Genomic DNA, 139,686 nt, shown 5'->3' with positions numbered 1-139,686 from the left:
GCAACTGAGTAAAGGGATTCGTAGGTTCAGAATATTTAGAGAGAGGAGGTAAAGGGAAGGAGCTCTCAGACAAGTTAGTCAGTGTGGACCATAGATTCACCATCAGCTTGTTGCTTAAGGTTTTCATTTGGCTTTTGTAAAGAATCTTTTAAAGATGCAGTTTTTTACTCACCTAGCTTCTTTTTTTTTTTAAGATTTTATTTATTTATTTGAGAGAGAGAGGGTGTGAGCACAGGGAGGGAAGAGGCAGAGGGGGAGGGACAAGTAGATTCCCCACTGAGCACGGAGCCCAATGTGGGGCTCGATCCCAGGACCCTGAGATCATGACCTGAGTTGAAGGCAGACGCTTAACCAACTGAGCCACCCAGGCGCCCTTATTCACCTAGTTTCTTAGCAGCTTCTTCATACCCATAAAAAAAAAAAAATGCGTCCCATTGTTTTGGGGAAAATTTGAGATCCTTTTTCTCTAGAGGAATTTCCAGATTATCTTTAGTAAGGTTAGTCCACTGGTTCAAAAAAACACAGGTTCTGGGCCCATAATTTTTATACCTCTATTTAGCCGGGGTCCCAGATGGAGGAGGCCCAGATTGTTTGGATTCAGAGGAACATAATTTTTTCTCTCTTTTTTTCCCCCTTGTTACCCGAGGCCTTGCACTGGACCCAATCCAGCTTAATTCAGACCTGGTCCGACCTTGGACCCAGTCCAGTTTCTAAGTTGGACCTAGTCTGATCCTGGACTCAGTCCAGTTTGTTTTACATTAGCTGACCCCGGACCCAGCCTGGAGAAAGAAACATGAAGAAATTCAGAGAGATCTTTTAAATGCAAAAACCCAAGGAGGTCAAATCAGAGAGGGACCCCACCCCCTCCAGAGCCAGGGAGAAAGCAATGAGCTCAATGAGCCCATGCGGCTGGCTGCTCGCTGCTCCTGGGCCTTTGGGGGTCTCCTTCGGATCCCCCTGCTGACCACAAGGGTGAAAGGATAAACTGAGGCATATTACAATTTTAGGTGTTTATTTGAGCAAAAATCAATTCGAATTGGGTATCACTGAAGTGAAAGTGGTAATGATGTGAAACGTTGGGGTCGGGGAGCAAACAATCGAGAAAGAATTCTTGAAACGTCTTCGATGCAAAAAAAAGGTGGTTTTATTAAGGCACAGGGACAGGACCCGTGGGCAGAGAGAGCTGCACGGGGGCTGTGAGGAGTGACTTGCAAGTTGGGAGGGGGTTAGGGAGAGTGTAAGTCTCTAAGGTTTCCAGGACCTTGAGGTGTCATTTACTACTTTCTAATAAAACCTTAGTCATGAGACCCTTCAGATGGAGTTCAGTGGCCCATATGCTTGGAGGATGATTGCTAACATGTATCTTGTGGGGGTGGGTAGAGATGAAGGACCTTTCCAAAGGGATTTTCATATGTTAAAGGAGACTTCAAGGATCCTGGAGGTCGGGCTAATGTCAAGCTAAGGTTGCCTTTGCCTCTAGCCAAGTGTTAACATAGAGGCAGTTGAGTCCCTGGAGGAAGGTCACTAGGTCACTCTTCCTGCCCCAGATACTTGCCAATGGGCTGTCAGTTGTTTATTTTTATTTTTTATTTTTTTAAAAGTTTTTTTTTTTTTTAGATTTTTATTTATTTATTGAGAGAGAGAGAGAATGGTAGAGAGAGAGCATGAGAGGGAAGAAGGTCAGAGGGAGAGGCAGACTCCCCGCTGAGCAGGGAGCCCGATGCGGGACTCGATCCCGGGACTCCAGGATCATGACCTGAGCCGAAGGCAGTCGCTTAACCGACTGAGCCACCCAGGCGCCCTAAAAGTTTTTTTTTAAAGATTTTATTTATTTATTTGAGAGAGAGAGAATGAGAGTTAGAGAGCACGAGAGGGAAGAGGGTCAGAGGGAGAAGCAGACTCTCTGCTGATCAGGGAGCCCGATGTGGGACTCGATCCTGGGACTCCAGGATCATGACCTGAGCCGAAGGCAGTCGCTTAACCAACTGAGCCACCCAGGCGCCCTGGGCTGTCAGTTGTAAGGAAGTTTAATTTTTTTCTGTATTTCTTTTACCTTTGCTCTCCACATGAGTTAGAAGCACTCCGTCAGGGGGAGATGGGAGAAACTTTATTTATGGGGAAGAGGTAGAAGCAAAGGGAGGAAATTATTGATTGGCTATAGCTTACATCCTAGTTGGCTATTGAGTGGCGGTTCTTAGGTTTTGCTTTCATAACCTTGAGGGACTTATAGGCTTGGGTTTAGGTTTGCTTACGCAGGTGCCGCTCTAATAGAGCCATCTCCGTCTACGGCCATCATGTTTAATTCAGTGAACAGGTCACAAGCTGGAAACTTTGGAGCCTCTATCAAATCCAGAACCCCTCGTTTATTGCACCTTGTCTCTTCCCTTTGATTCTCTGACTCGGATCCTTCGTCCACCGTGTTGTGTCTCCAGCCAGCACAGGCTCCTTTTGGGATGTCTGGTCCCAGCCTGCAAGGGCCAAGGTCACTCAGGGCACATTGGAGCCATCCATTCCCAGTGCCTCAGGTCCTCCTTGGGCAGTCCCATTGAAGGAAGAGCCTGGCTGATAACTGGAACAGAGGAGCTGGAAAATGTTCCTAAAGGAAGTTTTTGTTTTTTAAAGATTTTATTCATTTATTTGAGATAGAGAGTGAGAGAGAGATACAGAGATAGCATGAGCAGGGAGAGAGGCAGAGGAAGAGGGAGAAGCAGGCTCCCTGCTGAGCAGAGAGCCCAATGTGGGGCTCGATCCCAGGACCCTGGGATCCTGACCCGAGCCAAAGGCAGACGCTTAACCAACTGAGCCACCCAGGTGCCCCTAAACATTTTGACAAATTTGCTGCATAAGATTTGCTAAGAAAAGAAATATTACGGAGACAGTTGAGCTCCTCCGCAAGCCTTCCTGCTCCCTTACCCTCTCTCCCTCCTCCCCAAGTGAACCCATCCTATGATCTGCTTGTCATTCCCATACCACTCGAATACTGTCACTGCCCAGGTATCCATCAACAACATAAATCAGGGGCGCCTGGGTGGCTCAGTTGGTTAAGCGACTGCCTTCGGCTCAGGTCATGATCCTGGAGTCCTGGGATCAAGTCCCACGTCGGGCTCCCTGCTCAACAGGGAGCCTGCTTCTCCCTCTGACCCTCCCCCCTCTCGTGCTCTCTCTCTCTCTCTCATTCTCTTTCTCAAATAAATAAATAAAATCTTTAAAAAAAAACATAAATCAATGACTTTCATGTTTGTAAGGTTTAAATAAATGGTATTCCTCTATAGTGTTAATCCTGGAACTTTCCAAATTTCTTGCACTTCCCCCACACCATACGGTTTATTCTCAAACACGTTTATTTTTTCTTTTACTCTTTCATGTAACTCTTGTTTCTTGAACATCTGTTACAGATATTGCCACCGAGGTTGACTCACAGATAAAAACCCTAGCTCTGGCTCTCCGGTTTCTGATTAAGCTACCAGAGGACCTGGTCCAATGAAGCACACTATACAATTAATTGGGGCAACATGATCATTGAGAAAATACAGGATAACCTACATGCCCCTATCCAAGGGAAAGATAATCCTAAGAGCCAGGGCTCAAGTGACCTGGGCTCCCAGCAGTGCAGAAAGCCTGGATGGATGCATTCAAAGGTCCTCAGAACGAGCCTCAGATGCTGGCCTGCTGTTGGGTCCCCTGCTCCTGGTTGCAGGGATGTCTCCAAGATGGTCCCAGTGTCCTACTCTTCCTCATCTGACATAAACATTTGAGGATATTCGTCTTCCCAGTGCTTCTCCACCCTACTCAGGACAAGTCCCACAATGGTCCAACTCCTTGATTTGGCCACAAGCAGAAATGGAGAACAAGGGGTAATTGACTAGCAAGGACTTCATTCCTGACCCTCTTTAAATATGTCAAAACTGGCCATTTGGGATTCTTCTGTCCCTTTTCTCTAACCTGTCACCTGACGCAGAGCATGCTGATGGTTGCTTAATGCTTCATTAATCCTAGCTCTTAGTATGAGTCAGAATACTTCTGTGGTAAATGACAGAAAACCCAACTCAAACTGATTTTATTTTTTTTAATTTATTAATTAATTTATTTATTTAAGATTTTATTTATTTGACAGAGAGAGACACAGCGAGAGAGGGATCACAAGCAGGGGGAGTGGGAGAGGGAGAAGCAGGCTTCCCGCGGAGCAGGGAGCCCGATGCGGGGCTCGATCCCAGGGCCCTGGGACCATGACCCGAGCCGAAGGCAGACGCTTAACGACTGAGCCACCCAGGCGCCCCTCAAACTGATTTTAACAACATTTTTTCAGGGAGAGAGGGTGTATTGTTTTTTGTTCTCAGTGCTGTGGGAGAATTAGCAGGCCACTGAGTTTGAAAGCTTGGGTTAATAGAAGCAGAGTAGCAGGATTGTTCCAGAAGGGAAGGATCTCAGGAGTTGAAGGCAGTTCTGACAGGATTCCAGAGGAGGCAGGGAAAAGATGCCTATGGACACTTCAGAGGTCTTGGAAGCCTTGGGGAAGGTCTCTGGGGATGGTACTCAAGGAGAAGTTTGTTGAGCTCTGAAAAAGTGGGTCCAGCCATGGGTCTAGGTGGTCAGAAAAAGACTCACCTGAGAAAGTCAGAGTAATGGAGAGATCTAAAGGCAGGGCAGGAGAGGATCAGGTGAGTGCAGGTGAGGAAGATCATTCCAGGCATTCTAGCATGTGCAAAGGGAACAGACTCCAATTAAGAAGGAAGTACTGGGGCACCTGGGTGGTTCAGTAGGTTAAGCATCTGCTTTAGGCTCAGGTCATGATCCCAGGGTCCTGGGGTCGAGCCCTGTGGTGGGCTCCCTGCTCGGCGGGGAGTCTGCTTCTCCCTTTTCCTCTCCCTCTGCCCCTCCCATATCTCCCCAACCCTACCCCCCCATTCATGCTCTCTCTCTCAAATAAATAAATAAAATCTTAAAAAAAAAAAAAAAAAGGAGAAGAAAGTACTGAGGTACCTGGCTGGCTCAGTCAGTAAAGCATGCAACTCTTGATCTTAGGGTTGTGAGTTTGAGTTTGAGCCCCATGTTAGGTGTAGAGATTGCGTCAAAATAAAATCTTTAAAAACAAAACAAAAGTAAAGTAGCATGGATGAGGTATGGTGTGAGGCAGGGCCAAACATGCAGGGTTTTAAAGGCTCTGTTAAGGATTTCGATCTTTTTTCTAAGTGCAAGGGGAGGTAACTGAAGGGTTTTTAAGCACTGCGTGTGTGATTATCAGATTTATAATTTGAAAAGATAACTGTGGAAATACATTGCAGAAGAACAAAGAGTAGAGGCAGGAAGACTGGATAGAGGTCTATGGAATTGGACCAGGACAGAAATGAGTAGCCACTGGGAATACAGTGCTGGTGGGAGGAAATGCAGAAAGGAGGCAGATTCCAGAGTTCCTGCAGGAGGAAGTTCAACAAAACAAGGGGATGGACTGGGGAAGGAGAGGGAGGTTCCGGGGTAAAGGAGCTGGGGAAGGGCTAAAATGTTGCTATGAGCTAGACGTACATGGAGGAGCAAGGACAAATATTTGTGCAGCCCACATCCATGCTTCTTTCTGGAAACAGCACTGCCATTTTCCCTTTTGAAATTCTTCCTCTTCTCACACTCCAACCAAGTGGTTTGGGTGTGACTGGTCTCAGCCCCCACATCGAAGAGTCAGTGTAAGTCAGGTATGGTTGCCAAATAAAGTACAGGAAGCATACTTGGGACATACTGATCTTCAAACTTTATTCATTGTTTATCTGAAATTAAAATGTAACTGAATGTCTTCTATTTTTATTTACTACATCTGGCAGCTCTAGACCCAGGCCTACTAAGAGGACACAGAGGTTGGTTTGGAAAAGGCCATGAGTCCTAAGCCAGGCTGATGATGGCTCTCCTTTGGACATTCGATGGAGCTCTCAGAAAAGAGGCTCTCACCAGTTTGCAAGGGTAGCAGAAAATAACACCAGCTGCAGGAGTGTGCTCAAGACTCATATCTGGCCCATCTGAATATTCCTTCAAATTACAATGCTTGATTCATAGCTGGACACAAAACCCAAGCAAAGTCAGCAAGCATCAAGCATGGGGCTAATGATGGAATTATCGGGAAGAGAGATCTCTGTGTTCTGGTGTTGCTTGAGCTGGAAGAATGTAAGCCTGGGGCTGCTGGCGACCATGTGAGGAACATAGACCTGAAAGCGAAGCCAGCAGAAGCAAGAGATAGAAAGATGGATACTGAGTCTGGTCAGTATCATGTGAGCCCCTACTATCAGCCAGGCCTGAAGTTACCCTGAACTTCTCAGTTAACTGAGCCAATAACTTTCCTTTATGGCTTGAACCAGTTTGACCTGGAATTCTGCCACTCACCTCCAAGAGAATCCTGATTAGAGGAAGATCCCTGATTCAATTTTGTATGTGTTGAGTTTGAGATTCCTCTGATGTCAAGTAGGCTGTTGCCCATATGGGTCTGAGCTGGAGGCTTAAATTGGCAATCCTCCTTTTATAGATGGTGATTAAATTCCTCACTCCTACAGCCGAACCCGGCACAAGGTAAGGATTCAATAAACATATGAATGAATATAGCAGTCTGATTATTCTTTAGTAGCCCATTAAAACCAGAAGTTCTTTTTCTTTAAGATTTTATTTATTTATTTTTATTTGAGAGAGTGTGCAAGTGGGGGGAGGGGCAAAGGGAGGGGGAGAGAAAGAATCCCAAGTAGACTCCCTGCCGATGAGCCCAACAGAGGGCTCAATCCCACTACACACACACACACACACACACACACACACACACACACACACACACACACACACACAATGGAATATTACTCAGCCAACAAAAAGAATGAAATCTTGCCACTTGCAACAATGTGGATGGAGCTAGACTGTATTATGCTAAGTGAAATAAGTCAGTCAGAGAAAGACAAATATCATATGGTTTCACTCATATGTGAGATTTAAGAAACAAAACAGATGGGGGTGCCTGGGTGGCTCAGTCGTTAAGCATCTGCCTTCGGCTCAGGTCATGGTCCCAGGGTCCTGGGGTTGAGCCCCACATCAGGCTCCCTGCTCAGCAGGAAGCCTGCTTCTCCCTCTCCCACTCCCCCTGCTTGTGTTCCCTCTCTCACTGTGTCTCTCTCTGTCAAATAAATAAAATCTTTAATAAAAAAAAAAGAAAAGAAAAGAAACAGATGAACATATGGGAATGGGGGGAAAGAGAGGGGGAAACAAACCATAAGAGACTCTTAATGATAGAGAACAAACTGAGGGTTGATGGAGAGAGGTGGGAGATAGGCTAGATGAGTGATGGGCATTAAGGAGGGCATTGATCTAATGAGCACAGGGTGTTGTATGTAAGTGATGAAACACTGAATTCTACTCCTGAAACCAATATTGCACAGTATGTTAACTAACTAGAATTTAAATAAGTTTTTTTTTTTTAAGGCTCTGTTTCCAACGAAGATACAGAGTTTTCAGCAGGTCAGTGCTCCCACTGCAAGAATTAGAAGGGAAAAAGAAAAAAAAACAGAAAAATTGCAAGAATCATCTTTTTAAAGATAGCAGAGAGCAATATATATATAAATGCAATATAAATGCAATGCTATGAATGAATGAGATGAACTAAAATTTCAGAGAGTGAAGAGGCTTTCCTCCTTGAATGAACTGAGGATCACTGCCCAAATCTTCTTCCCTGGGGCAATTGCCAATTCTGGGCACAAAAAGTTTAGCTCAGGCAAAGGGACTCTACTGGGAGAAAGAGAAATCAGTGGAGATTTTGATGGCCGTGAGGAGCTACAGGTTCCTGCAAGCTCCTAAATAAAAAAGTGAAATCTTCAGCAGTCTCATGGTGTTGAGAAGACAAAGTCCAATTCGGGAAAGAGCCTGCCTGAAACAAAGGATATTTGCCAGATTTTGAAGATATGTGGGGCAGGAGGCAGGAGAGTTAAACTTAAAACCTCCAATACTCAGAATAAAATCTCCCACAGCCCACAGGCTGAGAAAGAGCTTCCAGACCTGAGGAAGGACCATGCCTGGAGAATGAGGATGGAACAATGGTAGAGTCTTGGTAAAACTGGATCTCATCCCCAGTCCAGCTCCATCCCTTACTGGATGGATGTGATCAGTTTCTTAGTGCATGAGCCTAAAAGAGTACAAGTAGAACATTCTCTGGTGGGAGATAAAATCATCTGTATAAAAGACAATGGTTCTTTGGGTCCATTATGTACAAAGCTTGGAAGTTACCTCTCTGTGATAACAAGTAAAAAGGTGCACAACCTGAAAAATCAACAATTCTTAGATATGTAAGAGAAGTGAGGTCACAGCAAGTGATAAAAGGTCTCAGAGTGATAAGGACACGTGCAGTGAGTCCCAGAAGTGAGGGCAGCAAACTGCTGCCTCACAAACTGGAGAAACAGATGAAAACAGAGATAGCAAACCACAGATCCATGAAGTTCAGAGAACACCAAGCAGGATAAATGCAAAAACAAAAACCTATACCCTGGCATATCACATTTATGCTACAAAAAAGTAAAAATAAATTTAAAATTCTGAAATAAGCTGGAGGAGGGAAAAAAAAACCTCCTTACTTATAGAGGAACAAGGGAAGAATTACATCCAACTTCTCAGAAAACCATACAAGCAAGAGAGGAGAGTAGAATGAGATATTTAAAGCATTGACAGGAAAAAAAAAAAACAACCAACCTTAAATTCTGTACCCTGTGAAATTATCCTTCAAAAGTGAAGGAGAAATAAAGACTTCCTCAAACAAAAATTGAGAGAATTTTTTGCCAATAGACCTGCCATTTCTTTTAAGAAATGCTGACAAAGTAGTTCTTCAGAAAGAAAAAAAATATATAGGTCAAAAATTTGAATCTACATAAGGGCACCCAAGTGGCTCAGTCGGTTAAACATCTGACTCTTGATTTCAACTCAGGTCATGATCTCAGTGTAGTGGATGGAGCCCTGTGTTGGGCTCCATGCTTAGCATGGAGTCTGCTTGGGATTCTCTCCCTTTCCCTCTCCCTTTGACCTTCCCCCCTGCTTGCACGTGTGTGTGCTTGCCCTCCTCCCCCCCAAATAAACAGAAAAATCTTAAAAAAAAAAAGAGTACAAATCATGATGTCTACTCTGAGACCACAATTAAATTAAGCTAGTAACAGAAAGTAACTGGAAAACTTGCAAAATACATGGAGATTAAACAACACGTTTCTAAATAACACATCAGTCAAAGAAGAAATCTCAGAAATTAAAAAATATTTTGATCTAAATGAAAATGAAAGCACAACTTATCAAAATTTGTGGAGTATAGCAAAAATAATACTTAGTGGGAAATTCAGAACATTGAATGCATATATTAGAAAAGAAAAAAGATTTAAAAGCAGTAATCGAAGTTTCCATTTTAAGAAATTAGAAAAGGGGGAGGCGGAGCAAGATGGCGGAGGAGTAGGAGACCTGAATTTCCTCTGGTCCCAGGAATTCAGCTGGATAGGGATCAAACCATTCTGAACACCTACGACCTCAATAGGCGATTGAAGAAAAGAGTAGCAACAACTCTCTGAACAGAAAAGCGACCACTTTCTGGAAGGTTGGACGTGCGGAGAAGTGAATCCGAGGCGATATTTGGGAGGATAGATGGCGGGGGCCGCTTCTGGCAAGTGCTAGAGCCGCAGAGCACAAAATCAGAACTTTTAGAATTCTGCTCCGCTGAGGGACGTCGCTCCAGTGGCTAAGCGGGGGGTGGAACCCTCGCGGGACAGTGTGGTCTCAGGACCCTCGGGGTCACAGAAAGACCAGGGGTGCCTGAGTGCGGCAGAGCTCCCAGGGATCGGAGCGGGAAAGCCGGCTGCAGAGACGGAGCCGAGGCGTGGGCTCGCAGCTCGGGGTGGCCATAAACTGTGATCCGCGGCCCAGTCGGGCCACTGCTCCTGCAGCAGGGACCCAACAAGCGGCAGAGCCGGGGAGACTCCCCTTCCTCCCCCGGGAGGAGCAGCGCGGGAGCGCACCGCAGGGATCTGCTGGGTTTGGAGACTCTGCATAGGGTCGGGTGCCAGAGATAGCAACGCTCGGTCACAGGCCGGGTGAGCACGGAGTGCGGCCGGAGACCGGGGACATGGGAGTGACTGGCTGCTTTTCTCTGGGGGCGCACTGAGGAGCGGGGCCCTGAGTTCTCGGCTCCTCTGGGCAGAGATTGGGAGGCCGCCATTTTCACTGTCATCCTCCAAAGCTGTACCGAGAGTTTGCAGGGAACAAAAGCTCCTGAGAGCAAACCCGAGCAGATTGCTTAGCCCGGACCGGCAAGGGCGGGGCAATTCCGCCTCCGGCAAAGACATTTGGGAACCACAGCAACAGGCCCGTCCCCGAGAAGATCAGCAAGAACAGCCAGCCAAGACCAAGTTTACCAATCACTGAGAACGGCAGAACTCCAGCGCTAGGGGAATACTGCACATAGAATTCATGGCTTTCTTACCATGATTCTTTAGTCTTTCAAACTTATTTTTTTAACTGTCTTTTTTTTTTTGAATTTTTCTTTTTCCCTTTTTCAACCAACAACTTATCAATACCTTTTTAAAAAAAATTTTTTTATTTTTCATTTTTAGAGTCATATTCTATCCCTTCATAGTAGTTACCCTTATTTTTGGCATATATATATAAGTTGTTCTCTCTTTAAAATTTTGAGATACAGTTTCTTCTAACAGATCAAAATATATCCTAAATCTCTAGTGTATGGCTTTGTTCTAGTCTCCTGCCTGATCACATTCTCTCCCCCTTTTCTTTCTTTCTTTCTTTTTTTTTTAAATCCTCTTCTTTCTTTTTTCAAACAACTTCTTATCAATTCCTTTTATAAAATTTTTTATAATTTTCATCTTTACAGTCATATCCCATCCCTTCATCGTATCAACCCTTATTTTTGTATATATATAAGTTTTTCTTTCTTTAAAATTTTGGGAGGCACTTTCTTCTAACAGACGAAAATACACCCAAAATCTAGTGTGTGGCACTGATCTATGCACCAGCCTGATCATACTTGATCATATTCTGGGTTTTTTTTGTTTTGTTCTGTTTTTGTTTGTTTTTATCTTTTTCTTTTTCTTTTTCTTCCCCCCTTTCTTTTTTCTTTCTTTCCCTTTCTTTTCCCCTGGTTTCAGGTCTTTTCTGATTTGTTTAGAGAATATTTTCTGGGGACGTTGTTACCCTGTTAGCATTTTGTTCTCTCATTCATCTATTCTCCTCTGGAGAAAATGACAAGACGGAAAAAATCACCTCAACAAAAAGAGCAAGAGGTACTACTGACTGCCAGGGACCTACTCAATACGGATATTAGTACGATGTCAGACCTAGAGTTCAGAATGATGATTTTAAAGATACTAGTTGGGCTTGAAAAAAGCATGGAAGTTATTAGAGAAACCCTTTCTGGAGAAATAAAGGAACGAAAATCTAACCAAGTCGAAATCAAAAAGGCTATTAATGAGGTGTAATAAAAAATGGGGGCACTAACTGCTAGGATAAATGAGGCAGAAGAGAGAATCAGCGATATAGAAGGCCAAATGATGGAAAATAAAGAAGCTGAGAAAAAGAGAGATAAACAACTACTGGATCAAGAGGGCAGAATTCGAGAGATAAGTGATACCACAAGATGAAACATTAGAATAATTGGGATCCCAGAAGAAGAAGAGAGAGAGGGGCAGAAGGTATACTGGAGCAAATTATAACAGAGAACTTCCCTAATGTGGGGAAGGAAACAGGCATCAAAATCCAGGAGGCACAGAGAACCCCTCTCAAAATCAATAAAAATAGGTCAACACCTTGACATCTAATAGTAAAACTTACGAGTCTCAGAGACAAAAAGAAAATCCTGAAAGCAGCTCGGGAGAAGAGATATGTAACCTATAATGGTAGAAACATTAGATTGGCAACAGACCTATCCACAGAGACCTGGCAGGCCAGAAAGGACTGGCATGATATATTCAGAGCACTAAATGAGAAAAATATGCGGCCAAGAATACTATATCCAGCTAGGCTGTCATTGAAAATAGAAGGAGAGATAAAAAGCTTCCAGGACAAACAGAAACTAAAAGAATTTGCAAACACGAAACCAACCCTACAAGAAATATTAAAAGGGGTCCTCTAAGCAAAGAGAGAGCCTAAAAGCATCACAGACCAGAAAGGAACAGAGACAATATACAGTAACAGTCACCTTACAGGCAATACAATGGCACTAAATTCCTATCTTTCAATAGTTACCCTGAATGTGAATGGGCTAAATGCCCCAATCAAAAGACACAGGCTATCAGATTGGATAAAAAAAAACAAGACCCATCAATATGCTGTCTGCAAGAGACTCATTTTAGACCCAAAGACACCCCCAGATTGAAAGCGAGGGGGTGGAAAACCATTTACCATGCTAATGGACACCAAAAGAAAGCTGGGGTGGCAATCCTTATATCAGACAAATTAGATTTTAAACCAGAGACTGTAATAAGAGATGAGGAAGGACACTATAGCCTACTTAAAGGGTCTATCCAACAAGAAGATCTAACAATTGTAAATATCTATGCCCCTAACATGGAAGCAGCCAATTATATAAGGCAATTAATAACAAAAGCAAAGAAACATATTGACAACAATACAATAATATTCGGGGACTTTAACACCCCCTGACTGAAATGGACAGATCATCTAAGCTAAAGATCAACAAGGAAATAAAGACTTTAAATGACACACTGGACCAAATGGACTTCACAGACATATTCAGAACATTCCATCCCAAAGCAACGGAATACACATTCTTCTCTAGTGCCCATGGAATATTCTCCAGAATTGATCACATCCTAGGTCACAAATCAGGTCTCAACCGGTACCAAAAGATTGGGATTATACCCTGCATATTTTCAGACCACAATGCTTTGAAACTAGAAGTGGATCACAAGAGGAAAGTTGGAAAGAACTCAAATACATGGAGGCTAAAGAGCATCCTACTAAAGAATGAATGGGTCAACCAGGAAATTAAAGAAGAATTTAAAAAATTCATGGAAACCGATGAAAATGAAAACACAACTGTTCAAAATCTTTGGGATGCAGCAAAGGCAGTCCTAAGAGGAAACTATATAGCAATACAAGCCTTTCTCAAGAAACAAGAAAGGTCTCAAATACACAACCTAACCCTACACCTAAAGGAGATAGTGAAAAAACAGCAAATAAAGCCTAAACCCAGCAGGAGAAGAGAAATAATAAAGATCAGAGCAGAAATCAATGAACTAGAAACCAAACGAACAGTAGAACAGAGCAACAAAACTAGGAGCTGGTTCTTTGAAAGAATTAACAAGATTGATAAACCCCTGGCCAGACTTATCAAAAAGAAAAGAGAAATGACCCAAATCAATAAAATCATGAATGAAAAAGGAGAGATCACAACCAACACCAAAGAAATACAATTATAAGAACATATTATGAGCAACTCTATGCCAGCAAATTAGATAACCTGGAAGAAATTGGTGCATTCCTAGAGATGTATCAACTACCAAAACTGAACCAGGAAGAAATAGAAAACCTGAACAGACCCATAACCACTAAGGAAAATGAAACAGTCATCAAAAATCTCCCAAAAAACAAAAGCCAGGGCCAGGTGGCTTCCCAGGGGAATTCTACCAAACATTAAAAGAAGAATTAATACCTATTCTTCTGAAACTTCCAAAAAATAGAAATGGAAGGAAAACTTCCAAACTCATTTTATGAGACCACCATTACCTTGATCCCCAAACCAGACAAAGACCCCATCCAAAAGAATTACAGACCAATATCCTTGATAAATATGGATGCAAAAATTCTCACCAAAATACTAGCCAATAGGATCCAACAGTACATTAAAAGGATTATTCACCACGACCAAGTGGGATTTATCCCTGGGCTGCAAGGTTGGTTCAACATCCACAAATCAATCAACGTGATACAATACATTAACAAAAGAAAGAACAAGAATCATATGATCCTCTCAATAGATGCAGAAAAAGCATGTGACAACGTACAACATCCTTTCTTGATCAAAATTCTTCAGAATATAGGGATAGAGGGTACATACCTTAGTATCATAAAAGACATCTATGAAAAACCTACAGCAAATATCATTCTAAATGGGGAAAAACTGAGAGCTTTCCCCCTAAGGTCAGGAACGTGGCAGGGATGTCCACTATCACCACTGCTATTCAACATAGTATTAGAAGTCCTAGCCACAGCAGTCAGACAACAAAAAGAAATCAAAGGCATCCAAATCGGCAAAGAGGAAGTCAAACTCTCACTCTTTGCAGATGATATGATACTTTATGTGGAAAACCCAAAGACTCCACCCCAAAACTGCTTGAACTCATACAGGAATTCAGTAAAGTGACAGGATATAAAATCAATGCACAGAAATCAGTGGCATTCCTGTGCACCAACAACAAGACAGAAGAAAGAGAAATTAAGGAGTCGATCCCATTTACAAATGCACCCCAAACCGTAAGATACCTAGGAATAAATCTAACCAAAGAGGCAAAAGATCTGTACTCAGAAAAGTATAAAATACTCATGAAAGAAATTGAGGAAGATACAAAGAAAAGGAAAAACGTTCCATGCTCGTGCACTGGAAGAACAAATATCATGAAGATGTCAATGCTACCTAGAGCAATCTACACATTCAATGCAATCCCCATCAAAATACCATCCACTTTTTTCAAAGAAATGGAACAAATAATCCTAAAATTTGTATGGAAGCAGAAAAGATCCCGAATAGCCAGAGGAATGTTGAAAAAGAAAAGCAAAGCTGGCGGCATCACAATTCTGGACTTCCAGTTCTATTACAAAGCTGTAATCATCAAGACAGTATGGTACTGGCACAAAAACAGACACATTATATCAATGGAACAGAATAGAAAGCCCAGAAATGGACCCTCAACTCTATGGTCAACTTATTTTTGACAAAGCAGGAAAGAATGTCCAATGGAAAAAAGACAGTCTCTTCAACAAATGGTGTTGGGAAAATTGGACAGCCACATGCAGAAGAATGAAACTGGACCATTTCCTGACACGACACACAAAAATAGACTCAAATTGGTTGAAAGACCTAAATGTGAGACAGGAGTCCATCAAAATTCTAAAGGAGAGCACAGGCAGCAACCTCTTTGACCTCAGCTGCAGCAACTTCTTCCTAGAAACATTGCCAAAGGCAAGGGAAGCAAGGACAAAAATGAACTATTGGGATTTCCTCAAGATAAAAAGCTTTTGCACAGCCAAAGAAACAGTCAACAAAACCAAAAGACAACCGACAGAATGGGAGAAGATATTTGCAAATGACATATCAGATAAAGGGCTATATCCAAAATCTATAAAGAACTTATCAAACTCAACTCCCAAAGAACAAATAATCCAACCAAGAAATGGGCAGAAGACATGAACAGACATTTTTCCAAAGAAGACATCCAAATGGCCAACAGACAGATGAAAAAGTGCTCAACATCGCTCGGCATCAGGGAAATCCAAATCAAAACCTCAATGAGATATCACCTCACACCAGTCAGAATGGCTAAAATTAACAAGTCAGGAAACGACAGATGTTGGCAGGGATGCAGAGAAAGGGGAACCCTCCTACACTGTTGGTGGGGATGCAAGCTGGTGCAACCACTCTTGAAAACAGTATGGAGGTTCCTCAAAAAGTTGAAAATAGAGCTACCATACAATCCAGCAATTGCACTACTGGGTATTTACCCCAAAGATACAAATGTAGGGATCCGAAGGGGTATGTGCACCCCGATGTTTATAGCAGCAATGTCCACAATAGCCAAACTGTGGAAAGAGCCAAAATGTCCATCGACAGATGAATGGATAGAGAAGATGTGGTATATATACACAATGGAATATTATGCAGCCATCAAAAGGAATGAGATCTTGCCGTTTGCAACGACGTGGATGGAACTGGAGGGTGTTATGCTGAGTGAAATAAGTCAATCAGAGAAAGACAGGTATCATGTGACCTCACTGATATGAGGAATACTTAATCTCAGGAAACAAACTGAGGGTTGCTGGAGTGGGGGTGGGGTGGGAGGGATGGGGTGGCTGGGTGATAGACATTGGGGAGGGTATGTGCTATGGTAAGCGCTGTGAATTGTGCAAGACTGTTGAATCACAGATCTGTACCTCCAAAAGGGGGGCAAATCGGAGGGGGAGATGAACCATGAGAACCGATGGACTCTGAAAAACAAACTGAGGGTTCTAGAGGGGAGGGGGGTGGGGGGATGGGTTAGCCTGGTGATGGGTATTAAAGAGGGCATGTTCTGCGTGGAGCACTGGGTGTTATGCACAAACAATGAATCATGGAACATTACATCAAAAACTAATGATGTAATGTATGTGATTAACATAACAATAAAAATTTAAAGGAAAAAAAAGAAATTAGAAAAGAAGGGCAAATTAAATCCAAAGTAAACAGACGAACAAAACAATAAAAATTAGAGCAGAAATCAATGAAGTTGAAATCAGGAATCAATAGAGAAAAACCAATGAAACTAAAAGCTGATTTTTTGAAAAGATCAATGAAATTGATAAGTCTTTAGCCAGGCTAGGTAAGAAAAAAAAGGTTAGGATACAAATTAGTAATATCAGAAATGAAAGAGGAGACATCACTACAGATCCTATGGACATTAAAAGAAAAATAAAGGAATGCTATAGCCACCTCTATGGCTACAAATTTGATAACTTATAGAAAATGGGCCAATTCCTTGAAAGACACAATGCCCGAAAACTCACACAAGAAGAAATAGATAATCCAAAAAGCACTTATCTATTAAAGATATTGAATCAGTAGTTAATAACCTTCCAAAACAGAAAGCAGCAAGCCCAGATGGGTTCACTGGTGAATTCTAACAAATATTAAAGGAAAAAATGATGCCAATTCTCTACAATCTCTTTCAGAGGACAGAAACGGAGGGAATACTTCCTAACTCATTCATTATCATAGTACCAAAACCAAAGACATTGCAGGAAAAGAAAACTACAGGCCAAAATCTCTCAGGAATATGATGCAAAAATCCTCAACAAATTATTAGTAAGTCAAGTCAAACAATGTACAAAAAGAATTATATACCACCACCAAATGGGATTTATCCCAGGTATGCAAGACTGGCTCAATATTCAAAAATCAATGTAATCTATCACATCAAATTAGTGTAATCAATCATATAGTCAATTGTTGGCAAGGATGTGGAGAAATTGGAACTATTGGTGGGAATGTAAATGGTACAGTGGTGGTAGAAAACAGTATGGCATTTCCTCAAAAAGTTAAATATAGAATTATTATATGACTCAGCAATTGCATGTCTGTGTATATACCCAAAAGAATTGAAAGCAGGGTCTTGATGAGAAATTTGCACACCCATGTTCATAGCCATATCATCCACAATAGCTAAAGTGTGGAAGCAACCCAAGTGTCCATTAACAGGTGAATGGATAACAAAATATGGTATATACGTACAATGGGATATTGTTTAGTCTTTTTTTTTAAGATTTTATTTATTTATTTGACAGAGAGAGACACAGCGAGAGAGGGAACACAAGAAGGGGGAGTGGGAGAGGGAGAAGCAGGCTTCCCATGGAGCAAGGAGCCCGATGTGGGGCTCAATCCCAGGACCCTGGGACCACGACCCGAGCCGAAGGCAGACGCTTAACTACTGAGCCACCCAGGCACCCCTTGTTTAGTCTTTTTAAAAAATGTTTTTAATTGAGGTATAATTAACATATAATGTATTAGTTTCAGGTGTACAGCATGATTTGTTATTTGTATGCATTGAGAAATGATCACCACAATAGGTCTAAATAACATCTATTCAGTGTTTAAAAGGAAGGAAATCCTGACATATGCTACAAAATAAACCAGTCAGAAAAAGACAAATACTGTATGATTCCACTTATATGAGGTACTTAGGGTAGTCAAATTTATAGAGACAGAAAGTAGAATGGTGGTTGCCAAGGACTGGGGGGATGGGAAAATAGGTAGTTATTGTTTAATAGGTATGGAGTTTCCGTTTTACAAGGTGAAAAGGGTTATAGGGATGAATGGTGTTGATGGCTACACAATATTATGATGAATGTATTTAATACCCCTGAACTGTACACTTAAAAATAGTTAAGATGAAAAAAAAAGATGATAAAAAAGGTGATAAATTTTAAGTTATATGTGTTTTACCACAATAAAATAATTGAAAAAATCTATAGGAAGAGAACTACAAACTGATGGAAGAAATCAAAGAACTAAATAAATGGAGAGATAGTCCATGTTCATGGATAGGAAGAATGAATATTGTCAAGATGTTAGTTTTTTCCCAATTTGATCTATAGATTCAATGCAATCCCAGTCAAAATCCCAGCAAGTTACTTTATGCATATCAACAAACTAATTCTAAAGTTTATATGGGAAGGCAATATACCCAAAATAGCCAATGCAATATTGAAAGAGAATAAAGTTGGAGAACTGACACTACCCAACTTCAAGACTTACTATACGGCTACACTAAACAAGACAGTGTACCATTGATGAAAAAGTAGACAACTAGATCAATAGAATGAAATAGAGAGCCCAGAAATAAACCTACATAAATGTAGTCAACTCATCTTTGACAAAGAGGCAAAGGCAATACAATGGATAGAAGATAATCTTACCAACAAATGGTGCTGGAACAACTGACCATCCACAAAACAAAAAATAAATCTAGACACAGACCTTACACTCTTCACAAAAATTAACTCAAAATGGATCACAGATCTCAATGTAAAATGCAAAACTATGAAACTCCTAGAAGATAACATAGGAGAAAAACTAGATGGCCTTTAGTTTGGCAATGATTTTTTAGACATATCACCAAAGGCACAATCCATGAAAGAAAGAATTGAGGGGCACCTGAGTGGTTCAGTCTTTAAGCGTGTTCCTTTGGTTCAGGTCATGATCCCAGGGTCCTCAGATCGAGCCCTGCGTCGGGCTCCCTGCTCAGTGGGAAACCTGATTCTCCCTCTCACAACCCCCCCCCCGCCGCTTGTGTTCCATCTCTCACTGTGTCTCGCTCTGTCAAATAAATAAATAAATAAAATATTGAAAGAAAGAAAAAGAAAGAAAGAATTGAAAAGCTGGATGTCATTAAAATTAAAAAGTTCTCATTGGGGGTAGAGATTACTTTAAAAAAGAAAAGAAAATCTTTATTTTTCTTAAGATTTTATTTATTTATTTGAGAGAGGGAGGGGTAGCAAGAGAGAGCATGAGTGGGGAAGAGAGGGAGAAGAAGGCCCCTCCACTGAGCAGAGAGCCCAATGTGGGGTCGATCCCAGAACCCCAGGATCATGACCCCAGCTGAAGGCAGACACCTAACCAACTGAGCTACCCAGGCTCCCCGAAAGAAAAAAACTAAAAATTTCTTCTCTGTGAAAGAACTGTCAAGAGAATGAAAAGACAAGCCACAAACTGGGAAAAAATATTTGCAAAATAATATTTAATATAGGACTGTTACCCAGCATACACAAAGAACTCTTAAAACTCAACAATAAGAAAACAACAACCTGAGGGGCATCTGGGTGGCTCAGTCGTTAAGCATCTGCCTTCAGCTCGGGTCATGGTCCCAGGGTCCTGGGATTGAGCCCCGCATTGGGCTCCATGCTTGGCAGGAAGCCTGCTTCTCCCTCTCCCACTCCCCCGCTTGTGTTCCCTCTCTCACTGTGTCTCTCTCTGTCAAATAAATAAATAAAATCTTTTTAAAGAAAACAAACAACCTGATTAAAATATGGGCTTATCTTAGTCCATTTGGGCTGCTATAACAGAATACAATAGAGTGGGTGGCTTATAAACAACAAATTTATTTCTCAACAGTTCTGGAGACTGGGAGTCTAAGATAAAGGTGCAAGCATGGTCAGATTCATGAGGGCTCTGTTCTTATGACTTAAGCATATCCCAAAGGCCTCACCTTCTAATGCCATCACATCGGGGATTAGGATTTCAATAATTAAGATTCCACTTCCTTCTAGGCCCCTGGGTGGCTCAGTCGGTTTAGCGTCTGCCTTCGGCTTAGGTCATGATCCGGGTCATGATCTGGCTTTGTTCTAGTCTCCTGCCTGATCACATTCTCTCCCCCCCCGGGATCAAGTCCCACATGGGGCTCCCTGCTCAGTGGGAGGCCTGCTTCTCCCTCTCCCTCTGCCACTCCCCCTGCTTGTGCTCACTCTCTGTCAAATAAATAAATAAAATCTTTAAAAAAAAAAGACACTTTTATTAAGTGAAGCAATTGGAAGGTAATATTTTGCCCACAATCACGTAACACTGATATTATATATTTATTTCTTAATTATGAGATTGCTTCTGTAGAATTCTCTTGTAATAAAATTACAAATCCAAGTTTCTCTGAAGAAGCACTACTCATTTCAGAAACACACACATATTAAAAAAAAAAAAGAAACACACACATACACACACATCTTTTTTTCTTTTTCTTTCTTTTTTAAAACCCAGATCACCACATTGCATTAATCATACTTTGTTATTCACAGCTTACTGAAATTTTGGTCCATACCTGGGGAAGAACTTTATACACATCATGTCAAGTAAAAAAAAGTCAGATGCGGGGCACCTGGGTGGCTCAGTCAGTTGAGCATATAACTCTTGATTTCAGCTCAGGTGATGAACTTGGGGTGGTGGGATCGAGCCCTATGTAGGGCTCCCCGCTCAGTGGGGAGTCTGCTTCTGTCCCTCTTTCTTTCCCTCTCCCTCTGCCCCCCCTCCCACTCACATGCTTTTTCTTTCTCTCTCTAAAATAAATAAATAGGGGCGCCTGGATGGCTCAGTCATTAAGCATCTGCCTTAGGCTCAGGTCATGATCCCAGGGTCTTGGGATCAAGCCCCGCATCGAGCTCCCTGCTCCGCAGGAAGCCTGCTTCTCCCTCTCCCACTCCCCCTGCTTGTGTTCCCTCTCTCGCTGTGTCTCTCTCTGTCAAATAAATAAATAAAATGTTTAAAAAATAATAAAAATAAAATAAATAAACCTTTTAAAAAGGTCAGATGCAAAGAGTAGTTTTTATCATCTTTTATTTTTGCTTATTTCACAGATACTACATTTAAAAACAAACAAAAATAACCTATGGAATAGAGGTCAGAATAATGGGTATTGTACCACCTCACACAGGTCAGAATGGCTAAAATTAACAATTCAGGAAACAATAGATGTTGGTGAAGATGCAGAGAAAGGGGAACCCTCTTATACATGCAAACTGGTGCAGCCACTCTGGAAAACAGTATATGGAATTTTCTCAAAAAGTTAAAAATAGAACTACCCTGTGACCCAGCAATTACACTACTATGTATTTATCCAAAAGATACCAAAATAGTGATTTCATGTATTTATTTAACAGAGAGAGAGAGAGAGAGTACAAGCAGGGGGAGTGGGAGAGGGAGAAGCAGCCTTCCCCATGAGCAGGGAACCTGACGTGGGGCTTGATTCCAGGACCCTGAGATCATGACCCTAGCCAAAGGCAGACACTGAATGACTGAACCACCCAGGCACCCAAGAGACTCTTTATGATAGAGAAAAAACTGAGGGTTGCTGGAGGGGAGGTCAGTGGGGGGATGGGGTAATTGGGTGATGGGCATTAAGGAGGGCACATGATGTATGAACACTGGGTGTTATATGCAACTGATGAATCGCTAAATTCTACCCCTGAAACTAATAATATACTATATGTTAACTAAATTTAATTTAAATTAAAAAAAATTTTAAAGAATAATGGGTATTGACTGGGAGGGTACATGATGGCGCCTTCTAGAGTATTTGAAATGTTCTATGTCTTGATCTGATTTGTTTACACAGGTGTATAGATATGTAAAAATTTATCAAGGTATACACTTCATTGTATGTAAATTTAACCTCAATTTTAAAAATTAAATTAAATGAAAACCTCATCCTAAAAGGAGAAATATTAGAATTACTCCCCTGGAAATCAGGGGTGTCTTAGTCAGCTAGGGCTGCCATAAAAAAATGCCACAGACTGGGTGGCTTAAACAACAGAAATTTATCTTCTCACTGTTCTGGAGGCTGGAAGTTCAAGATCAAGGTGTCAGCTGATATAGTTCCTGGTGAAGACCCTCTTCCTGGCTTGCAGACAGCTGCCTTCTTACTGCGTTTTTGCAAGGAGGTGAGGGGAAGAGAACTCTTGTCTTTCTTATTCTTCTTATAAGGACACTATCCCATCATGGGAGCCCCATTCTCACCTCATCTATTCCTATTTACCTCTCAAAGGCATCACCTCCAAGTCCCATCACATTGGGAGTTAGGGTTTCAGCATGAATTTCTGGGGAGGGACATACTCAGTTCATAACAGAGCCCAACTAATATAGAATCCACATTACTCTGCATTTCCCCAAATAAAATCTTTCTGTGCTTTTACATAGCTCCCTTAAAATAAGCCTAAGTGACCACAAAACAGAGTGAAATCAATAAACTGAATTCCATACCAGCTGGCTAAGCAAGATTTCTCCACACTAAGTGGTTGCTATCAGGACAATTCCTTGGACTTACTGCTTTTTCCGCTTCCTTCTGGCTCCTGGTGAGGGCTGCAACAGCCAGGCCACTCCTAGGACACCAGCTGTCATACCTACTGTGAACTGCAGCAGAAGAGAAGGGGAGTGGGTCACACTCAACATCAGGAGTCTAACCACAGATACTTACACACACCCTAAAATTCATGTAGGATCTCAAGGGGTTCCAAATAGCCAAAACAATATTGAAAAAGAAGAACAAAGTTGTAGAACTCATACTTTCCAACTTCAAAGCTTACTATAAAATGATAGTAATCAAAACAGTATGGTATTGGCATATGGAAAGACAGCTAGATCAATGGAATAGAATTGAGAGTCCAGAAAGGAACCTAGGTATCTAGGTCAGTGGATTCTTGACAAGGATGCCAAGAATATTCAATGGGGAAAGAATAGTTTCTTCAACAAATGGTGATGGGACAAATGGATTTCTACAAGCAAAACAATGAAGTTGGACTTTTCCTCACACCATATGCACAAAGTAACTCAAAATGGATCAGTTACCTAAATATAAGCTAAAACTATATATAAATATATAATAAATAGTTAAAACTATAAAACTCTTGGAATAAAACATACAGGTAATCAGCATGACCTTTCATTTGGCAATGTTTTCTTAGATCTGACACCAAAGACACAAGCAACAAAAGAAAAAATAGACAAATCAGACTTCATCAAAATTTTTAAAAACTCAAAAAACATTCTCAAGAAGGTGGGAAGACAATAGGATAGGAGAAAATATGTGCAAATCATGTATCTGATGAGTCTGTATCCATAATGTATAAAGAATTCTTACAACTCAACCACAAAAAGAAGATACCCAATTAAAAAAAGGGCATAGAGGAGGCGCCCGGGTGGCTCAGCCAGTTAAACATCTGCCTTCAGCTCAGGTCATGATCCCAGGGTCCTGGGATTAAGCCCCATCAGGCCCCCTGCTGAGCAGGGAGTCTGCTTCTCCCTCTCTCTCTTCCCCTCCTCCCACTCATGCTCACTCTCTCTCAAATAAATAAATAAAAACTTTTTAAATTTTTTTTAAAAATAAAAATAAATTAAAAATGGGCATGGGGCACCTGGCTAGCTCAGTCGGTAGAGCATGAGACTCTTTTTTTTTTAAGATTTTATTTATTTATTTGAGAGAGAGAGAATGATAGGGAGCACGAGAGGGAAGAGGGTCAGAGGGAGAAGCAGACTCCCTGCCGAGCAGGGAGCCTGATGTGGGACTCGATCCCGGGACTCCAGGATCATGACCTGAGCCGAAGGCAGTCGCTTAACCAACTGAGCCACCCAGGCGCCCAGAGCATGAGACTCTTGATCTCAGGGTTGCAAGTTCAAGCCTCACAATGGGTGTAGAGATTACTTAAAATCTTTAGGGGTGCCTGTGTGGCTCAGTCAGTTGAATGTCCAACTCTTGATCTCAGGGCTGTTAGTTCAAGCCCCACATTGGGCTCCATGCTGGGCTTTAAAATATAAATAAAATAAAAATAAATAAAAATTAAATTAAAATAGTAAAATAAAATAAAATCTTTAAAAAGAAATGGACAAAGGAGTTGAATAGACGTTTCTCCAAAGAATATATACAAATGGCCAAACAACACATGAAATGAGGCTCGGTGTCATTAGGTGAATAAAAATAAAAACCATAATGAACTACTTCATACCCACTAGAATGGCTATAATCACAAAAACAGAAAATAGCCAAATGTTGGTGGGGATGTGGAGAAATTAGAACGCTCCTACAATGCTGGTGGGAATACAGAATGGTGTGGCCACTGTGGAAAACAGTTTGGCAATTCCTCAATAATTAAATATGGTAGTACCACATCACCTGGCAATTCCACTCCTAGGCATATCCTCAGAAGTGAAAGTGTTAAAAAAAAAACATGTATATGAATGTTCACAGAAGCACTATTCATAATAGTCAAAAGGTAGAAACAACCTAAAAATCCATCACTGATGAATAGATAAATAAAATGAGGGTATGTCCATACAATGTAAAATTGTTCAGCCTTAAAAAAGAATGAAGTACTGGGGTGCCTGGGTGGTTCAGTCAGTTAAGAGACCGGCTCTTGATCTCGGCTCAGGTCTTGATCTCAGGGTCGTGAGTTCAAGCCCCGCATGGGGCTCCACTTTGGTCTCTGCCCTGGGTGTGCAGCCTACTTAAAAAAATAAACAAATTGGGCACCTGGGTGGCTCAGCCGTTAAGTGTCTGCCTTCGGCTCGGGTCATGATCCCAGGGTCCTGGGATCGAGCCCCGCATCGGGCTCCCTGCTCCGCGGGAAGCCTGCTTCTCCCTCTCCCACTCCCCCTGCTTGTGTTCCCTCTCTCGCTGTGTCTCTCTCTGTCAAATAAATAAATAAAATCTTAAAAAAAAACACTTCCATTTAAAAAAATAAACAAATAAAAGAGAGAAAGGAAGAAGTACTGATATATATGCTACAACATGGATGAATCTTGAAAACATTATGTCGAATGAGAGAAGCCAGACAGAAAAGGCCACGTATTATATGTATGAATCCATTTATATGAAATAGTCACAATAGTCAAATGCAGAGAGATAGAAAATAGAGTGGTTGCCAGAGGCCGGGGCAAGGAGAATTGGGAGTGACTGCTTGATGGGTACGAGGGCTTCCTCTTGGGGTGATAAAAATATTCTGGGACTAGCTTATGCTGATGGTTTCATACATTGTGAATGTACTGAATACCACTGAATTATAGGCTTTAAAATGGTTTAAATGGTGACTTTAATGTTATGTGTATTTCAGCACTTTTTTTTTTGAAAGGAAGTTCTAAGGTTGGATAATTCAGCTTCTCAACAAAGGCAAATTGACAAGTTAGCTTTTCCGGGGATCTCTGTTTCCTCTTCATGGTTTCAGGATGGCTGCCACAGCTTTAAAGTTTCCCATCCTCTCATGACAATATCCTTTTCTTAGGGAAGAAAACCCTTCCAAGAGCCCTCCAGCAGACTGTCCCTTTGAATCTCATTGGCTAGAGCCTCATCACATATACCAGAAGCTACAAAAGAAATGGAATTCTGGTGCCTGGGTTAGACCAATTACTGTTTATCTGAGGCTGAGCAAAGGGCTTTCCTTCCCTTAGCGTGTTGCTACTGAATAGAATTTGGACTTTATTAGCACAGGTGGTGGTGTATGCCACGTCTTTCTTCTATAGTAATACCATCCCACAGATACTTTGGAAACTCCCACACATCACTCTCAAAAAAGTAGTTCAAATGGGATGACCCTACCCCCCAAGCCTCAGGGGGACAACCCCAAGAGTCACAGTGATGGTTCAAGGATGGGCATATGACCTAGTCTCACTCATAAGAGGTATCCTCTGAACTTTTCTGGAATTTCCTGGACAAGATGCATTTACTATCTGTTGAGCTTACTAAAGTACCAGATTGTAAACTTGAGATGGCTATTGATGTGAAATGTTGGGGTCTGGAACGAACAGTCAGGAAAGAATTCTTGAGGGGCACCTGGGTGGCTCAGTCATTAAGCGTCTGCCTTCGGCTCAGGTCATGATCCCAGGGTCCTGGGATCGAGCCCTGCATCGGGCTCCCTGCTCCGCGGGAAGCCTGCTTCTCCCTCTCCCGCTCCCCCTGCTTGTGTACCCTCTCTCGCTGTGTCTCTCTCTCTGTCAAATAAATAAAATCTTAAAAAAAAACAGAAGGAAAGGAAGGAAGGAAGGAAGGAAGGAAAGAAGAAAGAAAGAAAGAAAGAAAGAAAGAAAGAAAGAAAGAAAGAAAGAAAGAAAGAAAGAAAGAAAGAAAAGAAAGAAAGAAAGAAAGAAAGAAAGAAAAAGAAAGAAAGAAAGAAAGAAAGAAAGAAAGAAAGAAAGAAAGAAAGAAAGAAAGAAAGAAAGAAAGAAAGAGAAAAAAAATTCTTGAGACGTCTTCAGTGCGAAAAGGGTGGTTTTCATTAAAGCACAGGGACGGGACCCGTGGGCAGGAAAAGCTGCACTGGGGCTGTGAGGAGTGACTGATTATATACTTTCAAATTGGGAGGGAGTTAGGGATAGCGTAAGTCTCTAAGGAATTTAGAAGGGAGGTTTCAAGGTTTCCAGCACTTTATGGGGCTAGCCATTGTTAGGAAAAGGTCATGTACTCCTGTCTAGTAAAACCTTAATCATGAGACCCTACAGATGTATATCAGTGGACCATATGTTTAGAGGAGGATGATGATCGCTAACATGTACCTTGGCGGGGCGGGGTGGGGGGTAGTGTAGAGATAAAGGAAGTTTCCAAAGGGATTTTTTTTTAGAGGATCCTGGAGGTCGGGCTAATATCAAGCTAAGGTTGCCTTTTGCCTCTCTCAAAGTATTACTATTGAGGCAGCTAAACTCCTTTTTGTTTTTAAGTAGGCTCCATACCTAGCATAAAGCTCAGTGTGGGGACTGAACTCGGGCCCCTGAGATCAAGAATCAAAAGCTTGGGATGACTGGGTGGCTCAGTCAGTTAAGCATCAGCCTTCGGCTCAGGTCGTGATCCCAGGGTCTTGGGTTCCATTCCTGCATTGGGCTCCTTGCTCAGAAGGCAGCCTGCTTCTCCCTCTGCCTGCCCCTCCCACTGCTTGTGCTCTCTCTCTCTCTCTCACAAATAAATAAATAAAATCTTAAAAAAAAAAAGTCAAAAATTTAACTGACTGAGACACCCAGGCGCCCCTAGGCTGCTAAGCTCCTTGAGGAAGGTCACTCTGCCTGTCTTAAGTACTTGTCAGTGGGCTACAAGTTGTAAGGAAGTTTAATTTTTTTCTTTTGCCTTTGCTCTCCACATCAGCTATGGTGTTCATCTTTGCCACCACATAGTGGATTTTGCCTGAAAACAAACCCACTGCAGAAGACCGAGCCTGGAGATGGAGAGAAAGGACATTCTTGAAACGATCATATGTGCTCCTGAATCCAGCAGTGTCTGAAGTCAATGTAGTTCAGGGCTTTCTGATCCATGGGCCAGTACTCTCTCTTTTTCACTTGACCTGGTTGGCATTTGGTTTCTATCGTCTGCAATGGAAGAGTCATAAGCGATATAGGAAACAAGGAGCGGTCAGATCATGTAAGACTGGAATGTGAGGCTAAGTTTGGACTTTATACTGGGGTAACTGGGAACCATGGAGGGGTTTTAAGCAGGGGAAAAACATGGTCCCTGTTATAGAAATTATAGAGCCCATCCCTCTGCCCCAGGCCAAAGCTAGATCCACTCCATTATACTGGTCCGCAAATCCCAAATCCCACCACTATCAACTTTATCAGAGGTAGAATCTAAATCAAAAGACCTTAATGAGTGTTGGTACCACCCCTTGGGTAATAAACCAATCTGCCATTAAAATGTATGGAGGGGAGCCTGGGTGGCTCAGTCGGTTAAGCGTCTGCCTTCAGCTCAGGTCATGATCTCAGGGTCCTGGGATCCAGTCCCATATCAGACTCCCTGCCCTGCAGGGAGCCTACTTCTCCCTTTCCTGCTCCCCCTGCTTGTGTGCTCTCTCGCTCTCTCTCTCTCTCTCTCTCTGTGTATGTCAAATAAATAAATAAATAAATCTTTTTAAAAAAAAAAAAAAGCATGTATGGATTTATAACACCCCAAGACCCAGGCAGTGCAGAAAGGAATATTATCTGAAAATATAAGTTGAGAGCCATGCAAATGGGCAGGGGAATGTCTTTTTAGATACATACTTATTGCTTCCAGAAACTTTGGGGGCGGGGGTTGAAAGATATGCTTATGTAAGAAGAAACCTAATAAGGGAACCAACAGGCTCTGCAGCTTTGACTCTTTCAACTGAGTTAAAATTGGTGGGTTCACCATGCTCATCCTTACTCTGGGTGCTGGAGGCCATTCATCACCCAGAGCTTGCTGGCCCAGCAGGAAGTGAGCATCAGTGACCTTCCAGCTGAAGCCCAAGATCCACTCTAGACAACAGGATGCAGGAAGGAACAGAGGCAAAACTCTCCTGTGGAAAGGGGTGGAGTCTTCCTTAGGAAGAGAGCAGTTGTCTTATTTAGAGACCAAGAAGGAAGTTCACGTACATGTGCAGGGTGAGCCTAAGGACCAGAAAGCAATCAGAAGAAAAGCATCCATGAGGATGAAGATGGAAAGAAGTCTCAAGTCCTATGGTGCTTTTCTGCGTGATACAAGGGAATGTGCAAGGGAGCCAGAATTATAATCATTGCTCCTTTTATCATGTAACTTCCTTCTGAAACCGGCCTAATTTAGTGTCTTGCAAATTTTTTAGCATGTGCAGGAATCACCTATAGGGCTTGTTACAAATACAGATTCCTGGAATCCTTCTATAGATTCTGATTTTGTAGAAAGAGTGGAAGCTGTTGTTTATGCCTGTTCAGCATCCTTCACCCTGTCTTTTGGTATCCTTTGGGGAAACACATTTATTCGTTGGTTAACTCTGGTCCCTACTGGTCCATGATGGCTCCACAGTCCCCCCACTTTTAGGATGCACGTGTGTTCGTGCTGAGTAGGTTCCCACAAGCAGCCCGTGCTGCACTGTCGGAGAAACCCCAGAGCAAAAAGCGAAATGTACAAGGTGTGAAAGGTACAAGGTGTGGAAGAGGGGCCATCAGGTTGTACTAACACGAAGTTGACAAAGCCCGCACAGAACTCGAAAAAGAAAATAATAATAATAATAATAAATTTAAAAAATAAAAATAAATTTTTTTAAAAATCCTGAAAAAGAGACATGGTTGAGAGGATTTGAAGTAACCCACAGAGAGCTCCTGGACAGTCTGCTTCCTGAACTCTCAGGTCCACTCCATTAAGTCCAATCCATTACAAGAGGATTCATGGAATAAGCTGTGTGATTGCTAGACCACTGAGCATCTAGTAGGATGGTTGTAATAGAAACGATGGACAATACCAGTGTGGGCAAGGTTGTGGAGAAAGAGGACCCCTCCCGCTTTGCTGCTGGGAATGCAGGGTGCGGCCACTGCGGAAAACCATTTTGGCAATTCCTCAAAAAGTTGAACATAGAACTAGCCTAAGACCCAGCAAATCCACTCCTAGGCATATACCCCGAAGAACTGAAAACAGGTGTCTAAGCAGAGACCTGTATATATATGTTCACAGCAGCGCTATTCACAATAACCGAAAGATGGACATGACTTGAATGTCCGTCACTGATGAATGGATAAATAAAATGCGGTGTGTGTGTACAATTGACTATTGTCCAGCAATAAAAAGAAATGAAGTACTGATACATGTTACATGAGTGAACTTGGGAGACATTATGCTAATTAAAAGCCAATCACAAAAGGCCATATTGTATGATTCCATTTATATGAAATGCCTAGAATATGCAAATGTATAGAGACAGAATGTAGATGGGTGAGCGGTTGCTATGGTATGGGAGTGGTGCTGGGGACAATGAGTAGTGACTGCTAATGGGTAGAGAGTTTCTTTTAGGAGGAATGATAATGTTCTAAAATCACATTGTAGTGATATTGGTTGTACATGGAACTGTACGCTTTAGATGAGTGAATTGTATGGAATGTAAATTCGATCTCAATAAAGCTATTTTTATTTATTTATTTGTTTTTGAGAGAGAGGTTGGGGGTGGCAGAGGAAGAGAGAGAATCTTAAGCAGAATTCATGCCCAGCATGGAGCCCAACAGGGGGCCTCGATGTCACGACCCTGAGATCATGACCCCAGCCAAAATCAGGAGTCCGTTGCTCAACCGACTGAGCCACCCAGGCGCCCCTCAATAAAGCTATTTTTTTTAATAACCTGAAAGGCTAGGGCGCCTAAGCGGCTCAGTCGGTTGAGCAATGGACTCCTGATTTTGGCTGGGGTCATGATCCCGGGGTCCTGGGATCAGGCCCAGGTCTGGCTCCCCTAATAAATAAATCTTAAAAAAATAAATAAATATAAAAAATAAAACTAAAATTAAAAATAAATAAATAAATAACCTTAAAGTCCTGTGTCCCAGGAAACCCCTTGGTCACTCGGGCAAACCAGGAGGGTTGATCCCCCTCGTGCCACCCGCAGCCATATAACATTATAAAAAATAATAACAAGGAGGTTGGGGAGAGAACGCAGGGCCTGGAGTATAAACTTGTTGTGGTAATGCTGTGTACAAAGGCAAACCTTTATTCCTCGCTCACAGATCTGTGGGTGAACTGAGCCTCTTGCGGGCCAGCTGGGCTCAGGCGGACTTGGGTGTCTCCCATCGGAGGACCCAGGCTGCAGGAGCAGCATCACCCTGGGGCACGCTCTTCTCGTGGTGGACGGCACTCTAAGAGAGGCCAACCTACACCATGCAGATATCCATAAAGCCTCAGCCAGGATATAGCTTACTTCACGCCTGCTCACGCTCTATTGGCCAAGACAAGCCACGTTGCCAAGCCCAAAGTCAGTGGGTTGGGAAAATATTCACTGCCTAGTAAGAGGCACTGAAAATTCTCAAGGTAATGGGGCTGGGCGTGTAATCTTATTACAGGGGGAGTGGAATAGTTGAAAACAAGCCAATCTACCACAACTACTGGACCACATACTTGTCATTCCTGCCTTATGAGACATTTGTCTAATGTCTGCTGCATGGGGATCTTTTTTTCTTTAATAGAAATCACTATACTTAAAATTATGATTGGATGCCTGGGTGGCTCAGTCGTTAGGCGTCTGCCTTCAGCTCAGGTCATGATCTCAGGGTCCTGAGATCAAGCCCCGCATCGGGCTCCCTGCTCTGCGGGAAGCCTGCTTCTTCCTCCTCCATTCCCCCTGCTTGTGTTCCCTCTCTCGCTGTGTCTCTCTCTGTCAAATAAATAAATAAAATCTTAAAAATAAAATAAAATTATGATTATAAAAGTAAAAATATCAGACAATACAGAGAATGTTCAAATGTAAAAATTAGCCCAAATCCCACCATTCAGGGTTAGACAATGTTAATAGTTTCGTGTTCATTCTTATATAATTTCTTACATATATATATATATATATCACAGTGATGCTATGTTTAACATAATCAGGATCATGATATATATATATAGTTTTGTAATCTCCATTGTCAGTTAAAATTTCAAGAATACCTTTCTATACAAAAACATAGATCATGGGGCACCTGGGTGGCTCAGTTGTTAAGCATCTGCCTTCAGCTCAGGTCCTGATCTCAGGGTCCTGGGATCAAGCCCCGCATCACGCTCCCTGCTCGGCGGGAAGCCAGCTTCTCCCTCTCCCACTCCCCCTGCTTGTGTTCCCTCTCTCGCCATGCCTCTCTCTGTCAAATAAATAAAATCTTAAAAACCAATAAATCAATAAATCATCATCATTATTATTTTTGTAGAGAGAGAGAGCAAGCGACCAGGGGTGGAGAAGGGCAGAGGGAGAGGGAGAGAGAGAATCTTAAGCAGGCTCCATGCCCAGGACAGAGCCCAACGTGGGGCTCTATCCCATGACCCTGATATCATGACCTGAGTTGAAATCAAAAGTTGGGCGCTTAACCAACTGAGCCACCCAGGCGCCCTAGATCATTATTTCTCATGTTCGTATGAATCTTAATGGTAGTTACCACATCTTTCATGTGTTTATAAACACTTTCCATCAATAATTCTGCTATCATGACACATTTATTTCCATTTCTCATGTTTACTTTCGATCTGTAGCAATGTTATTCCATTTTTTGCTTCAACATAATCATCGCGTACGTGTTTGTGGAGTTGCACACTTAACATTATTTCATGAAGGCTTTTCCATGTTGTTACGGTCTGGATATTCTTTTTGGTGCTAACACACAATCATCTGTCAGCCAGTTCCTGTTGTTAGACATTGTGGTTATTGCTAGTATTTTACTGTTATATTCATTCATCCCATAAATTTTTATGGCATTGATTGGCTGGGGGTTATGATTATTTTCTGGTTTTGCCTTCTTTTCCACCATTCTTCCCTTCCTATGGGGCGGAGGTGGGCCAGTTTCTGGCATTTTCCAACTGTTGAGTTCAGTAGTAGTTTAGCAGGTCAGTAAGAGAAGTTCGCTGCCCTAGATTTACATAGTTTGGAGCCACTTTCCTACACAGTGGGTGATAGTTGTCCTCAGTAGGAATGGTTTCCAGAGATTCTCCCACTGCCCACTAAGCTGATTCGGCTCATTTTCTGGCACCAAAGCACAGGGCCAGAGGTCAGGAGTGTGTCATATAGAGCCCAGCCCCGGAAGCTCACTCGGGCAGTGGAGGAGAAACGAGGTTTGAAATGTACGGAGCTAGAAGCTAGTCCAGGGAAAGAGCGGCCACGCCACCTGCTATGTGGGAAAAGCCCATGGACATGGAGAAAATAAGGCTTCTCTGCAGAAAGAGGCAGAGACCAGATATGAAAAGAATGTCCTCGTAGCATTCATGTCCTGGGTCCCATTATTCCCAAAGCCTGCCTGTGTCCCTGCCCTTCCCAGGATTGGGTGCTTAGCACTTCCTTGAAATCCACAAGTCAACAAATCGCCCATTTTGTCTGAGCTACTTTGAGTTGACATTTTTGCAACGAGAGCCCTGAAGTGCAGGCACCAAGCCAGAGCTAACACCCCAGCCCCTGGGCCAGTGCTGGAACTAGAAAGATGGACAGGAAAATGGACCTGCCTTCCAGGAGCCCGGAGACCACAGGGGACTGTGACATGCAAACAAATCATCAGTGTGCTATGCCCGGTTTCATAGGAGAGCTGTCCCAACCCACCAAGAGCCAAGAGAAGGGGACCTCTGACTACATGCAAGAACTGAGTAACATTTCACCCAGCACCTAGGAGTGAGAGTATACTAAGTTTCAGGGAATGAGTAGTTTAAGGGGCAAACACTGCTATGATATCTGTGTTGGGTCATTATTTTTCTTCTTTTGGGTGACTTCAGGGTAACTTTTTTTTTTTTTTAAGCAGGCTCCACGCTGGGAGCCCAATATAGGGTTTGACCTCACGACCCTGAGATCAAAACCTGAGCTGAGATCAAGAGTCGGACACTTAACTGACTGAGCCACCCAGGTGCCCTGTTGGCAATAGGATTATCGAGCCAAAGAGCATGGACAGGTATTTATTATGGCTTTTGCTGAAGATCACTACAAAATGCCAAGCAAGTTAGAAGTGAAGCCATGCATCCACCCTCTTACTTAGCCTTCAACAGCCCTCTCCACATTTAGAGCTTCAGACAGCTTTATTTCCTGCAGCATTCTGCTCACTGTCTGCATCATCGCTGAGGCCCTAAAACGCCAATAGTAGAAGCTGTACTAAGAGGAAATGCTTCATCCCAGCTTGGGCCTCCAGCCCAGGGGACACTATGGAGAGTGGCCTGGAGCAGCTGATTGCTGGAACGGGCCATCCGTTGCCATCTCTCTCATCTCCAGGCTGTCCTTCCCGTTTTAGGAATCTCATACTCCAAAGCCAAATTTACAAAGTCAAAAGACGAGTTACAGACGTACTTGTCTAGGAAACCTACCCTCTCTCCTCCACAGGGCGCTAGCTCAACAATTAAGATTCCACTTCCTTCTAGGCGCCCAGGTGGCTCAGTCGGTTAAGCGTCTGCCTTCTGCTCAGGTCATGATCCTGGAGTCCCGGGATCGAGCCCCACGTCCGGCTCCGTGCTCTGCCCAGAGTTCATTTCTCCCTCTCCCTCTGCCCCTACCCCTGCCCCTTCTCTCTCTCTCTCAAGGAAATAAATCTTAAAAAAAAAAAAGAAAGAAAGAAAGAAAGAAAAGAAAAAGAAAAAGAAAAAAGATTCCACTTCCTTCAGCAACACGCTATGTATGTAGCCAGTGGGTGGGAACTCCACCTAAGATGGTCTGGAGCTCCCCCTCAGGTCCTCGGGGCAGAGAGGGCTGGCTCAGCAGCCAGCGTGATGGGAAAGAGCCCAGGTTTTGCAGCGAGACAGAATTGTTCTGTGACTTGCAAGTTGTTCGATTTCCGAGGACTGATTTCTCTCAGATTGGATTTCTTCATGTATATATTGGAGCTAATAGTATCTACCCTTTCGTGCATTTAATGAGGACTTCGAGTTCATGGAGAAGCAGAGCAGAACTGTAATGGAAAGAGCAAGGACAGGGGACACGCAGAGCCAGAGCAGAGTCTTGCTTTTGCAACTAACCATATTTCATTAAATCTGAGATATCACAGATTGCAAGAGAAGCCATCATCTTATGTACCCTTAAGAAACAGCACTGCCAAGGGGCACCTGCCTGACGCAGAGTCAGCAGAGTATGTGACTCTTGATCTCAGGGTCATGAGTTCAAGCCCACATTGGGTGTGGAGCCTATTAAAAAAAAAAACTGCCAAATTCTGACACAATTTCTTATCTCTTTGCATTGTATTTTATAGTTAAAGATCTCTTCCAGACTTACTGATATTTTGACAGACTTATTTTTTATTTTTTTAAAGATTTCATTTACTTATTTGAGAGAGAGAGAGAGCACGCATAAGCAGAGGGAGCAGCAGAGGGAGAGGGAGAAGCAGGCTTCCTGTTAAGCAGGAAGCCCAATGTGGGGCTTGATCCCAGGACCCTGGAATCATGATCCGAGCCAAAGGCAGACGCTTAACCGACTGAGCCACCCAGGCGCCCCTTGACATAGACTTTATTATATCACTCTTTTTTTTTCTAATTCAAAATTGAATTTTTAATTTTTTTATTTTTTTCAAATTTTTATTAAATTCTAGTTAGTTAGCATATAGTGCTATATTGGTTTCGGGAGTAGAATTTAGTGATTCATCACTTACATAGAACACCCAGTGCTCATCATAACAAGTGCCTTCCTTAATGCCCATCACCCATTTAGCCCATCCCCCACTCCCCTCCCTCAACCCTCAGTTTGTTTTCCTGTAGTTAAGAGTCTCTTATGGTTTGCTTCCTTCTTTTTTTTCCCCTTCCCCGATGTTCATCTGTTTTGTTCCTTAAATTCCACATATGAGTGAAATCATATGGTATTTGTCTTTCTCTGACTGACTTATTTCACTTAGCATAATACACTCTAGCTCTATCCACGTTGTTGCAAGTGGTAAGATTTCATTCTTTTTGATGGCTAATATTCCATTATATATATATATATATATACACACACACGTACATACACATATACACACATACCACATCTTTTTTTTTTAAAGATTTTATTTGAGAGAGACACAGCGAGAGAGGGAACACAAGCAGGGGAGTGGAAGAGGAAGAAGCAGGGTCCCCGCTGAGCAGGGAGCCCGATGCAGGGCTTGATCCCAGGACCCTGGGACCATGACCTGAGTCAAAGGCAGAAGTTTAATGACTGAGCCACCCAGGCGCCCCATACCACATCTTTATCCATTCATCAGTCAATGGACATTTGGCCTCTTTACATAATCTATTGTTGATAATGCTGCTTATAAACATTGGCGTTCATGTGCTCCTTTGAACCTGGATTTTTATACCCTTTTGGTAAATACCTAGAATTGCAATCGCTGGGTTGTAGGGTAGTCTATTTTTAACTTTTTGAGGAATCTCCATCCTGTTTTCCAGGGTGGCTGCACCAGTTTGCATTCCCACCAACAGTGTAGGAGGGTTCCCCTTTCTCTGCATCCTCCACAACATCTGTTGTTTCCTGTGTTGTTGATTTTAGCCATTCTGACAGGTGTGAGGTGCTATCTCATCACGGTTTTGATTTGTATTTCCCTGATGATGAGGATGTTGAACGTCTCTTCATGTGTCTGTTGGCCATCTGGGTGTCTTCTTTGGAAAAATGTCTATTCCTGTATATCACTCTTCATATACATAAAGATGAAATGTATGCAAAGTAAATTGGCTAAGGTTGTCAAAGCCCTCTGACCGAAGACCACCAGGAACACTGCTGTTGTCAAAAAAAGTTAGGTTTGTTTAACTTGCTTCCGTAAAGGAAAAACGTACCCTAGGGAAAACCCTCATGTGAGTCTCTTTAAATTCGGGCTTGCATTCCATGGTTCTGTGGAGGGATTAGGGAAGTGGGGAACCAGTTCTGGATTGAATGTTGTCAAAAAGCAGGGGCAACTTAGAGACTGGGTATCTTTTTTTTTTTTTTTAAAGATTTTATTTATTTTTTTGACAGAGAGAGACACAGCGAGAGGAGTGGGCGGAGTGGGAGAGGGAGCACGATGCAGGGCTCGATCCCAGGACCCTGGGATCACGACCTGAGCTGAAGGCAGACAATTTACAACTGAGCCCCACCCAGGTGCCCCGAGACTGGGTATCTTTATAACGTTCATCTAGGAGGCAGGAGGATGCAAGCAGGGCTGGAGTTACCTATGGTAAGGAAGCAGCAACCACTCAGAGTCATTTTTGTGGTCACCAAGAGGCCTCACCTATGTCTCATTCTGAGCATGATTTATTTCTGCTGGTAACGTCATGGTCTGAATATCAGAAGGGCGATCCTGAACACTCTTGATATTCCTAAAAGTTCACAGTGATGTCCACTAAAGTATCCCCATTCCAAGGATGTTAAAATGTAGAGAAAACACTCATCTTGGATTTGATGAAATAGGATTCTTGCTGTATTACCTTGGGCAAGTAATTTACCCCTTTAAGCCTCAACTTCCTGCTCTATAAAATGGGAACAATACAGTCTACCACATTAAGACTTATGAGGACACAGTGCCTGGTATAATATTGGGTGTATCACTCAGAGTCCAAGGGGGGAAATAGGAACCATTCTAAGTATGTAAAACAAAGAATTTAATGCAAGGTATTGGTGACGCTGGCGACAAGGGTGAGGAAGGGCTGAGTAGTCCCAACAGGGGACAGAGAGGCAACCCAGAGATTAGCAAACGCAGGACACTCCCTACCAGTCCTAAACCGGAGGGACAAATGGAGGAGATGGAATTAATGTAGCCTGGAAGTGAGGATCATCCCCCAGAAGTTGGAACCGAGGCAGCCTACCCAGCAAGAGCTGGAACCAAAGAGGAGCTTTATCTATGGCTGGAGACCTGCCCAAGCCCGAACAAGCGAGAGAAAGAGAAGAAACACACTGGCTTTATCCTTCCTCCTATCTTCCAGTCTCCTGCCACTGTCTCCCATTGGCCAAACCCAGACCTGAGGGCCCCAGTCCTAGGAGCCTAAGGATCTGCACCGTGCAGGGCAGTAGAGCGAGAGCAGAAGGTCAAGGAAGGGATCCCTGCAAAGGTTACCGGGTGATCCTGAGATAGAAATGATTGAAACCAGCTTGGTAATCCCTTTATCTGTAAAACCTTTAAAGTACTGGATACACTTGAAAGTAACAAAATTATTCACTTAAAGACCTACGACAATCGAGATACCATAGGTCTTTCTGCTCTCCAGCCCCCAACCCACTAGTTGGGGCCTGGAGAGTTCCCATCTGCTCTCCAGCCCCAAACCCACTACAGGCATTATTCTGAATTACTCCTGTGTCTGGTCTGATAGGGTAGCATTTTGAGATGGATTTCCAGTGTCAGACATTTTCTCAACAGAAACCTCAGGAAAGCTTCTACAGCAGGGGGAGATGCCCATTCTATGTCATGGAGGTAAAAGCTCACCTGGAGCAGGATTAGGATGTAGCAGTGTCATGGTAACTGGACTCTGGTCTTGGGGCTTTCAAGGATTTGTGTGCCCCTGGGGAGGCTCAAAATCTCTAGACTCACGTTTAAAAAAAAACATGGAAATCAAAACCATCGGGGGTGGTTTGCCTGTGCCACATTCCACTTGGCTCTTCCATCTTCGCATCCCCTTATCCAGAAGGCTCCACAGTGTTTTCTGAGAAAGGATGAGGTCGTCTAAGAAAACAGATAACGTGCCCAAGGTCAAAGAGCTGCGAAATATCAGAAGGAATTCCGTCTCCCCCCCTTCCCACGCCAAGGCCCTTCTCGCTGCCCAGCGAGTTCTGTTCCCGCCCGGGGCATCTCCTGGCGGAGGAAGGCTCGTTCAGGAAAGGCAAAGGCGACCCCCAGCAAAACCCCAGGGCACCTGGTAGCGCTCTCGACGCCCGCCAACGGGCCCGATCGGCAGCCCGCCGGGCCTGGGGGCTTCTCCGCCGGCCGGCAAGGCCCGCCTCCACGCCGGAGGCCGGCCGGGAGCCCGCGGCCCTCCCCGCCGCCCTGCGGGTCCCCGGGAGGCTAACGGAGCCGCGTGCCCGGGGCGGGGCCACGCGCGATTGGCCGCGCGAGGTCGGGGGCGGGCCCGCGGCGGGCCGGCCGGGCGGGCGCCGACAATGAGCCTCCATAAAAGGGAGCGGCGGGGGCTTGGGGCCCCGGATTGAGCCCTCCCCACCCGGGGTCCCGACGCGCTCGGTCTCGGGGAGGCCCGGACGCGCCCGTCGCAGGCCGGGCGGTGAGCGGCGGGCGGCGGGGAGGGGGCTGTGCAGGGCGGGAGGCGGCCCCTGGCTGCGCGCCCGGCCCCCAGCGTCGGGTCACCGCGATACCCCCCCCCATAGACACCGGCCGCACCATGGCCCTAAAGGCCGAGGGCGCCGCGCTCGACTGCTTCGAGGTGACGCTCAAATGCGAGGAAGGGGAGGACGAGGAGGAGGCCATGGTGGTGGCCGTAATTCCGCGGCCCGAGCCGATGCTCAGAGGTGAGGATGGAAGGGGACCCCACTTCCGCGTCAGGGTCCGGGCCCGGGCGCCCCCTCCCCCTCCGCAGTCAGGGGCTCCAGCGTCCCCTCCCCCTCCGGCCTGGGACCCGGGCGCCCCCTCCCCCTCCCCCTCCGGCCTGGGGCCCGGGCGCGCTCTCGCTCCGCCCCTTCCAGGGTTTGGAATCTGGGGCCTCCCCGAATTCCCTCTCCCCCGCCCCCGTCTGGGGTCTGGAGCCTTCGATCCACACCCGGCGCGCTCCGGATCTTCCGGTGCCCGAGCGTCCCCTCTCCCGGGCCCCGCACCGGCGGCCGCGGTCTCCCGCCCCGCGGAGACGGAGGCTGGCGCAGGGGCCAAGCTGTGTTTTAGGCCGAGGGGCAGCAAGGCCTCTGGGCGCGGCAGCCTGGTGTCCGGAGAGATCGGAGAATGCCGCCCGCCAAGAGGAGGATTTTCAGGGCCCTCTACGCAGAAACCTTTCCTGCCCCCCAGCTCCCCTTGCATCCCCGGCCTTCCACTTGCGTAAGCCACAGGTGTCAGATTCTAGCGCTTCGGGGGTGAATGGGATGGCATACAGCATACTCCGTTTCGGAAGAGAAGTGTTTGCTAGGGGTATCCTCTGCCACGCTGGAAGGAGATGGGCCTTTGGAAGGGATTCGAGGAACAATCTGGGAACATTTGTCTTCCCCTCCCCCTTTACCAATTTCTTGAGTCCGCAGGACCTTGCAGACCATTAGAAAACAAAGGGCCTTCTTAGTGGAAAACTTAATACTCATGAAAATGCCAGAAAATTTTTCACGGAAATGCAAATATCTTTTTATTCTCAAATACCTCTTCCCGTAGGGGGGATTGTACCCCAAAGAGGTTGAGAGCAAGGCCATTTATTTAACCTCAGCAGCACGCGCTATCTCCCTGCACTGCCTCTCATCCTCTTTGGAATTTGGAGAGCTATAAAACAAGTTAGGGAAATAAAGGCTGCTACCCTTCTCAGAGCTTTGCATCCGACAGAGGTTCTTTCCCTACTTGTGCTAGTATTTACTGAGTGCTGGATGCCAGGCTGTCTCAGTTAATCCTCTCAACAACCCTGCAAGAGAGGCCCTATTCCCCATTAGGGATGAGGAAACAGAAGTCCAGAGAAGTTAATTCATTCAACAGGTCTTCATTAGGCACCTACTGTAAGCCAGGCAGTTTTAGGCTGGGCGTGCTAATGGCTATAAACAAAGGTGAAACATCCCTTCTGGAATATATGTGTATAAATGAATGACCAAAGACAAATATGATCAAATGCATAGGGTGTCAGGTGCCGATATGTGGTTCAGAGAACACCAGAGCAAAGGGAGGAGAAGGGGGGGGGGTGTTTTATTTGGAATATCAGGTGGTCAGGAAAGACTTCTCTAATGTGGATTTTGAGCACGGACCCAAAGGACACGAGAGAATGGAACTTGTGGGTAATGGGAGGGAAAGCATTTTAGGCAGAGAGAATAGCAAGTATAAATGTCTTGAAGCAGAAGCTTTTTGAAAGATTTGGGGTAAGTGGGGAAAGGATAAATTCTTGATATATTCTTGATAAATTCTTTGGCCTGGGCATCCAGAAGGACAGGCCTCCCACGAAACAGACAAGAGGGCTAGGGTGCAGGCGTGTGCAGGTCGGGAGTTAGGGTTTGAACGGGGTGAGTTTGACATGCCTGTGACACATTCAGGTGCCATGACCAGATAGGCATCAAACACGTGTGTTTAGATGCAGGGGAGAGTCTGGCTGGAGGTAGAAATACGGGAGTTGTCAGCAGGCAGGCAACGGGAGGAGACCGTCAGAGGAAGGAGGCAGACAGAAGAGGTCTAAGAACGGAGCTGTGGAACCCTCTCCGGTGACTGCAGGTTGGAGATGGAGTCGGTCCCTCATCGGAGATTTCTGAATGCCGCTACCTGCCAGGCGCTGTTCTTGAGGCTGGGGGTCGAGGTGTGGACGATGAAAAGTCATGCTGTGCCGGAGCCTACCATGCAGCGGGGAGACACGGGGCACAAGTGACACCATGTTAGGCCTGGTGGCGGTGTGAGCTAAGGAGGATATGAGGGGGGAAGGGGAATGGGGTGCCCCGCTTTCTGCGGGGGGGGGCAGAGAAAGCCGTTGCAAGAAGATGGTTCTTCAGCTACGCCCTGAAAGAAGTGAGAGAGCTTTGAGAATAGATGAGAGGAACCAGCACGCGTGACCCCAAGAGAGCCCCAGGGAAGTAAGAGGCGAACCAATGGGAGATGGTGCCTAGAAGCCGAGCGACAAAAATCAAGATGGAAGAAGTGATGAGTCAAATGATGAAGTTTAAGAACTGACCACCGGGTTTGACATCGGTGACCCTGGCGAGAGCTGTTTTGGAGGAATGGTGGGAAAGAAAGTCTGACGGCAACCAAGAGGTCAAGGGTCCGGTCACGTGAGAGATAGGTATAGCCCAGCCTGGGACCTGGATCTTCTGAGTCCTGACCAATTCTCAGGCTCATTTTAAATGCCACCTCCCCATCAGTTCCTAGGCATTAGGCCCCCCCCCCCCCATATTTTATTTCATCTTCTCAGGTGGAAGAGAGGGGTGGCCATGAGAGATCAGAGAGACTCCGCAGAAACACTCAGCTGCCAGGCTGTGTGGGTCTCAGCCTGCCTTCTTTGTCGAGTTGGAAAGGGTTCCTGCCCTGCCAGAGTTTGTGGTCCAGGCGCACAAAGCAGATGCCAGGCAGACCCTTGGGCATGAGATCACACCTGCAGTTTCTCTGGGAGATGGGAAACAGATTGTGTCGGGGTGTGGTGGCCTGTTAAAGGGGCCTCGCCGGATGGAGGAACAGACATGCCCGTCATTCGCTGACTGAAGGCTCACTGAGCATCTCCTGCGTGCCAGGCCCTGTGGGGACGATAGATGATCACACGTACCATTCTTGTTCTCAAGAAAGTATGCAGTGTGGCCTGGAAGTCAGATGGGGTTATAATCCCCCGCCAGGGGTGGGAGGTCAGAAAGGCTTCCCAGGAGTGACGATGTGAGTGGAGCCATGAAGGAAGTATAGGAATTTATCAGACTGATCAGGATGGTCTGGACGGACATGCCAAGACTGAAGACTGTGCAAAAACACAGCTTGTCAGAAAAGCATGTGGACCTGTGGTCCGAGCCCAGATTGAGAGGAGATAGGGAGATAGTGGGATGCCCAGGCACACAGCGTCTCATGGGCTGCAGGGGAAGGGAGAGAAAGACTTTCGGCGGCAATGTTCCTCCCTCCGCCCCCCCAGCACTCCACCCAGTTTGGGGAATCAAGTTGTAAGTATTCTAGGTCGTGGGCACCTTTACGGCTAACACGTCCTGCACCTCTCCCTCTGTAGTGGCCCAACAGGAGAAGACCCCACCGCCGAGGCCCAACCTGCTGGAGGCGGGTGGCGATGGCTGTGAGGAGCCCAAGCAGCAGGTGTCTTGGGAGCAGGAGTTCCTGGTGGGAAACAGCCCAGGAGGCAGCGGGCGGGCACTGTGCATGGTGTGTGGGGCCGAAATCCGGTCCCCCTCTGCGGACACGGCGCGCATGCACATCCTGGAACAGCATCCTCACACCCTGGACCTGAGCCCTTCAGAGAAAAGCAATATCCTGGAGGCCTGGAGTGAGGGGGTGGCCCTCTTGCAAGACATCAGAGCTGAGCAGCCTTCTTCACCCACCTCAGGTAGGGATGGCGGGGGAGGGGGGGCGGTAGGGGTGGAGGGTGGAGGGAAAAGTCGGCCTCTCAGAGGACTTGGAGCCCACTGGGTGTTTGCCGTCTTCAGACTCAGGCCAGGACGTCGAAGCTGACCCGGACTCCGACCCAGACCCTGCCAAGATGCCAGCAGAGATTGTCGTTCTCCTCGACTCTGAGGACAACCCATCTCTCCCGAAAAGGAGCCGGCCCAGAGGACTCCGCCCCCTCGAGCTTCCTGGTCAGTCTTCTGGAAGCCCTTGAGGCTGAGCTGGGGAGAGGCGAACGTGCGCCCTGTGTTCTGTGTGGAGAGAGGCTGTGGGGCTCAGGCGTGGCCCCTTTAAAAGGTCTGGGGTCTTCTCATTCTGCAGCTGCTCCTGCCTCAGAGCCAGGAAATAGGAAGCCCCGTGGTCAGAGATGGAAGGAGCCCCCTGGGGAAGAGCCGGTCAGAAAGAAAAGAGGCAGACCCATGACCAAAAACTTGGACCTGGACCCAGACCCCGACCCAGGTGAGAGGGAGGCCCATGCAGGTTGTGGGCATGGGCTCCGGCCGCAGTGCTCCTAGAGGAAAGCCAAGCAGGGGAGGGGGGTTGGTCCAGGCCCTTGGATTCTGGCTTCAGGGAGGATAGACAGCTCAGCCTCCCAGACTCACAGGTCCATCTTGTCCTTCCTTCCAGACCCCCCGTCGCCCGGCTCACCCACGGAGACTTTTGCTGCTCCTGCTGAGGTCCGACACTTCACTGACGGCAGCTTCCCGCCGGGCTTCGTCCTCCAGCTCTTCTCCCACACCCAGCTCAGGGCCTCAGACAGCAAGGACTCACCCAGAGAGGGGAGAGCTGCAGAAGGAGGCCTTCCCCAGCCGGAAAGCCCCTCTCCAGGTGAGCTCCTGAGAGGGGACGACAAGGGAGCGTCAGGCAGGCTGCATCCCTGGGGTCTGGCCTCCCTGAGGCTGCTCTGCAGCAGAGCCCAGGGTAGAGGTGGTTAGCACTCGGGTCCCCTGAGAGACGGGGCCAAGGACAGGCAGACTTGAATGACAGGGACTGGCCAGAAAGCTGAGCTGCTAACGAATTGGTCGTTAGGTTGGGCTAGGCCAGTGCTCCCCAAAACCAGACACCCAGCACCACACTTAAGGCTGAGTCCACCTGATACCTGAGGTGCCCAGCTCACCCTTTTGGAGCAAGGGCCTTAACAGACCCGTGGTGAACTCGACAGGCACCTCCGTGGAGAAAGCAGTCCAGTGACTTGTCTAATGATAGCAGTAAGCGCTTGCGTTTGTATTGTGTTTAACTGATTTCCAGAAACTTCTATACATGGTTCATCCGGCCTTTAGAAAAGTCTGTTTTCTGCAGGGGAGAAGGAAGTGGGAAGGTTGAGTCTCAGAGCTGAGTACTCCTTCCCTTGATCCTTGTATTCGTTTCCTGTGGCTGCTATAACAAGTTAGTGGCTTACAAGAACACGCTTTATTCCTTCTCAGTTCCAGAGGTCAGAGGTCAGGAATGGGCCTCACTGAGCTAAAATCTGGATGTGGGCAGGGTCATGTTCCTTTCTGAAGGCTTTGGGGGCAGGGGTGAGGGGTGTCCATTTTCTTGTCCTGCCAGCTTCTTAGAAGCTGCGCGCATTCCTTGGGTTTTGGTCTCCTTCCGTCTTCAAAGCCGGCAGCCTCCAGGAGAGTCCTTCTGAGGATGCTATCTTTGGCCTGACTCTTCTGCCTCCCTCTTCCCCACTGGGACCCTTGGGATTACATGGAGCCCACCCAGATCATCCAGGACAATCTTTTTAGTTTGAAGTCAGCTGATTAATCAGCAACATTAATTCTATCTGTACCCTTAATTCTTCCTTGTCATATAACATAACCACAGTCACAGATCCTGGGGATGAGGGTATGGACATCTTTAGGCAACACAGTCACATAGCCAAGCAGTGGCAGAATTCAGATTAGACCAGAATGCATTCTGGGAGGGCAGAGGCTGAGCCTGGTTCCTCTTCATCTCTCCATGCCAGGCATCTCGGGCTCGGGAAATGGCTCTTGAAGGAGTAACCGAGTGACACACGGCACCTTGTCCCGGCCTGTCTGAAGTGTGCGTTCGGAGTTAGAGCCCAGGGACAGATAGCACGGGAGGTACCAGGGGCTCCCCAGAGCAGGGCTCTCAAAAGGGAGGTAGGCTTTTTGCACAAAGAAAAAAGCAAATGTGCGCCATCTCCTGCCCCCCTCCACCAGTGGTGAGCGCTGTTAATAGTTCGTTTGTATTCTTGAGACCTTCTGCAAAGCTCGCTGTGTGCGTGTGTGTGTGCACACGTGCACTTTCGCTTAATCATATTTTACCAAAACGGGCTCCGCTTTTTCTCCTCTTGAGGCAGGCGTCAGCCCTTCACGTAGATCACCGGTTTTAACTGTCTCGAGTTTCACCTTGAGCCACATTCCAGTCCTGCCTCTCCGAGAACAGTGCGCTCTGCTTGGACTTGAGCATTCCCCAAGCTTCCTCGTTGTCTTCGGCGTCTTACTGCTCTAAATGGCTAACTGCTTCCACTGTTTAATGGGTCTTCTGGTTTCATTCTCGAAAGGGAGCCTTCATTTTGAGTCCTGGGATACCCTGTGCCCAAATTCCACCTATCTGGAGTGGTGAGTAGCTGAGAAGGAAGTCCCTGAGATCTCGGGTCCCTTTGGGGTGCATGGGCAAAGTCTGAGGCCTTAGGGTTCACCAGTCTGATTGACATGAGAGGCTTTTTCTCAGCAGGGGCAGGATCTAGGGAGCTAGGAGGTGGCTGGAACCCACAGTGGCTCAGCCCCGAGGGAAGCACTCTGGAAAATGACATGAGTGAGGACAGAGTAGAGTTTCTTTGTCCCCAAGAAATTTACTGTCTGTTTGGGGGGGTACAGGTCGGGGGCAGTGACGCAGCCACCCGAGTTCTGTGCAGGGCAAAGGCTCCGGAGCGTGGTCGCAGACTGTTTCAGGATCCCAGAGTTTGGACAGATTTCTCAAGACCCTGTGAGGCTTCAACCAGAATGTCTTCATGTTGGGTTGCTTTATGTATTGAGGTTCTGGGAAGATTTTGAGTAAAGATTCTATCCTTTAAAAAAGTTTAAAAGTCAAGGATTTGGAAGTTGGAAAAGGTCACTGTGGTGAAGTCAGCTGAGTTGATGGATATGAGTGGGAAGCAGAGAAGACTTTCTGGAACTTTCCAAGGGCCTTGCAGAACGAGGGTGGGGAGGTGTCCAAGCCAGGAGAGAAGGTGAGCCTTGAGGACCCCATTCACAAATCATGAGACAGAGAGCCTCTTGGTCTTGCTACTATTTAATTTGAGTGAGACCTAGAGAGCCGGCTCTTAGGATACCTCAGCCAGGCTCAGTATGTTTCCAGGCTGGACCAAGGAAAACGTGTGTGTGTGTGCATGTGTGAGCTTCGCAAGGGACAGACAGGGTCTTTGTTTTGTGGACTGCTGTATCCTCAGCACCCGGTACCATGCCTGCCACAAAGAAAGCCCTCCGTAAAGATTTACTGAAAGAAGGGTGGATAGTGGCTACCTTCACTTGTCACGTGGTGGTGACATTTTCAGTCGCCAATCAGAAACAAGCCTTAATGAGAGGGAGAGAAAAAGACTCGGGCCCACTCTCTGGAGGTGTGTGCTTGTACACACATACACAGATGTAGAGGAAGGGGGAATGGAGCTGGGGAAGCAGAGGGGCTTGGGCTTCCCAGGAGGGAGGGGGCCAGCCCTGGGTTTGGAGTGCAGAAGGGGCTCAGCTTGTCCCCAGACTGATAAATCCTCCTGGCCTGCTCTTTCACGGCCCTGGGGCTGTGACCACGCCTGCTTTCTGGAAGGGCCTCACAGGTCAGGCTTCACTGTCCTGATGCTCCTGCACCCACCCTCACCTCCGCCCTCCGTACTCCCGGAAACAGTTGGTACGTCATTCTGTTGCTTTGAGCAGTCCCGAAGTCCATGAGCTCTTACCACGTGCTGAACTCTTTTAACGTCTTAGCGTGTCATCGGTCTCCTTAAATCGCCACAACCACCATACACGGTATTAGGATTTCCATTTTGGAGAAGAGGACACAGCCTCGGAGAGGGAAGGCACCTCTCTCAGGGCCCCTCACCTAGTAAACGGCAGCCTGTGTGCGTCTCCACCTGTGCCCATCCCCCTCCAGCATCCAAGCCACATCCTCTGCCTTCTCTCTGCTGCTGGGGCTAAAACTGCTGCTGGCAAAGCCTGTCCCCCGGCCACACACACTCCTCGCTGGAGCCCATCCCCCACCCAGCTGGCCACCCTCCTCTCTGTCCACCATCCGTATTTCCCTCTCCTCCAGACCTTACCCGGCAGCCTACGCAAAGCTGTGATTTCTCCCTTCTTGACCCCTCATGCCTCCCTAGCCACTGTCCCATGTGTCCCCAAGCCTTTTCAGCGAGGCTGGAGAGCATTTTCTACACTAACTGGCCCTCCCCTCGCTGGGAGCCACTTCAGTCGTATTCCCATCCCCCCATCGCATGCTAAAATTGCTTGTTTGGCAGGGTTACCTTTGACTTGCCTAAAGTGAAAATCCAGCGGTCAATTCTCAGTGCTTCTCTTTCCCCAATGTGACCATAACTGTGACATCGCCCTCCCTCCTTCCTGGAATCACTCTCTGTCTTGGGGCTCCTCAGGCCACTGGCCGGGTCTCCCTCCAGCTTCACTGGCTGTTCTGTTTCTCCGGCCCGTCCTTTCACACACGACTCCCTGAATCAGATCGGACAGTTCTCTCTCTTTTTTTCTCGAATGTAAGCTGCTTCAGGTCAGGATGTGTGTCTCTTTCATTTCCTGTGATCTCCCCAGCACCTGTTACAGGGTCCAGGTGCTGCTTACGTGTTCGGTGAGGGACTGGATGCCTCAACCCTGGGGCAAGACCTTCTTCACTCCTGGAGCGACCCAGTCCGAGTTCATGTGCGCCCAGCTCCCACCCAGATTCCCCCTGGTTCCAGCCTCTCTTCCAGATGCCCGTGTGACATATCTCTGGGTGTCCATAAGATCTGTCAAACGGGCTTATCCAGACTGAACCCCCATGTCCCCAGGCCCGCCCCCAGCCACTCTCCTCCTCCCCATGCTCCTCTCCCCTTTTCCATTGTGCACTTTGCTCAGGCTAAACCCTCAGTCACCCTCTTCCCGTTTCCCAGACTCCACATCAAGCTCTTGGCAAAGCGTGTTAGCCCCACCTCCAAGATTGGTTCAGAATTCACCCTCCTTTCACCCCCTCCACGGCGGCTACCCTGGTCCAAGCCATCTCTTGCCTGGTTCCTTAATGGCCATCTCCCTGGCCTCCCAGCTTCTGGTCTTTGCCCACTCTGGTCTCCTCTCCTACGGTAGCCAGGGTCCCCGGTGCGAACCAAGTTGGATGCCGTCCCTGCTGGTTCCTGTCACGCTCCAGATAGAAAACCAGAGAGTCCTCATGGCGACCGGGGATGCTCACCCCAGGATCCTGACTCTCCTAGCCCAGCCCGCCCGCTCTGCCCAGGCACTGCCTGCTGTTCCTGCAAGCACAGGCAGGCACCCCCGGGCGTCCGCGTTCGCTCTTCCTGCTGCCTGGAGTGCTGTTGCCCAGCCACCCGCGTAGCGGACCCTCACTTTCTGTACGTCTTTGCTCACATACCCGCTCCATGAGGCCCTCCGTGCTATCCTGCCCCCTTCCCTGGTGTGTTTTCTTATTTCACTTTGTTTCCGTCCATACGCAACACATCACATCTTGTGTCCGTTCATCCTATCAGCTCCCGCCGCCGGATTGGGAGTTCCAGGAAAGCCGCGTGGAGTCTGCTCGCCCCTCTCTTAGGGCCCGGTTTTGCCTATTCTGAGCAGCTGCTCCCCACTGCTGAGGTGGACATCTGATCCCCAAGGGGTAGGTCCTGACCGGAGCGGAAGAGCCCCGTGAAGCTCGCAGGGCAGAGCTGGGATGCTAACCCAGGACTAGCCGTGCAGGGCTCTCGCCTTAGCCTCCGGAACCGTCTGTGAGCCCCTTGGTGGGCAAAGCTGTGTCTTACTTGGTTGGCGGGGGTTCCCCACTCCCACCACCAGTGTCCACACAGGGCAGAAGCCCTCAGGCTAGGGCGCCCAGGAAGTTTTAGATGAAGCAGAGTGAGGTGAAGGGAAGAGCCGAGGGAGGTAGACAGCACTGAGCGTCTGTGTACCAAAATACGTGGGGGAGGAAGCCTGACTTATGCCTCCGGGGCTGTGACCTCATTTTCTGGTTGGTCGTGGTCCTGTGATGAACCAAGAGTGGAGCTTCCCGCTGTCCCTTGGGCTCCCCCTCATACCAGGCCTTGGACTGTGGAAGTGAAGGCCTGGGAGTGGAGGTGCGGTTTGCAGAGGCCTTTGGGGGGCACCATCGTGGTGGGGGTCCGGAGGGCCCTGACTTCTGCTCTCTGCTCCCATCCCTGCCCAGCTCCCCCTCCGGGGCTTCGTGGGACACTGGATCTCCAGGTTATCCGCGTCCGGATGGAGGAGCCCCCGGCAGTCAGCCTCCTGCAAGACTGGTCCAAGCACCCCCAGGGCACCAAGAGTGTGGGAGCAGGTGACACCCCAAACTGGCCTGCGGTTCTGTCAGGCTCCAGCACCACTGTGGGGGGGCAGCCAGAGGCAGGGAGTGGTGTATAGGTTCTCGCTTTCCTGGGGAGGGAGGGAGGGAGGAGGCAGGGTCCCCCTTTGGCTTATCACTCAGAGCTGCCCGGCTCGGCCACCTGATGGAGAGAGTAAAACCAGGTGCCAAGGCAGGATGGAGGAGAGGAAGGGGGGCAGCATCCACTGCTACGTGGGGGCACTGGAAGGTGTCTACCCCTGGCAAGGCACAAGGCCGTGCCCTGAGACGGGCAAGGCTGACCTCGGGGCTGTCATGTGGTAGGGCATTGAGCCTATGGAGAACACCTACCCCGATCCTTTCACTGACCCAGATCTCTCTGCCCCCGCTCCTTTCCCCTCTTAGCCCCCCTCCCCCATTCTCCCTTGGCACAGTGCCTTACACAAGAGGTGGTCACAATGGGGTTTGAACTGAGTCCCACTACCTCGGGGGACGCCTCTCCTCCCCCACCTGTTCAGGCCCCTAAACCAGGAGGCCTCCATTACCTCTTCCCGCTCCATCCCTGCAGGAGGCCCAAGCAGCCCACCTGGGGGCTTTGTTCACTCCCTCCCTCCTTTTCACCTCTTTTCCTGTTGTATATATCTCCTTTGTTGACAATAAATTATTTTTTTTTATTAAGAGAGTTCCGTCTGGGCCATCATTGGGGGACGGGATTGGCTGGCAGGATATCCAGGTTCCTGGAGCAACCCTGAGGGGCAGGTGGGCTGACCGATGGTCCTGGGTGCGAGGGCAGAGCAGGGCCAGGACAGGGCATCATTGGCTGGAGGACTGGGGCTGCCTCGGTGCCAGTCACAGAGGGATACCTTGCCCCTTCCCTGTGCCCTTGAAATGGGGTCAGAAACACCTTTTCTTTGACATCTTGTACTTTCTGACTCCCTTGGTAAGCATCTGTCCAAGAGAGGCTACGGCGGGGGGACGGGGGCGTTCCCACCCTAGTCACTGATCTTTCTAAAGTGAAATGGTTGTGGCCAGCCTGCGGGGTGGTGGGGGGAGACCTGCCTCCCCTCCCCAGCCCCAGGATGAGGCAGCGGCCATGTGGCGCCTTACTCCAACCCACCCTCTCCTTGGCTTCATTAAACTCCTTCCTTTGCCCGGTTTCCCCATTTCCTGGACCAAGAGTTGGCCCACTTTGGGTTTCTTCACCAGATCCCTTATCCTCCTAAACCAACGTCACAGGCCAAATCTCTGTGGCATTTTGTTTCTCTCCCATTGGTGAGAGGGGCACTGAAGAGGGGCATGGGGAGCTCCCTGTCAGACCCCAAACCCCGCTGTCGCCTTTAGAATCCAGAGGCACGTGGAGCATTGGGACTGTCCAGCCCCCGCTCCGGAACTGCTTCACTGCTCCTGGTAAGTCCTGTGCATCCAGGGATCGGTGAGGCCTCCAGAAGACTCTACAGGGGGAGCTCGCCTACAGCACTGACCCAGCCAGGTTTTGAAACTAACCAGAAAGCTCCTCTTTAACTCAGGAAGGATCTGGGCATGAGCACATGACACCGGGCCATGTGTTTCTCTGAGCCGGTGTGGGCCGGCTGTGGGTGATCTCCGCGTGGTTGCTTCCTGGGATGTGGTCCTGTCTCCCCGTCTGACAAGCTTGGGAGGAGTACAAGTCTGTGGGGCCCTAGTCGGGGGATTAGAAGGTATGGGTGTGGCACGTTGTGGAGAAGTCAGTAGACCCTGTGTCTAGGGTGGCTTCCCCAGTGTGTGACAGGTGGGCCACGGAACTCCCCTGGGTCTCCACCGCTGTTTCTGCAAACTTGTAAAACTTCCATCCCACTTAACAGGAAGGAGTAAATAAGGCTGCAAATCGGGCTTTGAAACACGAATGTGAATCATTGCTGGTGATTTCTTTCAGTCCTTCCAATCGTGTGACTGTGTTTACATTTATGCCAATGTGCTTTTGAATCAACGTGGCTGTGTTGCTGGGTGTTTACAATTGAGAAAACATCTAAAGCGCGCTGTAAAATTGTGAAGTTCAATGCACCTTCTCTGCTGTTGATGTGATTGATGGCCAGCCCGCTAGACTGTGAGCTCCTTTCGGGCAAGGACTGGGCTGCATTGACCTCGTTTTCCTAGGGCCCTGCTTGGGGCCTGGCACATCGTAGGTGCTCAATAAATGTTGGTCAAGTGCCCTCTTGGTGTGTCTTCCTGTGTGACATTTTCCCAGGGCAAGCCAGTCCCTGGAGTGCGCGCGGCTCCCCGCACAGGGTTGGCGGCCACAGTGGCTGTGGGTGGCATGGCTACCCCCGACCTCATCCCCACATCTTGGTCGGCAGGGGTCTGCCCGGCCTCGGCCAGGACCCTAGGGACGATATGAGTGTGTGGGGCTGGGAGCTCCCAGTGGGCACCTCTGGGAGCTCCCAGTGGGCTTCCAGGGAGAGGTGGGGAGAGGAGCCAGGGCATGACTCCACCCCGAGTGTAGAAGTTTCCGAGCGTCGGTGACTCAGTGCTTGGGGGGGCATGTGTGTGTCCCCCCGCCATCTCCCCCAACCCCAGACCAGGTGCTGCTGCAGCCGTTTGCCCAAACACCAAGGAAGCCTCCCCTGCTACCGGTGCCCTGGGGCCGGTGATGGCAACTCTCTCCAGGTGTGATGCTGAGGCCCAATCACGACGTTGAGTGGAGGGGTGGGGGAAGAAGGAGCCACTGCCCCCAGCTCCCGATACCTTTACCTCTAGTCCCCTTTGCTGTCTGAACTGGGCCACCTCCTGCTCTTCCCAGCTTGCCCCCTCGGGGTCCAGGATGGGGAGATCTTTCTGGATACCAGCAATAGCTGTATAGTTCAAGCTGGTCCAAGACAAAGGAAGAAGCAGCCCCTTCCCTCCTCGAAGAGAAACTGACGTGTGTACCAGTGTGGTTGGGAAGAGGAGACACTGGCTGGGCCCTGTGTGGTACCCTAGCTGCATCGCTGGTCTGGTCCAGACTCTGTCGCTCCTGCAGTCTGACCCCCCCCCCAAGACTCTGCCGCTCCTGCGGTCTGACCCCCCCGCCCCACGGAAGATCTAGCCGTTGCCCCTCCCGCCTGCTCACAGCTGGGTAGCTGTGTGGCTCACATGAGACTGTGTAGAGTCCTCACACCCCCGAGGTGTGGAAGGATGGGGAGCTGGAGTGGGAGAGCATCTGTGATGGGACCGCAGCCTCTCTGCGTCACCCCACCGGCTCTGTTGGGAAGGAGGCACCAGCTGACCTCCCCAGGGCAGCCCAGGCGGGGAGGGGGCTGCTGCTGGCAGGCACAGCAGCGGGTAAGCTGTGTCTGTCTTCCAGCCTTCCTGGGACTGGGACCCGGTGCCGTGGCCCAGAGCCTTCACACCAAATCCGGTCAGTGCCTCTCCCCTCTGGAGGGAACAGCCTCATTGCACCCAAAGAATGCACCGGCCCTCATGGGAGAAAACAGCACAGGACTTTGGTCTCCCCAGCAGTGCCGTCAGTGCCTCCGGTCTCCTCAGACCCCACATCTGGGTGGCCCGAGGAAGCAGGAGCAGCAGGGTAGCGGGGGGCTGGAGCAACTACCCTGCAGGCTCAGATTCCACAAACATGACTGAAGGCCCCCCTGGGGGGCAGGCACCGTGCTGGGGACTGCAGAACACAGGACACCCCCGGCCTGTCTCCACTGTGGGTCACCCCACACTGTGCCCGTTAACACAGGTGAGGGATCGGGCTCAGCAAGACGGACGACTTACCCACCATTCCAGAGCTGGTGAAGGAGCAGAGCCAGGCCAAGCCCGGATCTGTCTGACCCCCGAGCTCTTGTCTCCTGTGCTACATGGCCTGTTTCGGCTTCAGGAGGACTGAGACATCTTCCCTTGAGGGCCTGGGGACCTGTGGTAGGTTCAGGGTGTGAGGCAGGAATGGAGTCAGGTGGGAGTGGGGAAGGTCATTCACGAAGACAACCGCTCAGCACCTCCTTTGCTCCACTCAGGTGGTGGTGCCCAGTGCCCTCGCCAGGCCAATTTCCAGAGCCCCCACCGAAGTCCTAGCACCTGCTGGGATCATACCTTGCTCCTGGCAGTGCCAACTGAAGGGGCTCACAGCAGATGCAGAAGGGCGCTCATCTCACCATCCCAGGTGACAATGTCTGGGAACCAAGCTGAGGGCTTTGAGGTGGAGGGAGTCCTGCTCCTCCCCTGTTCCTTTTCTAGAAAAGGCCTCCTGGCCCCTTGGGAGGGCCCTGCTTGCTGGTCCTGGCCTCACTCAGCAACCTCTGACCCTGAATCAGGCTGGGCTTGGTACTTGGGAGCTACAAGAGCAGGGACAGGTACAAGAGTGTCCACGTGAGCTTGGGGGGGCTCTAGGAGGCAGGGCAGGGGGAGCTTCTCCTATCCCAGAACCTGCCCTTTCCCCTCCACCCCTCCCTGACCTAGAGCAAGTTTTCTTGCCCGTGGCACCCACATCTTCCTGGATGAGCAGTTTGCCTCTGAGACACTCACCCACCGCCCTCTGAAGTCACAGCTGGGGTCGAGATAACCACACCTGTACAGGGGTTCAATGCTAAGGCTCAAGAGGTCCTGGAGCCCCAGCCCAGGCTGTGAGCTGGGTGAGAGGCATGCGCTCACCCTTCCAGGCACTTGGAATGCCAGTGTGGACAAGAGAACCGAGGGCCATTCTGGGTGAGATGGACAGCAAACGAGGAGGTTCTCAGTATGTCCGGCCAGGATGAGTGCCTGGAAGAAAAACAGGGCATGATAGAGGGGCACTATTTTTTCTTTTTTTTTCTTCTTAATTTCTTTTCTGATCATAGACATTTTCAAACACACCCAAAAGTAGAGAAGGGGTACTGGGTGGCTCAGTAGGTTAAGCGTCTACCTTCAGCTCAGGTCACGATCCCAGGGTCCTGGGATCGAGTCCTGCATCGGGCTTCGGGCTCAGTGGGGAGACTGCTTCTCCCTCTGCCTGCCGCTCCCCCTGCTTGTGCTCTCTCTCTCTCTCAAATAAATAAATAAAATCTTTAAAAAAAAGAAAGAAAGAGAAAATGGCATAATGAAACCCTGATGTATCTTTGACCCAGCTTCAACAAATATGGCCAATTTTGGTTTATCTCCCCACATCCTCCTCTCTTCTGAATTTTCTTTTCCTTTTTTTTTAAGATTCTATTTTTTTTAATTTTTTAAGTAGGCTCCACACCCAGCATAGAGCCCAACTCAGGGCTTGAACTCATAACCCTGAGATCAAGACCTGAGCTGAGCTCAAGAGTCAGACACTCAATCAGCCGAGCCACCCAGATGCCCCCCTTCTGAATTATCTTAAAGCAAATCCCAGACAGGGTGTCATTTCATCTGTTAATAGGTTTGTTTGTATCTCTAAGAGATATCACACTTTAAAAATTTATAATCTGTGGACACCTGGGTGGCTCATTGGTTAAGCGTCTGCCTTTGGCTCAGGTCATGATCCCAGGGTCCTGGGATCAAGTCCCGAGTTGGGCTCCTTGCTCAGCGGGGAGTCTGCTTCTCTCTCTGCCTGCCACTCTTGCTTGTACTCTCATGCTCTTCGTTCTGTCTCTCTCTCTCTCTGGCAAATAAATAAAATCTTTTTTAAAAAATAAGATAAAAAATAAAAATTAATAATCCCTTAAGGCACCTGACGGGCTCAGTCGGTAGAATAGGTCGAGTTCATGCTCCAGCTGGGCATGGAGCCTACTTAAAAAAACAAAAACAACAACAACAACAAAAAACAAATGGGGCTCATGCGTGGCTCAGCTGGTTGAGCATCGACTTTTGATTTCAGCTCAGGTCATGATTTCAGGGTCCTGGGATGGAGCCCCGAGTCAGGTTCTGCACTCAGCAGGGAGTCTGCTGGAGATTTCTCTCTCCCTCGCTCTCTCTGCCACCCCCACACTCTCTCTTTCTCTCTCTAAAATAAATAAATCTTTTCAAAAATTATAATCCCAGAGTGCCTGGGTGGCTCAGATGGTTAAGCATCTGCCTTCGGCTCAGGTCATGGTATCGGGGTCCTGGGATCAAGCCCCGCATCGGGCTCCCTACTCAGCGGGAAGCCTGCTTCTCCCTCTCCCTCTGCCCCTCCCCTCACTCATGCCCTCTCTCTCTCTCAGATGAATAAACAAAATCTCTGAAAAAAATTAGTGATCCCTTAATATCATCTAATATCCAGTCAGTATTCATATTTCCCAATCGGTCCATGTATGTCATTTTGTTTTTAATTTTCTAACTGCGGTGAAAATACGCATATGCCATAAAATTTGCCATCTGAACCATCTGCAAGGGTAGCAGTAGTAAGTCTGCTCGCACTGGTGTGCAACCAATCTCCAGAAGTCTTCCATGAGTCTCTTTTCCCAGATGATCTGTTTGAATCAGGAGCTAAGTGAGGTCCACACATTGTATTTCAACTTGTGACAGCCTTTCTTTCCTTTTTTTTTTTTTTTTTTTGTCTTGTTTAAGAACATGGTGGCTTGTTCCATGAGCAGAATTTCCTCCATTCAGGATTTGGCTTATTGCACCCATGTGACACCATTTGGCATGTTCATCCATGAAGGGATGTGGTTTTGAGGTGGGGACTGCAGAGGGCTTCCTCAGGAGGGGACATTTAAGTAGGGAGTCATGCAGTAAAATGGGGAAAGGGAATTCCAGGCAAAGGGGAAGAGGTGAGCCAAAGCTCTGTGGCTTTCATTCCTGGGGGATTCACAGCCAGCCTGCTACATCCCAGGCCCCACAGGAGGCACCAAGGACACTCCCAGGAACCACAAAATATCCCTACTCTCCTTGGGGCTTGGGCTCTTCTTCCCAGGGAGGGCGGCAGGGGAGGAAAGTGGTAATTTCATCTCCAGACACCCTGCCTGATGGCTCCAGCTGTGACTGTACAGCCGTGGGTGAATGGGGACATCATCTTGGCACACTGGTGAGTCTGGCCTAGCCTGCCCTTCCCCCCACCAGAAAGCCAGTTAGAGCCCTGGACACCAGCTGGTACCAACTGCCTCTGCCAGCTCCAAGATGGCAAGTCCAAGGCCCATCCGACATCCTCCTTAGATGGGAACCCCTTGAGGGCCTGTCTTCTTCATACCCCCACAGGTTGCTCCGATCTCAGCCAGTCTTTCCTTGCAGCGCTTGCTTATCCTTGGATTCAGACTCCGCCTCACCTCCTCTCAGAAGCCTTCCGTGACACTCCCTCTGGGTCCCATGCTCCCTCTGAGCCCCATGAAAGCCCCACTTCCGCTTTCTCCTTGGCTTCTCCCAGGACCTCTACCAATGTGGCGGCCCAGCTCCCCATCCAGGATGCCCAGCCTTATTCAGTGACAGTGGCAGCAGAACCCTGCCCGGGGACAGTGACCCAGTGTGGGAGCATGGGTTGGTCCAAAGGGCACCTCCTCCCAGGAGAACAGACTGAAGGTGGCTTCTCTGCCTGATGCCCCTTTCCCCCCCTCCCCCAGGGTGGTGTGCACCGGTCATCCTGCCACACTGTGAGCACACGTGAGCAAGGCTGGTAGGGACACCGTCCCCTCCATCCCAGGCAAGGTGGTCCCAGGCCATGGCTGAGAAAGGGTGAGAGGGATATGGTTGCTGGGTTTGGGTTTTGGAGACTGTCTTGGACCTCGAGCTGCTGTAACAGAACACCATAGACTTGTGGCTTATAAACCGCAAACCTATTACTCACAATTCTGGAAGCTGGAAGTCCAAGATCAAGGTGCTGGCAGGTTCAGAGCCTGCTTCCCGGCTCACAGAGGGCAGTCTTCTTGCTGTGTCCTCACGGGGAGGAAGGAACTGGGGAGACCTGTGGGGCCCCTTTTATGAAGGCACCAATCTCATTCTGCCCAGTAGGCCATGCAGGGCCCTCACGACCTCATCACCTCCCAAGGCCATCACCATCACCTTGGGGGTTGGGACTGCAACATAGGAAACCTGGGGAGGGACACAAACATTCAGATGATACCATTATAGATGACCCCGTAGAGAGCAGCGAATCCAGCTCCCCCTCATCGTTCAGACAAGGAGCCGGAGACCCCGAAGGGGGAAGGGAGTTACCTAATGGCTCACGTGATCCATTAGTGACAGAGCTGCGACCAGAATGGGCTCTCTTACTTCTGGTCCAGTGTTGTTCTCCAGGGAAGCGGGGAAGTTAAAGCAGAGAGAATTAAAAGGAGAATCAGGGAGGCTGGCGAGAATATGCCTTATAATAACAGCAGCTCACACAAAGCGCTGGCCATCCCCCGGGCTCTGTCTAAGCCTGTTCCGTATATTAACTCATATCCTCCCCTATCAACCTTATGAACTAGGTACGTTTATTCTCCCCATTTAAAAGATGGGAAAATTAAGGTAGAGAGAGGTTAAGAGGCTTGCCTAAGATCACAGAGCTACTAAGGAGCACCTTGGCGGCAGGACGTGTGTGTTCACTCACTACCCTATTCGCCTCTCACGGAAGCCTGAGCTTGACTCCCCTAGTCCCACTCCCGCAGCAAGGAACTGAGCTTCTCTGCACTTTGACTTCCTAATATTAGTAAGCTGGGGGAAATAACAGTGCCTCCGGCTCCTCGTAACTGTGACAGAGTCCACACGGTACACAGCTCTCAATGCGTATTAACAAAACCAAGAAAGGGGAATGCGAATGGTAGTGCCAGGCCAGGAGGTGGTTGGGCAAGGCATGAACATCCGAGTCCATGAGTGTGCTAAGATGCACATTTTTTTCACACTCCAACATCTCTGAAATGCCGTAACTTCAGTATGGTGTCTGGGAGTGGTGATAAAGCACATGATGGAAATTTAGAGACACCAAGAAAAATAGGATAAAGCTCTGCGAAATGGGAGGGTCTGTGGCGAGTCAGAGGGCCAGACGTCTGACTCTTGATCAGAGAGTAATTCTGGACCCTGCCTCCCACCCCGGAGAGTGGCCTGCCGGGAATGAGCGTGCTCTCTGGCTCCCCTGCCTGGGAGGAGAAAGTTGAAGAGCTGCGTTGTTTCGGAGGGGTGAGAATAAGGATGTCTTCCATTTGAGCACTTACCTCCCCTTGACTTCTGTCCTCACTGCCTGCCTACGGTGGGAGAGATACCCTAACCTCTTTGTGCCTGCCGGGGCTGGGAACCCCACAACCCCTGCCTTCCCTGATTCCGGGGGACATCATGACTCCTCTGGAACCCTGGTCTTGTTGGTTGGTTTCTACCTGGTCTGAGGCCTGTGGTCGATGTCTTTTTTGGGTTTGTTTTGTTTTGTTCAGGTGAGAAATCTTGGAAGTACCCCTTTAATTCCTCTCTCACATGCCCCCTAAGCCAATCCATCAAGAAATCCTGTCGCGGCCCCGGGGGGGGGGGGGGGTGCGGGAGGGTGCTGGGTGGCTCAGATGTTTAAGCATCTGCCTTCAGCTCAGGTCATGATCCCAGAGTCCTGGGATCGAGCCCCGCATCAGGCTCCTAGCTTGGCGGGGAGCCTGCTTCTCCCTCTCCCTCTACTGTTCCCCCTACTTGTGCTCTCTCACTCTCTCTGTCAAGTAAATAAATAAAATCTTAAAAGAAAGAAGGAAATCCTGTCAGCCCTGTCTTCCAAATATATCCCAAAGCCAACCACTTCTCCCCACGTCCACTGCTGCTGCTCTGTCCACAGGGATGGAGTGGAGAGGAGTCAGTCATCATCTCAGCCTCAAATTTTCCTAAAAGTCTCATTCTTGGTCTCCAGGCTGCCGCTTCTGACCTGCCCCTTTACCCTCTCCTCAACTCAGCAACGAGTCTGATCCTGTCCCTGCAGCGGCTCCTCATCCATTCTGAGGAAAAGCCAGAGCAGTGGCCCACCAGGCCTGGCTCCATGACGCCTTTCTGCCCTCTTCTCCTACTGCCTACCCCCTCTCTGCTCCAGTCCCAGTGGCCTTCTTGTTCTCCTGCCCCAGGGCCTTTGCACTGGCCGCCCCCTCTGCCTAGAAAGCTCATCCCCCAGATATCCACAGAGCTCACTCCCTCACCTCCTGTAAGTCTTTTTTTTTAATTTTTTATTGTTATGTTAATCACCATATATTACATCATTTGTTTTGGTGTAGTGTTCCATGATTCATTGTTCATAACACCCAGTGCTCCATGCAGAACCTGTAAGTCTTTAAGTGTCACCTTCTGGGTGAGGCCGACACTGATGACCTTAGTACCGCAACTCATATTCCTCCCACTCACCCCTGCAATCCTGATTGTCCTTAGCTGACTGCTTTTATTTCCCATGGCCCTTAATCCTTACTGTTATGTTTGGTGTCTGTCTTCCTCTAATTGAGACATAAGTTCCCTAAGGGCAGAGATCTTTGTCGATTTTGTTCACTGACCTACTTGAGGAACCTAGAATAATGTCTTGCACATAGTAGGGGCTCCATGGAGATTTGCAAATGGATGAGTTTGCAGATTGAAGAGGGGTAACTGTGTGGCAATAACTAATCTTTGAGGAGAAGTAGGTAGGTTAGGGGATTTGAGAAAGTGATGTTTGAACTGAATCTTGAAGTCCATCTGGAAGCCGAGGTTGGCGCAGAACACGGAGGTGAGAGAGCTTGGTGGCAGGGAAGGAATTAGGGGGAGGTGTGAACCAGTGATACCAAGCTGGAGAAGATATTAGCAAGGTAAGTTGAGGCTAGACTGTGCAAAGCTTTGAATGCAGGCTAACACTTTTCTTACCACCAGGACCGGCTCCCAGATTTGTGGGGCCTGATGCAAAATGAAAATGCAGGGCCCCCTTGGTAAAAATTTCAAGAGGATAACAGCAGAGTATTGAGTCAAGCTCAAGGCCCTTTTAAGAGTGGGGCTCTGTGTGACTGCATGGGGCCCAGGCCCAGGAAGCCAGCTCTGCCTATCGCACATGGGAGCTGGTGAGAACCTTCTAGCAGGGCAGAGATGTAACTGGAGCCGGACTTTAGGCAGATTATTCTGGTATGTCTGGTGGGATTAGGTTGGAGGGAGTCTAGGCAGGGAGACCAGTTAGGCAGCCTTGTGAGGAAGAGGAGGGGACAGGTGAGGTGGGGGTGGGTGCTAAGGGACACAGGGCAGGGGTGAGAACTGGAGAGAGTTAGAAGCATGGAGGAGGTAGAGTTTGCTCAGACAGGAACATGGCCAGGAAAGACCCCCAGGGCACCTTCCTTTGCTCCTCCAACCCTTTTCCCCTCTTTCCCTTCTTTCCAGACCCAAGCTTGGGAGTGGTATGGGGCACAGGAATCTGTGGTGTGTCTCCCTTTGGCCACCAGAGGGCAGATCATTCTCATGGATTTTCCCAGATGAATTTGGGGTGGGGGAGTAGACTATCCTCGGTTCTGACCTCTTCCTCTCTTTTCCTCTCACCTCCTTCTGTGCTCCTTCATCAACTTCTTCCTCAATGACCGGGCGCCTGACTGGAGCCAGAATGGGCCATGGGGAGGTGTCCTGGAGTACTGTAGGTGGCACCTGTTGCCTTAAGAAGTACTCCATACCATCCCTCGCTGCATCTGTCCAGCTGCCTATTTCTCGGAGCGACTTGGCCAAGCGCTCTGCTCAAGATGGGAGTTGAAAGTCAAGTATCAGAGGTCCATCCAGCACTTTCCCCCACAATTCCTGGGGCCTCTCTGCTCCTGTACCTTTGCGGACTTGCTGCTTAAGCCTGGTCTCTGGCTCCTGTGGGGACTCTGGCTTCTGCCCACCTTAAGCTGCTGTTGAGCCCTGGGGTGGGGGTGGGTCAAGTTCCAACACGTCCAGGGTACAGTGGGTGGGGGCAGCTTAGAGCCGGAGGAATGAACCCAGCCTACTGCCTCTCCCTGGTGAGACAGTCTAGAGGGAAGTGAAAGTGAACTTCCTGTTGGAGTTGGGGGGCTCTCAAAAGATGCGAGGGACCTCACTTTATTAATGAAACTGAAGTCCAGGAAAGGAAGGGAACTTCTCCATCCTGAGGAATCCTCATTTTCAACCGGTTTCTCCTTTCTGTGAGCTTTCTTGTCTTAGTAGGGACAAATGAAAAATGAATTGAGATGAGAATGTCTTCCCTGCCTTACCTTACAGGGGTATTTTTAAAAGGTAAACCAGCGTGACTCAGTATTACCACAGTGCAATGTCGTTTTGTGCTATTTTGAACAATTTGAAAAAAAGAGGTAAGTGGAATTCAAAGACGTTATTTAGAATGTCATCACTGGAACAAAGGCATGAATTCTCTTAATATAAGGACGTCAAGGAGCCTAAACTCAGAGATGTTATGTAATCTTTCCGAGATCACATCGCATTTTCATTCCACCGAGCTGGGGCTGGAATGCAGGGCTGGTGGGGAGACCCCGCAGCCTCCCGCAGCCGGGAGCCTAGAACGCTGACCTGGTGCTTGCCCCGGACCTTAGGGAACACTGCAGATTAGACGTGGGGTGTATGGATCAATAGAAGCCCAGATAGACGATGGCAGGTGAAGAATGCTAAGGAGACAGGTCATAGATTAAGGCTGCATTTGACAGGTGACACACATGTTGATAGGCTGGCTGATAAACGAGATGGATTTTATGAGCTGACTGACAGACTGATGAACAGACACGCAGACGGGGAAGTTGCCTTAGAACCAAAGGATGCCAATCGTTGGGACGGCTCACAGCCTTATTTTCTATTTAATCAAATAATAACGTGCGCAGGTGGTCCGCGCTCCCTGTTCAAGGTTTGAAAATGCCCGGAGACCGACGGAAAGACACGAGGAGTCAGACTCTGGGTACTAGCCGAGGGAACAACTCGGGGCTCGCCGGGCCTCGGGTGTTGCCGGAAATGGCCGACGACCGCCGTGGGCTTGCGGGGCGGGACGGGGGCGTGGCCGGCTCACTGCACGCGGTGCCACTTCGGGTGTTTCCGGAAACCGCGGCGAGCCAGCCTGAAGTGGGCGGGGAAAGGCCTATGGGCGTGGCTGGAGTCTCCCGAGTAGCTTCGTGTATTTCCGTAAACAGAGCCGAAGCTTGGGCTTCGGAATCGAGGCGGCGCGCTCGTCCGCGGGGTTTACCTTCTTCGGGTGTTTCCGGAATTCACCCGTAATCCGCGGCCGAGAGGAGGAGGCGCGCCCCCCTCCCGTTCCTCGCCGCTTCGGAGGTTTCCGGCCGCTGCCGGCGGAAAGAGCCGAGGGCCGGCGGTGGTGGCGGCCATGTTGGGAGCAGCAGGTCCGGCGGCGGCTGCCTGTGTGCCGGGCGCGGAGCAGTGCCGCTGAGGGCAGGGGAGGAGCGAGGCAGGCGGCCGGCTGCGGCGGCAGAGAGTAGGCGGAGCGGCGCGGCCCGGCCGAAAGGCGGCACAGCCCAGCCGGGGGTCGGGGGGGTGCGGTCCGGAGCCGCTCGGAGCCGGCGCGGCCTAGCCCGAGCGGCGCATCCCCGGGCTGGCGTGAGCGGCTGCCCGGCCTCCCCGCACCCCCGGCCGGGGCCCATGCGGCGGGTGCCCCTGCTGTGAGAAGCCCCGCCCGGCCGGGCTCCGCGCCTTCCCTTCCCTCCCTTCCTCCAAGCTTCTCGGTTCCCTCCCCTGAGATACCGGCGCCATGTCCAGCGCCCGGACCCCCCTACCCACGCTGAACGAGAGGGACACGGAGCAGGTAAGGAGCCCCGAGGGCTCCCCGAATTCTCTGGCTGGGCCCCTGCACCTTGCAGAGCCTCCTCCCTCCTCTGCTCTCCTCGTGTCCCTGCTGCCACCCTGCAAGCCTCGGCTGCCCTGTCATCTGGCTCTCGGCCTCGCACATCTCCCTCTGAGTCCTGTCCTGGGACCCACCTCGTCCTGACTCCAAGCTGCACACTTGTCTTTTCTGCTGACACCCCTCCACACACACACCTCCCCTCACCGCCCTCCTGCGCTCTTCCGTGTTACCTCTCTAGCTTCCCCTTCTCTTCCCTTTTTCTCTCAGGGGCCTTTCTGTTCTTCCTCCACCCACGCTTAAAGCCGCCACCCTCTTGCTCCTCGAATAGCACCCCGCGATTTGCCCCAGATCGTTGTCCACCTCTTCCTCCATCTCCCTAGCCTTGCTTCTCCTCCTCCCGCACCGGTTCTCCCAGTCCCTGGTTATCACCCTCAGGGTCCCTGCCCCGGAGTGTGTTCTCGATCCCTATCCCCTTCCAGTAACCCAGCTTTTTTTCTTTCCTTTCCTTTTTTTTTTTTTTAACCCTCTTCTCCAAATTGTGCTCTCCCTCATGCTTGCAACCCACCAGCTCCACCCTCATCACCTTTCCAAATGGTTCGCCTACTCTTCGCTCATCACTTTCCCTGCTTTTTCTCCAGGAGCTCCCTGGTGCCTCGCGCTGGCATTTGTTGCTTCCGTGTTTCCCATCCTGCTGTCATGCGCAGAGTTTCCCACAGGTTGTCTTTGGGGTTCCAGTCTGAAGGATTCCCTTCAGAATCCGGATCCCTCGCGTTCTGTTCCCCTCGGGCTTGGTTTAAGTCTCCGGGCTTCCTGTTTTCTCACTGAGTGCTTTACCAGCCTGCACCCTGGGCTCTGCCTGCGGAGGGAGAACATTCTCCCAGCCCCATTCTGTCGGTACCACCTGTTGCTGAGTCCTTTCCCCCCCCATCACGCTCCCTCGCCATCCTTGCCTTTTTGTCTTCTCACACTGCAACACAAACCATGATGCCTTCCTGTGTCTTCACTCCTGGCTCTGTCACTTTTCATAGTTTCTTCCTCCTTGCTCGGTGCCTTCCGGTTTCTCTACCCTCGCCCAGTCTTCCTTGCTCTACCTGTTAACCAGGGTTGCCTTTCGTCTCCGCATTAGTCCCTTCTTGCCTTCTTCACATCGTATTTCTTTCGCCACACATGCCCCTGTCCCTTCACTACCCGATTGGCTTGTGTAGTAACTCCCCGTCCAGGCACTCGGCGTACTAGTTTCTTGAGCTATACACAGCCCCCCCCCCCGCCCCCCGCCCCGTCCTGGCAGTCATTCCTATCATCTGTCACCCAGGCTTTAGCGTTTTCTCTGTCACCTCACCTGTGAGCTGAGAGGCGTCCACTTTCCACCCCTCCCCTATCTTTCACCACGTCCCGAGTCCGTTGCTGAGTGCTGACTGCTCAGTCCCCTGCCTGGCACACCCTTGTCGGTGGAGAACTTTCCTAGGCCAGAAAAACTTGATTTGAAAAAGGAGCTCTTCACCCCTGGGGCTGCAGCGCCTTTCTGCATGTCTCCCTTATGACATCCTTTATGTTTTCCTCTCGTTCCACTCTTTCTTCATAGCTCAGTAGAACCGTTGTTCTATTCTCTTGCGTGTTCACATCCTTCCCTGGAAAATCTGCCCCCGTTGCATTTTCCTGCGTTTTTCTTGTGTCACCCGCCCTCGCTCTCTGTCACCTGGGCAGTCAGGAACCCAGGAGGAGTTCTGGCCCGAGTTTTTCTCTGCACCGGTTGACCCTTTTGTTGCTGATGGATTGATATGCTTCTGGGGGTGAAATGAGTTGGGAGGGAGGGCCGGTGGATGTCTGTTTCATCACTGGGTTTTGCAGCTGGCTCTGCATGGGCCTGAGGTCTTTGGAAACCGGAGCGTGGTCTGCATGTCCCAGTCTTGCCCTCACTTGCCAGCTGTTTCTCTCCTTGCTGGGAACCGCTTTTCCTAGGCCCTCCTGAGGTGGCCTGTTCCATTCCTTTTCCCATCACGGCCTTTGTCTTAGCAGGTAAACCCTGCTTAACCGGAGAACTTTCCCAGACTGTTGATTATGAGCTGGTAGGAGGAGGCCAAGTGACTGACTGACACCCTCAGGCATGTGAGGCGTGGCGGTGGAGTGCCTACTCTCTCCGCCGAGGCTGGGGGGCGGGGGGGAGGGGGCCATTGTGTTCAGCCAAGTAGAGTAACAGACTGCCTCAATGTGGTTTCTTTGTGCTGGTTACTAAATGTAAATGTATTCTCGCCATGGTCTTTTTCTTGTGATGTGTGCATTGATTTCTCTTCCCTCCATGCCTCGCAGACTGCTGAGCGCCTAGTAGGAAGTCGGTGCACACCCATTGATTTTATGAGGGCAGTAATCGGGTGAACCATTTGGGAATGCAAGCTGCGCTTTGATAACTTTGTCCGGAGCAGTGGCTGCATACTTTGTCATCCTGTTCCAAATTATGAATTACTCATCCCGTTTGCACTCTTTATGGACTTAGGTTCCCCTGAACCACTTCATCGCTTCTGCTGGTGTTCTCAAGGTAGCCAATCATGCTATTTACTTCATGCTAAGTCTGGTCCCAGTAAAAGCACAGCCATTGGAAAAGCTTGGATACACCTACCACAGGCAGATGCCTGTATTTTTCAAAACAAGGGAAAAGACAAGTCGCAGCCCTTCTGGTCGCAAGGCCAGGGATGCCAGAAGCATCGGCCTCCTTTAAAGAGTAGATGATGCCACCAGGTAAGAGCAAGAAAGCTCTTGGTTCCGTTCTGTTCTAGTCGAAGTAGTCCCGGAAGTTCAGTCATTGCAGTAAGCCGTAATGTTGTGAAATAAAAAGGAAGGGATTTGGTTGGGCTGATTCCTTCCCCACAAAGATGCTCTATCACTGTATTTAGGTTTAAATTATTTAAACTGGTTTCACCGGGAAATAGGTAAGCAAACTCTCCTAGTTGTCTTCAAGCTCTGACTTCTTTTTTGCTCTTCCCTCTCCCCCTTTCTTTATTGAAAAATGTGGCTGATGGGAAGCTGTTTCCAGGAGCTCTTTGATCACATCTGAATTAAACACACATAACACATACACAGAAAATGTGGAAGCATAAAAATAAACCTTGTGTTGCAGGAAGAGTGCCTGTTTGCTGTCGACTCTGCTTCTCACAGTGAAAGTGGGAGATAAAAGAAAGTCAAGCCCTGTCTCTAAGATGGTTTTTGTGACACCTGGTTGCAGATGTGCTTTCTCACAGCCATAGACTCTTCTTTCATTTGCAGGAGGGTTGTGACCTCGGCTGGTAGTTTTGGGGATTCTCAGTCTGCAAGCTGAGCTTTCTGTCCACTTCTTTTCCAAATGGCTCTGCTGGCCTGGAGTCTTGGCTGTGGTGAAAGCAATCAGCAAGATGACTGTTTGTCTTCCAGCCAGGGGCAGCAGTAACAGGCAAGTGTGGAGAGGGGTCCAACTTCCAGAGTTCTGCTGCTTGGCCAGAGCTTCCTGTAGCATCTGGTAGAGGGCCTATGTGGCTTCAGACCTGCCCCACCCTTGGGCCTCAGGAACCACGACGGAGGGCTTCTGACGAAAAGCAGGAGCCTTTCACTACCAGCCCCACTTCGGCTGCAGTGGGCAAGGGAGGGGGTTGCTGTCATTCTTCTGGGGAGTGAGTGGCATTGTTTATTCTTTTGGGTGGTTCTGGGAAGAAGAGTGTGGAAGTCTGGCTGAAGTGAGCAAATCTAACTTACAGAATCCTGTAAAGAACAACTGAGCCGCTCCAAACACACATCCCTTGGATGCCAGTGTTGATTCTGGCTGAATGTTGCATTGAATAATTTGGTTTTAGTGTTGACTCTAGTAGAGAGCTCTCATTTCCCTCCATGTCCTGGGAGCTATGTGGCACTGTGCTCTGGGTACAGACTCCGACTTCTGCCCTTTGACTCTGGCTAAGGGCTCCTTAGTGGTGCTGCCTTCTGGTCAGAGGTGTGGGTGGATGACATTCTCACTTCCTGCGTGGCCCTAGAAATTAGAATGAGGCCTTGTTAGAGCAAGGGCTTTAGGAGTCGGGAGTTCACAGAGTTGCTCACCATACCATAGTCTTTGAACCCAGTAAAGGTAACTAGTAAATTATAATAATTTCTCTAATCTGTGGCTTTGCGAAGTAGCTAAACAGATGGATACAGGACAGTCCTTGAAACTTGGACTGCTGTAGATTAAAATCAAGTTTGCCCAGGGAATGACTGCATCTTTCAGGGGATGGTGACCAAAGATTGGGCCTGAGATTCTTTTCACTGTCAGTGTCTTTTTTTTTTTTTTTAAAGATTTTATTTATTTGACAGAGAGAGACACAGCGAGAGAGGGAACACAAGCAGGGGGAGTGGGAGAGGGAGAAGCAGGCTTCCCGCGGAGCAGGGAGCCCAGTGCGGGGCTCGATCCCAGGGCCCTGGGATCATGACCTGAGCCAAAGGCAGACGTTTAACGACTGAGCCACCCAGGCGCCCCTCACTGTCAGTGTCTTAACTGATGGCTATGAGATAGGAGAAAATTGAGAATTTGCCTAAGAGGTTTGCATGGTTAGATCTCTTGGAAGTCAAAAACTTTTCCGACTAGACACTTTCCCCTTTGGACAGAACAACCCAGTTCTCAGTGGGCATTTCACCAGGACTAACCCGTGCCTCCGTGAACTCTTTCCCATTGTGCACTTAGCCACCTGGCTGGCCTTTCTCTTCTCCCAGGAGCTTCCATGACTTTCCTACATATGTATTATGTCAACTGGAATGAATATTTTATGCTTAGAGTGCAGCCAAGCCTCAGACTTTGTGGCCCATTATCGACAAGAGGGGTGGGGGCTGGGCGCCACCTTTGGCCCCATCATAGCTCTGCTAAATGGACTCTCCGCCACCCCCCTCCCCAACCCCCCAGCAGCACTTTGAAGCCCATTAATGGATCGGGATGAAGTAACCTCAGCAGATGGAAAGGGCGAGGAGGGTGGTTGTCCTTCCTTCCCCAAGACTGCCTGATGAGGCTTTCCTGCAGTCACCAGGCACCCCCCCCCCCCCCCCCCCCCGCTCCAGCCCCTGCTGCCTGGTTAAGCTGTAGACTGGGGCTCCTAGAGGCCGCTGTGGTGAGAGGAGATGGAGAAAGGGTTCGATTCTCTCGGAGCTGGTGGTGCTGCCAGTTTTGCCACTTGCCTAGCAAGGCAAAAACAGAGGGATGGGGAAAGGGTGGGTGGAGTTTAAACCTAGGCCTTCCTCCTCTAGCGGAAGTTCAGCAAAGTGACAAACCAGATAGGTGGTTGAGTTTCCTTCTCTTGTTGGGAGATGCCAGCATTTGTACCTTTTTGCACTTCTAGCTTGGATTCTCCAGGCTTTCTCACAGCCTTCATCAAACACGAGTGAGTCACCGCAGTGTTATCTGTGCATTTTCCCCTTCTGTCTCAGCAGAGGGAAGAGTAAGCCTTTACAAACTTTGTGGGGGAGGAAACCACCCATTTCCACTTCTGGCATGGGAAGAGGCCATCTCTCTCGACGTTAACTCTGAAAGCTCTAGCTCTCGGAGCAGAATGTCACCACCCCACCACAGCCCTTTTGGTGTTGGCCGCTGAGTGCCTTTGCTGTCCTTTGGGCTGCCATGGTGCATCTGATTCTGAAACAACACAATGAGAGAACCTGACCTCTCGGTTTCCAGTGATCCTTCAGTGAAGGGGGGATCCTGGTTCCTTCTCTTGCCCACTAGGCCTGCTCATCCTTTAGGGAGTAGAAATAGGCCAGATGCCTTCACCTGTCTGTCTGCTTTTGCTAGAGGGTTTTAAGTTTCTTGGTCCCTAGACACTCTTTCTCCCTACTTCCAATTATCCCTACCTTTCTCGTTAGAAAATGAGGGCAGAAGGGGCAAAAACAAATGCAATTCGTTTTGCTCATCAGATGGTTAATGTCAGGTTTATGAAGCGGGGTAAGCACAGGTTTGGTAGGCGAGGGCAGGATGGACACTGGTATTGATGGCTAGGTGAGTCCTGAGGGACAGCAGACAGGAGGGGGGCAGGGAGAGAGGAGAAACGGAGGGGCGTGTTCAATGATTGGCTCCAAGCCACCTTTTTCTTTTTTAACATAAGGCGGAGCAGACCAGAGGCTTCTCAGTAGAACCAGTCAAGCTGGTTTTGAGCAGCCTTGGCCTATTTTCCTATGTGCTCTTTGGGAAGTTGGCCATACCAGGGTCTGCCTCCTCTGGGGCTCTGCTCATTGGGGGATGAGTTTAGATGAGGTCTCTGAACTCCCCCAGCCCCTCCCAATACTGAACAGTCTCTGAGCCAGGCTTCTCTATATGAGCGGGCTCTCTCTACACCGAGGGCTACTCAGGGCAACTTTGTCTTACACCCCTTTCATTGGACTCTGTAAGATACAGCTCTTGTTCTTGAGCCCCCTTCGCAGGTCACAGCTTGGCAGAAGACCCTCCAGCCTGGCCAGGGAGAAGGGACTGGGTCTGTGGTTTGTGGATGGGGAACAGACTCCTGGCTGTTGTGATCTGGCAGCTAAATCCAGTAAGACCCCACACCTTTTGGCTTGATGCAGTGGGACTGTCTGTCCAGGCCTGCTGGGGAAGAAAAAAGGAGAGAATAGTTTTTGGTCTTTGGCAGCTCAGCAGGTACTTCAGCCATGCCAAACAGTGTGAGTTTGTTCCTGATCTGTACCTGTAGGAAAGGTGGGAGTCATCAGTCACCATGTGCTGGCACTTCCTGAACAGTGGCAGGAAATCTTTCTCCGGGAAAGGACATAGGATTCTGAGGCTCCTATGACCATCAGCGCTACTAATACAGCAGGATTGTTTTCCCAGTCCCCCGCTAAACGGAAAACTCCCACGTTCGAAAGTTTGGTGATTAATGAGTGAAACCACCTGCAAACCTAGTTCCGGCCCTTGCCCCTGCCCTTGGGGACGGGCTGCTCCTGTCTCTACTACAATGATCTACTCATTGCTTCTCCTGAGCACCATTTCACTGAGGGTTTTGTTTTGGTTACTGATACCTGTATGGAGGGTGGCCCCCTTTTCCTGCACCCTCTTTAGACCCGAGGGTCTGCTGGCCTTCCCCTACCCCCCATCACTTCCCCACCTCCCCTCCACAGATGGCCATCATCTGAGTGTCTTTGCATGTCGTGTTGGATGCACTTGTGGCTTGTTGCTTTGTTTTTGCCCACAAGAGTTTGAATTACTGGTTCTGTAGTCACAGGAAGTGGGGCCCCTCAGGCCTGCTTGGTCTAGCAATAGCATTCTAATTGAGTTGAGCCTATGGCAGAGCTGAAAAGAGATCCCAGTACTTGGGGACTTCCAATAAGAGGTGTGTTGTGGTTACAGCAGGCTCTACAGTTCAATTCCCTGTACTGGAATCTTGGACAGTCCCTACTATGACCTTGGGCTTACTTAATTGCTCCAGGCGTGTTTGCTCATCTGCAAAAAAGGAGTAATGGTAGTACCTATCTTGTAGGTATAGTTATTGTGAGCATTAAAAGGGGTAATGAATATAAAGCACCTAGAATAATGCCTGGCAGGACATAATCATCATTGTTGTCACTGTTCTAGTTGACCGACTCAGTGAGTTTTGTCTGAGCACCACACAACTCCAGGTCAAGATGTGTTGGAATTTCTCTGAATTGATTGAAAGAATCTTGGTTTCTTTTAGTCATTAGGGTCCCTTAGGTGCTTTTTCCAGCAGTTTTTTTTTTTTTAAATTGTTTCTTTTGGGCACCTGGGTGGCTCAGTTGGTTAAGCATCTGCCTTCAGTTCAGGTCATGATCCCAGGGTCCTGGGGTGTCGTCTGTTCCCCCCCCCACCCCGCATCAGGCTCCTTGCTCAGTGGGAAGCCTGCTTGCTTCTCCCTCTCCCCCTGCATGTGCTCTCTCACTCTCTCTCTCAAATAAATGAATAAAATCTTTTTTTTAAACATTGTTTTAGTTCGTTGTTTTTTTTGTTTTTTTGTGTGTGTTTTTTTGTTTGTTTTTGTTTTTGAGCCAACCAGCTATCTGAATAGAATGCTGTTGGAGAGATTTAGGTACTATTGAGATCAGTTTAAAAAATGGGGATGCATTTATTTACATGATATCAGTATGAGGTGATTTTAGCGATTAAAAAAAGAAACACCCCAAAACATTACCTTCTGCTTACCCATATTTCTGTGTTGTGAGTGGTGGTGGTGTATGTGCAGCCTCATCAGTGCCTGGAAGGCCAAGTCCAAAGTCACCAAGGCATGGGTTTTTCTGAGTGCTGGGATCCGGGTGTTACAAGAGGCCCGCTGAGCAAGCCCATGGGATTTCTTTCACGTTCCTTTCTTCAAGTGCAGTATTTACCCTTTGGCAACAGGAGAAAGTTCCCTGTTTTCTTAAAGACCACATGGGAACTGAGCAGGTTTTTAGGTTCCTTTTTCACTAGCAAAGGGGCCTTCAGGGGCCAGTCCTTATTATCTCTGTTGGCTTCCCTTAAGTGAGAAGAAAGCCCCGCCCCCCCACCTTTGTGAGGCCTGGAAGGGTCGCAGCCATTTCTCAGCTGCTCCTAGGAGTTTGCGGACTTTGAATCTTGGGCTGAGATTTTGGTCTCAGTTGGTTCCTTGTTTATCTCTTGGGGCTTCTAGAGCCTGAATGCCTGGTCAGAACAGCAAGTAAGTTGCTTCGTTTTTTCACATTGCAGCTGCTGCCAAGGAGAAAGGTAACAGTGTCGCCTCAGAGCTCATCAGGGAATATTTCTTTCACTGTGTCTTCCTCTTCCTTTTGACCCCTCTGCTGACTTCTCTCACTTCCTTTTTTTCTGTTTGGTTTCTTTGAACTCTGTTCCTTCATTATCACTGTCCATCTCAGGCTTTCATCTCCATATCCCGTTCTGCCTGACCTGTCTTATGCCTCTTTTGTGGCATGGCCCAGGAGAGGAATTCTGATAGTCTGAGATCTCCTTCATGTCTAGAATCCCAGAACCACCCAGTCCTTTCTCCTATTCCTCTGATTTCTATAAAGTTAAGGATTTGCTGCTTTAGAAAACATTTTCTTTTTATGTCTCTGGAGCCACCTTCCTTAGTAAAGCCAGGCTTGGCAATCTGACAGTTTACTAGGGTCGGCATCCCAGTTTCCCTGGTGACAGGGTCTAAGCTAGTTCTGGGCTGTTTTCCTGTGGCCTGTCCGGAATGCTCCAACACTGGACCCTGGTCTTGAGAGAGATCTAAGGAGGCGCTTGTTAATTCTGATAATGCGATATTGAATGTAGCTCCCGAAGTGTGGTTTGAGGACCCTGGGGCTCCCTAAGACCCGTTCGATGGTACGTGAAATCAAAATGAGTTTCATCACAACATTAATGCATTATTTGCCTTTTTTCACTTTTGTTCTCTTGATGTACAGTGGAGTTTTCCAGAGGCTGAATGATGTGTGCTGACATCATCACTCTTGACTAATGAAATGTGTGCTTCTGTATTCTTGCATTTTCTGGAATGTTTAAGGTAGTCCTTGAAGGTATAAATATGGAAGTTTGCAATGATGAACTCAGTTTGTTCTCAGTATTTCTACTGTACTCTTACTAGCTGTCTTCAGTTGTGCCTGCTGTAATCCCTGTAAACCGCATTATTGTCCTATAAATCATTATTTTGAAATCCCAGCATTTTCCTGGCACCTTCGAGGAAACACAACAAGAAGTAAGTACAACTTGTAAAACTTACTTGTAAAAGCTTTGGGGAAAGCTTTTAATTTTAAAAATTTCATTTACAACTTATTTTAGCACTTTATTCTAAAACAGGAAAATTTATCATATTTTTCTTATATTTAAGGATGGATTGTTGGCTTTAATAAGGGAGATTAGAAGACTTGCAATCTCTGTTTACTGAAACGGACACATCAACAAGTGAATGGGAGGAATCTGAAGAATCTAGGCAAAACTGTTAATAAGAAATGAAAAGTTATTGAAAGAGTCAATATTATAAGGAAAGCCGTTTTATCGTATCTTATGCAACAGAACACGTCTGTGTAGTATTATAGTGCCAGTTAAGTTGCAACATCATGTCAAGACCAATCATTCAGAGCTTAAAGAAAAAGGAATTGAGTATTTTAAGTGTACACACCATGAGCTCCTTAAATAGCCAGAATTTGCTCCAGCTTTCCAACCTAGAAATGAAAAAGTCAGTGAATCTTACCAGATAAGTTTTGACATTGCTTTGGCTGGAAAGGCCCACCCAATAGCCGAGAGACTAATAAAGTCTTGAGCAGCAGACATTGCTGAATGCCCACTGGATGAAAAGTCAGTAAAATCCAGGGCAGGAGCACTTCATGTGTTACCATGACTCGTCGAATTAAAGATCTAGCTACAAATACAAAGACTGAGTTCCTATCTTGTTTGCAGAATCGTGCTTTTGCCTTACAAATGAGCAGATTTACAGACACGGCTCAACCTGTGTCCGCACCAACTACGCCTCAGAGAATTTTCTTTTATGTGAATGCTCAGCAGTGAACACAAGTAGTGATAAATATGCAAGGGGTTGAATGACTCCTTTGACTCTCACGGTTCATCCATTTGCACGACTGGTGCAGAAGCAATGGCAGAGAATATTGCCGCCATCATAACATGAATCAAGGCAGTGAGTGGCACGAGACTCTTACCAGTGGTGGTAGTCACGGACTTCTTTCCCACTCTGCGTGTGCAGTTAAAAAGAAGAAGAAGCCATTTTCACTTAAGAATGTCTTGGTTGAAGCACTAAAAATTATTAATTTTTATTAAATCTCAACCCTCTAATAAAAGTCTCTTTAATATTTTGAGTGATGGAATGCCAAGGATCCTTGGAGCCTTGCTGCTGGATACCATAGTACAGTGACTGTCTTGAGAAAATGCACTAGTGTGTTGGAGCTGAACCAGCTGTATGGATCATCATTTTTACTTGAAAGAACAACTGATGGATAAACTGTAGTTATTCATACTTGAATGTTTAGTGGACATTTCCTTGAAATTGAACAAACTGAGTCTGTCACGATTGCCAGTGATAAAATTCAAGCTTTCAGGCAAAAATGAGAATTTTCGAAAACTTCTTTGTCAAAGACTTTTTTGATGAGACCAGTTGTAAAATTAATGGAATGTGATTTTTTGATATTGTATGAAATGTCAGTATTTGGAAATTCTGTATAATTCAACGAAGGAACATTTCCCAGATTGTTAGTAGGTAAAAGAGCCACTCAAAAAAATGCAAGATGACCAATGAATTTTAACGTTAAAGTACACCAAAAAAAATTCATTGATAAAATCTCAGATTGCACATTGCAACTAACTTTTAAAAAACTACTACTTTTGAGTTTTGGTGTGGTGTTGAAGAAGAAAAATTCTCAGTATCTGAACGGCTGTTAAACTCCATTTTCCAACTACAGGTCTGTATGAAATGAGATTTTCTTTATGTCTTACAACAGAACAACAGATCGAAGCACGTCAAATGCAGAAGCAGAAGTCAGCTTTCGTCCATTAAGCCAGACACTAAAGAGATGTACAACAATGTAAAACAATGCAATTTTTGCCATGAGTTTAATTTTGTTTTAGAAAATACAGTTTTTTCACACAAAGATATAGGTTTTCCATATAAACATGTAGTGGGCTTATTATTTTGAATGAATTAATAAAAATATTTTTTTTAATTACCGTTTCAGTTTCTAATAAGGTAGCTATCGATAAGTATAACCCCCATAAACAAAAGATTTCTGCAGTCCTCGGTAATTCATTTAAAGAGTGTAGAGAGTTCTGGAGACCAAAAAATGAGAAGAACCTTTGTTTGTAGACAAAACTTGAGTTGATCGTCTGTCTTGGGTTGGTTACTTGCGATGACTTCATAAGGAGCCCTTGTTTACAATTCCGGCTGCTGTATAGTCCTGTCTGGGCCCCAGAGACTTTGACCCAAGCTAACTTATTTCCTTCTTGTAATACATACAGCATTGGCCCCTTGAGGTTTTTCATTGTTTTATCTGTGGCTTGTTTATTCACCCTCCCTCTTTTTCCTTAATTTTTTTTTTATTTTTCCCGTTTTCCCTTTCTCTTTATTCTTTCAAGTGCTCCTCATTTGTTTCTTTAGTTTTTTAGTGTGGGGTTTTTTGAGTTTTTGGTATTTTGTGTTTTGATTGGATTGTGAGATTAGTTCGTGGGGTGGACTTCCTTTGGTACTTGTGAAATTGTGGTTTGGCAAATAGTTTTTTGGTTTTTTGTTTGTTTTCATTAAAAATAAGTAACTCATGGGGCGCCTGGGTGGCTCAGGCAGTTAAGCATCTGACTTTTGGTTTCAGCTCAGGTCATGATCTCGGGGTCGTGAGATCAAGCCCCACATGGGGGTCGGCGCTCAGTGTGGAGTCTGCTTGAGATTCTGTCTCTCCCTCTCCCCCTCCCCCTCTGCATGTGCATGCTCTCTCAAATAAATAAATAAATCTTAAAAAATAATAAGTAACTCATGTTTACATGTAATGGGTTTATTATGTTCTTTTAAATGGATGGATACATATTTAAGTCTTTTCTCATTTCTAATACAGTAAATTTTTTTTTTTAAGATTCTTTTTATTTATTTGAGAGAGAGAGAATGAGAGATAGAATGAGAGATAGCACGAGAGGGAAGAGGGTCAGAGGGAGAAGCCGACTCCCTGCCGAGCAGGGAGCCCGATGTGGGACTCGATCCCGGGACTCCAGGATCATGACCCGAGCCGAAGGCAGTCGCCCAACCAACTGAGCCACCCAGGCGCCCCTACAGTAAATGTTAATAGATACCATCCATATAAACAAAAGCTTTTGGGGGGACTCCATTATTTTTAATAGTTGGAGAGAATTTCTGAAACTAAAAAGTGTAAGAATCACAGATGTAGACAAAACTTGGATTAATTTTCCTGGCTTTGGTTGGTTGATTTCTTGGTAATTTCATAAAAAACCATTTTGCAATTCCCAGCCCCTGTTTAGTCCTGGCTGTGCCTCAGAAAGGCACTTGCCGCCTTGGTTTGCTGTCATTCTAGCTGAGGAAGCTGGTTCTCAGTGACCTGAAGGACTTTGACCAAAGTTGGCTCATTTTCTCCTTCAAATACAGAGCATTGACCTTGGGAGGTTTTTTTAAACAGTTAATTTTCTTTAAAAAATTTTGAGATAATCTTAAATTTAGAAAAGTTGCAAAACTAACCCAAAGAGTTCCTGTACATTCTTCACTCGGCTTCCCCTTGCGTTAACATCTTACATTACCACAGAACGTGTATCAAAACTAAGAATTAACCTTGGTATAATACTATTAACCACAGTACTGAACTTGTTCAGATTTCATCAGTTTTTCCACTGATGTGCTTTTTCTGTTTCAGGACCCACTCCAGGCTCCCACATTGCATTTAATTGTCACATCTCCATAGTCTCCTCAGATCTGTGACCATTTCTTAGTCTTGCCAAGTCTTTTATGACTTTGACAATTTTGAAGAATACTGGTTAGTTTATAGAATGTTCCCTAAATATGGTAACCTGAAATCTTCCCATGGCCTTATGCTCTAATTCCGTTTTTTCATTGTGGTAAAATACACATAAAATTTACCATTTTAATCATTTTTAAGTCAAGTGGCATTAAGTACATCCACAATGTTATATAACCATCTACTATTTCTAGAAATTTTTCATCATCTCAAACAGAAATTCTTTATCTATTAAACAAGAACTCTCGTCTCCCTCTCCCCCAGCCTCTTGGCAACCTTTATTTTACCTTCTATGAATTCGACTACTCTAGGGACCTCATGTAAGTGGAATCATACAGTATTTGTCTTTTTGTGTCTGACTCCTTACACTTAGCATAATGTTTTCAAGGTTCATCCGTGTTGTAGCTTTAATTACATTTTAAAAGTTAACTCAGGAGTTGCCTGGTTGGCTCAGTCAGTTCAGAGTCTTGGTTTTGGCTCAGTTCATGATCTTATGAGATTGAGCCCCACATACTCAGCAGGGAGTCTCCTTGAGATTCTCTCCTCCTCCCTCTGCCCCCCCACACTTATGTGCGTGCGTGCTCTCAAATAAATACATAAATCTTAAAAAAATATGTTCACGCGGGTTTTACTCTGATGATATTTAGTTGATGTTAGTGTAATTATTAAGACGTGTAGTTGTAATGGGCTTAGTAATATTTTAAATGAATTAATAGTTTAGCATCTTCTCAGTTTTAATTATAATAGCCGTTATAACCCACATAAACAAAAGCTGTTTGAGGTCCTTAGTAGTTCAGAGTGTAAAGAGAGTGTAAAGGGTTTCTAGACATAAGTGTGAGAGTATCTTTTGTAGACAAGCATGGGGTTGATCATCCCTGTCCTCAATCGGTTGGTTACTTGATATGACCTCATACTGAGCCTTTGTTGTGCAATTCCCTGAGTGCTGGCTGGGCTGCAGGAACGTACTTGCTGCCTGGGTTTGCAGTTGTTCTAGCTGAGGAAGCTGGTTCTCAGTGACCCAAGGGACTTTGACCAAAGTTGGCTCTTTTCCTCCTCCTAATATGGAGCATTGGCCTTTTTTTTTTTTCTCTTCCCATTAAAAAGATCATTTGGCTTACTTGGATTTCATTTTCACAGATTTTTTTTTTTTAAGCTTATGCATTGGCTATTGGTCAATTCCAAATTTGAAAACTGCAAAGCTTGCTTAGCTTCTATCCTTGAAGAACCTTGGTGCCTGTAATAGTTGAAGGCCGGTAGGCTCCAGTCGCTCACTACGGCGAGAACACCCCGATAGTCTGTTCCCTGGGTGGCTGCAGAGCCCACACACTTTGTTCCTATTTCTTCTGTGCTTAACTCTTTGTTGGCCCTGTTTCTTAATGAAACATGCTAGCCAAATCCCACACTTTACGGACATACACTTTATTTTCTCCTGTAAGAGGTAAGTAGACTTGGTGTGTAACAGGGTGTAAACTTTATCTATGCTCAATGAGTCTTTAAGGGACAGGTAGAATAGCAGTAACGTAGTATCTTCGCATTCTCGGCCTTGCCCTTTTGCTTGTACTTGTCCTCCAATGTCCATGGACTCTCTGACTTTGGAAGGCTTCCCTTGGGGCAGCTAGTGGTAGACCTTGGGGCCTCCTCTAATAGTCACTTGCACCAGCTTGAAGCAAATGCTCGGAATCACTTCTCATTGGGTCATTAAAAAACAGTGTTTAATCAAGTGCTTAACTTATATCAATTTGAGTCTACGTATAGACTTGCAGGATTATAGCTCCATTTCCCATCACTCAGCAGCCCCATAATCCTCTGCTTTTTACACAAAGCTTATTTCTTTTCAGATTCACATGTGGCTTTCATTTCAATTCCAGAATTGAACTTGATGTGCTTTTCTCTCTCTCTTCGGCCGCTGTTCTGTATGGAAGATAGACTTTTGCTTTCAAAGGAGATTTGTTCATTCTATTAGCTAACGCGATGACTCAGTAACGGTGCCTCCTGGATGGCCCTCTAGTACATTACTTTTCCAAGTGGTTGGGGAACTCTAAAAGGGAACGGACTGAGTACCTGAAGCGTCGACCACCCCTGCCCATTCTCACTCACAGGGCATGGTTTGCACTGAGGCCACTGGCTTTAGCTATGGACATCATAATAGCCAACATGTATTGAACACTTAGTTTGTCCCAGACACTTGTTTAGCTGTCTTACATTGATTAACCCATTTAATCTTTGTAAGATGGTAGGTCTTAACTATTTTACAGATGAGGAAACAAGAGGTCCAGAAATGCTGAGTAACTTGTTCAAGGTTACAAAACCGAGCGGTCCGGTGTGTGTCGGTGTCAGAACAGAACTTTCTTGGGCGCCTGGGTGGCTCAGTCGTTAAGCATCTGCCTTCGGCTCGGGTCATGATCCCAGGGTCCCGCCATGGAGCCCCATGTCAGGCTCCCTGTTCAGCAGGAAGCCTGCTTCTCCCTCTCCCACTCCCCCTGCTTGTGTTCCTGCTCTTGCTATCTCTCTGTCAAATAAAATCTTAAAAAAAAAAAAAAAAAGAACAGAACTTTCTTGACTGTGGTTCTGCTTCAGTTGTGTCCACGCAGTAGGAGGTAGAGACATCCCCGAGGATTGACTCCTAGTCAATGTGGGGTAAAACCTGCCTCCCAGGTTGCCTTCAGAGTGGTGCATGGCCTCTTCTGCCCCAGATTGCTTCTCCCTTTGTGGCCCCAGGGTGAGATGCGGCTCTCTGGGCTTCCCTCCCTGGTCTTGACTGCTCCATGTAAGCGCTATGGGAAACTTCTTTTTAAACTTTATTATTTAATCCTGGCTTCTGATTGTCCTTTCTGTGTCTTCTCATCTTCTGGAATTTCAAGGACTGTTTCAGAAAAGCTGGAGTCCTGAGACCTAAAATTGGTAACCAACAAGTAAATACCTCATAGCATGGGACAGCTTAGATTCCTAGATTTGACTGTCCTGCTCTGTAGCACCCATGAGTTGCTGGAATTCTAGAACTCTTTTTGTAGGCACTCCCCCATACCCCCAGTCCCCCCAAAAAGGAAAAAAAAAAACTTGTGTGTGGATCTTAACTGTGTACATTTTATCACAAAAATAACGTTCTCCCTTTACAACGCTTTACGTGCCACTTACACGGAGACCCAGAGCAACTTGCTTTTAGCCTTGTCTGCCAAGGGCACTGAGCACTGTAGCTGGTAGTGCCAGGCCGCTGTGTGCATTTGGGACTTGCCAGTTCAGTCCTGGGAGCTGAGCTCTGGCCGTCCTGCTACGCCTCTTTATCCCGTTGCTTGTTTTATGTGCCACTACTTCCTTTTTGTTTGGTCTTTCTTTTGGTTCCCTGCTCTCTCCTGAAGTTAGTCCCCATAGCTCTGCTTATGGTTCTCCCAGACCTCTGCACTTGTGCCTTAGAGTCATTGTTCTGGGCCCCTCTGTGGGATTTTAATTAACTTGAGTTTAGGAGTTTATGGTTTGATTTACTTGCTTGTCTCACCTGGGCAATAGTGCCTTTTCTTTTATCCTGTTAGGCATTTTGACTTTTATTAGCAAAGTTCTGAAACTGTAAGGCTATTTTAAGATGCCAGCATGGAATTAAAGTGGTGAACTGCTGCCCTTAATTCAAGCCTCATTTACCCACCTGTGCCCCTCTTGTTGCCCTTGCAGAGAAAGAGGGAGTCCGGCTAGAAGAGTTGTACTTGTGTTCAAACCTGATTCGCTTCTCCAAGATCACAGTTATATGCCATTTCTGAATTACCGTAGAACCCATCTTTTTGTTCCGGGGGTGAAACCAAGGTCCATATAAATTACCTGGAGAAGCACAGACTGTGGGCCTCCTTATGAGTGCTCTCCCCTCCCCACACCCACCTCCAGCACATTTTTATCTCTTAGCGGAGGTAGCCGCTGTTCACACACAGGTGTTCTTTAGTTTTGCAGGCCACCGCTTCCTTGGAGAGTGCATGGCAGTGTTTTCTTGCTAATAAAAAGGCTGTCATAATGGGTTAGGCCCATAGGGGCTCGGCCCTTCTGTACTTGTATTCCCAGGGAGAAAGATCTCTACCTTAATTACCACATCACACTGGCAGAGAGGTGTGGCTGCTAATTGATTAGATGACAGTCCTTTGCATTGATGCGGAACTGTTGGGGTGGTTTTATTTCATTTCGTTTTTAAATAAACAAATAGATTTGAGCCAGGTAAGTTTATTTTGGAGAGCTGAAGAGCTGAGTAGGGATTAATCTCCTGTCTTTAGTGCCCCCATTTCTGTGTCCTTATTTTCTAGCTTGGTGGCGTCGGCTTTCCTTGCCATTCTGGTGCACGTGGTGAATATGTCTTTCCCTCCCCTGCCCCGCTGTGTGCTCCCTCTGTGTTTGGTAGAACCAGATTCCTTTATTTGGTTTGCTCTTCATTCCCTCCTATCTTGGAATGGTTGAACTCTATTCTAAAATATATTTTTAAGATAGTGTTTAAAAGCAAACACCCTGCCTTTCTTGAAACCACAGAAACTGCTTGTGAAACAGCCGCCAGGGCAGGCTGCCAAACCTGCGCTGTTAACCCACCCCGGTGACAAATGTCAGACACTGACGGCACACCGTAGTCATGATTGTGGTGTGAGGATTTTCTCAGTAATACGTGTGTAGGTGCTGAGCTCCTGGCTGCACCTCCAGAATGCGCACATTAGAACATTCTTCACGGTAAACTGTTCCGGAAGGGTCTTGTGTAGCTAATCTGCTATCTACTGGAAAGGTTTTAAACAAACCCAATTCCCATTCTCCCTCTCCTATTTTTTTCTTTCTTTCTTTCTTTCCTTTTTTTTTAATTTCAGGAGTGATTTTCTTTTGAGGTGATTTGGACCAAGCCTCTTACCAGCTTTTCCCATTTTTAAGTTAGAACTGGCTTCAGAATTGTTTTCCTCCACAATGGAGGAGGACTTGGGCCTTGATCTTTATCCGCAGGCCCTGAAATGACTGACTTTTGTTTTTCTTAATGGCACAGAATCTTCTCTTTTTGTCTAGGGAATTTTATTTCTTTCCAGGTACTTTCAGGAGTATTTGTTCCTACCTACCACCTTCCGGAAGAGCTCTGCCACTGCTGGTAGCCCGATAGGTGAGGGTCCTGTTTAAAAACCGGGATCAGTGTGGACTGAGCTCTGGTACTGATTGAGTGGGAGTTAAGGGGGGAGATCAGGCTTGACAACCAACAACTGAGAAATAAAAGGAAAAATATATAAATGTGCCTCCCTCTTCACAGCACTGTGATGGGGGTTCTAGATGCAGAGCTTTAGGAATCCCTTGCAGACTTACCCAAGAGCACCCTCTTTTGTTCTCTTGCTAGGGGTTTATTCTGACTTCATTTCCATGACCTGAGTCCTGAGCAACTTTTTTGACTTTGTGTTTAAGCTCTTCCCCTATCATCCTTGCTTGTCTGTTAGGCCTGTCCCTAGTCTCCAGATGGGGAGGAGACCAGGAAGGCTAAATGATTGACTCTTCAGTGAGTCTCCCTGGGTTGGCTTCCTCTTATGCCAGCATCCACGACTCACCGTGGTTGACTCCATGGGTGGGCATCCCCATTCACTGAAGCCCCAGGGTTTAGATAGATCCTGGCAGAACTCGTGGTCCTAACTAGAAGCGAGACCTGCGATCTTCAGATCTCGTCGCCCATGGTTCTTCTGAAAAAGAACAAAAGCCATAGACTTCTAGTAAATTGGGGGGAATAGGTGGACTGTTAACTTTGGTTCCTGGATTTGGTCCTGCATTGGACTGTGTGATTTGTGCTTATTTATCTCTCCTACTAGATAATCAGCCCTTTGGAAGTCTGGGCTGTTTTTATCTTTTTCTGTATCCCTTCCTCCCTGAGAGTCGTTTGGAGACTTTGTGCATGGTCATCTCTCAATTATTTGTGAAATTAAAAGTCAGAAAAATTCTAAAATAGGCATTCTTTACTTATAGCCACCCTTAAGGGAGTGTGTCCATATGGATTTGTAAATCAGACACCTCTCTCTCCAGTTTTTGGACATACAAGTCTTAATTTATGTCTTAATAAGTGTAATAATGACGAAAGAGACAACTTTTTCAGGGTGAGAGGATAAGGAGAAAGGTTAACGCTGTTACTGGGTTGTGTTAAGAACCCAGAGAGGAAACCATACAGGGAGAACACGAGGCTGAGGGAGCCCTATCTGGCTTCCTGAAGGTAGGGACCAGGGCCAGGAAGCAAGCCCTCCTGGTTTTGCTGAATTCTGTTCTTGCCTCTGACACACAGCATCTCTGGCTACATTGTTGCTTCTGGTTTAGTTGGCCTCATCCTTCTCTCTTTTGGATGGGTGAACAGAGGTACACTGAGTGTTGGGGATCTTGTCCAGAGTTAGAGAGATCATGTGGTCTGTATCAGAAAGCTGGAGTTATTTATAGTGGGAGAAAAGCTCAGGAGCATGGCACAGGAAGAACTAATTTCACACCATCTCAGTGCCTGGTGATGACAAGAACCCAGATTTTTCTTTGAGCATCTCGGGGGGAGATCAGTTGCTTTTCTGAATTGACCCAAGAACTATGAGATCTGAGACCATGTCTTCCAGGACCATTGTGGGTAGGGCAAGAATGAGAGGATGACCATTTTCTCCTTTCTTCTTAATGCCCTGGTCTTTGTGTCAGGGTATGAAAGCTCCACCTGACTTTTGATTCTCTTGCTTTTGAACTGGTGCAGAAGGCACTAGCTGTGTAGGGTGGTGGCAACAGGACCTGTTGGACTGGTCTGCTGGGACCCGCCCCCCACCCCCCTTACATGGGGCAGGGAGACTGAAACTGCTGCTTGGGGTTCTGCCAAACCAGTCTCTCCTCGTGGGTCACCTGTCCAGGGCAGTCAGGTGGGCAGCTCCCCACCCAGGAGCTCTCCGAGGAACCAGGCTGCTGGGGAATCCTGCTGCAGGTGGGGCTAGGTGCTAGGTGTGCCACAGAACTCTGCCGGGGCTGCATCTCCTCAGCATGGCTCACTCTCGGTGTGCAGAGCCCCGGGGCCTGCTGGGAATAGACTCTGTGTCCCGGTGCCTTTCCCTTGTGCCTTGGAGCCACTCTCATGCTAGGCAGAGAGGCTGGGAGGGTTGAGGAGCTTATAAATTGTGGGTAAATGAAGTCTAGGGAAGGAGAAGATCCTTCCCTAGGGCACCCTGAGTTCAGGGTTGTAATGTTTCTAAGTCTGGGGTAGTCACCTGAGTTAACTTTAACTTTTTCAGCCATACGCAGAGGAGATTTTCTAGTGTGTGAGCCTGGTGTCCAAGGCGTATTACATATGGAACCAGACTTTTAGGCAGGTTGACCCAAAGTAAACCAAGGTCAGGATGTGGTCTTCAGGATGTGCAGACCATGCCCACTTCCTGCTACCGTCTCAGGGACAGGGCTGGAAGGCTTATGAGGACAGAGGCACTGAAAACCCTCATGCCCACACAGGACAGACCTTCATTTTACAGGTGGGGAGACACAGGGCCCAAGAGGGTGAATGACTTGCTCAAGGTCATGTAACTTATTTGAATGGGACCGGGTCTAGAATCACTCTCTCTCGGGGACCTTGGCACTATACCCCCATTGCTTCCACTTCAGAGGCAGCCCTGCCGCTTGGAGGGACTGCGTAGGGGCTGACCTGCAGACCTTATTTATGGCAGAAGGGAGACTGGGAAAGGACAAGTGGAAGGGCAGCAGGCCCCACTCCACACACCGGAGATGAGTTCTGAGATCCTGCCAGACGCTCCGTCCGTAGAGGTGTCAGGAGGCCTTGGGGAATGGATTGAAAGCATTCTAGTCCTGACCCAGGTTGGAGGGCTCACATGGGGCAGAGTTGTGCTGAGAGCTATCAGGTGAGGAGACTCCGGGAAAAGCAGGAAGACCCTGACCCTGACTTTCCCTCATGAATTAGGAAGGCATTTATGGAGAGCCTGTTAGGTGCCGGGTCCTGTACTAGGCACTGGGGACGCAGAGATGACCTAAGTCCTGGAAATTTCCCTCAGGCTGCTCTCAGTCTTGTGTAACGGTGAACAAGGCAGCCACCAGGAGTTGTGGAGTAGGCCCTTCAGCAAGCCACGAAGTCCTTGTATAAGAGGCTTGAAGTGATGTGTGTCAGGGACCTTGTGAAATCAGAGGGATGGAGCAGGGAAAGCTTCCTGGAAACGATGTCCGAGCAGAGGCTAATCAGGACGAATGGGAGTGGATAATGGAGGGGAAGTGTTCCAGGCAGTGGGAGGCTGTAGCAAAGGCCTGGAGGTCTGAGAGAACATTCTACATTTGAAGTTGGCTGGAGCCCAGAGTGAGACTCTAGGAAGGGACAAGGGCCAGGCTGGAGCTGCAGGCAGGGAAAGGGAGCCAGCCAGCTCATTATGCAGCTGAAGGAAAAATCCAGAAGCCATGTGGGTCTGGACTGAAAATCCATTTTACGTGTGTACGTATATATACATACATAGACATTTACACACACATGTGCGCACAGATAGATATATATAAATGAGGTGTGTGGGGGGGAGGCACATCTGACTATGAAGCCGTCACTTCCTGTTGCCAGTGCCGAGTGCCCCGTTGACATGACTGTTGGTGCCCCCCACCCCATGTTGTAGAGTGAGGGACTGGATGGGTTTTTTACGTGCTGGTTTGGGTGGAGAGGAAGCTGAGGCCACAGTCGTGGGGCGACTCCGGCTTTAGCTCTGGAGCAGGCTGGCTGAGCACGCCGGGGAGCTGCTTCAGGCCCAGGAGGCAGGCCCGATTTCCCTCTTCTCATGGGGGAGGGACTCAGAGGCCTTGGCTGCCGCCCGAGGTTCTTACCGGCTTTTCCAAAGGCAGCCTGTGGAGGCCGGCGGTAGCATTTGGTGAGAAATAGGAGAAAGTACCTGGTGGCTGTCCCTCCTGACACTCCGGACAGACATTTCTGTCGCTAAACAGCACCTCTCTGTGGCAGCCTTGGGCTCTGCTCTGGCAAAGGAGGAGCTCTCTCCTCCCCCTGGGAGGGGCCATCATCTGTGGCTTCTGTTCTGCCCTTGGTCACAGAGTAGCTTGCACTAGCCAGCCAGTGAGAGTCCCCCTTCCGGCCTGTCATCAGCCGCAAGTGGCAGACCTTAACTTACAAGGTTGGAGAAATGACCGTGCTCCAAACTGCAGGGTTCAGGGCGCAGCTGGCAAAGCGTGTGAATTGTCCTAAGGTTAGAGCATGGACTGTCTGCCCCAGAAGGGCGTCATGGGACAGTGTTTCGCTTCTGACCGCATATAGATGCTGCCCTGCAGATGGCTGGGCTGTCCCCTCTCCTGCCAGGGAGTGAGTTTTGTTCCCATGCTGGCCTGGCTTTTACTGTTTCCCCTCCTGCCTTTCCCCAGGGACCATAAACCTGCCCACCTCCTGTTATGTTCTAGTTCTGATAGGAATACCATTCAGAGTTCTTGGCAGGAGACCAGCTCACTTCTACCCGTGTTGGTTTCCCCTCCTTTTCCCAGTGTGTTTGATGTGCACGTTCCCCAGAGTTCCTTATGCAGCTGGTTGGCTCTGTAGTGCCCAGAGATTGGAGCACGCCCGCCACCGCGGGAACTCAGCTGCTTCCCTCCCTGGTTTTAGGGGCGGGGCTTGAAAATAGAGAATCATAATCTCCCTTCCTCCTCCTCCTCCTCCTCCTCCTCCCCCCACTGTCCTCCCCCTCCTCCCCCGTCCCACCCCCAAAAGTACCAAGCAAACTGGAGTGACCGGCTCAGAGGCTCCAAGCGGGGAGTCAGCCCGCCTCACTGCCCTGCATGACAGCAGCTGTCTGGAGGAAGATTAATGCACGAGTGAGTATGTGAACTCCAGAGCACGTTAACCATATCGGGCTGGTTCTCTGTGGCAGGTGTGGACTCACTTGGTGTTAGGGAGACCAGGGCTCCTTAGAGGAGATGGTGACCCAGCCAGGTGTGTGTCTGCCCAAGGCCACCCTCTTCTGTGTTGCATGGGGAAATGGAAAGCGCTTCTAAACACCCCTGCTCTTCAGAAGAGCTTGGTGGATGGTTTGGGGAGGTTATTCTTGGAATCCCTTGTAGCACAATACCCCTCTTTTCCCTAAGCCAGGTTTCTTAGTTCCTAAGCCAGACTGCTACCTTCCGTTTTCATAGTAGGGGTACATCTTCCCTGGCCTCAGCCTAAACTGTGAGTAAAGGGTTAGGAAAGTGGTAGCTGCTCCCCTTTGCTAGAAGGGGAAATTGGGGGAGGGAGCGCAGGTTGCCAGCAGGTGTTTCACTTTTCCCCCCTGGGTGGCCAGACAAGGGGGCCCACCTTAGCCCTCTTCTGCCCATCTCTCCAGCCAGCCAAGGGAACACCCAAATGGAAATACCCTGCTGCTAAGGCACAAGTGCCTGAGGCAGAGACCAGACCAGAGTAGCCCAAGCTTGCTGAGAGGGGAGGATTGGTTATTTAGGGGCTGTGACAAATGGCTTTGCAGAGGAGCATGGGAGAGAGAATCTCATTTTGCAGAGCCAGGGACCAGCTTCTCTGCCACATTGCTATCAGGAGTTTAGGCTGCCTGGAGCCACAGGCTCAGGTGCTCACCTCTCGCTTTCTCCTTTCTGTGTCTTGTGGCTAGTACTACCGTTGTCAAGTTGACCCCCTGGTTAGAGAGGTTGATCCTCATCAGGTCCCCAGACTCTCTGCTGCCTGAGCCCCTCTGCCCTGGAGCTGTTCCTAATTTGCCTCCCAGTTCTGACTTTGAGTAGGCAAGAAGTGGTTGTAGGAAGTTCTGTTTGGATGGTTTGACTTCTGGTTGGGCCTGTAGGCATCTGCGAACTGAGTGCTTGCTTTATCCAAAGACCCCCTCGGAACCTTCCTTTTTGTGTAAACCCTACACCTCAGACATTTCTTGGTGGGCCAGAAAGGCTTTGCTTGGGTATGAATTAAGTTTGGGGCTCTTCATGGGGTACTATGCTGCCCGTCCCTCTACTCTATCCCGCCCCTCCCAAAAAAAACCCCTAATATTAACCTTTCATACAAAGAACATTGGAAGAATTGAGCAGTGCCTCAAGGTCACTGGATCGTAAGCGTATTTGGCATAGTTAGCTGGTTTGGGGTTTGGTGAGAGATTTCTGCTTTATATTTGAGCGAAAGACTTCTTGGCAGGAGGCCTCTGGGCCGTGTTGCCAGTGCTTGCCCTGTGTACAGGGTTTGCCCCCTTCCCTCCCCTGACAGGTTGTTTTAATCCTCTTGCCTATAAACAAGTGCAGCAGAACGTGTCAGGCCAGCTCACATGACCTTGGTTATCTCTTCATGGGGTAACCAGCATCAGCTTTAGATACCACGGTCACTTGACGTGGCAGAGTTGTCAGGGTAAAGAGGTGGAGACGCCAGGAGGAAGCCTGGGTGTGCCAAGGAAGGTACCGTGGTCCCCCCTTACCCAGTTTTCGCTTTCTGCAGCTTCAGTTACCCGTGGTCACCCGCAGGCCAGAAGCAGATGGTCCTCTTTCTGACATACCGTCAGAAGGTCAGGAGTAGCCTAACTGCTATGTCACTCACTTGCTGACAAGAAGGGGGGAGTACAGTACGGGAAGATATTTTGAGAGAGCACATTCACATAACTTTTATTACAGTATACTGTTAAAACTGTTCCATTTTATTATTAGTTTTGTTGTCAGTCTCTTACTGCGCCTAATTTGTAAATTAAACTTTATCATTGGTATGTATCTATAGGAAAATACATAGTATATAGTTGTCCCTTCAACAACATAGGGGTTCAAGGTGCCGACCCTCACACACTTGCAAATCCGCCTATAACTTTTGACTCCCCCAAACTTAACTACCTATAGCCTACTGTTGACCTTGCCAATCGTTTGAACAGCTGATTAACCCATATTTTGTATGTTATATGCGTTACATACTATATTCTTTTTTTTTTTAAGATTTTATTTATTTGAGAGAGAGAATGAGATAGAGCGCATGAGAGGGTCAGAAGGAGAAGCAGACTCCCTGCTCAGCAGGGAGCCCCATGTGGGACTTGACTCCAGGATCATGACCTGAGCCGAAGGCAGTCGCCCAACCAGCTGAGCCACCCAGGCGCCCCTACATACTATATTCTTAAAATAAGCTGGAGAAAATTGTTACTAAGAAAGTCATAAGGAAGAGAAAATTCATTTACCGTACTGTTCTGTGTGGAAACAAATCTGTGTATAAGTGGACTCGTGCAGTTCAAACCTGTGTTGCTCGAGGGTCAGCTGTATTTAGGGTTTGGTACCGTCTGTGGCTTCAGGCATCCACGGAGTGGGGAGGGCGGGTTCCTGGAGAATATCCCCCATGGATAAGCAGGGACTGCTGTAAGTGAGGGTGTATGTGACTCCTTAGTGGGGACCAGGTAGGGAAAGTCAGCTCCCATGGGACAGGGGTGAGAAGAAGGCAGTTTCATTACTTCCTGCTTTTACTCTTCCTGAATTCCTACTTCTGGTGTCTCATTTCTCTTCTCCTGTATCTCAAATCCTGGCTGCAGGGGGCCCAGGACATGCAGCTGTTTCGGGAAACTGCCCCGAGACAGATGCATGCTAGTTCATGGATACAAAACCCAACGCCGAAAATCCCGTCTTCCCAAACAGTGATCTTGTTGTGTTGTGTGAAGGACAGCTGGTGCTGGGAGCCTGGCTGCCGGGGAAGGCTGCTGAGTCTCTGAGCCAGAGACGCCCCAGAGCTGGGAGTGCAGCTAAGTTTCCACCACCACCCTTCCCCCTTCCCCTCACGCAGGCTTCCCTGTCTCACAACTGAAGAGGCAGCCCTCTTCAGGACACGCCAGGGACTCTAGCCACACTGTGTGTGAATTGTGTGTGTCCATTTCCTAAGTGCTAGTCACATGTCCCATTTCGACTGCTGATTTGTAAGCTTCCAGGTCCATATGTCTAGAAAGTATCAGCAATATTGCTGACATTGTATATCATGGGAGCTGTGCAGTGTACTGGATTTTCCTAGGGTGGGATGTGTAGGTTTAATGTGCTTTTTATCAGAGCAGAGTAGAGTGGCCTTTTATGGAAGGGATAAAACAGTTGAGCCGCTGGAGCCTTTGCTGGCTCTGCCAGAAACCCAAGTCCAAGTCCAGGCCTTGCCAACAGATGAGCAGAACTTGCTCTTCATCTCAAGAGCTCTCCCAGGCCGGTTCGAAAAGATCCATCTCTTTTTGGAGATAGAGAACATTTGTGGAGCATTTGTGGTGAGCATTAGGTAAAGAAGTTAAAGCCAAAAATCTTATCTTTTTCTGGTAACCTACAGAATAAGCTGGGAAAGCATATGGAATTAGAGTAATAATAGCCAGCATGTCGTGAGCATTTAGTATGTTCCAGGCATTGTTCTAAGTATTTTGGACGGGGTTTGATATTTGGTAAATTCTGACTTGATAACTTTTGTTTTCTCTTAGTAGGAACCCTTCTTTGCCTGTGGGGTCTTTGTGGTGGTTGCTTGGACTAGATAGAACAGCAGAATGGGTAGCAGTGGCCTCCTGCTACCCAGCTAGATTCCTCTGATCAGAGGTATCATGGGTGGGTTTTTTTCTCTCAGTCTTCAGATCTTTATTTAAGCCACCATGCCTATTGGTAATTAGAGCTGCCCTTTGGGATGTGTTGGGGGAGGATCTGTTTGCCTCTGTAGGCACCCTTTCTTCCCTGCCCTCTCTAGGTGAATTCGGAGGTGATGAGCTAGAGACTTGGCTGCTTGTCTCCGTCAAAGTAACCAGCATTCTCTTGTATGCAGTCTGTGTAATAGAACATTTAACAGTGCCCAGCAGTGGCCCCCTTTTTCCCCAGCACCACCTGTTAATTGGTGGTTCTAGTTCCAGAGGGCTTCCACCAGCGCTGAGCTAATCCGTACCAAAGACCCCTGTCCCCAGGTTCATATCAGAGGTCAGAAAGCTCAGACTCTCAGGGGCACCCGGGTGGCTAAGTTGGTTGAGCGTCCAGCTTTTGGTTTCAGCTCACGTTGAGATCTCAGGGTCCTGAGATCAAGCCCCAAATTGGGCTCTGCACTCAGTGTGGAGCCTGCTTGAGATTCTCTCTCCCTCTGCCCCTCCCGCTCGTTCTCTCTCTCAAATAAATAAATAAATCTTTAAAAAAAAAAAAAAAAGCTCAGACTCTTCCTAGGACTTTCTCTGAAAAGATTAATTAACTATTAGAAAGTGCTTGTTAAGAAGGCACTTGTAATGGATAATGTCTTCTCATTTACCATCCTCTCTGCTCCCTAGGTGAACTGCTCGAACAACTAGGGCGTCCTGAGTAGAGCTGCCATTGCCACCAGAAAATGAGCAGTGTTTGGCTTTAGGGGACACTGAGGCCTACAAGGAGAAGCTGACATACACACAGTCTCACTGAGAAACTTTCCAGTCTTCTCCACCTAACTTCGGACGAATGAGCCCTCTTCCAAATATCTGACCAGCTAGCCAAGGCACCTGCCCAGACCGTGGCCACTTAATAACAGGGTCCTGCAGTCTCTGTCCTTGGCCCAGGGTTGAGGCCACAGTGGGCCCAGTGAGGTAGATGGGAAGCACATCCCTGGCTTCAGGTGCCGAGCAGGGAGATCATTCTAAGGAGCATTTGCCCCTGATAAGTCAGGGGACTGTCCCAGGCTCCCTTTTCTCTCTCTAGCTGGAAGAGAGAGAGCTAGAGTGGTCTTCCAGAATTAGCCCTTCTTTCCTGTAAGGCAGTACCCACTCAAAATTCCTTTTGAAACTCCAGCCTCATTCCTCACTTCTGCTTGGGTTCATTTCTCCTCATACCCTGCCTCCTACCCGACCACCCGAAATGCTTTGAAGCCCCCTCCCCCAGCTCCAGTCCCCTTGTTTTAGGCCCTCACCCAGGGTTTGAAGGTTACAGAGCCTCGGTTACTGCTGCCCGTGCTGCTTGGGGAGCAAAGACATGTCCCAAGGCAGAACTCTTGAATTAGTTCTCCCGTTCTGGGCTATGGTTTAAATCTTAAGTGTGGTTAACATACTGCTTCAGATACAATGGTGGGCCCTCGTGAGCGGGTCTAAGACACAGCCACCATTTGTTCTTCTCCAGATGGAACTTCTGGTAAGTTGGGGATTTCTTGACCAGTGTGCCGCAGCACATTTGCATGTGCTTTGTGGAAGTATTCTCATTAGTTTGTAGTCATAGCATCTCTTAGAAAAAGTAAGTTGTCCTTCTGGGTACCAAATGACAAAGACAAAAAGAAACACACAGAGGTACCACTTCCCACCCAGAAAGGTTGTCTGAGAGCTACACTCATTCCTGCGATCCCTCTAAGGGATGAGTGAGACCAAATTCTCAATTTTAGCCGATTGGACTCATTGTCAGGAGGCACTGGAAACAGCCAGTGCCACCACTCAGGTGCACTCACCCGCTCGGAGGAAGATGACACCTCCGCCTATGAGCAGGAGCAGCCCCACGGGGGCTTTGCTCATGCAGAGTGGCCAGTTGGATTTGTAATGGTCACATAAGTGGGGCGGCCACGTTGCAGCCCGGCCAGGTGGGGACTGCTCTGAGGTGAGAGAACAGTGATGACCTTAGGTGGTTTCCCTCGCTCATTCCCCTGCTTGAGCTCCGACCTCTGGCCACAGCTCCTGGGGCAGCAAGCGCTGTCCCACTGTGTGTGTTCTGATATTTCCTCCTCCTCCTCCAATGCCCGCTTTGAGGCTGGAGGACTAGGGAGGCAGTCTTTTTTTCCACTTCCAGAGGAGGATGCAGTGGAAGGAGGCACATGTCTTATTCAGCACCTTCCAGTGTGGAGCTGGAACTGGAGAGGACCCAGAAGGCCTGTTTCCCAGCCTGGAGCTGGATCTGCTCCTCGGCATGAGGACGTTCTAAGGAAACCACGCTGGAAAGGGCAAATACAAAGGGTTAAATCTGCACTCAGGTAGAAAGGCTGTTGCATAAATGCTGAGAGAGGTTTTTTGTGGGTTTTGTTGTTGTTGTTGTTTTTATTTTTAAAGATCTCATGCTTCTTTTTTACTTTGTGTTGGCAAAAACCCCAGGAGAAGATGGGAGATTCTAGGAGGAGATGATTATGCTGGGTGAGTCAACTGAGCTCCCCAGCTGCCGTTTTTAGTTGCTTTGCTTTTCTGTAACAGGAGGCAGCTTGGGGAGGGGTGGGGGGCAGGGTGGGAAAGCCGATTTGTGCAGGACAGGAGGCAGGTGTGTATGGGTGAATTTTGTTGGCGTTCTAGGGATGACAGGGCCTTACAGTCATTACATCAGTTCAAGGAGGAAATATGAAAGCTGAGCTCTCAGTGTGGCAAAGCATAAATGTCTCCTACAAGTCATTGTCACTCCCCCAAATCAGTAGCTCTTAGAATGGCCCGCGCTGCCTTGCATTGTCACAGCAAGACACAGTGGTTTTGATAGCAAAGCAGTTGTGAGATTGAATGTGGAGAGGCAGAAAGCAGTCTCAAGTGGGAGGGCCCAGTGGTTGTTGGGCATCAGGAAGTTCAGTGAAGAGGACTCCCCCCAAGATGAAAGGCGGGGGCTTGGGCTTGTTTGAGGGGGTCAGGGACGGGAGTGTGGGGGCATAAGCCCTCGCATCCCTGACTGTGCCTGTGTTCTGAGTCTGTCTCCAGTCCACCTTGGTGACTTCTTTTGCCTCCAGCATTGTGTTGGGAGAGAGCACCAAGGGCCTCTTCACCACCTGAGGAAGTTTGTTCGTGGAGCTAACGCTCCATAGGAGCCCCCTATCCTTCGGCGAGGGGATCTTGTGGCTTCCTACCCGCTTGGATGTTGCCTGCAGAGGGCACAGATGCGGGTTATTGGTGTGGGGCCCAAAGACTGTCATGAAGATGCCCCTGCACGTTTTCTTATTTATTCCTTCGTACACATTTATTCATTCAGTAGTGATTGCAGACTTCTGCTCTGCGCTAGAGGCATTGTTGTGGGCCATGAATCAGACAGACCCGGGTCCCTCCCTAAAGCACTGTCTAGGGGGAAGGCCAGACGGAACCAACAACTGTCTTGAAAGAGGAGAAAAGGGTCTTGCGGCAAGAGGTTTTGATCTTCCTTCTGCCCTTGTCTCTCCTTCCAGGAGGGGGTGCCTGTAAGGATCAAAAACTTGTACCATTTTTATTCCTCAAGTGTTTTACCATGGGCCAGCTGGGTGCAGGTACTAAATGTTAGGCACTAAGGGCATACGAGGGTGAGCAAGACACCGTCTCTGACCTCTCAGAGCTTGAGGAGGCTAAGGCGTGGCAACACAGAGTCAGTCGGAAGACATGAACGGGTCCAGACAGGATGCTGTGAGATCCAGAGAAGGGAGAGATCACTCTCTAGTAAGAAGATGTCTGGATAATGCCTCGAACAAAAGGATTTGGGATAAACTAGGGGAAAGAGTGTTTACTGACCTGGATCCCTTAAAAGAAGATGTTACATGATAGCTGGAGCCTTGCTTTTAGTGCGTGTGCATCTGTGTGACTCTTCATACCACACTTCTGAGCTGTTCCCCACCCAGCAGCCAGAGTGGCGGAGCTGGGGTCCCACTGCAGATCTGTGACTCCAGCCCTTTGCTCCTGCACAGTATACAGCCAGGCAATGTGCTGAATAAAAACATACACTACAAAGGAAGGAAGAGGGAGGCCCAGGCACCTCAGCTGCACTGGTTAGGCTCCCATCAGCTCCCCACAGTCCTCTGTAAAGTGAGCCAGACCTTTCTGCTGCAGGCTGCCTTCTGCCTCCCCCAGAGCCCTGGGCTGCTGGCAGGCTGACTCTCTCCTGTGATATGGAGGAACTTGTTGGTCTCCATGGTTACAGTAACCCACTGGTACGGGCGGCGCCGAATAGAGCGTGAGGCTGGCAGTGTGAGCTTCCCCCAGCCCTTGGCACCATGTGGTACTGGTATGTCGGCTGTTTCTTGGACCTCTTCTGGGAGGAAGGAGTTAAGGGGCCCACGAGGAGAGGAAAAGCAGACACACCTTCCTCCTCCTCTGGGCTGCTTAGAAGCCAGAGGCCTGGCTGCCTTCTTATTCACCCGCTCCTCTTGGCAAGAGCGGTTTTAAGTTAGGAAAGAGGGTCCTTTTTGCCTGACAGCCCAGCCATGCTAGAAATTTGACTTTTCTCTGTTCCAGAAGCAATACCAGCTTTACTCCACTGGTGCTTGTTGTCAAGTTCTTAGAGATGATAGCTCTTCTCTGGGCTTAGAGGACCCCTTGAGATGGGAAGCAGGTTCCTATCCGAAAGAAAAGCGAGATCATAGGAAACACCGTGCCCTGGGCAGTGCGGCCCACACTGGCGTGCATTTTTCGTTTCATCTTCATGCTGATCTTGTGAAGTTGTTACAGGTGGTGTCCGCATGTCCCAAATGAGGAAACTGAGATCTAGAGAAGTCAAGGAATCTTAGTCGTGCTCAGTGACCTAGTAAGGAGCAAAAGCAAGGCTCCCACCCCAGGCCCATTAGCCTCCGGAGCTCTGTCATGCTATCCTGCCTCCCTTACTAAGTAAGCAGAGATACTGTGGTGAGTCTAATATACTATACAGTTCCCTCTTCTAAGTTTCTAGAAGGCAGGAACCAGATCTTTCTGAACTTTGCAACTAGCCCTGGCTCCAGAGGTAGGCACTCAACAGAGGTTTGCTGAATTAGCAACAGTAATTGGGGATTGAGATAGAGACCAGACCCCAGTGAGCAGATTCTCAGGGACGAAATTTGGTACTGGAAGCTGGTAAACCTCTGGTTGCTCAGTAGAATCCACTCTGTTTGAGGAAGAGCCCAGCATTTCAAGTGGCTTAGAAGGCAGGAGATGAGGGGTGAGCATTGTATTGTGGCGTCCATGCATGCAGGGGAGTGAGCTGGAGGTGCTGGCTCCATTCTGGTCACACTCCAGGTCAGTTCTTGCCTGCTGGTCCTCCCAGGCATGTGCTGGCTCCTGCCATGGCTGCTTTGAGGCCTGCAGGCTGCTTCCCTCCTGGCCCAGGCTGCAGTGCTGGTCCCCCTGCCTTGGGGTAAGGCTTGCAGCTCGAAAAGCTAGCATGAAGTGACCCACCTGCTTTGGGCTTCAGGCCTCAGTTGCCAGCTCTGCAGGTGTCCTCTGTCAGGGGGCATCTGCCCCAGCTAGAAGGCGGGAGCAACCCTCTGACACTCTGACACAGCCCCACCTCCCTTCTGCACCACTGTATTAAGGGAAGGTGAGGGTCTCCCAGGGGAAGCCATCACAGTTAATTTTGGGGGTTACATTTCCACTGGTCAGTACTTCCCCCAGCCTTATGAGATCTCTCCTACCCTCAGTGCTCCTCGGGTTTCTTGACTCTTGGCAGTTGAGAGTGACAGTTGCTCAGGATTAAAGGATGCAAAGAGGGTTCCTGGATGCAGTGAAGGAGGAAGGGTTAAAGAACTAGCCATTTGCCACGGCCATGTGACTTGTCAGCTCAGTCATACCCATTTCTCCCCAGCATCTCTGTGGTCAGTGCTCGGTACTTCCTCAGTTTACAAAACCCCTTACTGCTTCCCACAAACAGGATTGAGGAAACAACCTTTCTGTCACATTGCAGAACCCTAGGGACTGGAAAAATGAAGCCGTTTGATCCTGTTCTGGCCTCTGAGTGAAGGGGCAGGTGGTTGCAGGCAAGCCTGAGCCCAGGGTCCAGAATAAACCCTAAGCTCTTGCACTGAGATCAGGGCCCACTTTGAAGAGGGGTGACTGTGGGACCCCCTGGGTACGTCCTCACAGCAGCCCTACACACTGGCCTGAGCCAGACACTGGCGTTCCTGTTGGCCTAGGCATCTTCCCCACCCCCCACCTCCCACCCCGCTTCCTTATCTTCTTTTGGGGGAAGCCAGCAAAGGGGACCGTGAGGAACAGCAGAGTGCTGACCTGGGTACAAAAGCCCTGGGCTCCAGTCCCAGCTCTGTGCGGGGAGGCTGTGGGATCTTGGGCCAGTCTCATAACCTCTGTGCTTTCTCATCTGTGACGTGAGGATGCTACCTACAGGTGTGGAGAACGTAGGGAATATGTGGCAGCAGAAGACAGTGTCAGAAATGTCGAATGTGTTGATCAGAGCTCCTGTGTAAGGCAAACACTGAGTGGCATGGTCTCCCTGGTATCTGCTCAGGTGCTGGGAGGGCACAGAGGAGGCTTTGCCCTTCTCTAGAGGGGTTTATGGCCTACCAGCATGAGATCTTTCAAGAGTTGCTTAGTGGGAAAGAGCCTAGCCTAGAGATACGGAATGAATTCGAAGTAGAGCCAGAAGAAAGGAGCCAGAAGAAAGGCGTGACCGGAACGCAGAACTCAGACAAGGAAGAGCTCCAGTCGCCCCGAGTTAGCAGATGCCCAGACGGGAGAGCTTTGCAGGAGGAAGGTGTGAAGACCAGCGTCCCTGCTGTCCCTGGCCCTCAAAGTTCGTAAAGCAGTGTTGTTGGGGTGGGAGGGGGGGTGATGGAGACTTGTCGGAGGCTGGGCAGGAACCTAGGGATGGACTCCCAGAATCAGGGCTGGAAGGGACTTAGAGGGACATTTGATTGGTTCCCCATCTTTGGGGCAAGTTTTAGAATTCAATGTCTTATTCAATCAGTGACAAAGGTTTTTAGTCTAGAACCCATCAACCTCTAAAGGGGCTTCACAGGGTGCCTGAACTCCCTGAAATTACATCCAGAATATTTTGTGTATAAGTGGAATGTGCATTTTTCTGAGGTAAACACTGCTTTTTGTGAAGCAGGAGGTCCGTCTGCCACTGTTAGATTGCTGGTTTCTGCCTAACCCCCTTCTTGTTGTCGCATGGGTGGCTGGCTGGTCTTTGGCAAGGCTGCTCCTCCGGGTCAGCCGGCCTGATTCACACATACTCCTCCCGGCCAGTTGGAGCCCCCCCCGCCCCCGCCGCCCAGGTCCCACCTGCTGCGGGAGAGGGTGAGAAGGACTTTATGACAGCCCTGGCCGGAGCAGAGCCTCCTCACCCTCTCCCAGCTGTTACCCAGCAAAGCACCTTGGGGAGGGTGGGGCAGCCCACTTCCGGGGAGGGGGAGGGGGAGGGGGAGGGAGAAGGAAGTTGATCTAAACCCGCCTCTCTCTCTGTCTCCCTTCCTTCCCGGTGCCTGCCTGCCCCTTTCTTCCCACCTTGCTCCCGTGTTGGTGTCGTGTTGGTGTCGTGTCCTGGGACTGCATGCGTTTTCTGGCCACCAGACCCTGGCCTGCCGGAAGCTGTGGGGCTTTTTGTCCCTGTTGCTCTCCTTGCCAAGCCCGGTCTCTCTCTGCTAGTGGTGGTTTCGGTTGCGACACAGTCCAGGTTCCCAGGCAGGAGCCGCTCGGGCCTGGCTGCCTCACTCTTTTTCACTGAGGAGGTGGTGGAAGGTGTCGCCTGCTTCGGCTGAGTAAGGGTGGCTGGCAGAGCCGGCAGCCCCCGCCCTGGGCCAGGCTCTTGCCGGCCTCTGTACTTTGCCCTCGCTGCCTGACAGGTTCTGCTGTGGGCTCTGCTGAATGGAAGTTGCTGGTAGTCCTTGTCCCTTTCTCCAGCCGGGTATGTTTTCCCCTTTTCTGCTGTGGGATTGCCCCCTTCCTCTCCCCTCCCACCCCAAACACAGGATCTTTAAAGAACTGCTGAATGGAGCCAGGCGCTAGCACAGGTAGTAAAATTCATGGAAAGAGGCACTGGCTGGGAAAGGAAGGGGGGCAAATGCCGGAAGAAGAGTCCCAGAGGTTGAGTCAGCAGGCGCACCCAGAGTGAGAGGAGGGGGCAGGTGACAGGTGGAGGCCCTGGGGGGGGGGGGGCGGTGCTCAGGTGTTCCAGCGAGGGGAGACTGGGATCTGGGGCGGGTGCACTGGGCCGCTGCCCAAGGGACCCTTTTCTTCCCACGGTGCCCAGGCTTACTTTGCCTCTGGCCGGGGAGTACCTGCCTATCACCCCTCCCAGCCCTGGGGAAGTCTCAGGACACTTGAGGCCAGGCCTGAATGCAGAGCCCCGCAGCACGGGCTCTTCTAGGGGAGAACTGTTGGTAGGTGCCCCCAGCGTTAGGGAAGGGGCCCTGCCTACCTGAGTCAGCGCTGGGCCTCAGGGGTGGAGGCTGTCTTCCTGGCGAACCTGGCAACACGCCTAAGGCTGAGTTTGGAGATCCCAGGTTGAAGGGCCTGCTAGATAGAAGCCTCTTTCTTTTCTCCCCGGGTCCTATATTGCACCTCTCTTGTTGAGCCTCCAAAGCTGTTCACATCCCACTTCTGAGTCAGGCCTGCTAAGTCACCTGTGTGGTCTGCCGTCGGTTCCAAATATGGCCTCGCAGGGTGACCCCCTGTTCTTTCTGAAGGCTACCTGAGACTCGTGCTGGCAACTTGCAACAGACTTCCTCAGATTTGTAGGCTCTGACTGTGGGGTGCTGTGGGCCAGGGCTTTGGGAATGTCTGGCGTTCCTCGTACTGTGAACAGGGAGGACAGAGGTGGGGGGAAGAGCGGGGCTTTAGCCGGAGCCTGGTTCGTTGGCCCAGAAGGGTAGCCGGTGCTCAGCCCCCAACCTGGCGGTGAGATCTGGATCCAGGCCGAGTGGGCCTAGTGAGGACCACAGAAGAGACGGTTCTGAAGGGTTCTCTGAACGCTTACCTCCACTTCAGCCTTCAGGGCAGCCACGTCCTGTGGGGCCACGGTCCAAGAAACATTCTCTGCTGGAGACTTTTTCCTTTCTTCACTCCCTTTCTCTGTTTGCTTCCCTGGGCTCTCCTCACCTTGGCCCCCATGCCTGCTATGGGAAGTGTCTCAGAGGAGAGGTGAAAAGGAGGGAGGGAAAGGCTACAGTCTTTGGGCTTTGAGTCCTGACATTTGGGTGATTTCAGTCCTGAAAGGGGAGCCGGAGGATCAAGGATCACAGGCCAGTGTTCCTGCTTCTCTGGGTCCTGGACAAGTTGAACCTTCTCTCTTTCTGTTCCGGGTGCCTGGCTTGGGACCAGCCTTTCACAGCTGCCCTGTTTGGTCACCTCCTGTGGAGGCTAGAAGTGCTGGTGCAGGCTAGCAACATGGGCCAGAGGGGAGGGCGTCCACAGCTCAGCCTGGACCCCTCTCCAGTGGGGAGGGCCAGAACATCTCTTATGGCCTTGGCCCCCACTGGGCGACCGCTGGCTTAGGAGGGCTCCACTCAGAGGTGGAAGTCTTGTTGACAAAGGGACCTTTGACTTTGCAGACAGTAGTATTTGGGAACTAAAAATAATAGTGGTTGCTCTTCATTGAGCACCGGATAAAGCATTTGACATGTGTTCTCTCACCTAACGTGAAGTAGGCAATATTTTATCACTTTACAGACGAGGAAACTAATGCTAATAAGTGGGGGAGTCAGGACTTGAACCTGGTTCTGCTAGACAGAGCTCCCTGGCACCCACTAGACCATCTCCTGACACAGGTGCGTGGGGTCACGCTGCGCTGGTCCTCTCTTGGATGGTTTCCTTCCCCCTTTGTAATAATCTCATCTCCCTCTTAAGGATGGTGTTGATAATAATAGAGTTAGCATGTGTTGAGTCATTGGCAGACTTAGGTTTTGGACACTAGCAGTTTGTCCCTGGCATTTGCACTCTTAACCACACCTCTGTACCCCTGTAAGGAGGGAGGTGGATGGCAGAGCCCCTCTTGTGGTTATTGATGTGCTTGAGGTCTGCTGAGCCTCACGGGCAATGCTGTCCTGCTGGGCCACACAGACCAGCCCTGAGGGCCAGAAGCACCAAGAGGGAGGCGCAGAGCAGAGGTTGGGAAGGGCAGTAGGATTCCCAGATTTGGCTTCAGAGGGGCAGAGGGCCCAAATCTTCAAGTCAACAGTAAATTCCTATTAACAGTTTTGAGGGCTTGGAGACTGCCAAGCTCTTGCTGCCTTTGGTTCATATCCTCAGAAAAGAGGGGAGTGACAAGAAACTTAGGGGGTGAATGGGAGGTTGCCAAGGACACTTTGCCACCCATCTTCCTCTCGTGGGAGCTGGGTCAGAGGGAAGATTTTCCCTGTTCATGGCCCCTGAGGCAGACCAGGTAGGGCGGTAGGCAGTCTAGCAGCACTTGCTGGGAGGATGGGGCTGAGAAGAGGTAGGCCACGGAGGCCTGGCCTTCAGGACCCTGATGGAGGGGGCTCAGGGTACCCTTTGGTAGACTGAGCCCAAGGCAGGTACCCGCAGGGCCTAGGAATGCCCTTCTCTCCAAGGGGTGTGAATCCTAGGGTTGCTTTGGAAGGGTAAAAAGCAGGTGTTTGAAAATCTACTGATCTAGCAAACACTGAGGACCAGCCAGAGGTAAGTGAGCAACAGGGTGTCTGAAGCACAGAGGGCAAGAGAGCTTTGTGGGCTGCGGTGGGCAGACAGCAGAGGCCCTGGGGCCTTGGTGGACTTGGGAGGGGTGGTGAGGACTCGCAGGAGAGAGAGAACATTCCCTAAAGAGCGAAGAGGTTAAAAGGGACTCTGCTGAGATGCCAGGAAGCTCTGCCTTCAAAATCGACCAGGTGCATGGGATCTTTTTTGTTTGTTTGTTTCCTCAAACGCCTAAGTCCGTGAGCTTTTGGGATCTGAGTCAGACCACTTACCCCAGCGAGCCAGCAGCTACTGTGCAGAGAGAAAGAAAGGCCCTCCGTTGACACAAGTAAGAAGGGGGAAACGTCAGCAGGCTATTTGCTTTGTGTTCTTGTTTTTCTGCCTGGAAAGCATCTGATGAGGGAAGCAAGCTTCTTGCAAGGAACCCTGGACAGTTCCTTGGGTGGCGTGGCAAGTCCTTTCTTTTCCCTGTGGTTGTGGAGGGCTTCACGACAGGCCAGCCCGAAGGGGCCGTGAGAGGAAGAACTTGGACTCACACTTCTGGTCACCCTGCTCTCCTCCACATTATGTCCTTGAAGTTTCCAAGGTAGCTCTGGCTGGTTCTGGGATGAGGGTCTGGCAGCACTTTGTCCCATATGGCATCAGGCATCATTTCCCTTTGAGAGGTAAATCAGGGCTCCAAATGAGACTTAGGCCAGACTCTTTAACACTTTTATTCAAATGTAATTCATATGCCACACAATTCACCCGTTTAAAGTGTACAATTAAGTGACTTTGAGTAAATTCACAGAGTGATATAGCCATCACCACAATCAACAGTTCATTAGGACACATTCATTAGCACAGAAAGAAGCCCCACACCCCTTAGTTGTCACCCCTAAATCCCCACCCTCCTCAGTCCTAGACTAATCTGTCTCTGTGGATTTGCCTAGTCTGAACATTTCAAGTAAATGGAATCATACAACGTGTGGTCCTTTGTGACCAGCTTTGTTCATTTAGCATCCTGTTTTCAAGATTCTTCCATGTCGTAGCAGGTGTCGCTGCTTTTTATTGCCGACGAAGAGTCCGCTGTGTGCCTTATTTCCATAGTGTGTTTCTCCATTTCTCAATTAATGGACATGGGCGTGGTTTCTACTCTGGGGCTTTTGTGAGCGTGGGATGTTACGAACGCACATCGGTGGGATGTCCGTTCCATTCCTCTGAGGTGTGCACCGAGGAGCAGAGCCACCGGCTCACTAGCAACTCCGTGTAGTCGTCTGAGGAGCATGCACGTCTTGATGTAAACCTGCGTTTTCGTCTGGGTCGTACGGTTTTTGTGTTCCGTGTCTGTAGCTGTTCAGTGCCGTGGCCATCACTGCTGCTTTGTCACACCCTTGTTCGAGCGACGGGCTATCTGAGGGCAGATGGTCACCTTGCTCAGACCCTGTTGTTGAGTTTGTTCACGGCACAAGTTTCATTGAGCATCTGTCCTAACTCCGATCGTGTAGGTGCTGGGATGTGTCAGTGAATAAATGACGTATGCCTGCCTTCATGAGCTTCCATTCTTATCGGGATCGACAACAAATGAATGTAAAGTGATAGATAATAAAAGTAAAGGTGACGTGTTGGATGGTGATGAGTGCTTTGAAGTTAATCCTGACTGTTGGGCTCCTGGGACTTTGCCTCGCCGCCTTGTCCTGGCATGAACAGGCTGCAGGGAGGCCAGCAGGAGGCGCTCGCCCACAGGAGGCCGAGGGGCTGCTGGGTTATTGCCGCAAGCGGCGGGTGGGACAGCACAGGTCCCGAGCTCCCACACCCACAGCACGCTGGACTGGACTGTACGCTCTGCTCTCTTGGGATGAAGACTGGCTCGTTTCTCCTCTCCTCCCCCCCCTGCCTTCCGATCCTCTGCCTGCCTGCCAGCCCCCTGCAGTCTGCCCCTACTCCCCCAGCCTCTTGGGTTTTTTGTGGAGAGCTAAGGGCAAGGGAGTGGGGAACTGAGAGGGCGGCGTCCGGAAAGGTGTGCCTGTCTCCACCCTGCAGCCCACCCTGGGACACCTCGACCCCAAGCCCAGCAGTAAGTCCAACATGCTGCGGGGCCGCAACTCAGCCGCCTCTGCTGACGAGCAGCCCCACATTGGCAACTACCGACTCCTTAAGACCATTGGCAAGGGTAACTTCGCCAAGGTGAAGCTGGCCCGGCACATCCTGACCGGGAAGGAGGTGAGCTCTGGGGGCTGGGCGCGGTGGGACAACTGCCGCAGCCACCCTCTTGTTGTCAGGTGGAAATGCCGTCGGGTCGAATGGAAGTGTTGAGAGGGAGGAGGCAGAAGGAGGTGGAAATACAGAGGAGGAGGGAGAGTTGAGTCCTGGGTTCAGCCTGCTCAGAGAGGGAATCGGGGGCTTTTTGTCTCCTGTGCAGGTAGCTGTGAAGATCATTGACAAGACTCAACTGAACTCCTCCAGCCTCCAGAAGGTAAGCACACAGCACCTTCTGTTCCTTTCTAAACCTCTCTTCAGGGGTCAGTGATCTACTGACCCCAGGTGGGCCTGCCCTTGAATCCTTAACTTAAAAATCTCTGGTCATTTCACTGTCTCCGCTGCTCCATGGCTCTGCTCCCTATGGGGCTCTGATCGTGTCCACCACGTTGACCCCTCCTGGGTGGGCTTCCTGGCCACAGGCACTGGCTCTTTCAAAGTCTTTCTGCCCTTCCCCACCATTTGGCCTATCTATCTGACCTACTTCCTGCATCTTGTTATCTTCTGGCCCGTGGCCAGCCCTATGCAAAAACACACGTTCGTAGCCATTACTAGAAACATGCGTTTGGTGACTCCAAGATCTGGAATGATCCAAAGGAGTGGCTCTAGACGTACAGGGATAAGAGGAGGCAGGGAGGCCTGCCACCACATTTGTGCCAGCTACAGTTTTAGGGGATGTGGGTATGGAAGACTGCGGTTTTTAGAAGCTAAACTCCACAGTCTCAAGGCCGTGCCAGTTTGTGCAGATTAAGGACAGGTACTCCCGATTTGCTTTCTCACTTCTAGGCTCCTCTTGGCTAAAAGTCAAGTCATTTGCATGTACTGTTCGCTAGGTGAAGTTGAACTTTTCCTTCCCTCCTTGACTTACAGTGGGAAACTGGGGTCTGTGTTAGCTAGCTCCTCGGGTGGGAACTCATGCCCCCTGGTTGGGAAACTATGAAGAGCAGGTGGGGACCTGAAAAGGAGGCTCCGATTTGCATAATGGGACAGCTTGCCAGGGACGGGTTGATGTTGAACTGGAAACTCTCTGCCCTCTCTCTCCTCATCCTGGGTTCTGGCAGTTAGGGGAAGGAGGAAATCTCCCATCTGGCTCCCAAAAAGCTGCCCCTGTTTAGGTCAGTCAGATTTCCTTGTGCCCTCGTACTCCCCTGACCCTGGTTCAGATTTTCTAACCTTGATTCACCTAGTTCTTTCTGTCGTGAGGGAGACTGAGTTTTTTTTTTTTCTCCATGAGCACATTGTGTTATTTGAGTCAGGAGAGGGCATGACCTCATGCTGATAGTCAACTACAGTGGGATTGGGAGGCTTGGGACTAGGTTTGGGGGCTGGTATTTGCGAGAGGCACTCACGGACTAGCAGCATGGAGGTTGAGGTGCCCTGACACACCGGCAGCCAAAACCACGGCGTTTCCTATTTTTTGTTAGCCCTGGGGTCCCCTCAGGGTTCTTTGGTTCAGAGGAAACACTGCTGTCATCACCAGGGCTTTCCTGCTTAGAGCTTTCCGGAAGGAAGGGAAAGAGGGCTACTCTTGATATGTTGGCTCAGACCCTGCGGGGTGGAAGCCAGCTTGGTGTGGGCCATTTGGTCTTTGGTGCAGTCCAGCTTACCATATGGTAATTGCCACAGTCAGCCAGGCCGTCTTATTTCCCACCTCTTTTTTCTCTTTGCCTCTTCCTGACCAGCCGGCTGGAAGGCACCAGTGCCCGACAAATGTAGCCATTTTAAAAGCCTTTTAACACACACTGTTACCAAGGCCAATCTGATTCTGGCCAAATCGCTCTAGTTAAATTTGATCCCAGCAGTGATCCGTAAAAAAGGACAATAGTGAAGAATCTATCCCCCTCAGGGTTCTCAGCTGAGCCCAGAAAACTCCACTGTTCTCCCAGGAGAATGCCCCTTCCAGGCCAGCGGGTGTCCGGGGGGAATGTGTGTGGCGGGGGGGGGGGGGGGGTACCCTGGCCACTGCCTCCGGCCCCATTTCAGTGTTACTTCCCAGTTGCTTACCACCCCTGAGGTGGTGTCCAGGATTTTTTGCCTCTTCATCCAAGACAACTGCTGGACCAGGGAAGAAGGCGGCAAGAGAAACCTGGGCTCTAACAAGAAAAAGGAGCCAAGTTCAGAATCAGATTCCCGAAGATTGGAAAGCCTGTCTCTTCTCTCCCTATCCAGCTCACAGAAGCTCTCGGATCTCATTAAGGGGAAAAACCGTGCTCACTTGATTCCATAAACTCTATCCTGAATTAGGTCTTCAGACCTCTTCTCCCCCTGCCAGAAAAAAACCCAAAACATAACATAAACAACTAGTTCTGCTCTTTGTGCAAATGGTGAGGCCTGGAAGTTACCAAAACCCCACCTCCAGTTCTCTGGCCCCCGCAGAGGGGACTGAGTTCGTTTCTGTCATCTTTCTTTATGCAAATACATGGTTTGGAGTCCCTGATTTTGTTTCACAAAGAGAGCGTGAGTGTGTGGAGGTGGGTTTGATTAAAATTGGCATCAGCTATATATAGGAGCGGCTTCTTCTGTCACCGCCCCAGAGGCCCAGGAGAGAAGGGCCTGCCCACTAGTGCAGAGCCCTCTGACTTCTGTAAACCAGAAGATGTTGGGGGCCCCCTTCGGATTCCCCCCCCCAGCATGCGCGCGCACGCACACGCACACACACGCACACACGCACACACACACCCCAAGCTGGAGTCTGTTTTGTCACTGAACTTTAGCAGCAGCCCCGGTTCTGAATATTCATGTACATGGGCTTACATTCCCTCCTTCAGAGGCACCCAGCCAAACCCGTCTGCTGTTTGGGGTTTGGATTTGGGGACACTGCAACAGAGGGCACGTGGCTGGTCTGTCCAGATGCTGAACCCAAGGGTACAGGTCGCTGGAACCCAGCTTTCCTCCCGCTGACGCTTCTGCTCTCGTTCCCCCTCACCCGCTTCTCAGCCATCAGTGACAGGTCTGAGTGACCTGGACGGCTGCCCTATTTCTTTGCCTGTTTTCTCTTTGGGGAGAAGAATCCTAGCAGTGGCTCTGTTCGGAGGGGACCTGAGGGGAGCAAGTTAAGCAAGCATGACCCTTGGTATTTTCTTTTCTAGCTATTCCGCGAAGTAAGAATAATGAAGGTTTTGAATCATCCCAACATAGGTGAGAACCAGATGTCGTTCCTTCCTTCTTCCCCCACAGCACGGCTCCACTTCCCAGCCTGTATTCCTCCCCGAGGCATGCTATTTGCTAGAGTCTGGAGTCCTTGAGGATGCCTCTGGGGAAGCCCAGCTCAAAATCTACCTCTGCCTCTGGCACACTGGGCTGTCCTGAGTAGTGTGGCTGTCATGAGAGGAACTTGCCCTCGTGGAGGAGGGGCGGGGGCTTTTGTCCCAAGGATGCCTCTGCTCAGGTTGGGCCTCAGAGTGTGGCCCCTACTACTTCTCTGACTGGTGACTTGGCCTTTTCTTTTGTAGTTAAGTTATTTGAAGTGATCGAGACTGAGAAAACTCTGTACCTTGTCATGGAGTATGCCAGTGGAGGTAGGTGTGGGACTGCCTCTTCCTCTGTGCCCTCCCGTTTCCCAGCCCCAGTAAGCTCCGACCTAGACCCCACCCCTGTGTCTTGCAGGAGAGGTGTTTGACTACCTGGTGGCTCATGGCAGGATGAAAGAAAAAGAGGCTCGAGCCAAATTCCGCCAGGTGGGTGTGGCTCCCTTTGCAGAGTATGGGCCCGACCTCTGCCTCTTGGGATTTGGCATATAAGAAGGAGCTGCCTCTCTCACTTAGGCCTGTGGAGGGTCCTTTGGGCTTTGCCTGTCTCTGTGGCAACTTAGAACTAGGTCACGGGATCACAGGTCCGCGAGCCGCATGGCCCACCCTCAGATGCCACTGGGCTAACCCTTCTTCCTTCCTTTCAGATAGTGTCTGCTGTGCAGTACTGCCACCAGAAGTTTATTGTTCATAGAGACTTAAAGGTAAGGTACAATCTTGTGCCCTGTGTCTGAGTCGGGCTGGGTTGTTCACCCTCTGTCACCAATGACATAACCATCAGGCCCTGAGTGTTCAAGGAAACTCCAGCTTTTAATTTTTTGGAGATGATGAGGAAGCCCCTAGGGCTGCTTCTGACACAGGCCTCACGACTGGACTTAGATCTCATTCCAGCCAGCGAACAGAGGGTCTCCTTGCTGGGCACGTCATCTTCCAGGGCTCCCAGGCGTGGCGGGAGCATTGCAGGTTCTGCACCTTCAGGCAGCCTCGCTGCTGACCGAGGGCAGAATGTTGACTGACCCACAGCTGCTTTGTGGGTGCGCACTCGCTCAGCTCTTTCCCTGAGATGTTAGAGTGTGGACTACCTCGGAGGTTCCTGGCCCCCAAGTCCTGGCAGACATGACTGCGATTAACCCGAGCCTGACGTGGCAGAGCCCCCAGAACCCCCCTCCCCGCCCCCCGCCTGCGGCTGCCTGTGTGAAGGAACCTGTGCTGCCCTTCTCCAGCCCAGCCTCTTCACAGTGACTGAAGGCCTGCCCTGGAGTTGGTGGAGAAAGTCCTGAGACTGAGGATGGCTTCCTGTTTGTGCTCCCATCCCACCCAGCTCCTTCCTGTTCAGTGGCTTACTGTGGTCCGCTTGGTCCTGACATCTTCCATCTTACCTCCCAGGCAGAAAACCTGCTCTTGGATGCTGATATGAACATTAAGATTGCAGACTTTGGCTTCAGCAACGAATTCACCTTTGGGAACAAGCTGGATACCTTCTGTGGCAGTCCCCCCTATGCTGCCCCAGAGCTCTTCCAGGGCAAAAAATACGATGGACCCGAGGTGGATGTATGGAGCCTGGGAGTTATCCTGTATACACTGGTCAGTGGATCCCTGCCTTTTGATGGACAGAACCTCAAGGTGGAGTGAATCGAAGACTTAGTTGTTTGGGTTTTTTTTAAACTTTATTTTGAGTACTCTCTACATCGAACATGGGGCTCAAACTCACAACCCCAGGATCAAGAGTCGCACACTCCACTGACTGAGGCAGCCAGGCGCCCGAGGCTTAGATCATTTTTATTGTCTCTCCTTTCCACTCTCGCCTCTGGTCTTACCCCTGACCTCTCTCACACTTGCCACCTCTACATTTTCCCCAAGCCAGAGATTCAGAGACAGGCTTGCTAAGGGTAGCAGCGGACACGGGGTCTTCTGTGCCCAGTGTAATGACCTCCATTCTTTCCTCAAGGGATGGGATAGATTGTCTGTCCGTTCACCCCTCCAAGGTGCTTGGGATGGCAGGCCTCGGGCTGGTCAAGCTAATGGGCACAGGGTATTGACCTCAGTGCCTCTCTAGTGGGGTGCCTTGTCTCGGGCTCTCTGCCTCCTGCCATGTTTCATGTATGTCTGCCTGGTCAGTCTTTAGCTCTCAGGAGCTAAAGGTTTTTTTATTAGGTTTCTTCCCTGGGCCTTGGGGTGATTTAAATTTCCCTCCTACTGGGGCACCTGGCTGGCTCAGTTGGTAGAGCAGGCGACTCTTGACCTCAGGGTCGTGAGTTCAGGCCCCACGTTGGGCGTAGAGCTTACTTAAAAAAAATAATAATAAAATAAATTTGCCTCCTACCTCAGGAGCTACGGGAACGGGTACTGAGGGGAAAATACCGCATTCCGTTCTACATGTCCACGGACTGTGAAAACCTGCTTAAGAAATTTCTCATTCTCAACCCCAGCAAGAGAGGCACTTTAGAGGTGAGCAGCCTGGAGCCCAGCTGGCTGGAAAGTCCAGGGTTCCCAGGGACACCTCCAAGCTGAGTCTCCTTCCTCCCTGCCCATACCCTTCCTTTTGCTCCCCAGCAAATCATGAAAGATCGATGGATGAATGTGGGTCACGAAGATGATGAATTAAAGCCTTATGTGGAGCCACTCCCTGACTACAAGGACCCCCGGCGGACAGGTGAGGCTCTGCTGAGTTATGAGCTTGAGCTCCCTAGGACGGAGGACCAGCCTTAACTGTATGTCCCCCCTGTGCAGAATTGATGGTGTCCATGGGTTACACACGGGAAGAGATCCAGGACTCACTGGTGGGCCAGAGGTACAACGAGGTGATGGCCACCTATCTGCTCCTGGGCTACAAGAGCTCTGAGGTGTGTGCCCCCTGCTCTGTCCCCTGCCGGCCAGCTCTGCTGTCACTAGCACCCCCGTGCTTCTGGTACCCGTTGAGGGCAGAAGCTCCTCTCTGAGTAGGTGTGCTCTTTGCTGACAAACTTTAAGCCTCAGCGCTGGTGGGTAAGGCTCTCTGGCCTTTGCTTTCACTGGTCTCCTTCATGGAATGGATAGGAAGGCTAGCGGGGTCTAGGCCTGGGCCTGGGTTTCCATGTGGGTGAGTAGATCTGGCCCCTTCTGTGTTAATAAGACTGGATCAGTTCTTTGTCTTTTTTTGGTTTTGTTTTGTTTTTAAAGATTTTATTTGAGAGAGAGCGCACGAGTGTGGGGAGAGAGGGGCCGAGGGAAAGGGTGAAGCAGACTTCCCCGCGGAGCAGGGAGCCAGACATGGGGCTCAGTCCCAGGACCCTAGGATCATGACCTGAGCTGAAGGCAGACACTAACCAACTGAGCCACCCAGGCGCCCCAGGATCAGTTCTTTGTTGATCTAGAAGTCTTTGTGTCTGTTTCCATGTGTTTGTGTCCCTCTGCATCTGGAAGTGTCCATCTCTGGGTATTTGGGTGTGTAGGTCTCTGTGCCTTTCTAGTAGGAGTCTTGAGTCTTTGTGTGGTTTCTGCCTAGTGCTTATGTCTGGCTGTGGGTATCTGTGTGCGTGTGTGTCCATCCTCCTTTCTGGTCATCTGGAGTTCTTGTGTTTGTTCTTCTCCCCATCTGGGTAACCATGTCTGTATGTGAGTCCGTGGGTTTGTGTGGGAGTGGGGTCTTGCTCACCATCTGCATGTCCCTACATGCACTCCTGGCCTCCCTGCTCTCCCCCTGGTAGTGTTGGGCTCCCTCTCTCGGTTCTCACCTTAGCCTGCTCAGGGAGTATCTAGCTGGGGGCAGGAGGGTGTGGTCTCTGAGTATGAATGTGTGTTCTTCGGGGCATGTATATCCCTCTCTGGGGGCAGGGTGTCTTTGGTGTGCTGGGGGCCGGGGCGGGGGGTGTCTTTGGCTCTGTCAGGATCTGTGCTGGGGCATATGTGTCTCAAGAGTGTTTAGGTACACCTGGACCCTGCAGGAGTATGTCTCATGTGAGTCTGGGGTGGCTTCCTGTCAGGCAGGACTGTGTGTAATTACATGGGTCCATCTGTATGCATCTCCAATGACTTCTGCCCCTGTTTTTCTCTGCTTGCAGTTGGAGGGCGACACCATCACCTTGAAGCCCCGGCCTTCAGCTGATCTGACCAACAGCAGTGCCCCTTCCCCCTCCCACAAGGTACAGCGCAGTGTCTCGGCCAACCCCAAGCAGCGGCGCTTCAGTGACCAGGGTGAGTGCTTAGGGGATGGGGGTTGCAGATGGGGACTAACCCGTCTCCTGAAAGGACACAGGTTCTGGGGGCTTGGGATGACACTGCCGAGTTTCAGTCCCAGTTCAGTCACTTATTAGTCATAGGCCAAGCCACTTAACTTCCTTCACCCTCTGTGACATGGCGTTTGCCAAGCTGCTGGCAAGACTGTAGGAAAGCACTGTGTGTGTGTGTGTGCGTGTGTGTGTGTGTGTGTGTGTTTGTGTGTGTGTGTGTGTGTCAGTCAGGCACTCAGTGGGCCCCTCACCCTTACCCATTCCCACCATCCCTCTGGCCCAGCAGCTGGTCCTGCCATTCCCACGTCTAATTCCTACTCTAAGAAGACGCAGAGTAACAACGCAGAGAATAAGCGGCCTGAGGAGGACCGGGAGTCAGGGCGGAAGGCCAGCAGCACAGCCAAAGTGCCTGCCAGCCCCCTGCCCGGCCTGGAGAGGAAGAAGACCACCCCCACCCCCTCCACGGTGAGCATCCCTCCGGGTCCCCCACCGGGCAGCCCCACTCCTGCTTCACCACCACCCAGCTCCCCTCCTGCAGTGGGGCCAGCCCCCTCCAGGCAGCTCCCTCTGGCCACCCACCGCCCGCTGTATCTTACCTCCCGGGCCACTTTGGCTTACTGTAGAAAGCCTCCCCCAAGAGGAAAAGCAGAATCCTTTCTTTTCTCTACCCTTGTCTGCTCTTGCTGGAAGGCGGAGGGAAAGCCAGTTCTGTGAACAGAAGAACTCTTTGGTTTTCTGTGATACACCTCTGCCCTTTATTCCCCACAGAACAGCGTCCTCTCCACCAGCACAAATCGAAGCAGGAATTCCCCACTTTTGGAGAGGACCAGCCTTGGCCAGGCCTCCATCCAAAACGGCAAAGACAGGTGAGCCGACCCAGGCCCTGCCCACCACGCTGCCCCAGAACCATCTGTCACAGTAGTGACGTCTGTCGGCAGCCCCACCTCCCCTCCTTGCTCCCTGGAGTTCCGTCCTGGCTCTGTCCAGTCCAGCTTGTCCACACACCAGCACCTCCCCCCTGCTCTTCCCCCCCCCACCCCAGTCTCCTCTCCCCTGTGCTCCTGGGACTGCTGCTTGCAGTGGGCGGACCGAGGGAGACTCCAGGGTCATCTTGGCTGCCTTCTGGCTTCTTCTTTTTTTTTTTTTAGTTATTTATTTATTTAAGCAATGTCCACACCCATTGTGGGGCTCAAACTCACGACCCCGAGATCAAGAGTCACACCTCTTCTGACTGAGCCAGCCTGGCGCCCCTGCCTTCTTGCTTCTTGACTGCAGCCAGGGCACGGCAACCATGCTCCTCTCGGCATCAGCGCCTGAGGCTTTGTTTGGGAGACCCCAGCTCAGAGCAGAGCCCAGAGCTGCCCACCGGAGGGGTATACGTGTTGAGGGGGACCCCAGCTGTTCCTGGGAGAGCAGATCCCCCTTAGCCTTGATCGCCAGCATCTCTTGGTGTGTTGCCTTCCCGGCTCCTCCTCTTCTGAGCTTAATGAAAATTCCCCTTAGCAACACCCTGCTCTTTCTGTCGACAAAACATCCTTGTTCTTAGAATTCCTAGGAGACCAGCGCAACCCGGAGGCAGTTACCTCCTGTTGGCTTTCCTGCACTTTTGGTTTCCTCCCCCAGGTTTTGGCCTGCCTCACTTTCCTCACCCGCCCCCCATTTCCCAGCCCCGCCTTCCTCAACTCTGACTGGAGTCCCATCGCTGCTCCCCCGACCTGACTTGCATCCTGCCAAGGCTTCCCCTGCCCCGCACCGCCCCCCCGCCCCCCGGCTCTGGCCCTTCTGCCCTGCCCTTGCTTCCTAACCTGAGCCTCCTGCCCCCACTCACCCCTAACCCAGGCCTCTTCGCTGCTTTTGTCTCCTAGCCTAACCATGCCAGGGTCCCGGGCCTCCACGGCTTCTGCTTCAGCCGCGGTCTCTGCGGCCCGGCCCCGTCAGCACCAGAAATCCATGTCGGCCTCCGTGCACCCCAACAAGGCCACTGGGCTGCCCCCCACGGACAGTAACTGTGAGGTGCCGCGGCCCAGGCAAGTGTGCTGGGGCAGCTGGCGCACCGGGTGCCCTCAGCCTGCCCCACCCCCTGCCCTCTACATTCCCCCCCCCCCCACCCGGGGGTCCTGCTCTGTTCCTGGCATCTTAGCCACAAGAAATGGCTCTGTCCCCTACAGTCAGGAAGTAGAGGGAACAAAAAAATAGCTTAATGCCCCTCTTTTCCTCCAGTTCTCCCTCTCAGAAGCCATCCCGAGGCTCCAGAAGGAAGCCTTTTTGTTCTGAGCCTTCCTGGACTTCCTTAGGACCCCAGGGACAGTCAGCACCAAAGGGACTCAATCCTTGAGGGTTGGTCAACATTGTCCCCTTGAGGTTCCAGTGTGCCTAGCTCCAAGGAGCCACTTCTCTCCGGCCTGTACTGCTGTCCACACACGTGTCCTCCCTTGCCTCCCTCCCTCCCCCAAACCATCTCCTTCCACCTCCACCTAGATGTTCTCCTTTCCCGTGTCCTCAGTGGTCACACCCCTTCCTTCTGTGTCCTCTGTGATGGCTGCCTCTGCCCTAGCATCCCCCTTCCCTCTTCCCACCCCGGGGTGCTGCAGGTGCTCGGTGCTGATGGCGTGCTTATGTCCTGATGCATTTCCTCCGCCCCCACCTCTTTTCCCACAGCACAGCCCCCCAGCGTGTCCCTGTCGCCTCCCCCTCCGCCCACAACATCAGCAGCAGTGGTGGAGCCCCAGACCGAACTAATTTCCCCCGGGGTGTGTCCAGTCGAAGCACCTTCCACGCTGGACAGCTCCGGCAGGTGCGGGACCAGCAGAATTTGCCCTACGGTGTGACCCCAGCCTCTCCCTCTGGCAACAGCCAGGGCCGGCGGGGGGCCTCGGGGAGCATCTTCAGCAAATTCACTTCCAAGTTTGTACGCAGGTGAGTAGGGGGCTTAGGGTGGCAGAGAGAATGAGGCCAGGCCTTCCTACCTGCCTGGGTGGGGGTGGGGAATGAGGACTGCCGGCACTAGGCTTGGGTCTTGGGGTTAGAAGAGGCCTTGGGAAGCCTAAGGAATTGGGTCCTTATCAGCACCTCACGATCCCAGACCCGTCCGTCCCTCCCAGGCTCTCCCCAGCTCCTGTACACAGCCCTCGTTCTCTGGCCCCGAGAGCAGATGGCCAATGCCGCCTCCTCTCTAGGAGAGTGTGAACTCAGATGCTAAAATAAAAGCCCCCCTCTTCTTTCCTGGGTTCCCATGGAAACTTATATTTGGTGACGCAGCTGCAAAGTCATGAGGCCTGAGCCAGGCTGGGCCGGCAAGGAGAGTTTTTCCTAGTCCTCTGTCTCGCCCCCTTTGACCTCCTTTCCCCCCACCCAGTTGGTTCGGTCTGGCTGCAGTCGCTCCCTCGGCCTCAGCCGCGTGCTCCTACCCGGGGCTCCCCTTGATGAAGGCCGCAGATGAAGTAGCTGGGGCGGGGCCCGGCTGGCCTCCTCCCTCGCAGCCTAGTGGGTTGATGCTTTCTGAGGTGGCAAGCAGGGTGGGGATTCTCTTCATGAGGTTTCTCACACCTGGCCCCCAGCCACCCCAAAGAGACAGCTTTGATTCTGAGGGTGCACCCAAGCCGTCGTGCCTGGTGGGATGCTCCGCGTCTCCATCCCACCGTTTCCTCTCCCGCCTCCGCGTAGCTCGGGAAGCAGCAGCAGGCCTGCCGCCCTTCCTGCTGCACTTCACTCAGCTGGAGTAGCCGAGAGCCATGCCCCTTTCCAGCCCCAGAGCGCGGGGCTGAGGCGTGGGGCGGGGGCAGGTCAGGGTGTCTAGGACTCTAGTCTCGCTGAGCGGCTCTTCCACACATGGGGTGACCCTTGAACCTGTAAAGCCCACTCCCCACCTGCTTATCCACATACTGTCTTGTTGGTTTTTTTTTTATTTCTTTTTTTATTTTGTCTTTTTTTGTTTGTTTTTTTAGAAATCTGTCTTTCAGGTTTGCCAGAAGGTAGGCGTTCAGCCCGCTGTGTGTGTGTATGTGTGTGTGTGTGTGTGTGTGTGTGTGTGTGTGTGTGTGTGTGTCTATGTCCTGTGTCCTGCCTCCGTCATTAACTCCCCTTTTCTGGCTCTTGCTACCGCCTCCATCTGCTAACCACGTCTGTGTGGCCCCTCTGCCATCTTAAAGGGATGAAGACTGCCTCTGACTGGGCGGCCCACTCAGGGCAGATGGCTTTGAAAATGAGGGGCCTGTTCCCCAGGCACGGGGGACCTTCTCAGGGAATTCTCCCTTTAAGATTGTCTCCTCACCCCCACCCCAGGTTTGGGTTTTGGTTGCAAGCACTGGGTTCCTTCCCTGGCCCTTTCCCCTGTCTGTGCATGCGCTGTGAAGAAGCTCCATGAGGGTTGCAAGTGCATCTGGGATGGGATCTCATTCTGGGTCTCTGGGTCTTTCCCTTCTCTGGTCCCCTGAACTTCAGGGCCGTGTGACCTCTTGCCCCTGTCCTATGGATAGCAGGACTTTGGAGGTACCACAGGGACAATGGGGTCCCAAGGCTTCGGTCTGACGCTTCCAGGCCCAAGGAGCCTTTGCCTCACAAGTGGGCACAGCACCCCCTTCTGGCAGCTCCTGCAGAACTAGGCCCACTCCACCTCCACCCAGCACACCTCCCGCCTGCAGCGGGATACGGGCGAATTAAGCCACACCTCTTCTCTGGGCCCCTGTTCTCTGGATAGGGACTGTGGCTTCCAAAGGGCGAGGGGCCGGGATGTTCTAAAGCCGGGGCCATCTACTTCTCTGCCTTGGCGGAACAGTGGAAGGTCCCCCCCGCACGCACACACACTCAGGCATCTTCCTTCCTAGGCCAGACCCACCCCCGCCCTATCCTCACCCTCTCTGGAAGCCTGTGAGGGCCATATACCAAGCTGAAGACCAAGGGCCGGGTTGGGAGCACTGGTTCCCCAGGGCTGTCAGCCCAGGCCCTGTGCTGGGGCTGGGACACCTGGCAGGCATGTTGGTGACCCACCTGACTAATGGCCAAGCCAGGGTCCTTAGGCTTTCCCCTTTCTACCCACTGCTCCCCACCCAGCTCTTCACTGTATGGCTGGCTCTTGACTCCCAGGCCCTGATGGGGGCCTGCCCGACAGGGCGCCTCCACCCACAGGGCAGGGACCAGGTGGGGCTGGGGAGAGCAGCAGGGCCCTCCCTCCCCCCCCCCCCCCCCCCCCCGCCGCCGCACAGCCCGGGCTCCCTGCTCGCAGTGCGCTTGTGTGCGCTCGTGTGTCTCTTGTGTCTTCGTGTTCCTTTCCATGTGCCGCTGCCGCTCTCTGTCGTCCTCACGTCCCTGCCCTCCTCTGCAGTCCCCAGTTCCCCGGCTCCAGGCACCCACCTTCCGGCCAGGAGCTGGAGAAGCCGCTCAGCGGGGCCAGACCTCCTCCCCAGCCACCCTCCCGAGGTGCTGGCCCTGCCCTGCCCTCTGTCCTCCCTTCTGTACAAGCAGATGGCCTGGCAGCCCGGCAGGCAGGGGCGTTCTAAAAGAATGAGGGAGGCGGGCTTGTCCATGGATGGCCTCAGGCCCCTTCTCCCCCTCCCCGTCTCCAGGCACTCATCCCCAGGCCTGCTCACGGTTCCAGCTCTTGGCCCTTTGAGCCTCCTGAGAGAGGCTTCTGTCTGACCCGCCCCCCCCACACACACACACCGCGCCCCCCAGCCTAGCCCTTTCCCTTCAAGAGCACTGTGGCTCTGGGGCCCCGGGATTCTGGTGTGGAAGACCCGTTCACAGTGTGAGGCCCCGGCTGGGGGCTGGTGGGGGAGCTGCCTCATGCTGTGGCTGTGTGCTCGATGCGCGTGCCTGCACATCCACACCCACCCACCCCACCCCGCCACCCCCCGAGCAGAGGCTCCTTCTCCCCCCGCACACATCTCTGGGAGCTTGGCGAGGGACGGCCCCGTCTGCTGGGCTCCCCGCTGCAAAGGGCCAGTGTGAGGCGCCGCAGAGCCATGTTGGCCTGCCAGGTGGCAGGCATGGGGCCTTAGAGCTTGGGTCCTGCTCACCCACCAGTGGCACCTCACCAGACCCACCCTCACCTGGGTCTGCGGCGGTGGACGGAGCGAGAGGTCCCAGCACTAAACTCTCCCTCGCTCTGTTTTTTGAGGAACCTGAATGAACCTGAAAGCAAAGACCGAGTGGAGACGCTCAGGTGAGAGGGCTGGAGCCAGCACCAGCCCTGCCCAGGCCACCGGGCTTGCCACGAGCCTCCTGCTCTCTTCCTTCTGCCACCTGGCTCCTCCTCCGGTGGTTCTGCCCTGTCCCCACCCTCTTGGGGCCTCCCTTTCCTCAGAGAAGCCCCATGCCCCAGCTGCAGTAGGTTTGGGTCCTTCTCCTCAGCTCTGGTGCCTTCTGGAAGCAGGAGCCCTAGGCTGGGCGGTTGGGGCTACAGATTCCTACCCACCACCCAGCTCACCTTTCTGTACCTCAGCCGCTGCTTTCTGTCCAGTCTGTGACCTGCTCAGGGCTGTTGAGCACGTGCTCCCCTTTTCTCCCTGACCCTCCTCTCATCAAGGAAAAGCATGGAACTGTCACCCTCCCGCCCCCTGCCAGGGCCTGGCTTCTCCTCCCCTTCTCTGCCCTCCCTGAGCCAGAGGTCACACAGCTGCCCGCCCCTCTCACCCTCCCTCTGCGCCCTCCTCCGGCACCGTCGCCTCCGGGGCACCCTCCTGCTCTCCTCCCTGGTCTCAGGGGGGGGGCCCTCTGCCAGGGTGGTTCTCCCAGGGGGCGGGCTGCCCCGGGCCCCGCCCTGACACACCCCCTCCTCCGACCCCACCCGCGGACTCTGCCCTCTCCGCAGACCTCATGTGGTGGGCGGCAATGATAAGGACAAGGAGGAGTTCCGGGAGGCCAAGCCGCGCTCCCTGCGCTTCACGTGGAGTATGAAGACCACCAGCTCCATGGAGCCCAACGAGATGATGCGGGAGATCCGCAAGGTGCTGGACGCGAACAGCTGCCAGAGCGAGCTACACGAGAAGTACATGCTGCTGTGCATGCACGGCACGCCAGGCCACGAGAACTTCGTGCAGTGGGAGATGGAGGTGTGCAAGCTGCCGCGGCTGTCCCTCAACGGTGTCCGATTTAAGCGGATATCGGGCACCTCCATGGCCTTCAAAAACATTGCCTCCAAAATAGCCAACGAGCTCAAGCTTTAACAGGCTGCCAGGAGTGGGGGGGGGGGGGCAACGGAGGCGGGCCAGCTGGACTTAGCTGCTGAGGCCGGGCTCCAAGCCACCTGGGCGAGACTGCAGAGATGGATTGGTGTGTCTCCCCCTGCTGGCACTTCTCCCCTCCCGCCCTTCTCGGTTTTTTCTTCCAAGTTTGGGGGGGACGGGAGATGGTTCTTCCCCCCCCCCCGACATTTGCCCCTGCCCAGAAAGTCCCCCTTCCCCCCTCTCCCCTACAGGAGGCAAAGGAAGGGGAGGGAGGGGTGGGGGGGCAGGGCTCCCCCTCGGTACTGCGGTTGCACAGAGTATTTCGCCTAAACCAAGAAATTTTTTATTACCAAAAAGAAAAAAGAAAAAAAAAAAATCCCAGCGGCCACCTTTCCTCCCTGCCCCATTGGGACAGTCGAGACTGGATCTGTGGGGTTTCCCGGGAGGGTGGCTCAGGGCTGGAACACTCTCAGGCAAGAGTGGTGGAGTTCCCTGTCAGGCCCTCCGCCAGGCCCACTTTGGGCTTCTCCCCTCTCCTTCCCTCCTTCCCCTCCAAGCAAACCACCAGAGGTGGCCTTGCCCTGACCTCAGGCCCCGGGGCTGGAGGCCTGGATGGCCAGGCCAGGGGCTGGGGGCGGGGCGCTGCGTAGCCCTGGGTGGGGGGTGGGGGGGAAGGGGGGGGCGCTGGCGGCTGCCCCGGGCTGGCAGGCGAGGCTCGGGGGGCTCTGGCCCCCTCCACACTGTATCCTCTGCCCCTCCTTCCCCAGAGCTGGGCATTTCCTTCCACAAGCTGCTGTGGGGACTTTTGTTCCCCTCCTCAAAAGTCTGTGCCATCTTCTCCCACCCCTCCTGGGGAGAAGGCGGGGCTGACCCCCGGGCTGGGAGAGGGGAGGGGACTGCAGGGCAGATAGGCTCCTCGGCCCCCAGGGGGCCGCCTGGGCTGCTAGTCTCCGGAACAGGGATGCTGGGCACTCTCCGTTATGGGAGAGCCTTTGTCTGAAAGCACAGCCCCTCGCCATTCCTCTCCCCTGCCCCCTTCATTGGCATTAATCTGGGCACCAGCTAGTTCCATAGCAGTGACTCCCCTCACCACCCATCTCCCGGCCTTGCCTTTTCTTCCTGACACTGTCGCCCCTCCTCTCAGGAGACACTGCCCAGGGCCTCCACGGGCCGCCTGGCGGGAGGCTGGATAGGGCAGCAGGGGGCCGGGAGCATCTGCCCTCCCCGGGGGTGGGGGGACAGACAGGCCTAGGGACTCCCAGCTTGCCAACCTCCTCGGCCAGTGTGGGAGTGGCTGGTTATGGGCGCTTGGCTGGTGGCGGCCGCTGCATCCCTTAATTTATTTCTCTGCTGTTTCTGTTCCTGAGAAATTGGGGGAGGGGGGTCCTGCACAGAGGCTGCCCCTGCCCTCACCCGAGTTGTACATTTTTTTGTGATGGGTTTTATTTTTTATTTTATTATTTTATTTTTTTTTTTTTTTGATTTATGATGACTCCACCCCTACTCATCACCCCCCACTCCCAGCCCAGGCTCCGCGGCAAGTCGATCCCTTGGGTCCCAGGAAGGGGCCTAGCCAACCTCAGCCCTCCTGCCCCAAGCCCCAGCTGTGGGGCTCCAGGGGCTCCAGGCTCTGGGCTTAGGCTCTGACCAAGGGCTCTTCCTCCCTCCCTCCCTCCCTCCCTTTCTCTCCTCCTCCCTCCCCACCCCTCCTGCCCAGTGGAACAGCCCGGGTGCTCTGAGGGGCCGGGAGGGCATGGCTTGGCTCCCAGAGGGGGTGGTGGCCCTTGGGGGGCTCCCAGGCAAGGTGGCCCCTCCCCACCCACCCCACTCCCCCCCCCACACCCGCACTTAGTTTCTCCTCTGGATCAAACACGTAATAAAGAGAATGTTTGGAATCTGAGCTGCCTCCTCCTGTTTCTTCTCCCAGCCGGGCAGGGACCCAGTCCCCCGTGGGCAAGATGTGGCTCAGCCCGCCAGCCTTGCAGGAGAGAATGGATTCCTGTCTGGGGCCTGGGGGAGGCCGGTACTGGGTGGCTGCTCCCTCCCATCCTCAGGGCACAGACAGGAAGCCAAGCCCAGAGCCCTCCACACCAAAAGAGAGCACTCAGCGAACGTGGAAGATTTTATTTATTTTTTAAAAACATTGAAAAATAAACCCATGTCTGCATATGTTCCCAGCCCTCCTTTCTCTAAGCTCTCGGGCTGTGGGTACAGTGGGCACCCCCAGAGCTCCTCAGCCCTTCACAGCAGGCTCCAGAAGACCGGAGAGCTGCCCATCCAGTTCTGCCACACTCAGGCCCCGAAGGAACCTCTCTGCCCACCTCCCCCCTCCAGCCCCCTCCCCACCACACCCCAACTTATTGCTAAAAGAAAGGAAAGAGAAAGAACAGCCAAGGCTGTCCTCTCCCCCATCCCCCAAGCTAAGGTCACTACCCCCTCTACACAAAGGGCCAGACCCAAAGGCCAAGCCCCAGCAGACTAGGAGGCAGCCATTCCAGCCCCAGCCAGGAAGAGAAAGGACCCTCAGGTCAGCTCAGAAGGCCCCTGAGCCCCAGCCCCTGGCTGGGGTGGGGGCCGAGAGACTCAGCTGCCAGAAACGTGCAGAGCCCATAGGTCCAGACTGTGCCCACTGGCAGCTCCGGCTTTTTGAAAGACCTGGCCAAGAGCTCTAGTCCCTTCTGTCCTCAGTGAAGCCAGAGATATCCAAGGACGGCCAGCAATGCGGTTCTGGAGCCTCCGGTTGGTGGAGGGCCTCAGGGCTCAGAGTGAGGGTGCTGGAGGCTCCAGAGGGGCTCCAATCAGGGTGGGTGGGGGCTGAGGGCCAGGGCGGGCACCGTGGCGGGAGGCAGCCAGAGCAGGGCGGATGAGAGGTGGTGGGGGCTGGTTGGGGGCCAGCCGGGGCTGGAGGAAGCGGCCCTGCTGGAGCGGGGGCGGCTGGCGGAGCAGGGTGGGCGCCGTGGGCAGAGGTGGCCTCAGCAGCGGGGGTGGCTGGGACAGCGACGTGGGAGGCGGAGGCGGCGGTGGCACAGGGGGTAGCGATCGGGGCACAGATGTCGAGACGGAGGTGATCTGCACCTGACAGGAGAGAAGAGGGAAGCCAGGCTCGAGCACGTCCGCGCCCCCACCGAAGAATGGAGGCGGCTCAGCTCCTCACTCCCCTGAAGGGCTTCTCTCACCCCTTCTCACCTCATCGTCTTCCTCTAGGGCCGGGGCTGGCAAGGCGGCCCCTCTCCTGGCCTCCTCCATGGGGACTGGGGCTCCGGGGGCCCCATCCTGCTCGGCCTCCCATTCCTGCAGCACCTCCTCCAGATTGAAGCGGCGCCGGTAGCTCACAAAGAAGGTCTTCACCTGGGTCAGAGTCTTGTTCCCAATCACCTCTGCAATAGCCCCAAAGTCTTTGCCATACCTACGGATGGCTGCAAGGGTCAAAAGGGCAGCAAAGTGTGAATACCCCTTAGAACTAGTTCCTTCCCTGGCCCTTCCCTTCTGCCCCAGCTCCTTGGAGGGTGGGGAAAGATTCCTGGGGCTCTCCATGCTCCCCCGCCGTCTAACCCACCTTGTACAGCCAAAAGCTGCTCATCCGTGGTCCAGCGGGAGTTGAACTTGGTGTTGGCCTGGAGAGCAGAGGATTTATCCTTTTAGACTCAAAAATTCGGCAACGGAGGGCCCTGCCTCCCCCCCCCCCCCCCCCCCCGCCCAAGCAGAACTCCCCTTTCGGCTCCCCTGGCCGGGGGGGAGGGGGAAAGCCCCTCCTGCACCCACACCTGAAGCCACCTTACCTCAGGGGGACGCAGTGGATCGATGCCCCCCTCCAGCGCTTGGCGGAGGCTGCTATTGGTCTGCTTCATGCTTTGCACCTGAAAAGGCCAAGAAACGACCCATCAAACCCTCCCGCCAGAGAGGCCACCCAGACCAACTCTCGCCACCAACACGGCTTGTGGCCACCCACCATCCAGCTCACTCCTCCCTCCCAACTGGGTCTCTCCCCCTCTCGCAGACCAGACAGGTTTCTTGAAAAGACCTAGTTACCCAGAAGCCTAGAGGATGGGGCAGAGGCAGTCTGGGCACCTGCACCACTCCCCTTACACCTCGGCTGTCTCCAAAATGTAGTTCCTGGGCTGCCCGCTGCCCTGTCCCACACGGTCCCTTCTTTTCTCAGGCCCCCACCTGGCGCTTGAGGGAGATGAGCTGAGAGTCAAGGCCTCGAAGCGTGAGGTTGGCAAGATCTGGGCTTCCTGACACAGCCGTGAGGCCCTCAGGGCTCAGGTACATGCCCTTGGGTGGGCGACGCCGGGTTCGCAGTGGGTGGTGGCGGTACTGAGACCCCTGGGCCTCCTTCTTCCCGGGGCCTGGCCGGGTATTCAGGGGCCGAGAGGGCAGAGGCTGCCAGGGAAAGGAGAGGGGTGGGTGGTGCGGAGCCCAGGGCCAGGGCAGGCGGGTAGGCAGGGCCAGACCTCACCTCTCTCTTGGGGTCTCCAGCATCCGGCTCTCCCTCACTCACAGCTCCCCGGCCCTCTTCAAGCTCATCGCTGCTGACACAGAGGCCAGGAAGGCAGTGAGGCAGAGGCCAGGGCCCCCCAGAGCTCAGCGTGCCCTGCCCCTGGGCCCCCAAGGCCCCTACCTGTCTTCTTTGTCCTTTCGGCCCCCCAGCCGCCGAGCCTGTCTGTCCATCACGCTGGTTCGGCTGCGGGTCTTCTTCCATGAGTAGTAATACTTTACCAGGCTGGGAATCAGCTTATCAGGCAGCTGGAAGGGCAATGCCAGAGGCTGGGGCCCACCCAAGACCCTCCGCCCCCAGGCCGGCCCATCAGAACAGGAGGGACTAAGGAGCACTGGCAGGGGTGAAGGGGCTTTACCATCTGCTGGATCCGCTGGAAGCATTTGCCATGGAAGCCAAAAGCCTGTTCGAACAGCACCTTGTCCTCCACGGTCCACTCATCAGGGAACGGGGTGAAGTTGGCCAAGTCGGCCAGGGACTTCTCCACGTCGTGCTTGTGCCACAAGAGCATGCCCAGTGCCTGGCCCGAGAGAGGGAACAACTCGGGCTCAGCTGCCCCCCAGCACTGTCGTGTCCCCATCCCAAATCCCTACGGGGCCAAGGCTCACCTGCTCAATGTTGTAGCCATGCTTCTCCTTGGCCATCGCAATGTACTTGTCAACTGTGGAGATGGGAGGGGCCCGGTATTGGAGAAGGGATTACGAGTGCTGACCCAAGCCTGCCCAGACAGAGGCAGGCCCCCCAGGGGCTAGCGCCCCTCCCCCCCCCCCGGGCCCCAAGCCTGAGCCCTAGCGCAGGGGCTAAACCCACACACCTCAGCCTCCAGCCCACTTCTGAGAAGAGCTGGTCACCAACCGGCATGAACCCAAACCCCCAGCTCCCAAGGATGCGAAGGAACCGGGATCCTGCCCCACTCACGCTTGGCATCTGACACACAGTGGTTGGGCGACCACACCAGCATCCCCTTCAGCTCCTTGTTACTGTAGCGGGCAGGGCTCTCTGAAAGACAAGAGCAGAAAAGGGAAGACATTCAGATCAGCCTGGTGCCGCTGGCCTGGAATCATGGCCAGAGGGTGGCAGAGAAGTGGGGCTTGTGAGGTGAGGCCCAGAAGGGAAGGAGGGGCAGAGACCCAGACAGGAAGGCAGAGCAGGAAGGCTAACCAATGCCACGGGCCATCCACCCCCGCCCGCCCAGGGCTCCCCCAGGTGGGGCTCAGGGCCAAGCCATGGGCCCTCCGCTCCCCTCCCTTCGCAGCCTGTCCTGCCACTCACCAGGCTTGCACTCCGGAATGACGGCCTGGTAATTGGTTCCAACGCGGATCATGCTGTCTGTGGAGCCAGGGGAGGCAGTCAGGACTCCAGTGGGGGAGGGGGGGAACAGGAGGATGTGGCGGGGGAGGTGGCTGGCCTGGGGTTCTCCTTCCTGACCACCCAGCGCCCTCACCTTCCAGAAGGCTCACTTTTCCCTGATCTTCCCCTCAGTTACCCTCAGCCACAGAAGAAACTGGAAGATGAGACCCTGCCTAGTCATAGCCCAAGGTGGAGGGGGTGGGGGGGCGGGGTGATGGCGAGGACAAGGGGCCAGTTTAGAGCCCAGGCCAAGCAGAGCCCTTTGTTCTGGCTGGGGGGGGGGGGGTGCTGCCCCTAGACCTGGACCATAGCCCTGCAGGGAATCCAAGGCTCCTCCCCACCACATGAGCCTCACAGCTCGGTGTGGAAGTGTCTTTCCAGCCCCTGCCCCAGCCAGCCCTCAGTCCCCTGCAAGGTGGCAAGGTATGAGGAGCCCAAACTGTGGCAAGGAGGGCCGCCTGAGTCCTTCAGAGACTGAGGGCAGGGCAGGGCAGGGCAGGGCGGGGGTGGGCAGGACCGCCTCCTCGGCAGCTAGGGGCCCAGGTTCCAGATTCCCCGAGCCGGCAGCCCCCAAGCTTGGGGAAGAAACAAGCCAGAGGCTCCAGTCCTAGGGGGCAGGAACCACGAGTCTAGAACGCCCGTGGTCGGCTACTCTACCCCCGCCCCCCGCCCCGATCGCGTCCCCGCTGCCGGTGCACCTTTAACCCTAGGCCGCCGGGCTCACCGTGCGAGTGCTCCTCCTCGCTGCTGTCATCCTCCGAGTGGGGCTGTCCGCCGTTGGGCGCCGTCTTGGCCCGGCTGCGGGACAGGATCCCGGAGCCCGCGCTCGGCTTCTCCATCACCGAGGGCATTACCCCGCCCAGCTGCCCCGGGGGGCGCGGGAGCCTTCGGAGAGCCGCGGTGATTGCCGCGCTCGCCTCGGGTGCCGTGCCCGGCCCCGGCCTGGAGAGGTCGCCACTGAGGCTACGAGAGGCAGGAGGTCAGCGTGGCCAGGGTCCGGCGGGGCGGGAGCCCTGCGGACAGCTCAGCGCTCTCCGCGACCCCCACGGGCGAGGGCGTCAGAAAAGTTTGTGCAGAAGTGGGGTACGCGGGGGGTGAGCGCAAGGTCCGGTGCGGCTGGAGCGCGCTCGCTCTGGACGCTCCACGGGATTGGGGCTCCCCCGGAGAAGTCGGGGCACCCTGCCTTCGGGGCGCCCCGGAGCCCCAACGCCCTCCCGCCCACGCAGTTGAGCGGGCGGGCGCTGCGGCGCAGATGGCGCCCCCCGCGGGCTGCACGCCTCTCGGCTGCACCGGGATGCCCCAGTCCCCGGGCGGGGACCCCTGTCCCGACCAGACCCCTGCCTGCGACGGCAGGCGGCGGGGCCCCGGCGGTGGCGGTGGCGACGGCGGCGGCGGCGGCGGCGGCGGCGGCGGCGGGACGGCGCGCACGGCGCGTCGCGCTGGGCAGAGTTGCCGGGAGGCGGGCGGAGCGCAGCCGCGGGCGCCGCCTCGCACCCTCCCCGGCGCGCTCGCTCTCCCCGCCGCGCTCGGGCTGCTGCTCGCTCGCCCGCTCTCCGCCGCCGCTCGCTCCTCGCGCACACAATGAAGCTGCTGGCAGGGAAGTAGTGCCGGCTGCGGCCTCAGCACCCCTCCCCCAGCCGATGCCTCCGCCAGCTGAACATCTGGCCCTGGGGTGGGAGGGAGGGCCCGGGGGGCGGGGCCTGGGGGCCGGGGCTAGACCTCCAGGGGGTGGGGTCAGGACCAGGGTGGAGAGCGCTTCCCTCTGCGGGCCCCCGGGGGCTCCGTGACTTGCCCCCGGGGGGAGACCCCCGCTGCCCCCAAGGAGTAGCCGGGGGTCAGCTCCACCCACGCGCACACCAGCCCCGCACACCAGTGGGCTCGGGTTACTGCCGCCTGCCCCGGGGGCCCTGAGGCCGCCTGCCCGCCAGCTCGGGTGGAGCCCAGCTTTTCCTTCCATTTCCCTTCCTGCCAAGGAACTCCCCGCCCCCCCCTTCCGCAAGGGGGACCCCCTCCCTCTTGCGCCCTTGGGGGCCAGAACGGATGGGAGGCCGGACAGGCGAGGAATGAATTCCTCCAAGAGCTAGCTACTGGGCCCAAGCCTAGCTTCTGGTGCATCTGTGGGTTCCCAGGGGTCACCTCAGTTCCCTTTAACTGCTGCAGAATGCACCCCAAAACAGTGGCATAAGGGGCTGAGGGTTGGGGAGTGGGAGGTGTAGGGGAAGGTCTGGACTGCAGGGAGTGGGAGGAGCCGGGTCTCCTCCCCACTGGGTTCACTGTCACCCCAGCTGGGAGCAGCATCCCCCTCCCCCAGGACAAGCGCGGGCAGAGTGACAGACCGGGAAGCGGGTAGAGCGGCACAGACGGAGATGGGGGAGGGGGTGGGCAGAGACTTTCAAAGCCAGACCCAGCCACCCTGCCAGGCACACAAAGAGCCAGCGCACACACCGGCGGCGGCTCTGAGCCTGCGAGCTGCGCCCGTGCCTGTCCCCGCCGCCCGGGGCACGTGCTGCCGCGCACACAGGCCGGAGCCCCCGCCTGCCGCCCCTCCCACCCGGAGCCCCAGATTCCTAGACACGCCTCCACCCGGGCACACCCCGCTGTGCCCAGACCGAGCCGAGCCTGCGCTAGCACCCTCCTCTCCCTTCCCTTCCTCGGCCACTCTGTAATCAGATTCCTAAATTTAGAAGCAACCCGGGGCCCAGCCAGGGATCCCCGCCCCCACCCGCTGCCTGCGGCCAGCCGGCCGGGGTCCTGCGGTCGGGCCACGACCCGGCTGGGGGCCGCCTGGTCCTGGGGGCTCCTGTGGGCGGCCGGGCAAGTCAGGCACGACCCCACCCGACTGCGGTGCTGTCGGGCCACATGGGGCCACCCAGCCCGCGGCCACGTTGCCCGCCACACCTCGGGCCAGACCTACAGAGTCTTTTTCCTCCTCTTAAATCATGGATTGGGCACCAGGCCCCAGGGTGGGGAGCTCTGGACAAAGGAGGAGAATGAATGGGCCAAGGGCAGGTCTGACCTAAGGGGGTCTGCTTCAAGATGAAAAGAGGCTCCCAGCCTGACCCCTCCTGAGTGGCAAGGTGCCACCTCGCGGTGCCTAGCACCTCCACTCTCCTCCTGGCTGGCAGGCAGCCAGCCCTGTGCACAGCCCTCTCATATGATGGGAGTCTTCCATCTTGCCCACACCGGACCCCCAGTTAGGCAGGGCCTCAGTTGGGCCCCCTATCCGCCCCCCCCCACCTTTGCCTTCCTTCTGGGCTAATACCTAGCTAGGGTACAGGGCCCAGACCCTCACCCCCAGGCCTCAGCATCATGCTTATTTTGGCCTCCTTCCTCTAGGGTTGCCCCAGGTACCCCCAAGCCACTGGCGTCCGTCCCTTCTCTCAAGCCTCCCTCCCTGCCCTCACCCCCCTAAGAATCTCTTGCTGCTCCCACTTCTCCCTAGAGCCTGGAGCTCAGGGCCAGAGAAAAGATTCTGCTCTGGAGGTTAGGGGCAAGGAGGGGAGGTTTATTCCGTGGAGTTGCGCGGGGCGGGGCGGGGCGGGGCGGGGGGGGGGATGGGGGGGTTTTTCTAGGCCCTGGTGTGATGAAACCTCCGCCTAGGAGGTGGGACATGACAAGGGAGAGCTATCCGAGGAGTTTTGGGGGCAACTGTGGGGGCCACAGCATCCAGAGAGGAGGCGTGTTCCTAGTGAGCAACTCCCTCCCTAAGGGGCAATGGCGCAGGGTTAAGAGGGGGAGGGGCAAGGCCCCACCCTCCCACCTGCTGCCTCTGCCCCCTCCCCAGCTGGCCCCCTCTTTTGTGCAAAGCCACACAAAGGACAAGGGGCCCCGGCCGGCCCGGCCATCTGCTCCCAGCCGCCTGAGGGCTCTTAAAGAGACAGCACCCCCTCCCTGCCGCCCGGGGGCTGCGGGGCGGGCTGGAGCCGCTGCTCCACCGGACCTGATCTCCGTGGAACCCCAAATTCCACCCGCTTTCCCCCCCGGCTCCCCCAGCCTCCAGGTCAGGAATCATCCCCCCCCCCACCCCAGGCCCAGGCCGCAGAGGTGCCACGTGGCCCGGAACCTGGGGGTGTGGGAGGGGAGGGACGGAGAGGCAGCCGGGGGACCAGCCCCTCCTCTCCTCCAGCCCTTAGGCGGCGGAGGGGCCGGCAAAGCTCGGTAGCGCGGCCCGAGAACTGGGGTCCCTCACCTCCCTGAGGCCACCTCTGAGCTTCGTGAGAGCCGCTGGTCTGTGGGAATCACCTCCCCGCCATCTTCACTGAGCTCCCACTCACCCTTCCTCAGGGAGGAAGACAGCGCCTCTTTCTGAGGGCTGAAGGCCAGGACGCAGCCCATTGCTGCGCAGCGACCCCATGATCGCGCAGCGACCCCATGAACCGGGCACCTTTATTTCCTGCATTTCCCAGTTGGAGAAACTGAGGCCTCGCTCAGCCCCGGCCCCCACCCCCACCCCCACCCCACGGGCCTCCGAAAAGCCATCGGCCCTGTCTGAAGCCTGCCTTCCACTCCTAGGCCAGATAAGACTCCTCACCCCTGAGATCCCCAGGGAAGCCAGACTGAATCCCAGCTTGGTGCTTCTGCCGCACTGCTGAGGGATACAAGTTTACATTATTTGTGTGATTGTTTATTTCCTGTCTGTCTCCCTGCTGGGCTGTGGGCAGGGATTGTGTCCACCGTGTTCACTGTGTCCTCAGCGCCTCGCATACAGCAGGCACACAATATTTGCTGAATGAATAAGTGCCGGGAGCCCCCCAAAAGCGTCCTCCTCCCTGGGCTCCTCGGTCCTCTGCCTGTTGGGCATCTTGCCCCCTCCCTCCTCAAGGTGAGGCAGAAGGGACAAAGGTTGAACAGGGATGCTGGGAGAGAAAAGGAGGGTGACCTTGAGAGAGCCACCGGGCCTCCCCTCACATCTCCCTCCTCCCAAAGGCGGGGGCAGCTCCAGCCAATCCTGAACCCGCCGCCCTGCCAGACAGACTGGGACTGTCCCGAGCCCTGGCCCAGCAAGGCTGGCCGCTGTGGTGTGGTGCCTGGGACCCCGGCCAGGCCCTCGGTGGCCACAGCCAAGGGGCTAAGCTTGGGGAAGGAGGAAGGCAGGCGGGCGGGCCCTGGGGTGGGGGAGGGAGGTTGGCAGAATCGAAGCCGAAACCTGGCTGAGCTGTTGGGGGAGCTGGGGGGAGGTGCTTCCCTGGACTGGAGGCCTGGGGGGCTGGGGGGGCTGCAGAGAGGGGGAGATGGAGTTGGGGAAATGGAAAAGATGGCCCACAGCATGGAAGGAGCCTTGGGGGGCTCCTTCCCCTCGATCCTGCCCAGACAGGAATCCCATTCCTCTGGCTCCCTAAGCTCCCTGGGGCCCAGGATGCCGGCCTCCCCCTGTCTGGGCCCAGTTCAGAGTCCCCTGCCCTGGCCCACACACTCCCAACCAGGGTTGTGAAATGCTGAGAGAAGGTGACAGAGGTGACAATCCGGTGCTTGGCACTGTCTCTGCACCGTGGCCGGGAGAGGAGGCAGGTAAAGGAGGTGAGGCCAACGCATCTGGAGTGGCGCTGGGGGAGGACAGAGCGCAAGGAGGCAGGAGGTCAGCAAGGAGACCCCAGGCTTCCTGACACCCACGCCGAGGAAATCTGATGCGCTGAGCAAAGCAGGAACTGGGGAGGAAGGGTCAGCAAGACCTTCATTCAGAGAGACACGAGAAGGCGACAGGAGCTCCCTGGACCCTCAGGGGGGCGGCTTCCAGACCCGGGAGCCAGCTCTGTTTCTCCGGAAGCCAGGAAGGGGGGCCTCCCCTTGCCCTCACCTGGGCAACAGCCGGCGCCCTCTGGCGGTGACAGCATGGACCAAGGGGTCCCACCTCAGCCTGCCCACAAATGTCCCCCCAGGAAGGCACCCCGAGGAACCCATTCTCCTGGGCTAAGTGTATGGGATCAAGCCCCCCCCACCACCACCACCACCACGGGCCATTTGGAGTTACCGAGCTTTAGATCCAATCCCCAGCAAGGCTCCTTGGCCCAGAGCCACCAGAATCTCCCAGAACAAAGTCAGGTGGAGCAGAAACCCCTAGAGAAATGGCAGAGGAGACAAGAACAGGGAAAGTGGAGCGCCTGGGTGGCTCAGAGGGTTAAGCGTCTGCCTTCGGCTCAGGTCATGATCCTGGGGTCCTGGGACCGAGCCCCACATCGATCTGCTTCTCCCTCTCCCTCTGCCTCTCCCCTGCTCATGCTCTCTCTCTCTCTCTCTCTTTGAATCTCTGTTTCAAATGAATAAATAAAATCTTAAAAAAAAAGAACAGGAAAAGCGCAGGAGCAGTGCGGGCTACTGAGCGCAGATCTGGGGTGAGCCCTGGCTCTGCTTCTTCACTCGCTGTGTGGCCTGAGGGGAGATGATTGGCCCCTCCGGGCCTCAGTCTGTCCATCTCTCAAAGAGAACAATAATTCTGGTATCTGATTATTGGGAGGATCCAACATCATCTCAGATGATTACAGACGGACTGTAATTAGAGCCTCCATCAGTGCTGGTTTCCCCCGGAAGTAAGGGTCCTCTCGAGCACCCCTCCAGCAGGACTGGAAATCCCCACTCTGCTCTCTGAAGGGGCCCCTGCTCTGTGGACTGCCTGAAGGCCATTGCCCTCCAGGGCTCCTGGGTCTGACCTCTAAAGCCAAAAACTCTTCCTCTGTGACCTCTGACACCTGACATCCTCCCTTCAGACTCGTCCACCAACCACTCCAGACTCCTGCCTTCAGTCTGATCTCTCTAATTCGTCATGTACGCACAGCTGGATACAGATTTTATCTTTAAGATTTTAAATTATTTTTATTCTTCTTCTTTTTTTTTTTTTTTTTTTTTTAGAAAGAGTGGGGTGGGGGGCAGAGGGAGAGAGAGAATCCTAAGCAGCCTCCATGCCCGGAGTGGAGCCCACACGGGGCTCAATCTCACGACCCCAAGATCGTGACCTGAGCCGAAATCAAGAGTGGGATGCTTAACCGACTGAGCCAGGCAGGCGCCCCAAGATTTTTTTTTATTTTTAAGTAATCTCTACACCCAAAGTGGGGCTTGAACCCACAACCCCAAGATCAAGAGTCCCGTGCTCTTCCAACTGAGCCGGCCAGGCACCCCTCTGGATATAGATCTTAACTTCTGCTCATATCATGGCCCACTCCTGCTCAATAACCTTCCATGGTTCCCAGTTGCCTTCCAGGCAAAGTTGCAACTTCTCTCCCAGCCCAGGACTCAAGGGCCTTCTAGCTTGTTTCTGATCCAGCCAAGCAGGTCTGCTCACCATCTGCTGAGCCCTATCTGGTGCCCCAGGTGCCCCGTCCACCTTGCAAATGCTGGCCCAGCCCACCTATGTGCATGCCCTATGCCCGGCCCCTCCCTTGAGACCGCTGGCTCCTGCAAGCAAGTTGGCTCTGACCGGGCACATGTAGGGCCCCTGACCTGGCAGCCAGCACCCTTCCTGCCCCCCCCCCATGCTCCTCCTCCACCACCCCATCTGCTGCATGGCTCTTAGCACACGACCTCGCCTCCCACTTCCAGAAAGAATTGAGGCCACCTGGGAGGAGTCTCCTCCAAGGCCTGCCCCCACACCCAGAGCTTCAGTTCTTTCCCTCTCCCAGATGTACCTGCACCTTCTCTCTTCAAGGCCAACTCCCTCCCAGGCTCCCGCCTCTCCCGCTCCACTAATGTGCTCGCAGTCCCTCCTGAGTCCTTGATCCTCAGGTACCTCTCCTCCCTCATTATTGTCTTGTCCCTCAGAATGTCAACCTGCTTAAGTCCCTAATTCCTAAGACCTCCCACCTCCCCACACACACACCACCAGCACACCAACACACACGCACCCCTCCATCTCATGTTTACCTTCGGCTGCCCCTTTCAGCTAAGCCACTGCTGCCTTCTCTCTCTCTCTCTCTCTCTCTCTCTCTCTCTTAAAGCTGGGCATCTTAAAAGAGTTGTTCAGAGCCTTTATCCTTGTCTTCACCTCCCACTCACTCCCCAACCCACTGCCGTGCCAATTAACCCCCCGCCACTCCGCAGAGACTGTTCTTGCCAAGGTCACCAGGGCTGTTATCTCTAAACGCAAAGACCTTTGGCAGGCACGGTCTCCCACTGGACAGAGAGGGCCATCCCACTCTGGACACGAGCTCCCCGCGGGCTCCCCTCCTGCCTGCCTCCTAACCCTCACTGTGGATGCTTCAGGCACAGTCCACATCCTTAACTTCTGGGCTATGGACTCTCCAGCCTCCATCTCTAGCCCAGACCCCCTTCCCAGGCTCTGGACTGCGATATCCAACCAACTGCCTTCTGGACATCTGCCGTCAGTTATCTCAGGCACCTCGTGCTCATCCTGTCCAAAACAGATCTCAGCCTCTTGACCAGCCATTTGCATGGTCGGCCCCCTCCCACTTCCCTTTCCCACCCTTACCCAAAGTAGAAACGGAGAAGTTGCCCTGCAAGCCCCTCTCTGCTTCACTTCCAAGTCCACCTGTCTCCAATTTCTCTCAGTCCCCGCCCCTGTGGCCACGCCCCCAACCCCATTACCGAACCATCCTCCCCGCTGGCCTGCTGGCCTCCTTGCCTCCTCTCCTGCTTCCCCTCTAATCTACTCTTTATTCAACAGCCAAGGTGATCTTCCTCAAATCCAATCTGATCAAGTCAGTCCTCTGCCTCTCGTTACCCTTGGCTTAAGTTCCAGCTCCTGAGCATGATGTATCTCCTTCAAAATCTGACCTCCTAGGGCCCCTGGCTGGCTCAGTCGGTGGAGCATGCAACTCTTAATCTCGGGGTTGTAAGGTCAAGTCCCACGTTGGGTGTAGAGATTACTTAAAACTAAAATCTTTCTTCTTTTTTTTTTAAGCTTTTATTTATTTATTTGAGAGGGAGAGAATGAGAGACAGAGAGCACGAGAGGGAAGAGGGTCAGAGGGAGAAGCAGACTCCCCGCTGAGAAGGGAGCCCGATGCGGGACTCGATCCCGGGACTCCAGGATCATAACGTGAGCCGAAGGCAGTCGCTTAACCAACTGAGCCACCCAGGCGCCCAAAAATAAAATCTTAGAAAAAGAAAAATCTGACCTGCTGACATCCATTCCCACTTTGCCTTTCTCTTTTGAGGATCCATACGGTGCTGTTGATCCCCAATGTCAGCCTTTCCCAAGGCCCTGGACACCATGATTGATTGAGAAAGGGGACTAGCAGCCCAATTAGCACATTGCAAATATGGGACAAAGGCCAGGAAGCTGGGCCAGGCGTGTTGGCTGCCATCTTTGATCACCAAGGGAAGCCAACACTGTGGAGGGAAGCCACCACGAAGAGAGGGGAAAAAAAGCTGATTTCCCAGTGACATCGTTGAGCTGCTGGATCAACTCACCTGAAGCCACTGAACCTCTGAAGTTTTAGTCATACGAGTCAATACATTCTCCTGATCGAGTCTGGCTGGTTTCAGTTTTCTGTCACTTGCATCCAGAGCCTCTGAAACAGCACATCGGTCAACACGAGCCCACTGGAACTTATGCTTTAGTCGTGTTCAACGACCTGCAATTCTTTTGGAGTCTTCATATGTGTGGTTCCTCATACCTGACATGCTGCTCTCCTTTTCCTTGTTGACCAATTCTCAGTTTGAGCAAAGTGAAGCTCAGATATCACCTTGTCAAGGACATCTGCCTCCTCCCCATCTCAATACTGATAGCACGCTAATGTCACCACCTACCCGCTTACCGGTCTGTTCTCTCCCTGAGGCTGTGAGCTCAGAGAGGACGGGGCATCTGTCTTACTCACCCGCGCATCCCCAGCTCCTCACCCAGCTCCACGCCAGCCAGCACACTGCCAACAGCTGCTCAGGGAACCAGCTCAGGTCTCCCAAGCACCGCTTCCACAGGGGAGCCCTCCTGACTGCCACAGCCCCTCTCACTCCATAGGTCCTGGGAAATCACTTCTGCCAAATCTCCCCTGATTTTGCTGCTGCTGTGTTGGGAGCTCCTCATAGGCAAAGACTTACAAAACAGTAGGAGCAAGAGCCAGCTTCTTATAATAATACAACAGCCAACTTCTTTGATTACCCGTTATGTGTTCACAGCTAGGTGCCCAGATCCTAGATTAATACAAGTGCGTAGGACGTCTTGGTGGCTCAGTCGTTGGGCGTCTGCCTTCGGCTCGGGTCATGATCCCAGCGTCCTGGGATCGAGCCCCGCATCAGGCTCCCTGCTCGGCGGAAAGCCTGCTTCTCCCTCTCCCACTACCCCTGCTTGTGTTCCCTCTCTCGCTGTGTCTGTCAAATAAATGGATAGAATCTTAAAAAAAAAAAAAAAAAAAAAAAAAAAAGTGCGCAGTAGATGCTCGACAGCAATTGGTTGAATAAATTAGCAAACGAATAAACAAATGAATGCTTATAGCTACCAGCCCCTGTGTGCGAAATGCCTTACCTGGTTTTTCTCACATTCCCCCACAGTAGCTCCATGAGGTAGGTATTCTAGTAATCTTCATTTTTTTAAAAGACTTTATATATTTATTTGACACAGAGAGAGCACAAGAAAGGGGAGCGGCAGGCAGAGGGAGAAGGAGAAGCAGGCTCCCCACTAAACAAGGACCCAGACTGGGGGCTCAATCCCAGGAGCCTGGGATCATGACCCGAGCCAAAGGCAGACGCCCAACCGACTGAGCCACCCAGGCGCCCCTAGAAATCTTCGTTTTACAGGTGAGGAACTGTGGCTTCCGAAGATGCCCTGCCTAAGATCACGCAACTTGCAAGTCCCAGAGCTGGGACTGCCCTCAAACCAGTGGATGCCAGGGCCCTGTTTTCATATCCCCGTGTCCGCATCCTTTCAGTTAAGATGCATGTGCCTGTTTCTCCTGTAAAGGAGGAATAGCCTTTTAATGGTGGTGTGGAGGTCGGTGGTCACCACTAACAGCTTCACGGTCATCAAGCCCCAGGTGCTCCTCATCTCTCAGCTCTGCCTCGTCCATGCGACAGGTTTCCCCTGATGATCACTGGGCAGCTGCAGTTGCTCCGAGCATCCCACCCTTGGAGGACAATTTCCAGAATAGGAGGGAAGGGTCACAGGGCCAGCGTTTTCTCCTTGGCATCTTTATCGGGGAGAAAACCCTTTTCCAGGCATCCCTGAGCAGGCCCATGCTTCTTAAACCGATCCCTGGCAAAGGATTCCAATGCTTGGATTAGACCAATCGTGTTTGTGCCCCAGCAAAAATGCTTACGACATCCAGGGGTCTCCACCCATTACCTGAGCAGAGTTGGGGCTCTGTTAGCAAGGAAGGAGGAGGCTTGGCTGTTGAGTAGAGAGGCAATCTCCCCCGCACCCTACCCCCACTGCCTACCCCGTCCCCCTGACACGGCACCCTCTCTATTACAGCATTCAAATATGTTGGCTGAACTCCAAGCAAAAGGAAGGGGGGTGGATTTTCTTTCCCGGCAGACATGGCCTCTGGACCTGAAGTCATGGCCCCCAGGTACCCACCTTTCCTAAGATGAGAACCACCAAAGAGGGCTGTGGCTCCTGAGGGAAAGCGGGCTCATGGGGCCCAGTGGTGAGTCTGCGGGGACAGATAGCCTGGAACAGGCGGACAAGCGGTGGTTTATGAACTGTTGTAGTTAGATGTATCCAGTCATTCATTCAACAAGTGTTTATTGGCCATTGTCTCCTCCTCCTCGAAGTCTGTATTGGTGGGCAGGCTGCCTGGAGATGGCTGATGAGGAGACTCTGCGTCCTGTGCTTCAGCAGAAAGGATGCCAAGAGGGATTAGTAATATCTGCCTTGAGCACAAAATGGGTGGGGGGTAGGGGGAGGCAGAGAGAAGGGAAGAGGCTAGGAAACAGAGTGAATTACGGGCAGAAAGACCTTGGCCCTAAATACAGGGTCCTGGGGTGTTATAGGCTGAATTGTGCCTTCCCAAAAATTCATGTGTTGAAGTCCTAATCCCTAGTACCTCAGAATGCGACCTTATTTGGAGATAGGGTCTTTAACAGAAGCAACCAAACTAAAGTGTGGTCCTTAGGGTGGGTCTTAGTTCAATATGACTGATGTCCTTGTAAGAAGGGGACATCTGGACACAGAAAGCCATATAAGGAGAATGCCATGTGAACATGAGGAATGCTAAAGCTTCTGTGAGTCAGAATCTCAGGAGTGATTTCATTGGGTGATTCTGCCTTGGGGTTTCTCATGGGTTTGCCATCAAGATGTTGGCTGGGGCTTCAGTCATCTGAAGTCTTGACTAGTGTGGGACAGCCGTCTTCCAAAATGGCTCACTCACTTGGTTAGCAAGTTGGGGCCAGCTGTCGGTGAAAAACCCCAGTTCTCCCCCATAGGGACTTCTCCATGGTGCTGCCTGTGCCTCGTGAAAGCATGGCCGCTGGCTTCCCACCCCATCCTCCCCCACCCTGCGCCCAGCCCCTGACCTGAGGGAGCAATCCTAGAGACTCCGGCAGAAATGTGGTCTCAAGTTTCATCACCTAGTCCTGGGAATTCCACGCCATCCCTTCTACAGTATTTTATTGTCACATAAGTCAGCCGTAGTTACTGTGGGAGGGGACTGGATCAGGGCATGAAGGCCAGGAAGTAAGGATCACTGGGGCCATTTTGCTAGCGGGCTGCCACAGGCTGGACAAGAGCTCTGGTACCATAGAGGGTTCTGGGGGCAAGAGTCATGAAAAGTCTGACAGAGGGAGCTCGGGAAAGATGGAGCCCAAGGAGCATATTTGTTTCCCAGGATTGTTCAAACAAAGTACCCCAAACTGGATGGCTTAAAATAATAGCAAATTAATTTTCTCACAGCTCTGGAGGCCAGAAGTCCAAAGACAAGGTGTTGGGAGGGTTGATTCCTTTTAGAGGCTCTGAGGTTGCATCCTTTCCATGATGGCTCCTGGAAATCCTGGGCATTCCTTGGCTTGTAGCCGCATCATTACAATCTCTGCCTGCCTGTCTTCATGCGACCACCTACACTGTGTGTGTCTCAAACCTCTCTCTCCTTTCTCATATAAGGATACCAGTCATTTGGGCACCTGGGTGGCTCAGTCGGTTAAGCGTCTGCCTTCAACTCAGGTCATGATCCCAGGGTCCTGGGACTGAGCCCCACATTGGGCTCCCTGCTCCGCGGGAAGCCTGCTTCTCCCTCTCCCACTCCCCCTGCTTGTGTTCCCTTTCTCACTGTGTCTCTCTCTGTCAAATAAATAAATAAAATCTTTAAAAAAAAAAAAAAGGGTACCAGGCATTGGATTTAGAGCCAACCCTAAATCCAGGGTGACCTCATTCTGAGGCCCCTAACCTAATTACACCTGCAACAACCCTATTTCCAAATAAGGTCACATGCACAGGTACCAGGCATTGGGCTTAAACATATCTTTGGGGGGCACCTGTGTAGCTCAGTCGGTTAAGTGTCTGCCTTCGGCTCAGGTCATGATCCCAGAGTTCCAGGAGCGAGTCCCAAGTCGGGCTCCCTGCTCATTGGGGAGTCTGCTTCTCCCTCTGACCCTCCCACCCTTGTGCTCTCTCTCTCTCAAATAAATAAAATCTTAAAAAAAAAAAAACATGTATTTTGGGGGACACTATTCAACCCATTACAGGAGGCATCTCTGTGGAGGGGCTGGTTGAGGCTGTGACCTACTGTTGCCATCTCCTTTGGCTCGGGTGTCACCTCTAGGGAGCCTGCTGCCTTTCCTTTGTGCCCCCCATCACCTGAGCCCACTACCTTCACTGCCACCATTATCCCTGAGCACATACGCCACGTCAGGCACCAAGCTGGGCCCTAGGGGTACAGCAGTTAGGGTTGCCAATTTAGTATATAAAAATATGGGACACCTGGAGGGGAGAGATGAAAACAAAAAATACAGGCCCCCCAGGGAAATCTGAATCTGAGATAGCGAGTTGAAGTTTATCCCCTGTATTGTGTTTGGCAACCGTAATGGTGGTGGAAGAGAGAAGCGCAGCCCTTCGCTACAGGAAACCCACGGTCTTATGGGGAGCTGGTGACAGCGAGGGGCCCCGATGCTGTGAGAAGGAGAACAGGCATGAGGAGACCCCCAAGGAAGGGTGCTCAGGCTATGCCAGTAAGAGTGAGAGAAGGCTTCTAATAGCTAATCTAGGACCTTAAGGGTGAGGACCAAAGATGGTTTCTGGTGAAGGGAGCAGCAGGGCCAGAGTCTTGGCAAGGAGAGGGGACCCCGGCCAGGTGGGCAGGGGCCAAACATGCAGCCCCCTGAAACCCCTAATGGAGGCTGGAACCTCAGAAGGCTTCACTGGCCTGACCAGATGTGCATTTTAGAAACGGGGGGCTGCGTGGTATCACAAAGGCCAAGGAAAGAACGGTGTTTCAAGGAAGAAGGAGGGAATAACAGGTGTCGCAGGGAGGTCCAGGAAGATAGGGACTGAGGCCTGTCCATCGGCAAACAGCTGGAAGCATCGGGGAGAGATTTCCGCGGGGCGGTAGGAATAGAAGACTACCTGCTAAGGAAGAGCCTTGAGGAGGCAGCAATGTGAGAAGCAAGAAGGTGGAGATAAGGGAGGCCATTTTTTCCAAAGGTTTTTGAGTAGGGAGAGCATCCTGAAGGCAGGAGGGAGCTGGGTTGAGGAAGGCTGGTGGAGGGAAGGGCTGAGGGAAGGGAGGGACCCTGAGGGGAGGACGCCCAGGGAGGTGTGGCCCTGCAGGAGGCTCAGCTCCCCAGGTGGCAGGAAGGGGAGGGTGGAGGCACATTCAGGTTCTTTTTGGGAAATCCAGGGACTCTCCCCTACCGGGTGATGACGCTCCACAAAGTCGGCCTCGCCCCAGCTGTGCTGTGACCCCCCGGCCCCTGGTGTTGTCTCTCGAGAGACTGTTCCCCAGTACAGAAGGCAAAACAGAGCACACGCACTCTCCTTGCCTCCACTGGGCAAACGAATAATTAGTTGGGAGCAGTTGAGGGCCACAGGGCAAGGGGCGGGCAAAGCACAGTGTTTCGGGGAGTGGCTGTCTTGGGAGGACCTGGAGGAAGAAGGGTCCTGGACGCAGGCAGGAGGGGTGCAGGGCCTGGGAGAGAGGAGCAGACAGTGGCCCTGTGCAGAGGGGTGTGAGAGGAGAGTGGGAAAGTTGCCCGGGAGTGGCTTATGAGACAGTGTAGACATCCTGGTCTAAAGGGGCAGAGATTTGTCAGGGAGGGCAGGCAGGAAGGGGTAGAAGTGGGGTGGGGAGATGAACTTTTGTACCTTGGGAGGGAATTCCTTTCCTGCCCCAGGCCATGCCAGGTGCCTTCCTGCAGCCCATCTCATTATCTCATTTGATCTCCTGTAATTCTCCCAACCTGCCTGGGAGAACATGAGACTGTGAGGAAAATGATTGCTGTGGGTCGTCTCACTGTAGAAATAAGGAAACTGAGTCTCTGATTCTTTTTTTTTTAAAGATTTTATTTATTTATTTGACAGAGAGAGACACAGCGAGAGAGGGAACACAAGCAGAGGGAGTGGGAGAGGGAGAAGCAGGCTCCCCGCGGAGCAGGGAGCCCGACGTGGGGCTCGATCCCAGGTCCACTGGGATCATGACCTGAGCCGAAGGCAGACGCTTAACGACTGAGCCACCCAGGCGCCCCGAGTCTCTGATTCTTGAGGCACCTGACCTAAAGTCACAAAGCTCCTATGCAGCCGAGAGAGAGTTTAAACCCAGGCTGGTCTGACTCCAAAGCAGGCTCAGTCCACCCCCAAAGGAAACCAAGGAAGCCCCTAGCAAAGAAGAGCCCATAATCAGGGGGAAGGATACTGATGTAGGGCAGGGGTAAGGCATTGGACCTTCTCAGGCCTCTCAGGGACCCAGATGATGTCACCTGCCCAAGGGACTGCTGGGCTCACCTCCCAGGCTTTGTCAGGTGTCCAGCAAATTCCAGCAGCCAGGGGGAGGGCAGACCCAAGAGTGAGGAGTGGTAGAAGAGACAGGGCACAAGGCAATCATGATGGCAGGTATCTGTTCCCCAAAACAGCTGACCTTGAAGTTCAAAGTGGGTAAGGAGACAAGGGAAGCGGAAACAGGGTGGGGACTGCTCTGGAGTGGGGGTTGAGCCCGATTCCCACCTTGCCCCTCCTCCCTCTGTAAACACCCTGGCCCACTCCTTCATGCTTCCCTGGCTCTGCAAATACTGTTCCCTCCCCCTGGAACCTCCTTGCCTCCTCCTCCTTCAAGGGCAAGTTCACACGTCCCCTCTTCCCACCTTTTCCACCCTCAGCTCCCTCTTCTGGTCCCCAGAGTACTAGCAAGCAGGTTTTTTTCCCTTCCCTTCCCTTCCCTCCCCTCCCCACCCCTCCCCTCCCTTCCCTTCCCTTCCCTTCTTCCCTCTCTCTCTTTTTTCTTTCTTTCTTTCTTTCTTTCTTTCTTTCTTTCTTTCTTTCTTTCTTTCTTTCTTTCTTTCTTTCTTTCTTTCTTTCTTTCTTTCTTTCTTTCTTTCTTCCTTCCTTCCTTCCTTCCTTCCTTCCTTCTTTCTTTTCTTTCTTTCTTTCTTTCTTTCTTTCTTTCTTTCTTTCTTTCTTTCTTTCTTTCTTTCTTTCTTTCTTTCTTTCTTTCTTTTTCTTTCTCTTTCTTTCTAGTTTTTAGTAATCTCTACACCCAATGTGGGGCTGGAACTCATGACCCTGAGAT

The 139,686-nt window shown here is 51.1% G+C and overlaps 3 protein-coding genes and 1 long non-coding RNA gene across 14 annotated transcripts; 3 read left to right on the top strand and 1 right to left on the bottom strand.

The window, feature by feature from the left end:
- The first annotated feature begins 38,708 nt into the window (after positions 1-38,708).
- Positions 38,709-49,376, top strand: SPINDOC (spindlin interactor and repressor of chromatin binding). Of its 2 annotated transcripts, XR_003611531.2 has the most exons (7): positions 38,709-39,063; positions 42,411-42,740; positions 42,841-42,990; positions 43,121-43,258; positions 43,427-43,627; positions 48,483-48,610; positions 49,154-49,239. XR_003611531.2 is itself a non-coding variant. In XM_028117853.2 (6 exons), the coding sequence occupies exons 1-6, from the start codon at positions 38,937-38,939 to the stop codon at positions 49,363-49,365; spliced, it is 1,158 nt and encodes a 385-aa protein (XP_027973654.1). In that variant the 5' UTR covers positions 38,709-38,936; the 3' UTR covers positions 49,366-49,376. The 2 variants fall into 2 exon arrangements, 1 of the variants encoding a protein (XP_027973654.1); XM_028117853.2 differs by lacking the exon at positions 48,483-48,610 and having other exon boundaries at positions 49,154-49,376.
- Positions 49,377-62,195: 12,819 nt separating this feature from the next.
- On the top strand, positions 62,196-117,901 carry MARK2 (microtubule affinity regulating kinase 2). 9 transcript variants are annotated; one of them, XM_028118124.2, is made up of 19 exons: positions 62,197-62,804; positions 102,410-102,589; positions 102,789-102,842; positions 105,715-105,763; positions 106,078-106,143; positions 106,232-106,302; positions 106,521-106,577; positions 107,260-107,496; positions 108,202-108,321; positions 108,427-108,526; positions 108,604-108,716; positions 109,914-110,046; positions 110,368-110,546; positions 110,850-110,947; positions 111,947-112,108; positions 112,740-112,997; positions 114,026-114,052; positions 116,197-116,241; positions 116,890-117,901. In XM_028118124.2, exons 1-19 carry the CDS (start codon positions 62,751-62,753, stop codon positions 117,242-117,244), a joined length of 2,358 nt encoding a protein of 785 aa, XP_027973925.1. In that variant the 5' UTR covers positions 62,197-62,750; the 3' UTR covers positions 117,245-117,901. The 9 variants fall into 9 exon arrangements, with proteins under 9 accessions (XP_027973927.1, XP_027973925.1, XP_027973928.1 ...); XM_028118132.2 differs by lacking the exon at positions 62,197-62,804 and adding an exon at positions 97,479-97,640; XM_028118126.2 differs by lacking the exon at positions 116,197-116,241 and having other exon boundaries at positions 62,196-62,804.
- On the top strand, positions 67,916-78,781 carry LOC148162592 (uncharacterized). Its single transcript, XR_015766619.1, has 2 exons — positions 67,916-72,475; positions 72,608-78,781. It is a non-coding gene; the product is annotated as an uncharacterized LOC148162592 (long non-coding RNA).
- Positions 117,902-119,767: 1,866 nt separating the features above from the next.
- On the bottom strand, positions 119,768-123,959 carry RCOR2 (REST corepressor 2). Of its 2 annotated transcripts, XM_028118273.2 has the most exons (12): positions 123,817-123,959; positions 123,015-123,071; positions 122,661-122,741; positions 122,351-122,403; positions 122,101-122,262; positions 121,866-121,990; positions 121,704-121,773; positions 121,412-121,627; positions 121,024-121,101; positions 120,801-120,858; positions 120,431-120,660; positions 120,005-120,319 (listed from the first exon to the last, which is right to left on the bottom strand). In XM_028118273.2, the coding sequence occupies exons 1-12, from the start codon at positions 123,941-123,943 to the stop codon at positions 120,005-120,007; spliced, it is 1,572 nt and encodes a 523-aa protein (XP_027974074.1). In that variant the 5' UTR covers positions 123,944-123,959. The 2 variants fall into 2 exon arrangements, with proteins under 2 accessions (XP_027974075.1, XP_027974074.1); XM_028118274.2 differs by lacking the exon at positions 120,431-120,660 and having other exon boundaries at positions 119,768-120,319.
- Positions 123,960-139,686: the final 15,727 nt, after the last annotated feature.

This window comes from Eumetopias jubatus, unplaced genomic scaffold (assembly GCF_037043125.1).
Source record: "Eumetopias jubatus isolate StellerSeaLion01/CBP00866 unplaced genomic scaffold, mEumJub1_p1.0 scaffold_13, whole genome shotgun sequence".
Classification (NCBI taxonomy): Eukaryota; Metazoa; Chordata; class Mammalia; order Carnivora; family Otariidae; genus Eumetopias; species Eumetopias jubatus.
This window is presented reverse-complemented; position numbering and strand designations above follow the sequence as displayed.

Coding starts and splice junctions, on each gene's coding strand:
- SPINDOC (XM_028117853.2), top strand. CDS start 38,937: ATGGCCCTAAAGGCCGAGGGCGCCGCGCTCGACTGCTTCGAGGTGACG. Junction 39,064..42,410: donor GCCCGAGCCGATGCTCAGAG/GTGAGGATGGAA, acceptor CTCCCTCTGTAG/TGGCCCAACAGGAGAAGACC. Junction 42,991..43,120: donor CCGCCCCCTCGAGCTTCCTG/GTCAGTCTTCTG, acceptor CTCATTCTGCAG/CTGCTCCTGCCTCAGAGCCA.
- RCOR2 (XM_028118273.2), bottom strand. CDS start 123,943: ATGCCCTCGGTGATGGAGAAGCCGAGCGCGGGCTCCGGGATCCTGTCC. Junction 122,742..123,014: donor CATTCCGGAGTGCAAGCCTG/GTGAGTGGCAGG, acceptor CTTGTCTTTCAG/AGAGCCCTGCCCGCTACAGT. Junction 120,661..120,800: donor GCAGCTTTTGGCTGTACAAG/GTGGGTTAGACG, acceptor TGACCCTTGCAG/CCATCCGTAGGTATGGCAAA.
- MARK2 (XM_028118124.2), top strand. CDS start 62,751: ATGTCCAGCGCCCGGACCCCCCTACCCACGCTGAACGAGAGGGACACG. Junction 62,805..102,409: donor ACGAGAGGGACACGGAGCAG/GTAAGGAGCCCC, acceptor TCCACCCTGCAG/CCCACCCTGGGACACCTCGA. Junction 116,242..116,889: donor GACCGAGTGGAGACGCTCAG/GTGAGAGGGCTG, acceptor CCCTCTCCGCAG/ACCTCATGTGGTGGGCGGCA.